The 135,425-nt window shown below is 40.8% G+C and overlaps 1 protein-coding gene and 1 long non-coding RNA gene across 2 annotated transcripts; one reads left to right on the top strand and one right to left on the bottom strand.

The window, feature by feature from the left end:
• Positions 1–26,435: 26,435 nt before the first annotated feature.
• LOC140477073 (uncharacterized) lies at positions 26,436–32,258 on the bottom strand. Its single transcript, XR_011960647.1, has 2 exons — positions 32,186–32,258; positions 26,436–29,556 (listed from the first exon to the last, which is right to left on the bottom strand). It is a non-coding gene; the product is annotated as an uncharacterized lncRNA (long non-coding RNA).
• A 283-nt stretch (positions 32,259–32,541) lies between these two features.
• On the top strand, positions 32,542–116,616 carry cnbd1 (cyclic nucleotide binding domain containing 1). The gene is made up of 13 exons (XM_072570295.1): positions 32,542–32,756; positions 48,415–48,487; positions 60,132–60,242; positions 64,651–64,797; positions 76,657–76,802; positions 78,281–78,399; positions 89,619–89,756; positions 89,876–90,008; positions 97,054–97,163; positions 98,441–98,591; positions 98,815–98,882; positions 100,068–100,127; positions 115,165–116,616. The coding sequence occupies exons 1-13, from the start codon at positions 32,636–32,638 to the stop codon at positions 115,279–115,281; spliced, it is 1,494 nt and encodes a 497-aa protein (XP_072426396.1). The 5' UTR covers positions 32,542–32,635; the 3' UTR covers positions 115,282–116,616.
• The last annotated feature ends 18,809 nt before the right edge of the window (positions 116,617–135,425 follow it).

Genomic DNA, 135,425 nt, shown 5'->3' with positions numbered 1-135,425 from the left:
CTGGTGTATGAGAGAAGGATTCACATTTTTGGATAATTGGAATCTCTTTTGGGGTAGAAGTGACCTGTACAAGAAGGACGGATTGCACCTAAATTGGAAGGGGACTAATATACTGGCAGGGAAATTTGCTAGAAATGCTTGGGAGGATTTGAACTAGTAAGGTTGGGGGGGGGGAGGGGGGGGGGTGTGTGGCGGGGGTGGGACCCAGGGAGATAGTGAGGAAAGAGATCAATCTGAGACTGGTACAGTTGAGATCAGAAGTGAATCAAACAGTCAGGGCAGGCAGGGACAAGGTAGGACTAATAAATTAAACTGCATTTATTTCAATGCAAAGGGCCTAACAGGGAAAGCAGATGAACTCACGGCATGGTTAAGAACATGGGACTGGGATATCATAGCAATTACAGAAACATGGCTCAGGGATGGGCAGGACTGGTATCTTAATGATCCAGGATACAAATGTTACAGGAAGGATGGAAAGGGAGGCAAGAGAGGAGGGGGAGTGGTATTTTTGATAAGGGATAACATTACAGCTGTGCTGAGGGAGGATATTCCGGGAAATACATCCAGGGAAGCTATTTGGGTGGAACTGAGAAATAAGAAAGGGATGATAACCTTATTGGGATGGTATTATAGACCCCCTAATAGTCAGAGGGAAATTGAGAAACAAACTTGTAAGGAGATCTCAGCTATCTGGAGGAATGATAGGGTCATTATTGTTGGGAATTTTAACTTTCCAAACATTGACTGGGACTGCCATAGTGTTAAAGGTTTAGATGGTGAGGAATTTCTTAAGTGCGTACAAGACGATTTTCAGATTCAGTATGTCGATGTACCTACTAGAGAAGGTACAAAACTTGATGTCCTCTTGGGAACTAAGGCAGGGCAGGTGACTGAGGTATCAGTAGGGGAGCACTTTGGAGCCAGCGACCATAATTCTATTCGTTTGAAAATTGTGATGGAAAAGGATAGACCAAATCTAAAAGTTGAAGTTCTAAATTGGAGAAAGGCCAATTTTGACGGAATTAGGCAAGAACTTTCGAAAGCTGATTGGAGGCAGATGTTCGCAGGTAAAAGGACGGCTGGAAAATGGGAGCCTTCAGAAATGAGATAACGAGAATCCAGAGAAAGTATATTCCTGTTAGGGTGAAAGGGAAGGCTGGTAGATATAGGGAATGCTGGATGACTAAAGAAACTGAGGGTTTGGTGAAGAAAAAGAAGGAAGCATATGTCAGGTATAGACAACATAGATCGAGTGAATCCTTAGAAAAGTATAAAGGAAGTAGGAGTATACTTTAGAGGGAAATCAGGAGGGCAAAAAATGGTCATGAGATAGCGTTGGCAAATAAAATTAAGGAGAATCCAAAGGGTTTTTACAAATATATTAAGAACAAAAGGGTAACTACGGAGAGAATAGGGCCCCTCAAAGATCAACAAGGTGGCCTTTGTATGGAGTCTCAGAAAATGGGAGAGATACTAAATGAGTATTTTGCACCAGTATTTACTGTGGAAAAGGATATGGAAGATATAGACGGTAGAGAAATAGATGGTGACACCTTACAAAATGGCCATATTACAGAGGAGGAATTGCTGGATGTCTTAAAACGGTTAAAGGTGGATAAATCCCCAGGACCTGATCAAGTGTACTCAAGAACTCTGTGGTAAGCTAGAGAAGTGATTGCTGGGCCTCTTGCTGAGATATTTGTACCATCGATAGTCACAGGTGAGGTGCCGGATGACTGGAGATTGGCAAACGTGGTGCCACTGTTTAAGAAGGGCAGTAAAGACAAGCCAGGGAACTATAGACCGATGAGCCTGACCTCAGTGGTGGGCAAGTTGTTGGAGGGAATCCTGAGGGACAGGATGTACCTGTATTTGGAAAGGCAAGGACTGCTTCGGGATAGTCAACATGGCTTTGTGCATGAGAAATCATGTCTCACAAACTTGATTGAGTTCTTTGAAGAAGTAACAAAGAAGATCGATGACGGCAGAGCAGTAGATGTGAGCTATATGGACTTCAGTAAGATGTTTGACAAGGTTCCCCATGGGAGACTGATTAGCAAGGTTAGATCTCATGGAATAAAGGGAGAACTTGCCATTTGGATGCAGAACTGACTGAAAGGTAGAAGACAGAGGGTGGTGGTGGAGGGTTGTTTTTCAGACTGGAGGCCTGTGACCAGTGGAATGCCACAAGGATTGGTGCTGGGTCCTCTAAGTTTTGTCATTTACATAAATGATTTGGATGTGAGCATGAGAAGTACAGTTAGTAAGTTTGCAGATGACACCAAAATTGGAGGTGTAGTGGACAGCGAAGATAGTTACCTCAGATTACAACAGGATCTTGACCAGATGGGCCAATGGCCTGAGAAGTGGCAGATGGAGTTTAATACAGGTAAATGCGAGGTGCTGAATTTTGGGAAAGCAAATCTTAGCAGGTCTTATACACATAATGATAAGGTCCTAGGGAGTGTTGCTGAACAAACAGACCATGGAGTGCAGGTTCATAGCTCCTTGAAAGTGGAGTCACAGGTAGATAGGATAGTGAAGACGGCGTTTGGTATGCTTTCCTTTATTGGTCAGAATATTGAGTACAGGGGTTGGGAGGTCATGCTGCGGCTGTACAGGACATTGGTTAGGCCACTGTTGGAATATTGCGTGCAATTCTGGTCTCCTTCCTATCGGAAAGATGTTGTGAAACTTGAAAGGGTTCAGAAAAGATTTACAAGGATGTTGCCAGGGTTGGAGGATTTGAGCTACAGGGAGAGGCTGAACAGGCTGGAGCTGTTTTCCCTGGAGTGTCGGAGGCTGAGGGGTGACCTTATAGAGGTTTACAAAATTATGAAGGGCATAGATAGGATAAATAGACAAAGTCTTTTCCCTGGGGTTGGGGAGTCCAGAACTAGAGGGCATAGGTTTAGGCTGAGAGTGGAAAGATATAAAATAGACCTAAGGGGCAACTTTTTCGTCCAGAAAATGGTGCATGTATGGAATAAGCTGCTACAGGATGTGGTGGAGGCTGGTACAATTGCAACATTTAAGAGACATTTGGATGGGTATATGAATAGGAAGGGTTTGGAGGGATATGGGCCGGGTGCTGGCAGGTGGGACTAGATTGGGTTGGGATAGCTGGTCGGCATAGACAGATGGGACCGAAGGATCTGTTTCCATGCTGTACATCTCTATGATTCTATGACTCTAAGAGCACAGCTGGCTATAAAATCGAAAACTATGTGAAAAGAAAGGAAATGAGTGTTCCAAAAAATGCTCTTCTGGTGCATCGGTAGTGTTCTCTGAACCAGGAGACTTAGCTTCAAGTCCCACCTACTCCAGAGGTATGTAATAACATCTCTGAACAGGTTGATTAATAATACCTGGATGTGGAGACAAAGGGGCTCTTATGGAACAGCAGCAGTGTCTTGCGCCTCAAGATCCCACCTGCTGCAGAAATGTACAACATCAAGCAGGTTAATTAGGCAACATTTTTTTAAAGAGAGGGGAGATTGGTTGAGGCCTCGATCAAGCTTCACCTGAATAAAAATACATTTAATGCAGGGAGAAATGGGTTCTTGTGGTGTGGGAGCTGTATTGCTACATCTGGGCCAGAATACCTAGGTTCAAATCCCTCCTACTTCAGAGGTGCACAATGACATCATTGAACAGATGTGTTCGAAAATTATTATATTTGAATATGAGGACCAATTGCAATAGTTCCAAGTTTGCACATTAACATATAATTGGTGGGAACGTGAGTTGTGAGGGGGAATTCAAAGACGCTTCAATAGGATTTGACAGGCTGAGTGAATGAGAATGTGGCAGATGGAATATGATTTTGGTATGAGGGCTGGAAGTGTAGTGTATTTGTTACATGGCATGAGAGGAGTGTGTTGATACACAAAGGGATTTGGCAATCCTTGTTCATAAGTCACTGAAAACTAACATGCAGTTGCAGAAAGACAAATGTTCTGTTAGAAATGGAAGTTGGCTGTCACTACATCCACTGCTTTGGTGGAGTAGTGTTTTCTTTTGTGTCTGAGGGAACAGACTCTACTTCGGAATGATATGAGGTCTTCAAACACAATTGCATTTATCAGGCACTTCTCCAAACAAGTTCAAGACATCTGTGATTGTAGAATTCTGCATATGAATCTCATGCAGTGACTAAGTGTATGGAATTAAACTCTGGCCAGAAGCAATCTTGACCATGCCATTACAAATTAATTATAGCCATCTCTCTGAATTGGAAGTAACGACAGGCAACCTACAAAAACAACCTGTATTCCATAAATCTCAAACATATTCCAACATTCATAGGCAGCACAAGGGCCTCAGAGTTGCTTTGTCCTCAGTATGAACTGTAAGTATTCCTTCACATGTTCTTATATGCAATACCGCTTTCCTTGAAAATCGTTGGGACTTGGGATGGAAAGCTCAAGGTTTCAGCAATTGTACAAGATTATAATTGTCTACAGTATTTGCAATACCTGGCTGATTAAACTTTACAATGTCAAAGATCTATGTTGAAGCATCCCACGTCTATCCTTGCGGGAGACCTGCATGTCCCATTGTAAGGAGAACAATGCCAACTGCCATTCTTATGTGCACCTATTGTTGGTACTCGTCTTATTAGCAGACTGTTCAGTGTCTCACATTCCCCACGTAGGTTCATTGGAATCATCACTAATGGATTCAACACAGCACAAGTCACAGCAGGAGATCCCCTCAGGTTGTAGGGTTGCAGTCAATTTGATAACGTACAGCAAAGACAGGCATTTAGGAGTCTGCTTCACAGGAAATAGCATAGCAGGCATGCTGCCAGCAAGTTCTGTCCAAGATCAAGAAATTATGCCGACCAGCTATTATTTGTAAAAATGCTTTTAATTCCATTTAATTTGGGTGGTGGTCAGATTCAGAAGATCAGTGGGCCTTCTACAAATTAATATTATTGATTGACTGATTTATTTTTATTTCTGGAAGATAACCTTCTTGTGGTTATGATGTGTTAATTTTTTTTATTTTAGTTTTTGTGCAGTCACCTGACATACTGTTGTACCTGCTCTTGTGAATTATATTGGCATTTTGTTTGAATTTCATCATCATGCTCATCAGCACCTGTGTAAATTATGTCACCGCTGAGGCTTAACATATTCATTTTGAAATGGATAAGCGTCCTTGATCAATCCAGTGACAAATCAGAATCTCGCTGCAATTAGACAATAGAGAACGAGTTCAAAGCCTTCAGCCTCACTAGTCATTTCCTCTATTACAACACAGGAACACCTAGTCCATTTCTTGACTGCCAACACCACATCCCCTTCCTACAACACCTTCGCATGTCACCGCAGAAGATACAATGCCTGCCCCTTCATCTGCTCCCTGCTCACTATCCAAGGGCAGTAACAGTCTTTCCAGGTGAAACAGCATTTAGGCTGTACCCCCCCCCCCCCCCCCCCAGTCTGGTATATTGCATTTACTACATCTAATGTGGCCTACCGTACATTGGAGAAACCAAATGCAGATTGGGTGACCGCTTTGCAGAACACCTCTGATCCTTGCCCAAGCATGCCCCCAACCTTCCCGTAGCCGGTCATTTTAACAGTGTCCTGCTCGCATGCCCACTTGTCTACACTCGGTATGCTGCAATGCTCCAGTGAATCACAACACAAACTGGAAGAACAACATTTCATCTTCAGACTAGGCACTTTACAACTGTTTGTTCTTCCCAGTTTGGCAATTAGACACACCATTGTTCTGCCATTTTCACATACCAAGTCATTTATCTGGACTAACTACATCCTTTCTCCCCCAGTACTCCATCCCAAACCAACACAAACCAACAGCCACGCTCAGACAACAACTCACCAGAACAAAGGACCCGATACCCAACATGAGCAAAACCAATGTAGTGTACAAAATCCCATGCAAGGACTGCACAAAACACTACATCGGACAAACAGGAAGACAGTTAACGATCCGTATACACGAACACCAACTAGCCACGAAACGACACGACCAGCTATCCTTAGGAGCCACACACACAGACGACAAGCAACATGAATTTGACTGGGACAACACTACCATTATAGGGCAAGCCAAACAGAGAACAGCCAGGGAATTCCTAGAGGCATGGCACTCATCCACAGACTCTATCAACAAACACATCGACCTGGACCCAATATACCGGCCACTACAGTGGACAGCTCGAACTGACAACCGGAAGCGGCAGAGACAGGCCACTATAAATGCCGGAAGAAACAGCACAGAAGCGCTTCACAGGAGGCTCCCAAGCACTGAGGATGTCACCTAGACAGGGGACGAAACGTTTGCAAGACAAATTCCCAGCTCGGCGAACAAAACCACAACAATGACTCAATGGTAGAATCCTTGTTTCAGTGGCAATGGATCATTGATTCAGGCCACACTCTGCACATAATCTCAGCTAAAATATCTGTGCAATAGTAATTGGAAGATTATTTGAAGGGTTGAATTTTGAATGCTAATGTTAACCACGTATAAAGAGTTCTATTGTGAGGACCGGTTCCAAAGTCTTGGATGTTTTTTCATCTAATTATGTATGCAATATAATTAAGAAATTTTGAGAATGTGGAAAGAGATTTTATTTCTTTTCATAGGGAAATCCTCAGTAAGATAACATTAGAGATAGATTAATGAAATTTGCTTTTTTTTTCACATAGTACTAGACAAATGGGATTTCACTGCTCAAAGCTGTTCAGTCAAGTTATTTTTTTTAAGAGCAAGAGCCATAGATTTTGAGTTTCGGGGTAAAAGTGTCAAGAAATGTAAAACAAAGGCAGGTGAATGGCCTTAAGTAGAGAGCACCCAAATTTATCTGAATGGTGGAACAAGGTCAAGCGCTAATGGCCTTCTCCTATTTCTGTATTCCTCAAACAAGTCCATTTCTACTGTCTCAAATGAAGATAAGAAAGACCATAACATTAATTGCAGTAGCACATGGGAATCCTCCGAGTGTTCTAGTTAATCACTAACTCCAACTGATCATCAAAAACAGACTAACTGCTCATTTATTTTATTTTTTGTGAAAGCTTGCTCTACGGAACTTGACTTTCACATTTGTAGACATATCAATATTGCAAAGTTGGTGTTGTAGAACGTTTTAGGATGTCATCTGATAAGACATGGAAGGAACCATAAGAATACGTTTTCTTCCTGTTATATTGTAGCAGGAAATGCGATTAGCAACATGCTTCCATTCTATCCATTCTATTAATCATGACATATGAAATACAAAGTTCAACTTCTGTGAGTTCTCAACAAATTAATCAAATAGCTACTTTCTAGAAAATGTGATTAATTATTATTTTAAATAATTACACTTGTTTATGTGAAAGCCCATACTGTACCTTGTGACAATAAACAACAACTTTGCAGAAGGCATGGACGAGTTGGACCGAAGGGTCTGTTTCCGTGCTGCACATCTGTCTGACTCTATGACTCTATAACAATGAATGTAGAAGGCTTGTTGGTCCATAGTCTACAAGTATGCTTTTTCACAATGGTTGCAGTGCTGGAACTTCACATAAGTCATTCAGATTCCTAACTCTGTACAACTGTAATTCTTTTGAGATGCTGTATAATTTTGGGTTGCATTTTCCCCTTGAAGGACATGGAACATAGAAAACTACAGCACAGAACAGGCCCTTCAGCCCACAATGATGTGCTGAAGAGTAATCCTAATCTAAAATAAAATAACCTAAACTACGCACCCCTCAATTCACTACTGTTCATGTGCATGTCCAGCAGATGATTAAATGTCCTTAATGACTCTGCTTCCACCACCACTGCTGGCAACGCATTCCAAGCGTTCACAACTCTCTGCGTAAAGAACCTACTTCTGACATCTCCTCTATACCTTTCTCTTAACACCTTAAATCTATGACCACTCGTGGCAGTCAATCCTGCCCTGGGGAAAAGTCTCTGGCTATTGACTCTATCCATGCCTCTCATTACCTTGTACACCTCAATCAGGTCACTTCTCTTCATTCTTCTCTCCAGAGAGAAAAGTTCTAGCTTGGACAAGCCCTCCAGTCCAGTCTGCATCCTAGTAAACCTTCTTTACACCCTCTCCAAAGCCTCTGCAACTTTCCTATAATAGGACAACCAGAACTGGACACAATGTTCCAAGTGTGGTCTCACCAAAGTTTTGCAGAGCTGCAGAAAAACCTTACGGCTCTTAAACTCGATCTCGCTGTTAATGAAAACCAAAATACCATATGCTTTCTTAACAACCCTATCCACTTGGGTGGCAGCTTTGAGGGGTCAATGTGCTTGAACACTGTTCCTCCACACTGCCAGGAATTCTGTGTTTAATCTTAGATACAGCATTCATGTTCGACCTTCCAAAATGCATCACTTCACATTTATCCAGGTTGAACTCCATCTGGCATTTCTCAGCTCTGCTCTACATCCTGTCAATGTCGTGTTGCAGCCTGCAACAGCCCTCGATACCATCAATGGCACCTCCAACCTTTGTGTCATCGGCAAATTTACTAACCCACCCCTCAACCTCCTCATCCAAGTCATTTATAAAAATTACAAAGAGCAGAGGCCCAAAAACAGAGCACTGCGGGACACCACTCACCACTGACTTCCATGCAGAATACATTCCATGTACAACCACTCTCTGCCTTCTATCAGCCAACCAATTCTGAATCCAGGCAGCCAAATCTTCTTGCATCCCATACCTCCTGACTTTATGAATGAGCTTACCATGGGGAACCTTATCAAATGCCTTGCTGAGGTCCAGATACATTACAACCACAGCTCGACTTTGATCAACCTGCCCCTCACAAAGCCATGCTGACTGCTTTTAATCATACTATGCTTTTCCAAATAGTCATAAATCCTATCCCTCAGAATTCTTTCCAAAACCTTGCTGATCACAGATGCAAGATTAACTGGTCTGTATTTGCCAGGGGTTTCTCTATTATCCTTAGAGTCATAGAATCATAGAGATGTACAACATGGAAACAGACCTTTTGGTCAAACCCTTCCATGCCGACCAGATATCCCAATCCAATCTAGTCCCATCTGCCAGCACCCGGCCCATGTCCCTCCAAACCCTTCCTATTCATATACCCATCCAAATGCCTTTTAAATGTTGCAATTGTACCAGCCTCCACCACTTCCTTTGGCAGTTCATTCCATACACCCTTTGCGTGAAAAAGTTGCCACTTAGTTCTCTTTTATATCTTTTCCCTCTCACCTTGAACCTCTAGTTCTGGACACCCCCAGGGAAAATACTTTGTCTATTCATCCTGTCCATGCCACTCATAATTTTCAAAACCTCTATAAGGTCACCTCTCAGCCTCCGATGCTTCATGGAAAACAGCCCCAGCCTGCTTAGCCTCTCCCTGGAGCTCAAATCCTCCAACCCTGGCAACATCCTTGTAAATCTTTTCTGAACCCTTTCAAGTTTCACAACATCTTTCCGATAGGAAGGAGATCAGAATTGCACGCAATATTCCAATAGTGGCCTGTACAACCTATACCAAACAATATCCTGTCCAGCCACAATATGACTTCCCAACTCCTGTACTCAATACTCTGACCAATAAAGGAAAGCATACCAAACGCCTTCTTCACTATCCTATCTACCTGCTACTTCACTTTCAAGGAGCTATGAGCCTGTACTCCAAGGTCTCTTTGTTCAGCAACACTCCCTAGGACCTTACCATTAAGTGTATAAGTCCTGCTAAGATTTGCTTTCCCAAAATTCAGCACCTCGCATTTATCTGAATTAAACTCTAACTGCCACTTCTCAGCCCATTGGACCATCAGATCAAGATCCTGTTGTAATCTGAGGTAACCTACTTCACTGTCCACCACACCTCCAATTTTGGTGTCATCTGCAAACTTACTCACCTCTTATGCTCGCATCCAAATCATTTATATAAATGACGAAAAATAGAGGACCCAGCATCGATCCTTGTGGCACTCCACTGGTCACAGGCTCCATTCTGAAAAGCAACCCTCCACCACCACCCTCTGTCTTCTACTTTTCAGCCAGTTCTGTATCCAAATAGCTAGTTCTCCCTGTATTCCATGAGATCTAACCTTGCTAACCAGTCTCCCATGGGGAATTTTGTGAAAAACCTTACTGAAGTCCATATAGATTGCATCTACCGCTTTGCCCTCATCAATCCTCTTTATTACTTCTTCAAAAATCTCAATCAAGTTTGCTCTTCTTGAAAAGAGGAACAACATCTGCTTCCCTCCAATCCTCCAGTACAATTTCCATGGAGAGTGAGGAAGCAACGATCTTCAGCAGTGGCTTAGCATCTTCCTTTCTCGCTTCCCAGAGCGGCCTAGGATAAATCTGGTCTGGCCCTGGGGACTTATCAATCTTAATGTTTGCCAAAATTTCCAGCACATCAACTTCCTCAATCTTGATCTGTTCAAACCTGTTTCCTGGCTCTCAAAGTTCTCATTCACAACAATGCCACTTTCCTTAGTGAAAACTGAAGCAAAAAACTCATTTAGGACTTCTCCTATCTGCTCAGACTCCATGCACAAGTTCCATACGTTATCCCTGACTGGCTCTAACTTCTCCCTAATCATTCTCTTATTCCTCACATATGAGTAAAATGCCTTTGGGTTCTCCCTAAGCCTTCCTGCCAAGCCTTTTTCATATCCCCTCTTGGTGCTCCTCAGTCAATTTTTGATCTCCTTTCTAGTAATCTTGTAATCCTGTAAAGCTGTGCTGGACCCTTGCTTGCTCCACCTTATGTAAGCGCCTTCTTCCTTTTGACGAGAAGCTCTTCTGTTTTCGTCATCCAAGGCTCCTTAATCTTAACCCTTCTTGCCTGTCTCAGAGGAACAAATTTATGCATCACTCACAACAACTGCTCCTTAAACAGTTTCCACATGTCTGTTGTGACCTTTCTGTGGAACAATTGCTCCCAATCTGTAGTTCCCAGCTTCTGTCTGACCGCGTCATAATTTCCATTTCCCCACTTAACTAGTTTCCCATGGTAACTGCTCCTTTCCCTCTACATGGCTATGGTAAATGTGAGACAGTTGTGGTCACTGTCACCAAACGGTTCTCCCACTGCGGGATCTGAGACCTGTCCTGGCTCATTGCTGAGCACCAAAGTACTTCTTTGAATTTCTTCAGTAATTCTTAATCTAACTGAAATCAAAACAAAATAAATATGATTGTGACTTGCCTCTGTTTTTGTTATTCATCATCAATTTAAGCTTTTGATGAAAAATATTGTGCATATCTGTTTATATTCAAGGGGTAGGTAATGGCCTAATGATATTATCACTGGGCTAGTAATCCAGCAACCTAGAAATTATTCCAAGGACCCAGGTCAATTACAACCACAGCAAATGGTGGAATTTGAATTCAAAACAAAACTGAACTAAAAGTATAATGAAGATCATGAAGCCATTGTTGTAAATACTGATCTGGTTCAACAATGCCTTTTAGAAAAGGACATCTGCTGTCCTTTCCTGGTCTGGCTTACATGTGACTCTAGACCCCTAGCAATATGTTTGACTGTTTACTGCCCTCTGAAATTGAGGGCAGCTTGAGAAACCATCCAGTTCAGGGGAAGTAGGATGGCCAATAAATGCTGGCCAAATCGGAGATGCTGTATTCTAAGAATGAAATATGAAAATTGAGTAACTTGTGCCAACATTTACTGACTTTTAAGATTCAGCTTTCATTATTTTAAATTGTTACAGAGTTGGACTGGTGACACCCTTTGTGACGCACATGTGAAGATGTCATTCTATCAGGTATTCTTTTAACTACAATTAATAGCTGTTGAAAGTTGTGTTTTAAATTTGTCCACTAAAGACTAATGTGCCCCAAAAGCAGCAAAGGAGTTTATAAAGAGAATAAAGGAATGCATGTTGAACAACATTTGTAGTTCTGACTTTGAATTCTTTTTAATGAATTTCACTATTTTTTCCCAAGAATTTCACAATGTAATGAAAAGGGTGAGAAAAAAGAAAGTGCTGCTTTCTGGTGTAGAATCTTTGGATGGTGTTTGTCTACTTTTTACATGGAGCAGTTTGAATTGGTTTTAGGGAACCTGCATGTTCCCTTTTCTCTTCACCCCCTGTTATATGTATGCAAATACCTCCTCCATCCTAATCTAGAGAGTGTCAGCTGCTGGTGTGATAACACATGTTTTTATGGCAGGGAAATATACATATTTTATCCCTTTAAGAATCAGATTACTCGGGGAACTGATTTCTAGTAAACAGTAACTGGTTTCCAGTAAATGATCATTTGACCAGGTTACTTTGGAACTATTAAGAATGGATGTAAGGAGTTTGGTTAACTGAGATCATTCTGCTACCAATGCCATTAAAAATGGATTTTTATTTTCAGTATGATTTATTATCAGTTATTATTTATGATAATTTAAAAAGCACGTGTAGTGATTAGGAGTAATGTTCTTTTATTTTAGTAGAGTAAATCTCTGTTTTAAACTGAATCTTGTGGCTTCATTCTTTAAGTAAGTATTTGGATTTTCAAATTCCAAAATTAAGTGTTAGTGATCTCTACTGAGATTATAGTGGAACTGTGACTGTAATGCCAGATGTTGGTGTCTCGACTTCTTCCACTTCTTTGACCATCCTTGCAAATTCCAGCTCTTGAGTATCAGAAATTTTTACAAAATGAACAAGGAATGGTTGAAGGTGAGGGGAGAAGAGAAAGTAAGAAGAATATATTTATACTCTCTAGAATTTCTCATGATGTGGAGGTGCTGGTGCTGGATTGGGGTGAACAAAATTAAAAATCAGACAACACCAGGTTATAGTTCAACAGGTTTATTTAGAAGAGACATAGATTCATAGAGATGTACAGCATGGAAACAGACCCTTCGGTCCAACCCGTCCATGCCGACCAGATATCCCAACCCAATCTAGTCCCATCTGCCAGCACCCGGCCCATATCCCTCCAAACCCTTCCTATTCATATACCCATCCAAATGCCTCTTAAATGTTGCAATTGTACCAGCCTCCACCACATCCTCTGGCAGCTCATTCCATACACGTACCACCCTCTGGGTGAAAAAGTTGCCACTTAGGTCTCTTTTATATCTTTCCCCTCTCACCCTAAACCTATGCCCTCTCGTTCTGGACTCCTACCCCTTTATCAGGTAGCTAAGTCACTTAGCTACTTAGAGTCAGGGAGTCATAGAGACATACAGCACGGAACCAGACCCTTTGGTCCAACTTATCCATAATGACCAGATATCCTAAACTAATCTAGTTCCATTTGCTATCACTTGGCCAATAAACCTCTAAACCCTTTCAATTCATATACTCATCCAGATGTCTTTTAAGGTGAAAGTGAGGACTGCAGATGCTGGAAACCAGAGTTTAGATTAGAGTGGTGCTGGAAAAGCACAGCAGGTCAGGCAGCATCCAAGGAGCAGGAAAATCCACGTTTCGGGCAAAAGGCGTTCATCAGGAATGGAGCCATTCCTGATGAAGGGCTTTTGCCCGAAATGTCAATTTTCCTGCTCCTTGGATGCTGCCTGACCTGCTGTGCTTTTCCAGCACCACTCTAATCTAAACAGATGCCTTTTAAGTGATATAATTGTACCAGCCTCCACCACTTCCTCTGGCAGCTCATTCCATACACGCACCACCCTCTGCATGATAAAGGTGCCCCTTCGGTCCCTTTTATATCTTTCCACTCTCAACCTAAACCTATGCCCTCGAGTTCTGGACTCCCCAACCCCAGGGAAAAGACTTTGTCTATTTATCCTAACCATGCCCCTCATGATTTTATAAACCTCAAAAGGTCACCCCTCAACCTGTGACGCTCCAGGGAAAACAGCCACAGCCTATTCAGTCTCTCTCTTTGGCACAAACCCTTCAACCCTGGCAACATCCTTGTAAATCTTTTCTGAACCTTTTCAAGTTTCACAACATCCTTCTGATAGGATGGAGACCAAAATTGCATGCAATATTCCCAAAGTGGCCTAATCAATGACCTGTACAGTTGCAACATGACCTCCCAACTCCTATACTCAATGCTCTGACCAATAATGGAAAGCATACCAAACACCTTCTTTACTATCCTATCTACCTGCGACTCTACTTTCAATAAACTATGAACCTGCACTCTAAGGTCTCGTTGTTCAGCAACACTCCCTAGGACCTCACCATTAAGTGTATAAATCCTCTCTGTTTGTCTTGACGAAAGAGCAATGCTCCTAAAGCTTGTGCTTCCAAATAAGGCTGTTAGACTATAATCTGGTGTTGTGTGAATTTTAACTTTGGAATTTCTCAGTCCATTAATTCATGGTTGATGGAAGTACTATTGGAGAATTAGTCATATTAATACCCTTACTATCAATCTTTTTGATCCTATTGTGATTATGGTCTCACTGATGTCCTTCCCCAAGATGATCAACATTGCATCCAACATGGGGATAAAATATTCAGGAACATTTACTTTTCCATGCCACCACCCCACACCCCGACCTGCGCCCTCCTTTTAGTTCCTGTTGTCTCCTGTTGTATGCCAACTTCTTCTGCAAGAATAGGCTATCAGGCATTATATTATGTGGTGGTTTTGTCAGTTAAATAACTTAGAGCATGTGCTATAATGGCATCCTGCTAGTGAGGACTGTTAACTACTCTCCGTTAACTGGATCTGTCCTCAAGCCAAATGTATATTCTACCTACCACCCAATTGATTAATGAAGTATATGACTGAGTGACATTATGATGCCAGATGGATAGGATACACATCTCAGTGACTAGTAGACCATGTTAAACATTACATCCCTTTGACTGTCAGCAGTGGGTAATGTGCTTACCATGCTAAATCAGCCTGTCCCTGCTAAACTCAGAACAGTCGGACCATTGTCCAATTGAACAAACATTAGTGTGGTAGGGGAGGGCCTTAAACTAATTGAAGGTTTTTGGTGGGGGACGGGTTGTGGTAAGGGATATATTGGCTTACAAAGGAAAGTAATATGGTGTATTACTGGGCATCTGTTTTGATATAGGTAAAAGTGAGGACGGCAGATGCTGGAGGTCAGAGCTGAAAAATGTGTTGCTGGAAAAGCACAGCAGGTCAGGCAGCATCCAAGGAGCAGGAGAATTGACGTTTCGGGCATAAGCCCGATTCCTAAAGAATGGCTTATGCCCTAAACGTCAATTCTCCTGCTCCTTGGATGCTGCCTGACCTGCTGTGCTTTTTCAGCAACACATCTGTTTTAATATGGATAACCAGAGTGGGACAGAAAGGGATAAAGTGTACAAGCATAAGAAACAGCAACATATAGGGTCAGAAGTGGAAAAATGATTCAAGAAATGTGACATTTAATGGCCCTTTATTTAAAGGCACGTAGTATTCAGAAGACACAAATGAATTAACAGGTTCATAGATATGATCTTATAGCCATTGTAAAGACATAATTACAAGGAGATTAATTTGGGAAGTACTGTGTAAATAGTAGTGTAAAAATCGATCTCTTGTCTAAGTTGACCCCTTATTTTTAGCCAAAAAACTTTGTATTTTTTATATATCTCCTGTAAAAGTTGACCCTACTATATCGTATTATAAACCTCTTACAAAGGAAACGGCATGTTCCCATTCACCCACCTAAAATAAATCACATTCACTCATTCATACCGGTAACTGTACTCATCACTCTTTGTTTACTATATTGTGTCTCTATTCATTCATTCATTCATTCATTCATAACTTTACTTAGCCCACTTGGGACTTTTTGATTGATTGATTGATTCATTCATTCATTCATCCAGACCGGTACTAAGTCTATCTGTACTTATTGCACTTTGACAGTTAATATCGTTAAAAAGTCAATCATTTTAATTATGCTATTATATCTAAATAAAAATGAAAATTATTAGCTACATATATCTTTAATTCTTTGACAAATTTGTTAATGTTGCTGAAGTTCATAACATACGGGAGTAAATGGGAGGGAAACTGAAGAATTTGGCGGGTAAGTTCAAGGAACTTACACATTCAGATTTTAATAAATGTTTCATTTTAGGTGTGCCATTAAACCAGGCCATGACGATATTGAACAGTGTGCTTTTGAACGATTTCAATTAATTTTTGGCATGTTAAATTTTTGAACCAGTATGTATGAATAAAATTTACTATCAGTAATTCATTCTTGTTTCTCTTGCTTTTATCTGGTAATTACCTTTACCGTAATTCATTTTGCTTTTCTTCTTTAGCTAGGATTAGTTGTGCAATCAAATGAACTTCTGCTCATAATACGGTATTTTGAACTGCAGCATGCATGTCAGCCCCTCAAACCTAGTATCAGTGTATTAGTTAAACCCAATAAACAGAATCTTTTAAAAATAGCCAAAAAAATATGACTTTTACACAAGTATGTATGGTAAATATTCAGGAGTACGTGACTGGAACTTCATTAAAAGATGCAGCAAATTTTTCTCAACATTGAGATTGGCGTTGCTGGATTTCTCCTAAGATCCTACCATTGTCCACATCATCTATGCTCCAATAAGATTCCAACCATTGTTTCTCTGCCACCAAAGTTAAACTGACTGGTGTGTAAGCTGGATTTATCTTTACACCATTTTTAAAGCAAGGGCACAAAGTTTGCAATTCTGAAGTCTCCTACCCACAAACTCAAAAGAAGACTGAAAATTTTTGACCAGTGCCTCTGTAATTCCACTCTCTCTTCCTTTAGTACCCTTGTACTGAAGAATACTGAATCTCATCCAATGCTGATGCCTTGTCAACTTTGAACACAGACAGTGTATCCAAAACCTTCCACTTACAAATTTCAAAACCTTCTAGTGACTGAATATCTTTCTCTGTTAAAGGGTTGGGTTAACATATGTTTCCTTGGTAAAGATAGATGCAAAGTATTCATTTAATCGCTCTGTCTTGCCCCCACAAATCAATGTTGATATTCTCATTATGGTCCATAATTGGCCTCATTCCTAGTTTTACCATCTTTTTACTGTTTGTGTGCCTTTTTAGGCTCCTCTTTATCTACCTTGCTTATTAGTTCCTTAAAGAATACTCATAAATATGTCAAACATGATTTCCCCTTCACAAAACCATGTTGAACTTTTAAATATCATACTATTATGTCCTTAATAATGGCTTGTAGCATTTTCCTATGAATAATTTTAAGCTCATTAGCCTATAGTTCGGGATTCTACTGGGATTTTTGTGAATCTGGGGAATTTTGGAAGATCATAGCTATCTCACTACCTGGGCAGCCAAGGGACCTGCTACCTTATAGATCTAACCGTTTTTTTTTGTAACTTTACCTTAGCATTGTGGTCATTTTTCTCTCTCTCTCTTTCTTTCTCTTTTTTCCCTCTCTCTCTCCTCCCTTTTCTGTCCTATTCATTCTCGCTCTGCATTTTTTAGCATTATTGGAACTTTTTTGTCTTTTTTTACTGAGAAGCCAAAATATGTTTATGCTGCTACTGTTTAATTGTTTCCTATTATTAATTCCCAATTCTCACCCTCTAAATTATCTACTCTCACTTTACTCTTTTTTTCTTTTTAAGCACTTAAGGAATCTCTTACCAGCTGTTTTTATTTTTCTTGTTAACTTCCTCTCCTACTCTAATTTATTCTTTCTTCTTATTTTTCGCTCTTCTTTGCTGGATTCTAAAATCAGTCCAATCTTCTGACCACTATTTTTACAATCCTGTCTAGTTTTTCTTTCAATTTGAAATTACCTTTAACGTTTTGTTATGATGTTGAAGGCATGTACTGTACCTTTAAGAGAGAATGAATGCTGTTTTGCACTGAGAGCTTACAAGCATCTGTCAGTAGTCTCAGAGTGTACTGAAAATTGAAAATATGTAACATTTTGCTGGAAAATTGATAGCTGAGTTAGTTGCTGTTTTGACAACAATTAAAATTTAACCAATCAGTTTGAACTATGCCTCAGGATACTAAATCCCAATCAAGTTTGAATTTATTGTTTGCCAACCTTGAACCAATGAGACAATCCGATATTGGAAGGACAAAAAAGACAGGCATTTTGAAAGTCAGGCAGAAGAACTGCCATCGAGAGCACTTGGCATTAAAACACTCTCCATCAAAGGTACCTTTTTATATGAAACATCTTCACATTAAAAGAAAGAAGACAACCCAGGGAGATCTTCAGCTGAAAGAAGAAAGATACCGGAGATGGCAGCCACTGCATAGTTTTGAAATTAAGCTGATGTAATTTTAATGAGTGTTTTATTGGAACAATATATTGTTGTAGAGTTGGAGGCAGATAATAAGCAGTTAAGAGAAAGGGGGGACTTAGAGTTGTGAATAGTTGTTTGTTAATGGTCACTTTTAGAGTTATAGAATAAATTGATATTATTTTCTTTAACTAGTGGAATTTGGAAGTTCTCTATCGCTCATATTTTAACAGATTACGAGGCAAGGTGAGTTTTTCTGGATGTTTGGTTTAATTAAGAGGGGTTCACTGCCATGTCATAACAATGGTTTGTTAGCCACAGTGTTTCTTCTTAAAGGAACACTTATTTGCTGAAAGGTACGAAATATCTCTTTAAATATCTGCTACTGCTCCCTTCTTATCCTATCTGTTAACTGACTTTCCCAGTTCATCTTGGCCAACTCTGCCTTCTTTTATTTACATTTATTTACATTTAAGACATTAACGCTTCTCACAATCTGTGAATTGTTATCTCAATCTTTTCTCCAAAGAAAAACAATCGCATCTTCTCCAGTCTACCAGTGTACCTGAAGTATCTCATTCCTGGAATCAGAAAGGAAGGAGCTTGTGGGGCCCAATTTCACCAAATTGCAGAAATATAGAACAAATATAGAAATATATAGAGAGAAATATAGAGATTATTAATGTTATTAATAATCGATGTTATTATTAACATTATTCGAACACACATTGGGAAAATAACAATGTTAAAGCAAACAAAAAGGTAGAAATTCCAGAAATTTAGAGAGGTTAGCTTTTTAAATTTGTTTTTATGAGAATATTTTCAAGCCAATGAAGAACAAAACAGTGTTGGTTTGGTTCTAGGGCAAGGCAGAGTTTGTGTAGGGTTGTATTATGGAAACAATGACTACAATACTGTTTGGTTTACATTCCCTTTGGAAAAGGGCATGAAGCAATCAAATGTGGAAATAATAAACTGGAACAATACTAACTTCAACAAGTTAAAGGATCTAGACTTGGTGGACTGGAATAAAAGTTCTGTGCATAAGCTGTAACTGAACAATGTGGAGTATTCAAATGACCTTAGAGGAATTCCGATGAGGAGAAAGGAAATGCATTTAAATATAGCATTCTCTGGATGACTAAAGATACAGAGCTAAAATCTGTCTGCCCTGTTGCTTGGTCTTTTTGATTTGTGACCGACCCTTACCAGTTCTTTTTGAAATGGGTAGTATGCAAACATAATGTTCTCACCTCACATATTTGATTGTAGCTGGGACTGAACAGATTTCTGCCTGCTGGCTTTCCCTTTATGGCATTGGCTCTACCTTTTTACTGAGAAGAAGGTTTTAATGATAAACAAAAATTGCTGGAAAACTCAGGAGGTCTGGCAGCATCTGTAGAGAGAAAGCAATGTTAACATTCAGAATTATTTCCAGGAAGTGTAGTTCTTTGGTTTTTGCATTTTCAATGATATTGAGTCAGCCTACACTTCTTGAAAGAAAACATTACTACAATTTAAAACAAGGACAATGGGGCAACAGGGCAGAGAGGACTTTAGAGTAAGATGTGCAGTGCTGATAGCATTATTGGCTAGAGGAGAAATACTGTGGTTCCCAGGGGACCAGAATGTTACTATTGACAACCAGAGGAACAGACAGCAGATGGCCACAAATGGTCAGCTCTCAGCATCCGGACCAGAGAATTTGGCAGCAGTATTATGATAGACCTAATAACTCAACAGGTGTGCTCCAAATCAGTGAATTCATCTTCACAAGGCATCTATCCATCATGAGGCTAGCCTCTCATCTTTCAATGCACCTCATGTTAATCAATTAGTCAGACTAGCTTTATGTTGCACTAGTCTTTCATGATTTTGCATCCTTTCCAAGGTGCAGTTACTTACATTTAAACCATTTGAATAAGCAGGTAGCATGAAATTTTGCATACTGTCTTCATTTGAAGGAGTTGGAAATCCTCCAATATGCTCCTGGCACCCTTCTTTAGGTGTTAAATAATTTTATGGTCCATGTAACATAGTAAGAATATTAGATAGGGAGATGGATGGATCCATGACTGTCATGGATCTTTAATCACTGAAAGTTGCAGTTCAAAAATCCATCAAACATTTTTTGACTAATGTAAGTGTATTGAATAGGTGGTGATGTTTGTTCATTGCTGATCACAATATCTGGGTTTTTGTACATCCAATCAATGATCTAGCATGGATAAAAAATACCAATAAGATGAATGATTATTGCATTGGAGGGATCGGGGACATAGTAAAATTTAGTTTCAGTATATTGCAAAATACAATTGCTTTGCAGTTACCTCTGACGTGAAAAGTGAAATATTTGCTGATGGATAATTACCAGAAGAAAAAGGACAAACCAAACCAAAGAATGAGATAATGGAATTGCATTACTAGGATTGGACAGTGTTATTTGAGTTATTTAATATAATACAAGTGTAACATTGTATTTTAACACTGGAAAAGCCTACATTTGAAAAGCAGCTTCACTGTAACTTAACTAATGGAGTATACCTATATTGTTAATTGGAAAATACTTTGCTTGAAAGGTGGTGTTGCGATAGATTATCTTGCAAATCTTTAGATTGATAAATTCTTGATGTCACAAGGAACTAAGGGCTATGGGGAGAATGCGGGTAAGTGGAGTTGAAATGCCCATCAGCCATGATTGAATGGCGGAGTGGACTCGATGGGCTGAATGGCCTTACTTCCACTCTTGTGCCTTATGGTCTTCTGGTCTTATGGTCTAAACTAATCACAGGAGTCTTGAGGTACAGGTCAACGATCATTTATTGAGCCAATGTTGGGATAGTCCACACCAGTCAATATCCACAAAAATGAGCAGCACTCTAACTCATTGAGGATTCATCAGATATTTATATGTTCTAAGCCAGTACATTATGAAAGCCAGTATGTTATTTGCCTTATAAAATGTTCTGTTTTAGACAAATATTTTGTTTTTCACAGATTCCAAAAGTGAGGGGGTGCCTTTTACCCTTGGTCTCACCACTCCCTATCTTCTCAGGTGCCATGCTATCCCCTCTCTTATCCCCTCTTTGATTAAAGCCCATTGCATTGTTTGTTTCCTTGGAAATAGAGCCACTCTCAAATTCCATTTCCAAATCAGGCCTCAGGGTTAATGCTGATTCAGCCACATTGCATTTTCATAGAAAGTCTCTCTCACTACTGTATCAGCATCTATGCATGTTTCTGTAGTTTACCTAACTTTTCTTTAACCTGACTACTTTCATGAATAGGAATAAATGAAATGAATCTTAAATGACTGATATGATCATTGTTTATGAAGTTAACTGAAATGCTCTATCTTACTCTTAATCAACCTAGTCCCCACCTGTAACTTCATAGAGTCATAGAGATGTAATCACGGAAACAGACCCTTCTGCCAAAGTCGTCCATGCCGACCAAGTATCCCATCCCAATCTAGTCGTACTTGCTGGCACCCGGCCCATATCCCTCTAAACGCTTCCAATTCATATACCCATCCAAATGCCTCTTAAATGTTGCAATTGTACTAGCCTCCACCACTTCCTCTGGCAGCTTATTCAATACACATACCACCCTCTGCATGAAAAAGTTACCTCTTAGGTCTCTTTTATATTTTTCCCCTGTCACCCTAAACCTATGCCCTCTAGTTCTGGACACCACACCCCAGGGAAAAGACTTTGTGAAGTCAATCTATCCATGTCCCTCATGATTTTAAAAACCTCTGTAAGGTCACCTCTCATCCTCTGATGCTCCAGGAAAACAGCCCCAGCCTATTAAACCTCTCTCTATAGCTCAAATCCTTCAGATTAACTCATGTCATACCTGAAATGCCCCTTAACTATGGTGATCCTCAACAATATTTTGGAACTTGTTCTCATTGATGAATATGTAATGACACAACATACAGATATTAATAAAATAAATTTTCATTAAATAAAGGTATTGTTTCACATGTAACTCTATTCTGGCACTCAAACAAGCTTCTTGGAAAAAGGAAATCATCGTCAACTTTGGTCAGTTGACATTTCGATGCTTTATCTTCAATATTATTTCTAGTCTTAGCACAAATATATTACAATTCGCCGCAAAGAGCTGCCTTTCACACAGGAAATATGCCTGGAAAAAACCTCACAAATAGTGAATGCGTTTTATAATTGGATTCATTTGGATATGTTTCAAGCTGAACATTCCTATGCATGTTGTATAGTGATTGTAATGAGATCAGTCAGGTGGACCTCATAAAATGAGTTTCCTGATTGGGGCTGTTAATCTGGTCCAATCAGGGAGTCCTGGTTGACAGGTGTGCCAGAGGTTCTGTTCACTCTGGGACCTGGCTCAGAGAGAGCCAGACTAGTGTCAAGTACCATGCACTTGGGTAAATAAAGGGTGACTTCGTGATGGGATACTGGCCTTTGTGGAGTTATTTTTGTTGCTTCAGTAAATAAAAGTGTCCTTTAAGGAGCACATTAACAACTCCAAAAATAGATCTCAGATGTAGGTTCAATGAAAACTGCTACTCATGAACACTGGATAGCCTCACTTTGAAGCATGCAACAACTTAGCTGTTTTATCAGAATTCAGTAAAGGCTAAGTAAATGTTTACTTTCCTCATTCTCTCTGGACAGTAACATTTTTCTCTAGTGATCTGTTCAGCTATTACTAGTATACAACAAACTGATTGTCAATTACTGTGGAAAAGTAAATTTGTTCAGTCCCAGAACGTCTGTTCACATACGAAATAGTAATTTTTGGTGAAAAAGCAATGACTCCTGGCAGAAAAGGCTGTTGTTAGTGGAAAAACTGGTTGTAATATGGGGATTGACACATGACCAATATTACCTGGAAGAACCAAGCACATGTAACTTGTGTGGTGATAGTATGTCAATTTAAAAATGACACTCGGTAAGGTATGACTTTATGGTGTGTTCTGATCTGGCAACAATGATCAAATGATACCATGCCTCTAACCAAAACAAGAGCAACCTTAGACATCCCTTATGATGATAAAGATGGGTGAAATCTCTTAGTATAGAATATTGTATCCCATGACAAATTATTCTGTAATGGGTGATATGGTGCATAGAATGCTTTGAGTGGGCAAGAAAATTTTCAAATAATGAACGGGGGAATTTGACTGCAGATGATATTCGGCAATAATATTTTAATCAAACAACTTTTAGTTGCAATCCTGTGAAGAGTGCAATGATTATGGAAAAATTAGTTTGTTGTTTCTTCCTGTAACTGAAAGTGTTGCAACAATTAATGACGGAGTATGGTATCACTCACTGCATGAAAAGCAAATCCAATATGTCCATATTGTCACAATTTGCATGAATTATGCTAATGACCTTGCCAGCAGCCCTGATGTACGTCCTGGGTGGCAAGTGTGGAGTGGGAATTGGGAAGAAAAAAGATGGTAATTGGTAAACTGTGCATTTCGAAATGCAATCCTACTTTTCAGCAGCTTCCATCTTATTTTTTATCTAAAAAAAGCAAAAACACAATTTCTTATAACTTTCTCTCAACAAACATTTAATATTTGCAAATGGAATGGGTCCAGCTTGATCCATAAAAAGAATGGCAGCAAGATCGACAACTTTTCTTGTTGCTACCAGCATTTGACATTCTGCCAATCAATTCTGTGGCTTTAAATTGTTTCAGGTGCCCAAGCTGAGAGAAACATTAAATTTATATCAATGCCGAAAACCCAGAGTTCATTTAAAATAGTTTGCAATGGGAGAAAGAAAATGATGGAGACTTCACTTTAAAAAATGTGAAAGGGGAAGGATAGGTGGAGAGAGGGATAGTGAGAGTATCTGCCTGGCTAGTACCAGGGTTAAGGATATCTCCTCCAGGGTGGAAAAACTTGGTGTGGGAAGAGAAGGATTTGGTTGTCATGTTGCCTTTGGGTAACAGTGACATCTCAGGATTAAGGAAGTATTCTTGATGAGTAGCTGGGAGCTAAATTGAAAAGCAGAACCATAAAAGTAATAATTTCTGAATTATTACCAAAGCTTTGGGCATATTGGCATAGGATAATTAAGATTCAAGAAATGATGTGGCTCAAATCCTCATGTGGGAGAAATGAGTTTTGCTTCACGAGGTACTGGCAATACTGCCAAACATGTCAAGCCCGATGACTGTTCTTTGGAATGTTTCAGAACACTTGGACACATTAGTTAATTTTCTCTCTTCACAGATGCTGCTGGACTGATTGAGTTTCTCTTGCATTTTCTGTTTTTATACCATGGATAAATGCTTTTCCTGGTGGATAAGAAGACATTAATGACAGAGATCAATGTTGAGAGGGGAAAAATTTAAAATGGAAGTAAGGGGCAACTTTTTCATGCAGAGGGTGGTGTGTGTATGAAATGAGCTGCCAGAGGAAGTGGTGGAGGCTTGTACAATTACAACATATAAACAGCGTCTGGATGGGTATATGAATAAGAAGGGGTCTAGATTAGAGTGATGCTGGAAAAGCACAGCAGGTCAGGCAGCAACTGAGGAGCAGGAAAATTGACGTTTTGGGCAAAAGCCCTTCATCAGGAATAGAGGCAGGGTGCCTGCAACCTGCCTACCTTCCTTTCCACTGATTCACTCCATCCTCCTCTCTGACCTATAACCTTCATTCCCACCCCCATTCACCCATTGTACTCTTTGCTACCTTCCCCCACCCTCCTCTCTGACCTATCACCTCCATCCCCACCCCCATTCACCTATTGTACTCTCTGCTACTTTCTCCCTACCCCCACCCCCCTCTCATTTACCTCTCTACTCTGCAGGCACCCTGCCTCTATTCCTAATGAATGGCTTTTGCCCGAAACATCAATTTTCCTGCTCCTCGGATGCTGCCTGACCTGCTGTGCTTTTTCAGCACCACTCTAATCTAGACTCTGGTTTCCAGCATCTGCAGTCCTTGTTTTTTACCTATATGAATAAGAAGGGGTTAGAGGGACATGGACCAATTGCTGGCAAATGGAACTAGATTCGGTTAGGATATCTGGTTGGCATGGACAAATTGGACCAAAGGGTCTGTTTCCATGCTGTACATCTCTATGACTTGATTTACAATCTGTATGAATGATTTGGATAAAGCGACTAAATGTATGGTAGCTACATTTTCAGCTGCCATCAAGTAAAAAAAAACTGTAAAAAAGGAGGCAGGGATATTACATAGGAATACATATAGCTTATGTGAGTGACCCGAAATCTGGCAAACAAAGAATATTACAGGAAAATGTGAACATTTTCAATTTTGGCACAAAGAGTAGAAAGCAACATACTATTTAATTGGCGAGATTGTGTGGATTTCAGTGGTACAAAGGGATTTGGGTATCATGGTACTTGAATTACAAATGTTAGTGTGCAGATAAAGCAGGTTTCTGGGTAGAAAATGGAACTTTAGCATCTTGTGCAAGGGGAATGGAAGATAAAAGTAGAGATATTGTATTACACCTGTGCAGAGCCTAGGTGAGACAATATATGGTCTTTTGTGTTTGGTTTATCTCCTAATTTGAAAAGGATATAATAGCAATGGAATCCGTTCATTAATGTATTTAGAGATGTTATTATTTTGGTTTGATTTATTGTTGTCACATGTACCAAGATACAGTGAAAAATACAGGCAGATTGTACCATACAAAGTGGATCATGACAGCAGAACAGCGTGCAGAATGCAGTGTGACAGCCGCAGAGAAGGTGCAGAGAGATCACAATTAACATTTAAGAGGGCCATTCAAAAGACAACTACCTGAAGGAGCAACACTCTGAAAACTAGTGCTTCAAAATAAATCTGTTGGATTATAACCAACAGATGTTGGTGTTGTGTGATTTTTAACTATAAGATAGACCAAATTAAAACAACCCTTTCAACCATTACTGCTTTTTCACAGCTTCAATTCTTATCAGCCTTTGCTACAAGCAGCATTAAGGCCTAGCTACCTCTGAATAGTTGTCAACATCGTAAACAATACCATCCCCATCAAGTCTCCACGAAACATTATAACATTAATTAGTCCTTATCAACCACCTCCTGGACCTGAACAGATTACAGAACATCAGTTTCCCCAATTAGCATGTACTGTTTAAAATACCTTTTAACAGGGCCATTATCCCTTTAAGAAACTAACTGTCAAAACAGCATTTAAGTGAAATTGCATAAACGAATGAAAGTCACACTGGCAATAGTAAACAAATCTTACAACCCAGCTATGGTAATCAGTTTAATATGCTTTATTCTTTTATTAAGTACAGATACAATTTCTAAAGCATTTAGAGAACATAGGCCTAGTTTTACTAACATTTACTAACTTAAAAGACAAAAGGACTAACAACTCTTAATTATACAAGCAGACCAAACAGACACTGTTAATCCCATCAGAAGTAACAGCCAGTACTCGTTTTAACCCATCTCCTGTCTCCCAGGACAGGAGCCTTTCAAACCTTTGTGTACTATAGATAAAACAAAGTAACACCACAGTAATGAAATTATAATATATGTAAGAACTGTGTATAAAGGGGCTTTTGTAAGAACTGAATATTGGGATGCTATTGCTGCATCGAACTTCTGCTGTGATTGCAAAACACAAGAGCCTATTTTTGCCACTCACTGTTTCCAGTCATTATTTGAACACGATCCCATTGGTGTGTGTATATAATCGAGTAGTGGATGCGCACGGGTTATGTAATAGTGATTCCTTAGAATGCACTTCCTCTGAGCATACCTTGCCTCACAAACCTCGTCATGCTACAGCTCCTGTGTCACAGTTAATGTAACTGGGGGAACCGAAAGGCATTATTTAGAACTCACATAGGGAAAAAGGAAAAAAAGACACCATTGTCACAGATTTTTAATTAGTGGTGATTGTAAATCCTAGTTAATGATTCTTATTTCCATGTGCAATGCTATTTCTACCTTTGTCACCAGGAAAGATCCCTATCTTTCGTCACTAATGGCTGTGCACTCTGAAACCCCGCTGATCCCCTCGGCCTTCACCTCTGCCGTTTCCTGGTGGAGAGAAAGTAGTTATAAGTGTGAGATATATGTTTTATTGAGTGGATCGAAATGAAACATACCAATAGGATAGGGAGTGGGGACAATGGATATTCCCACATGGGTTAGCGACAGTCGCTTCATTTTAGGCAACCTTGCCATTGCATGGTTGATGAGCTGATTGTAACCCAACAGAGGCCTCATTATTCCTACCACATCAGTAGACAGGGTTGGCCTGTCACCCTGAGCTCACAGTGGCTTTCTGATTACCACTATTCTCTTCCACCTCCTTCACCTTACTGGGACTGCCTTATTGGAATTATGGAATGTTTCCTCAAGGAGGCTGCTGATTTAACCATAGAAAAAGAACACAATCTTGGCAGTCCAAATTAAATCCACCATGGTTGTTTCGAGTAGGTTACAGAGCGATGCCTTAGACCTGGCATTCCAACTTGCCCAGCCAGTTGAGGTTAACTATAGCCAAAAAGACCACAGTAGACTCATTAACACTTGCCATAGGCAGAAATGGGTACTGCAGATGCTGGAGATTAGAGTCAAGATTAGAGTGGTGCTGGAAAAGCACAGCAGGTTAGGCAGCATCCGAGAAGTAGGAAAAATGATGTTTTGGGCAAAAGCCCTTCATCATGAGCTTTTGCCTGAAATGTCAATTTCCTGAAGAAGGGCTTATGCCCAAAACGTCGATTCTCCTGCTCCTTGGATGGTGCCTGACCTGCTGCGCTTTTCCAGCAACACATTTTCCAGCACCAGTCTAATCTTGACTCATTAACACTTGCCACAGTCAGATATCCTGAAAATGTGCCTAAATTGTAAACAATCCCATTCAGTGACAACATCAACTCCAGCTTGAATGAAGAAGTGCAACTATAATCAAAATTAATTGCTTCTTGAAGATGTGTAGGTTATTGAAGAAGAAGGCTTTATCAGTTTGACACATGGAAGAATCTATTCCTTAGGGTGTTTATTCCATCACAACTAGTAAAGTATCTGACCATTTTAAAGATTCCTCTGTTGAGATCATGAGCATCCCAGTGTTGATAATTGATGTTAACATGAAAATATTTATATATCTAAAAACACTTGAACAACCATCTGTACCTTATTTCATATGTATCGATCCATCTGCACTTCCTGACTGGAAAGGTCCTGGCCAAACCTGTGGCCAGTTGTAACTTAACCACATTGCTATTGGTGGGCGGCACGGTGGCACAGTGGTTAGCACTGCTGCCTCACAGCGCCAGAGACCTGGGTTCAATTCCCGCCTCAGGCGACTGACTGTGTGGAGTTTGCATGTTCTCCCCGTGTCTGCGTGGGTTTCCTCCGGGTGCTCCGGTTTCCTCCCACAGTCCAAAGATGTGCAGGTCAGGTGAATTGGCCATGCTAAATTGCCTGTAGTGTTAGGTAAAGGGTAGATGTAGATGTAGGGGTATGGGTGGGTTACGCTTCGGCGGGGCGGTGTGGACTTGTTGGGCCGAAGGGCCTGTTTCCACACTGTAAGTAATCTAATCTAATCTAATCTATCCTGAAGCCGCCATCGCTATCTAATTAGAAAATGACAGAGAAAGCAGAATAAATTACAAAAATGACAAAGTAAAAGTTACTCTTACAAGTAACTTTTAAGAAGACTTGAAAGTTACTATTAAATTATAATTTTGAGTGTGAGTTCCTATAAACTGGACAAATTGTGACCATAAACTTCCATCATTACCAAAACAGATCAAGTAGTTGGTTGGTTCCAATCAGATGATAACACAAAGTGGAATTGTTTTATTCATCTTAGAAGGTGGATGTTGCTGGCTGGACCAGCATTTATTACCAATTCCTAATTGCCACTTGAACTGACTGGCTTCCGAGAGCTAATTCAAAGTGTACTTAGGAGTCAAGGTATAAGTGGGATCACATTTCCTTCCCTAAGGGACATTAGTAAACCAGGCAGGTTTTTACGACAATCAATAAATGGTTACATCAGGCCATCTTTTAATATCAGAGTTCCATTGCTTTATAGTTCACCATCTGTCATGGTATGGTGGAATTTTTATTAATAAACAGACCATGATATTTCAATTCTTGAGGCACTGAAGCATAATCACGTTGAGAAAGCTGTATAACTGGTACTGGTGGTATTGCTTTCCTTTGTGTTTTGTCCAGTGGAAGGTGCCCAAAAAAGCAAGCTACTAGTAAACTATGTTTAATTTTGCTGCTGTTGATGTTGCTGCTCCTCAGAAATCCAATGTAGAACTGTATGAGTTGTTTCAATGCCGCAGTGAAGTCTGATGGTTCAAATCAAGTTGCATAAAGCCTATGGTTTGCAAAAAGTTGAAAATCACCTGTACAGGAATAGTTCTGTGATTAAAAATCTTTCGCAGTTTCACATCCTGTCCATTTAAAACGGTGCTGAAAATGTGTTGCTGGAAAAGCGCAGCAGGTCAGGCAGCATCCAAGGAGCAGGAGAATTGACGTTTCAGGCATGAGCCCTTCTTCACGAATGAGGAAAGTGTGTCCAGCAGGCTAAGATAAAAGGTAGAGAGGACGGACTTGGGGGAGGGGCGTTGGAAATGCGATAGGTGGAAGGAGGTCAAGGTGAGGGTGCTAGGCCAGAGTGGGGGTGGGGGGCGGAGAGGTCAGGAAGAAGATTGCAGGTTAGGAAGGCGGTGCTGAGTTCGAGGGATTTGACTGAGACAAGGAGAGGGGAGGGCAAATGAGGAAACTGGAGAAATCTGAGTTCATCCCTTGGTGGAGTGGGAGGGGGAGTTGAAGTGTTGAGCCATGGAGTGGTTGGGTTGGTTGGTCCGGGTGTCCCAGAGGTGTTCTCTGAAACGTTCCGCAAGTAGGCGGCCTGTCTCTCCAATATAGAGGAGGCCACCTCGGGTGCAGTGGATGCAACAAATGATGTGTGTGGAGGTGCAGGTGAATTTGTGGCGGATATGGAAGGATCCCTTGGGGCCTTGGAGGGAAGTGAGGGGGAAGGTGTGGGCGCAAGTTTTGCATTTCTTGCGGTTGCAGGGGAAGGTGCCGGGAGTGGAGGTTGGGTTGGTGGGGGGTGTGTACCTGACGAGGGAGTCACGGAGGGAGTGGTCTTTTCGGAACGCTGATAGGGGAGGGGAGGGAAATATATCCCTGGTGGTGGGGTCCGTTTGGTGGTGGTGGAAATGACGACAGATGATACGCTGTAGATGGAGGTTGGTGGGGTGATAGGTGAGGACCAGTGGGGTTCTGGCCTGGTGGCGATTGGAGGGGCGGGGCTCAAGGGGTGGAGGAGATGCGGTGGAGGGCATCGTCGATCACGTCTGGGGGGAAATTGCAGTCTTTGAAGAAGGAGGCCATCTGGGTTGTACGGTATTGGAACTGGTCCTCCTGGGAGCAGATGCGACGGAGACAAAGGAATTGGGAATATGGGATGGCATTTTTACAGGGGGCAGGGTGGGAAGAGGTGTAGTCTAGGTAGCTGTGGGAGTCGGTCAGTTTATAGTAAATGTCCGTGTTGATTCGGTCGCCCGAGATAGAAGTGGAAAGGTCTAGGAAGGGGAGGGAGGAGTCTGAGACGGTCCAGGTGAATTTGAGGTCGGGGTGGAAGGTGTTGGTAAAGTGGATGAACTGATCAACCTCCTCGTGGGAGCACGAGGCAGCGCCGATACAGTCATCGATGTAGCGGAGGAAAAGGTGGGGTGGGGGTGGTGCCAGTATAGCTGCGGAAGATGGACTGTTCCACATATCCTACGAAGAGGCAGGCATAGCTGGGGCCCATGCGGGTGCCCATGGCTGCTCCTTTGGTTTGGAGGAAGTGAGAGGATTGGAAAGAGAAGTTGTTGAGGGTGAGGACCAGTTCAGTCAGTCAAAGGAGGGTGGCAGTGGAAGGGTACTGGTTGGTACGGCAGGAAAGGAAGAAGCAGAGGGCTTTGAGTCCTTCGTGATGGGGGATGGAGGTGTACAGGGACTGGATGTCTCTGGTGTACAGCCTGTACATCTCCTTCCTCAGCACCTGCCTACGGAACTGACTGACCCCGCACGGACTCCGGACTAATCTTCACCATGGACCAGTTCCAATACCGTACAACCCAGATGGCCTCCTTCTTCAAAGACCGCAAATCCCCCCCAGACGTGATCGACGATGCCCTCCACCGCATCTCCTCCACTTCCCGCTCCTCCGCCCTTGAGCCCTGCCCCTCCAATCGCCACCAGGACAGAACCCCACTGGTCCTCACCTACCACCCCACCAACCTCCATGTACAGCGTATCAACCGTCGTCATTTCCGCCACCTCCAAACGGACCCCACCACCAGGGATACATTTCCCTCCCCTCCCCTATCAGCGTTCCGTAAAGACCACTCCCTCCGTGACTCCCTCGTCAGGTCCACACCCCCCAACTCCCAGCACCTTCCCCTGCAACCGCAAGAAATGCAAAACTTGCGGCCACACCTCTCCCCGTACTTCCCTCCAAGGCCCCAAGGGATCCTTCCATATCCGCCACAAATTCACCTGCACCTCCACACACATCATTTACTGTATCTGCTGCACCCGATGTGGCCTCCTTTACATTGGGGAGACAGGCCGCCTACTTGTGGAACGTTTCAGAGAGCACCTCTGGGACACCCGGACCAACCAACCCAACCACTCCGTGGCTCAACACTTCAACTCCCCCTCCCACTCCGCCAAGGACATGCAGGTCCTTGGACTCCTCCATCGCCAGACCATAGCAACACGACAGCTGGAGGAAGAGCGCCTCATCTTCCGCCTGGGAACCCTCCAACCACAAGGGATGGACTCAGATTTCTCCTCATTTCCCCTCCCCCCCCACCTTGTCTCAGTCAAATCCCTCGAACTCAGCACCGCCTTCCTAACCTGAAATCTCCTTCCTGACCTCTCTGCCCCCACCCCACTCCGGCCTATCACCCTCACCTTGACCTCCTTCCACCTATAACATTCCCAACGCCCCTCCCCCAAGTCCCTCCTCCCTACCTTTTATCTTCGCCTGTTTGGCACACCTTCCTCATTCGTGAAGGAGGGCTCACGCCCGAACCATCGCTTCCCCTGCTCCTTGGATGCTGCCTGACCTGCTGCGCTTTTCCAGCAACACATTTTCAGCTCCGATCTCCAGCATCTGCAGTCCTCACTTTCTCCATTTAAAACGGTGACGAATCCTTGGTATGCACACCCTCGCCCGGTTGAGTTTCACATCGTTGTCTGAAGTCAGAAGGATGGGTTGAAATCAGGGTGTATTCACTTTAGTTAAATGATAACCCTGATACTTCTAAGGGGATGTCCCGCTCGCCTCGGTAAACAACGCTCCGGCATGAGCCCGAGCTCGTGCTTGAGCGGTTTATGTCTGGGACAAAGCCCTCTCGTGCTGACTAGAACCGCGAGCGTGTTCATTGAAGAGCGCCCGTCACGTGCTCCGGTCTTGTTGCTATGGAGACAGCCGCCCAAACACCGCTCCTCCACACCAGACAACGACAACGTCCCAACATCATGTCGGCTCCTGCTGCATCAGCCGTGACCAGGAGCTGGAGCCGCCCAGGTCAGACTCAGGGTAAGAGCGACAGCAGATGGGCACTCCCCTACTTCAGTGTGTGACTCCCGGCTCCCTCGCCCTGTGATAGACAGTCCGTGCTTACTCTTTTAATTATTTTTTCCCTAATTAAGCTTGTTATAATGGCACACCTCTGGCGTAGGTGGGACTTGAACCTGGTCCTCCAGGCGCAGAGCTGGGGACATTACCACCACAGCAGAAGCGCTGTGCACCGTTGCCGTGCATTTTCCCAGAGAGAGACAACTTTTCTGTTGATGTCTGAATCTTGTGACCGGCATACACTTGAATGAGGTTCGATACAGAAATATGGGGAGAGGTTGGAGCGATATGACGAGTTGCAATAGGCATGATGGGCCAAATGCCTTCCTCCTGTGCTGTACAATTCTGTCATGTGTAAACCTCATCAATTTAATCTGATTATAGATGAGCAAAGTACTGCATATATGATATGAAATTAAAATAGAAAATGCTGGAGAAACTCACCACCTGAAGAGAGAGGAGCAAAATTAATGTTTAGAGTCAAATGATTCTTCTTCCGATCCAAATTTAAAACTTCCTCTGATCAATTGTCATCTTTGATGTTTCTTGCATAGAGTAATATGGTATGGAAACAGACCCTTCGGTTCAATTTGTTTGCGCTGACTAGATATGTGAACCTGATCAAGACCCATTTGCCAGCATTTGACCCATATTCCCTCTGAATCGTTCCTGTTCATGTACCAATCCTGAAGCCTTTTAAATGTAATTGTACCCATCTTCACAATTTCCTCTGGCAGCATGTTCCATACATGCACCACGCTCTGCATGAAAAAGTTGCCCCTCAGGTCCCTTTTAAAACTTTTCAGTTTTCCTTAAACGCAAGCGCTCGAGTTTTGGATTCCCCAACCTGGGAAAATGACCTTGGCTATTCAACCTATCCACAACCTTCATGATTTTATAAACTTCTACAAGGTTACCCTTCAGCCTACAATGCTCCGGGGAAAATATCCCCAGCCTATTCAGCTTCTTCCTATAGCTGAAACACTCCAAACCCAGCAAATCTTTTCTGAACCCTTTCAAGTTTAACATCTTTCCTCCAGCAGGGAGATCAATATTGAATACAGTTTTCTAAAAGTGGCCTAACCTATGTCTTGCACAGCCTCAGCATGATATTCCAATTCCTATATTCAGTGTACTAACCATTAAAGGCAAGTATGCCAAATGCCTTCTTCACCACCCTGTCTTTTACACTTTACCACAACACTCCTTAACCTACTGCTTTTGTTGGGATGTAGAGGGATTCTACCCAGTAAGGCTCAGATATTTGGGAAGGAACTAGGAGGGGTTCAGGAATGAAGAAATGGAGGAATGTTTGGCAGTTGATGTGGAAGTGTTTGTATGAGTGAGGGGTCAATAGTATAGTTATCCAGGAGTTACAACAAATTTGAATCATCTCACATTTCATGGATAACTGTCCAGGTAAGTGAGTCAGAGCCCTAGCTGTTCAAATTTAACTCCGAGTTGGAAGCTTTCTCAGATTGTTCTTGATACCAGCTAGTTGCCCATTGGAAGTTTAAACTTTGTAGGTCATTGACTTCTGAGTGTGCCAATGTGCATCCATTGGGGGTATATTAAGTCTTGGACTATCTGAAGACTAGAAGGTCAAAGCCATTTGAGACTAAAAGCGTGATTTCAAATTTATGAGAACCAGAAATCATAACTTATCAAAGTCATAAATTACTAACATATGACTGTAACAAAGGGAGATTTTCCCACCTCATCCTGCTGCACCTGTGTGCAGCCATTAACATGATTATCACATCATCCTCCTCTAAAGTCTCTCTACTGTCATTAACTGGTTGGGACTTTTCCATTCTTATCTACTTAATCTTAGCCAGGGAATCATTTACAATGACTTCTCTTCCTGCTCCCTCCCCATTAGCTTTGGCATTTCCTGAGGACATTTTTGTGGCCTTACCTACTTATCCACAGCACACGCTTACCTTTGGTGACATAATTTGAAGCATAGGTTTAATTTTCATGTGTATATTCATGCCATCCAGTTCTACTTCACCACCACCTCTTTGAACTTTTACACTGTTGCTAAATAATCAGATAGTTACCTGGCATCTTGTGTGGATGAGCTGAAATTTCCTCTTAGTACATATTGAGAAGACTGAACCCATCCCTAAGATACACATACAGTCCATCTTCCTGACAAGAGCCTGAGATTAAGCCAGTCTGAAGCAGACCTCGGTGCCACATTTGATCCCGAAATGAATTTCTGCTCAAATATTTGTGATAATACTACGATCACCTACTTACAGCTACAAGTCACCTGACTTTCCCAACTTCTCGGCTCATCTGCTACTGAAAGCTTTATTCATGTCTCCATTACCTCGACACTCAACTAATGTGCAGCTTCTGGTCTCCTAAATTTGAATCTCCACAAACTTGAGATCATTCAAAATTTTGCTGCCCATGTATTAACTTGTAACATGTTGCCTTCCTCTGTCAGCCCTGTGCTTGCTTCTGGTCAAACAATGCTTTGACTTTAAAATTTGTTCCTTTATTTCAAATCACTCAATGGACTTGCCTCTCCTCAGACTTCAAACCTTTGCAATAATTTTCACTCTGCTAATTCTGTCTCTTATGTATTTTCAATTATAATCGCTCCTCAAACTATGTCTTTAGTTGCTTGGATGCCTAGCATTGCAGTTCCATTCCTAAATCTGTCTCCTGAATTCACCTTTTGTTAAAGATAGACCTTAAAACACACATTTCTGACCAAATCTTGAGTCACCTGTCTTAATAGCTCATTTTAGGTTTTATTTATAACGTTCCTGTGAAGTGCCTTGTGATGTTTAATTATGTTAAAGATACTGGAGCTTGGAGCTTCACTTGGAGGTCGCCACTGATGATGTTACCTAGCCAGGTAATGAAATGTTTGGATATCAAACCTACAGCTCAGCGAGCAAACCTACACCCTAAATCTCAACCTGAGCTACAAACCTTCACAAACCTTGTTAAAGATACTATATATGTTTTTGTAAAATCAAATCCTATCTATTGCCAAAGTTTTTTATTTAAACTTGCATTGTATTTCTTGCCTTTATTCCTACCTCAGCTGCCTACCTACCTCACTTATGCATACTTTCTTTACTTCTAGATTCTATTTCTTTGTCCTGATGCAGACTGCACTATGTTTGAACCTCCTCTTGCAACTTGAGGTCCTGGTTTCTCATCACATTTGTCTTTGTCTGCATGGAATCTACCTCTAAGTGTGGATTATGACATTTAAAGTTCCCACATTTACTTTCAAATTCAACAACCATTATCCTATTCTGGATTAGTGGTGCTGGAAGAGCACAGCAGTTCAGGCAGCATCCAAGTAGCTTCGAAATCGACGTTTCGGGCAAAAGCCCTTTTACCATTATCCTATGTTCCTTTCACGGTCTCTGATTTATTAAAGTTTCCTTTTGATAACCCGAAGACCAATGACTTAACAATGACCCTTATTGGTGACATTTAAAATTCAGCATAGTGAAGCCTTTACAGCGTCTTAATAGCAGTTTACAAAGTATAATTAGGAGTTTTATTTTACAACTCATTCAAATGTCTCTCATCCAAGCATCTGGCTTAAGTGTCTTTTAAAGCATTCAGATCTGACAGAATGCACTGTACTGAAACATTGGACCAAACTTAGTGCAGCCCGGTTTTGGTCCATGTATTGGTGGAAAGAGATCCTGCTCGACCCTCCTGGTTGAGGAGGAAGGTCATACTCAGTATTCCTGACCATGCCGGAATAATGTCAGTTAGGCTCATTAATGAGTGATTTGACATCTATAATCCCTCAGACCACCATAGTTTAGTGATGTCTCATCAATTAAATGGGAGGTGCGGAGCATTTCTGTGCTTTCCGAAGGCCGGCTGGCAAATATTGTAAGTTTGTCTAATTGAGGGACCTGGCATTGGGAAGGGAGAGATGCTGACAGCCACCTCCCTGTATTTACCACTGAACCACATTATCCCCAACATCTTGGATCCTCATCTCCTGATCCCCAGAGAGTATGGATAAAGGTGTCTTTTTCAGGATGGCAACTGGTGACTAGTGGAGTTTCAGAAGGGCCCTTGTTGGGATCACAGCTATTCACGTTATACATTAACAATCTGGGTGAAGGAACTGATGGTATTTTTGCTAAGTTTTCAGATGACATAAAGTTAGATGAAGGGACAGGTAGTGCTGAAGAAGTGAGCAGGTTGCAGAAGGACTTGGACAGAATGGGCAAAGAAGTGACTGATGGAATATAGTGTGAGAAAGTGTGAGGCTGTGTACCTTGGTAGGAAGAATAGAGGTGTAGACTATTTTGGTTCTCGATTAGTAAGGGGATCAAGGGTTACAGGGAGAAGGCAGGAGAATGGTATTGAGAAACATATCAGGACCGAATGGTGGAGCAGACTCGAATGGCCTAATTTTGATCCTATATCTTCTGGCCTTATGGACTTAAATTATGTTCCCTCGCATCTGGCTTGCAATTCTCCTGTGATTTTGGGCCTCTTGTGTATATAGGAGTAAAAGAACGAGAAGCAGAAGCAGGCAATTCAGCCTCTTGTATGTGCTTCGCTATTTGATTTGATTTGATGCCATTTTGGCTATAAATATACTTTCCTGCCTTCTCTTCATAAAACTTCTAACGAAATAGTCTGTTTATCTCCAACTTAAATTTATTCAATATCCCAACACCCACCACACTCTGGAATACTGAATTCCACAGATTCGCAATACTTTCAGAGAAATAATTTATCATCTCTGTTTTAAATCTGCTGCCCCTTATCTTAAAACCATGACCTCTCATTCTATATTGCCCCACTTGAAGAAACATCTTTTCTACGTCTACTTTGCCAATCCCATTTAGCATCATATATGCCTCCTTTCATTCTTCTAAACTCCATTGCTGTCAACAGCCACTGTTTCTGATGACATGAACAACAATGAGGAACTGTGAGCATCTGATTAGCCTGATTTTTCAGTGGGTGGGACATCCAACATCTGGTTCCTGAATCCTGAGGAAGGTTGATTTGAGGCCAATTATGTGCTTGAAGGACACATTCCCACGAGGCCTCCCACATGTCACAGATGTGGATTCTGCTAGCTTCTGTTATTGGGATGGAATGTCTAAATAAATCATTTGGCACCCAGAGTCCACTTGTAGCATCAAAGAGTTTTTTGATGTTACATTGGTGAGAAAAAAACCTCTAGGGATCCAGAAGCTTCTTCAATGAACAAAGGAAAGACATAAATGTTTGTATATTTGTCTGACAATTCCAAACCCAATCTATTTTTGTGAATATATTTATTAGAAAAAAAACATTTTTTGACTTTACAAAAAGGTAGTTATTTAAAATATAACAAATACCAGTATAATAAACAAAAGAGAATTACAATACAACTACTGTCTACTATTAACCTACCCTATAATACAAAACAAAACCGAACACTGTGCAAAACAATACCAATAAATAAATGACTGATAAAACAAAAAAAAACAAACGCACAAGAACACAAAATAAGATAACAATGCTCCCAACCAAAAAAACGGGAATGTTTTATATATACTCTTTTTAACTCAGGAGTTTCCCCCTTCAGGGCTCAGTAAACCCAACCATCCTGATTAAATGAACGCCCTAGTTAATATAGCAGACAGGTCTGTGTCCAAATAACTCAAAAAGGGCTGCCATATCTTATAAAAAAGGTTTGTTATGTGGTGCACCATATTTGTGAAAAAATCCAAGGGAATGTGCTCCATAAATAATTTCTGCCATCCCAAACAGCCCAGTGGGTTCTCAGACACCCAATTCATCAGAATATTCTTCCATGCACAGTAAGCAAGAATATTAAATAGTTTCTTCCCATGCCCATCTAAAGATGATAAATTTGGTGGACCTAGGAGGAAAGATATCGAGTCTACTTTAATTTTGGTATTTCTTATCTCTCCCGTCACAGCGCTCCAATAAACACGGAGCCTGTGGCATGTCCAGAAGCAATGGGTAAGAGTACCTACATTTATTTTACAGTTGGAGCTCATTGGAGATGCCCCCTTTTTTAAACTTTGCCAGACAGTCCGGTGCCAAATGAATCCTGTGCAGAACTTTTAACTGCATAACGCCTGTCCCATTACAGATTGAGATATTTTGCATGTACTCCCATGTGTCCTCCCACGTTTCAAAAGAGATCTTCACTCCCAGCTCTTCCTCCCAGACCTCACATAACCGGTTGATATCCTGCCAGGCCCTGCCACCCAGCAGGCGATAGAGGGCACTACCCGAAAAGGACACATTCCCACGAGGCCTCCCACATGCCACAGATGTGGATTCTGCTAGCTTCTGTTATTGGGATGGAATGTCTAAATAAATCATTTGGCACCTAGAGTCCACTTGTAGCATCAAAGAGTTTTGTGGCACGTAGCAACAACATCTCCATATCGGGCTTATAGGGCTTAGTGAGAAGAGTAGTCTTCTCCTGAATGAAATCCCTAACAATAGACAATAGGTGCAGAAGTAGGCCATTCTGCCCTTCAAGCCTGCACCGCCATTCATTATGATCATGGCTGATCATCCTTAATCAGTATCCTGTTCCTGCCCTCCATAACCCTTGATTCCACTACCCTTGAGAGTTCTATCCAACTCTTTCTTAAGCGAATCCGGAGACTGGGCCTCCACTGCCTTCTGGGGCAAAGCATTCCACACACCCACGACTCTCTGGGTGAAGAAGTTTCTCCTCATCTCTGTCCTAAATGGCCTACCCCTTATTTTTAAGCTGTGTCCTCTGGTTCGGCACTCACCCACCAGCGGAAACATGTTTCCTGCCTCCAGAGTGTTCAATCCTTTAATAATCTTATACGTCTCAATCAGATCCCCTCTCAGTCTTCTAATCTCAAGGGTATACAAGCCCAGTCGCTCCAATCTTTCAACATAAGATAGTCCCGCCATTCCAGGAATTGACCTCGTGAACCTACGCTGCACCCCCTCAATAGCCAGAATGTCTTTCCTCAAATTTGGAGACCAGAACTGCACACAATATTCCAGGTGCAGTCTCACCAGGGCCCTGTACAGCTGCAGAAGACCCTCTTTGCTTCTATACTCAATCCCTCTTGTTATGAAGGCGAGCATGCTATTAGCTTTCTTCACTACCTGCTGTAACTGCATGCTTGCCTTCATTGACTGGTGTATAAGAACACCCAGATCTCTTTGTACTGCCCCTTTACCTAACTTGACTCCATTTAGGTAGTAATCTGCCTTCCTGTTCTTGCCACCAAAGTGGATAACCATACATTTATCCACATTAAACTGCATCTGCCATGCATCTGTCCACTCACCTAACCTGTCCAGGTCACCCTGTAATCTCCTAACATTTCACCCTGCCACCCAGCTTTGTATCATCAGCAAATTTGCTAATGCTACTATTAATACCATCTTCTATATCATTAATATATATTGTAAAAAGCTGCGGTCCCAGCACTGATCCCTGTGGTGCTCCACTGGTCACCGTCTGCCATTCCGAAAGGGAGCTGTTTATCATTACTCATTGTTTTCTGTCAGCCAACCAATTTTCAATCCAAGTCAGTACTTTGCCCCCAATATCATACGCCTTAATTTTGCTCACTAACCTCCTATGTGGGACTTTATGAAAGGCTTTATGAAAGTCCAGGTACACTACATCCACTGGATCTCCCTTGTCCATCTTCAGAGTTACATCCTCAAAATATTTCAGAAGATTAGACAAGCATGATTTCCCCTTCATAAATCCATGCTGACTCTGACCTATCCTGTCACTGCTATCCAAATGTGTCGTAATTTCATCCTTTATAATTGACTCCAGCATGTTTCCCACCATTGAGGTCAGACTAACTAGTCTATAATTTCCTGCTTTCTCTCTTGCTCCTTTCTTAAAAAGTGGTACAACATTAGCCACCCTCTAATCAGCAAGAACTGATCCTGAATCTATCGAACTCTGGAAAATAATCACCAATGCATCCACGATTTCTAGAACCTGGAAAAAACAGAAAAGACCTCTGCAGACAGCCCGTATTTGCGGCTCAGTTGTTCGAAATACATCATAACCTCCTCCTCAAACAAGTCTCCCAAACTGGAAACTCCTCTCCTGCTCAAAGTTTGAACCCTGCATCCATCATCCCTGGTTGGATCCCAGCATACCAACTATGGGAGTGAGTGGCAAAGTCTTGGATAAGCAGCCCTCACTCTGATGCATTGCCCTCCATGCCTTGACTGTACAATCAGGTTCCACAGTGGTCCATAACTGTCCTCGTCTTATCCATGAACAACAGGTTAATAAGAGGGTACTTTGCCTGGGAGACCTCGATATCCAGCCATATTGAGCCTGGATCGTTTCCTGCCCAGTCGTGCACAAAGGACAGCAGGGAACTCAATTGATACCTCCTGATGTCTGGGAAATCAACTCCTCCCCAAACTTGAGGCAACTGTATTTTAGTAAGTTGAGGGGCCACCCACGATGCTAGATGAAGGAACTAAACCAACCCATGCGTTTCTGCAACATTGACCTGGGAAACATTATAGGGAGCATATGCATGGGATAAAGCAAATGAGGGAGAACATTCATCTTAACAAGGGCTATTCGGCCCAACCACAAAATTGGAAGAGTCTCCCATCTCTGAAGATCCCGCCTAACACTGTCAAGCAGGTGAGCAAAATTGGTCCCAAATAGCCAATCAAACATGGGGGGGTAATAAAGATACCTAGGTATTGGAAACCTGTCCGTGGCCACTTAAAGGGAAACCTAGGGCCACCTTCAACCTCTGGCACTTCCTTGTCACCCAAAGGCATAGCTTGCAACTTTGCAAAGTTGATATTATATCCTGAAATGGCCAGATATGAATTAATACTTTGTATCAGATGGGGTATGGAGGTCATAGGGTCTGACAAAAACAGAAGGATATCATCCACATACAGTGTAATCTTGTGTACCCTCTATCCTACTTCAGGAGCGGTTATGTGGATGTTCTGACAAATGGCTCTATCACCAACATAAGCAACAATGGTGAGAGGGGGCAGCCATGATGACTACCCCTGCCAATCCTAAAGTTCCCAGACTTCACCCCATTGGTGATGACTGCAGCCAGAGGGTGGCAATATAGAACCTCCACCTACCTAGCAAAGACCCCACCCAACCCAAACTGCTGTAAGACATAAAAAAGAAATGGCCATTCCACCCAGTCAAATGCTTTCTCTGCCTTCTAAGGAAATCACCAACCTCTGGATCAATTGTTGCTGACATGCTTGGATCATATTCAGCAACCTTCTAATATTATTAGAAGATCTACGGCCCTTATAAAACCGGTCTGATCCTCTTTGACAATATAGGACAACTCCTTCTCCAATTTCAGCGCCAAAATCTTAGACAGAATCTTAAAATCTGAATTTAATAGAGAGATGCGCTTGTATGAGGCACAATCCTCAGGAACCTTCCCCTTCTTAACAATTATGTAAATACTGGCTTCTCTCAAAGATGATGGTAGGCATTAATGCATAAAGGAGTAATTGTACATCTCCAACATTGACCCTGACAGAATCCCTATAAGCTCCTTGTAAAACTCACCCGGGAGGCCATCAGGGCCAGGAGCTTTCCCACTCTGAAGTTTCCTAGCTGCCTCCTGTATTTTCTGAACCGTCAAGGGGAGAGGCCTGTTCCAAGGTTAACCCCGGGATGTCCAGGTTCTTAAAAAAGGCTTCCATCTTGGCTGTCCTATCCTCACAACCTTCAGACCAATATAATTCACAGTAAAAACGCCGAAAAGCCTCATTAATTCTTTTGGCATCATATGTAAGGACTCTGGCGCTGTGTCCAATGGCAGTAATGGATTGGGGAGCACGCTTTTTCCTAGTCAGGTACGCTAAATATTTCCCTGGCCTATACCCGTATTTGAACAGCCTTTGTCTAGCAAAAGCAAGTACTTCCTTTGCAATATGTATAAGTATTGAATTCAAGGCTGTCCGAAAGGCCGTTATCTGCTGTAGCTTGGTTACTGAAGGCCTTGCAAAACATGCTGCCTCGGCGCTTCCAGCCGTGTCTCAAGTAGACACTGCCGTCCCCCCTTCCAGCAGCCGAATAGGAAATAGCTAATTCCTAAAAAAGGCCTTAGTGGTCTCCCGTAGCATAGACGGATTACTATTCATGCCTGAGTTGATAGTCAAGAACTCCTGAAACTCCCTCAAAACGTATTCCACAATTTGGAATCCTTAAGGAGAAAAGGATCCAGATGCCAGTGCTGCAAACCTAGCCCCTCACTCTTGGCTTTGACCTCCAAATACACCACCACGTGATCAGAGATAGCCATATTCCCAATTTTACAACCTACAATTGAATCCACAAGGGTCGAAGGGGCCAAAAAAAAATCAATCCTTGTGTGACATTTGTCCTTGCTGGTAGGGTGAAGACATCTCCAAATGTCCACCAGCCCCAGGTCCTCACATAAGTCAGCCATCTGCTTGGCCTGTGAAGAAATAGTTAGTGGCCCACTAGGCATCCTATCCACTATCGGTTCCAAACGGCAATTGAAAATCCCCCTATAATAATGTGCCTTGTTCCAAAGGCACTCGACTTAGAAAAGACACTAATCAAAAATTTGAGGGGATGTGCCGGAAGACAGTAGACATTTTAAATGCCATATTTCCCCCCATGTATCAGGGCCTTAAGTATCACAAACCGCCTTGCTCACCTTTTACCTGCTCTAATAATGTGAACAGAAGATTTTTCTGGATAAGTTAAGGCACTCCCCTACTTTAGTAGTAAGGATAAAAAGAATATCCAATCATAACCCCCCCTGTTGTAACTTCAGGCATTCCCCATTGTCAAGATGGGTTTCCTGCAACAGGGTGATATCAACCCTTTCACTCTTAAGGTGAGAAAACACTTTTTTCCTTTTAACAGGCGAATGACTTCCCTTGATGTTTCAGATGCACCATTTAACAAAACTCTTAGCCATATCCCCTTTCAGGGACCCTAGAATCCCTGGGAGGGAGAATCCTGCTTGCAATGTGCCAAGCACAAGTGAAATGGCGACTCACAGAGTTGTGTATACTCAAACTACTCTATCATAACTACAAACAACTATTACTGCCAAAAAAACTACAAAGAAAACCAACTATAAAACCTATGAATGGGAGACTCTTCCCTCTGCCCATAGGGGGCACTCATCTCCCCATCCCCTCCGCCACAGCTCCTTAGGGCCTGGACTGTGCCCCAGCCTTAGGCAAAAAAAAGTAAATAAACAAGGGGATGATCTTTAAGTTAACAAAAGAAGTCAATATCAGGATAAGCACTCCCACCATCCCCGGTTCCATGTCACCCCTACTTATGTCTAAAAGAGAAAAAGAACAACAAAAAAGGAAAACAAAGGACACCCACAAAATTTCCCATGATAAAATCCAGTTATAAAAATATAATAGGAACAACATATTCCAAGATTTTTGTTTTTCTTAAATTATTACAGAAAGAGAAAAAAAGGGAAAAGGGAAAACAAGGGGAAAGAAGGAAAATAGGATGAACATTAACCGTATGCTTCTGACCAATTGGTCTATTTTAAAGTGTCTTCAAAGTTCTTGGCTTTATCCGCCGAGTCAAACATATGAAATGACTCCCCTGGCTGAGTCGGAGCACCACGGGGTACCTCATGGAGTACTGGATGCTCAGGTTCCTCAGCCTCTGTTTAACTTCATCAAAGGACTTCCTCTTTTGAATTACAGCTGCTGAGAAATCCTGGGAAAACATGATTTTTGAATCCTTGTGCAGCACTGCCTGTGGATCTTTCCCCAATAATCTGGAGGCTTCTATCATTCTTTGCTTGTCCCTGTATGTGAGAAAGTGCACTAGGACCGGGTGGGTGCACTGTACCGGCCCAGATCTGCGTATCGCCACCCAATAGGACCTTTCAAATGCATCCGTCCGGATTCAATTTGAAGGCCCAGGAACTGTGGCAGCCAGTTTTCAAAGAAGCTGACTGGCTGCCCACCTTCGCCCTCTGGGAGCCTAACAATCCAAAGATTCATCCTTGGACCTTGATTTTCAAAGTCGTCGACCTGATCCTGCTCCAATATCTGGATCCGTTCGCTTGAGGACTTAATCACTGCTTCTGAGGCCATGGTTTGACCCTCCACCTCCTCCATCCATTCCCCGAGGATCTGGAGCTCCCGTTCACGCTTCTGTAGCATGGATGTGATGGGTTGGACCTGGGCATGGAATTCCTCAATCACAGACTCAACCTTTGTGGTAAGTCTCACCATCACTGCTGCCAATTCCTGTGAGTCTGTCAGGTCCCTCGACGGTTTGGGAGAGGCTGCTGCTGTGGCCTTGGTGTGCCCGGTGCTGCAGGGGAGTGTCCTCCTTGTTGCTGTTCGCTCACTCCTTTTCCTTTTGGTATCCTTCCCACTCCAAATTGTCAATGAACATGTATTCTTCAAGTTTTAAATTAACAATTCCTCCATATAAGTTGGCCAGAAATAGGAAACAAAAATATGTCTTCGCTGTTAGGTAGAGCCGTCCACGGCAGTTCTACTGAGTTGTTGCCATCTTGCTGAGTCCACCAAACTAATTTAAACATTTTATTTCAAAAACTACAATGATCTTCATCTTAACTATTCACAAATGTTTCTCTGTTAAGGTTAGCTTAGATTCCCTACAGTATGGAAAAAGACCCTTTGGCCCAACAAGTCCACACCGACCCTCTGAAGAGTAACCCACCCAGACCCATTCCCCTACCCTATATATAGTCCTGACTAATACACCTAACACCATAGGCAATTTAGCATGGTCAATTCACCTGACCTGCACATCTTTGGATTGTGGGAAGAAACCGGAGCACCGGGAGGAAACCCATGCAGACACGGGGAGAATGTGCAAACTCCACACAATCGCCCGAGGGGGGAAACGAGCCCAGATCGCTGTGAGGCAGCAGTCCACCATTCTATTATTAATTGGTTACATAAACATCTACTCAGGTTAATCATGGTCATTGCATGGTCAATGATGGGCAACTTTGTGGACATCCCCAAGTCTTCCCATAATCCCATGATGTTTACCAGCCACCTTTATCATCTATCTTTGAGCTTTCACGATGCATGTTATTCAACCACATTCCAATACTGACGCCTGCACCTGTTAATCAATTCTCGTTGAGTGCAGGATGGGAGCTTCTCCCAACTGTCTGTTGCAGGAATTAAGATATACCCCTAACGATAGCTCGTTGGTTGAATTTAGAAGTTCAGGATACCTATATAGATGTATGTAATATAGAGTGACAATTACATTAAAAAGTCTTAATTACTGTGGGATCTGACCTTTCCTTCTAATCTTTACTAAATAACAAAACTTTGAACTGCCTGGTAAAAGGGGCCTTTGTCAAGATTTATCAAGAGAGTTCTAGCTGTCTAAAGCTAGCTGTCTACAGTAATCCATTTAAATCCTTTGAGGTGACACATTGAAACTTCTACATTATGTAGACACGTTTACATGCGTAATCACCTAAAGGTCTTTACTAATGTGAGTGAAGATTTTCCCCTTCTATCCCACATTAAATAACAAACTTTAAATTAGCTGGCTATCTATCAGTGCCTCTGTATCAAAATTGTCTCAGTGAAAACAGTGGCTTAATTTGCTACATTGAAATATGACCTTATTTGTGTAATTTACATTGAGTTATAGAGTCATAGAGATGTGCAGCATGGAAACAGACCCTTCAGTCCAACTCGTCCATGCTAACCAGATATCCCAACCCAATCTAGGCCCACCTGCCAGCACCTGGCCCATATCCCTCCAAATCCTTCCTATTCATTTACTCATCCAGATGTATTTTAAATGTTGCAATTGTACCTGCCTCCACCACTTCCTCTGGCAGCTCATTCCATACATGTACCACCCTCTGAGTGAAAAAAGTTGCTCCTTAGGTCTCTTTTGTATCTTTCACCTCTCACCCTAAACCCAGGCCCTCTAGCTCTGGACTCCCCAATCCCAGGGAAAAGACTTTGTCTATTTATCTTATCCATGCCCCTCATGATTTTATAAACCTCTATATGGTCACCCCTCAGCCTCCAACGGTCCAGGGAAAATATCCCTAGCCTATTCAACCTCTCCCTATAGCTCAAATCCTCCATCTCTGGCAACATCCTTGTAAATCATTTCTGAACCCTTTCAAGTTTCACAACATCTTTCCAATAGAAAGGAGACCAGAATTGCACGCAATATTCCAACAGTGGCCTAACCAATGTCCTGTACAGCCGGAACATGACCTCCCAACTCCTGTACTCAGTACTCTGACCAATAAAGGAAAGCATACCAGATACCTTCTTCACTATCCTACCTACCTGCAACTCCACTTTCAAGGAGCTATGGAATTTGTTCAGGTCTCTTTATTGAGCAACACTCTCTAGGACCTTACCATTAAGTGTATAAGTCTTGCTAAGATTTGCTTTCCCAAAATGCAGCACTTCACATTTACCTAAATTAAACTCCATCTGCCACTTCACAACCCATTGGCCCATCTAGACATTTCATTATCTTGTCTGGTTACTATGACTACAAAGGTCGTGATCCTGACTCTGTAAATGACTGCTTCAGTTAAGAATCTTCTTTGGCCATTTTTATGTTAACTATAAACCACCATGGCCATTTTATGTTAAATAAGAGCCTTAGACATCCCTAATACTTATAAAGGAAAGGGAAGAATATGAGTGCCAATATTGAGGGAAACGTTTTTATCTGAGGACAAATGTAAAGTTGCTGTTATAAGCATTCCAAATGACAAAAGTCTCTTTATCTAAATTTATTCCTCACAGTTTATTTTTTGCTCTAACACTGCCAACTAAATCAAACCAAACTCTCTTTCTCTCTCTACAGATGCTGCCCAGCCTGCTGAATATTTCCAGCATTTTCTGTTCATATTGTGTAAAATTTACAATTTACTTTTATGTATTTCTATGAATTGTAATTTTGTAATTACTAGATTCAATATCAATTGTACCATCTCCTATCTTCTTAAAGCTTTCACTGCATTCTTACATGCTGGGTAAGCTTATAAAGCTTACATGCTGTGGTTTCTCTCCCAATTAGGTATTTCCACATGCTTTCAAAAATGGTCATAACACCTCATGTGCCTTATTTTTCAGAGATTATGCTCAATTGCCAAGCAACCTATTGCTCTTTGGAATAGATATAAGATCAATTAATCTCAATGCCAAATATTGATCTTTTCCTGTCTGTGGTATTCACCTTCTGTATGTGCACAACATTGCTTACCTGTTTAGCAAGTGTTCTGACCAGTTTTTCCATTGATATATTGTTCACTAATTTCAAGCATTTAATACCTTATGTACATATTGTCAGGTGAGTATAAATTAATTCTCTGGAAGATTGCTTTGTAGATTCCCAAAGCAAGGTTGGATTCATGGAAACTGAAATTGCAGTTTTAATGCCTATTGGTAAATGTGTCCAGTGGCTGTTGCAATCCTGTTTAAAATTCATTATTACACTTAATAGATCAAATACAATTTTTTTCATTTAATACAAATGCACCTAGAAATATCCCCAGCACATTAATTCTGCAAGAAGTTTTCAAACAAAGGCAATACTTTTACTTTTCTGTCTTTCTAGGATTTCAATTTTTTGCGGGAATTGATTATCAAAATTTGGACAAATTATGCACCATCTGTGGTCTACAGAGCAGGTACCACTCGAAATAGTAAAACTAATTTGATTTTATTTTGTGAACTGCTTATAGTCTCTTTACAAGTAGGAATAAGTGTTATCACCAAAAAGCTCTAAAAATTGCCAAAGTCAGTGAAGTTGAGTATGATTTAAAAAATCAACTTCAGATCTTATTGAAAAAAGTACAAATTAAATTTCCCCGTAAAAGTGATAGCCTGGCTAAAAGCAAATCAATTAACCTATCCAAGTAAGATAATTTTTCATAATGAGTAAATCTGTTGCTTAGACTCAAGGCTTTCTGGGTGGTGATTAAATGCTAAAGCATTTGAGTTTCAAGGGCACTCTCAGTCTGAACTAATCTATTCTGTAACGATTATGTTTCCTAGCCATATTTATATCCTGCTGAAACCCTCATCCATGTCTTTGTTTATCTAGACTTAGTCATGTAAGTGCTCCTCTAGCTGGCCCTCCATCTTTCACTCTGGTTAATCTCCACTGCCCATATCCTAAATTGTGCAAAATTTACTCATCATTCTGAACTCGCTGACCTATACTGGCTCCTGTTCTAGTAAAATTCCAACTTTAAACTTCTCATCATTGTTTTTAAACTTCCCTTTTTCCTTGCAAGCAGCTTTACCTCTCAAAGGAGATGGTGGCAATGTCACTGGACTAAAGGTCTAAGCTAACGCTCTGGGTACATGGGTTCAAATCCTACAAAGGCAGCTGGTAGAATTTAACTTTAGTCAATACATCTGGAATATTAGATTAGATTACTTACAATGTGGAAACATGTCAGCCCAACAAGTCCACACCGACCCTCCGAAGAGTTACCCACCCAGACCCATTCCTCTACATTTACCCCTTCACCTAACACTACAGGCAATTTAGCATGGCCAATTCACCTAACCTGCACATTTTTGGATTGTGGGAGGAAACCGGAGCACACGGAGGAAACACACGCAGACACAGGGAGAATGTGCAAACTCCACACAGACAGTTGCCTGAGGCGGGAATTGAATCCGGGTCTCTGGCACTGTGAGGCAGCAGTGCTAGCCACTGTGCCACCGTGCTGCCCTTTTTTATAATTGGATCACTGCCTTTGCCATTTCCCATAACCGCAACTCGGGATTTTACATGGCACTGACAGCCTGAAACAGCCATTTCCATGGTATCAATTGAAAAACCCAATAGCTCAGTTTAGATTAGATTAGATTAGATTACTTGCAGTGTGGAATATCATGGTCAATAATAATGACGATCTTTAAACTGTCGTCAGTTGGTGTAAAAACCCAGCAGGCTCACCAATGTTCATAGGGAAGGGAATCTGCAATCCTTACCTGGCCTGGTCTATATTTGGATCCAGACCACAGTCATGTGAATAACTATTAATACCCTCTGAAATGACTGAATGAGGCACATAGTTCAAAAGCAAGTGAGATGGGCAATAAATGTTGGTATTAGCATGATGCCCATATTCCATGAAAAGATAAAGTATAAAAACCCAATAATCCTTCACAATATTCACACTAGTGTATTCCTAGCCTCCTATATGTACCTAATTTTAATCATGGCATATTGTTGTCCTTAACTTCTGTCCTTCAGCCCCTAAGATTTGGAATTCACTCACTATACTCCTCTGCCTCCCTCCCTGCTGTCCTTTCTGATGCTTCTTAAGACCTAGATCTTTATTCAAGGTTCTAGTCATCTATTTTAGCATTTCTTTATGTGGCCTGATATTGTGTATTGTTTGAGAAACTTCTGTGAAACATATTTGAGTGTTTTATCACTTTAAAGATAATACATCAGATGGCATGGTGGCACAGAGGTTAGCACTGCTGCCTCACAGTCCCTGACACCTGGGTTCAATTCTAGCCTCTGGTGACTGACTGTGTGGAGTTTGAATATTCTCCCATGTCTTTGTGGGTTTCCTCCAGGTACTCCATTTTCCTCCCACAGTCCAAAGATATGCAGGATGGATGGATTGGCCATGGTAAATTGCCCTGTTGTGTTCACGGATATGTAGTCCAGATGGATTAGTCATGATTAATGCAGTGTTATGGGGTTAGCTGGGTTGCTCTTCAGAGGGTCAGCACAGACTTTACGGGCTGAATGGCCTCTATCTGTACTGTAGGGATTTTACATAATTGCTTCCTATATCTCTGAAGTGTCACTATATGAAGCTAAGCCTCTTGATATGAAGGACTGGTCTATAAATAGACCTAACTAAGTGACGTTTGATATCAGAATTCATACTGTAGCAAAGCAAAACTCTTGGTGTCCTCTTGATATTTGTTCAGTTATGTATTCTGATATTTCTGATGTCTTTGCAAAATTGGCAGTTAAGTTATTTTCTGAATCTCTGAGAAACTAATCTTGCGCGGGTTTGAAGCTTCCAAGCCACCAGTAATCACAATATTCCAAATATTTTTAAGGATGTACCATATAGGAATTGCCTTTCTCTCCCATGACTATCAGCAATACTTTGTGGGATATTTATAGAAAAATCATTTGTAATATCATAAAGACAACCTATTGATAAGTTTAGAAGGACTGTGAAATACAACAGCCTTTAAACTGAATCCCTAGTTGTACGACGAAATGCATCAACTAAACCCCCACGAGTGTGATGAATGCTATTCTATAGACCAGAAGTGCCAATTCTCTTAAACAGTGATTAGCTCAAATTATCTTATGATGAAAAAAAACCTTCATCTATTTGACATAATCAGTTAGTTTGGCTGATGGCAGTCTTCTGTCTTCTAAGATTAAGGTTTCCACCATATTGGTCAGCTCACTGTTAAGCAAAGTTTGGTATGGCTCAGGAGCCTTGCTCTGGCACGGTAGTCACTCCCACGCTTGCTGCAGAGAAGACAGTCGGCTGAGAAGGTGGAGTTTTAGCTGGCCTTTGTTTTCTCTGTGCCTTCTTTTTGTGTCAAAAATCTGCCATTAATGGAAAACGTGATGTTCAGATTTTCTGGGAGTGAGTCATTAATTGATGATGAGAATGTTCCTGTTCAAGAGACTGGGGGCAGGAATGGAAGTAGATCATATGAAATGGGTGACTTATTTGTTGAGAGTAACTATCAGTAAGACTTCTGGTTATCCTGAGGAGGAAGTCTGTGATTTGTGCATAAACCTTCCACTAAACCACAGGGAAGTGAGGTGGTCAGAAAGGAGTTGGAAGTCTGCCACCTAGGAATGAAAAGGAGGGAGGTCTTCCTCCTGGATGGTGGTTGGAGGAGGCTGCATTATCATACAACAGGGGCATCTCCTTGTTCAGTGTCATCTTCATGTGCCTCCAATATCTCCTCTGTTCATCATCAAATGAATTGTTACCATCTCAGGGGAGATCTTGTTCTTGAGTCAAAGCAGATCATCACAACTATCAAGTCATTTTCAGGAGGGCATTGGAGGGCAACATCTGACCAGTCTGTGCACTGGACCTATTGCTTTCTGAGCCTGTGAAGCTCCATCAGCTGTAAATCTGACCTGTGCCCAGCTTTGGTGAAGGCGGTATGTGTCACCTGGGTGATACACTGGTGTGCAGCTGTCTGTGGAGATCCTGTAGAGGTCTGCAGCTGACCGATGAAAGAATCTTGTAGTAAAACAATTCCAGGCCACAGTTTGTAAAATCACTGCTGGCAATTCTTTACTCAGAGTGGTAAAGGTGTTGAATGCCCTGCCTGCCCATGTAGTTAACTCAGCCACATTAGGGAGATTTAAACAATCCTTGCATAAGCACATGGATGATGATAGGATAGTATAGGGGAATTGGCTTAGATTAGTTCACAGGTCGGCGCAACATTGAGGGCCAAAGGGCCTGTTCTGCGCAGTATTGTTCTAACACAGTAACATGGAGTAGGAGATGCACATTGACAATAGCATAGATGTGCATGATCATCTGCATGAAGACTCAGGGTCACCTCCAGGTTCAGGTACTGTGACCACTGATGATAGATCCTTGCTGAGGGTGGAGGCTGTTTCTGTATTGTCTCCAGCACCTCTTCTGTGACTTTCATATACTTGGGATGATGTTTCTCTCCTGTGCAGGCTGATATTCTTCATCTCCAAAGACCTCAATTTTTAAGGTTGCAATATTTGTTTCTGCAGCCTTTCTGGTTGCTCAGATGGCCCAAAAAATCTTGTCTACAACTTGGATGTCATTATAATCCCAGAATGGGTAAATACTGACTCCTTTCCTGACCTATGATGGGCTGCTGTCAATTTTATCTCAAAAGAGGTGAATGGGTTAAATGGTTTCAGTTTGAAATAGCTTATAATGAAATAAGATGAAAGCAGTAAAGAACAGAATAGATTATCAGATGTCCTCTGGACAGGGAAAGGAATTAAACAATCAAGCTACTAAGGCAAAGGTCAAGGCCAGCAAGTGAAGGGAGTTGGTGATAGAAACAAGAAATCAGCTTAGACTACACAATCAGTGAAATATGAGAAGGCTTAGATGGATAAGAACAATGCCTGGTGAATGTGCACAGAGGAAGAAAGAATTGAAGACAGAGGCATTTGTCGAGCATGTGATTGTAAATTAGAGAATTGAAGGATGGTACATGAAAGTGACCAAAGGTGTAGATAAGGAATAAACAGAGTGCAGACTGCCTAAGGCTGATTCTACCTGTGGTTGCTTGGATAAATGATTGTAGCCTGTACCTGAGTGTACTGTTGTTTGTCACATTGCACAACAGCAGGAGTAAGCTGTTTCATCCATGGTCAACATTGGACTTGTGGTCAGAAATGTTGCTATCCTCCTCGATGTGATTCATACCTATCTCCACTGGTCTAAACCAGGCATCTCCTAAACAGTGGCCTCATCACCAAATTTAGCAAGCTTCAAAGAGACAGGCTTTGAGAAGTAGAGAAGGGTTTGCAGGCTTTGACTCACTCCAGCTTTGTGGAAAAATCATTTGTTCCTGTCTACTGCCTCCATTTGGATCTCAAATATTCAGCCTAATCTTCTACCTAAGAGGTGGGAAAGCAAGCAATGAGCCATTTTCAATAGTTGTTTATAGATTTCTGAGCAGAGAAATAAAAGTTCTATTCCAGAGCATAGAAAGCCAATAATTTTCTCTGGATCAACAAGAGCAAAAAGCTGAGAAATAACAAATAAAATTTGAAGTAAGTCCCAGAAGCTGAAATAATCGGAAACTAGCCAATTATTCTTTTAATGTGCCAGCTGTGATCATGCTTTGTATGTCTCCAGAATGTAATCTGTTGCTGTTATTATTAGTTTTATAAATATATAATAAACTAAGTAGACATTAGGCTGGTGATTAATTTATTATTTTAATTTATAATTATAATTAATAACATCTGCAACTATTACCACCTCCTTTGCCTTTTGTTCTTTGAAACCATTAATCTCTATTCTCCTTCACTTCTAAAATTTCCCTGACAATCACTTCTGTTCCACTTGCTCCTCCCCCTTGTTCTACCACAGAAAACCTGTCACTTTTCTACCACCCTGGAGTTCTGATGGAGAGTCTTGTTGCCATTAACACAGATACTTCCAGGTCTGCTGAGCTTTTCCAGCACTTTCTTTTTTCATGTCAGAATCTCCAGCATCCACAATATTTTGCTTTTGGGCTAGTGACTAATTTATTGTGGTTATCAACAGGACCAGCAGTGTGTTCCCCTTCCATAAATGTTCTTCAACTAAATCATTGTGTAGAGTCATAGAGATGTGTAGCACGGAAACAGACTGTTTGGTCCCACTCGTCCGTGCTGACCAGGTATCCTAAATTAATCTAGTCTCATTTAGCCAGCACTTGGTCCATTTCCATCTAAACCTTTCCTGTTCATTTACCAGATGCCTTTTAAATGTTGTAATTCTACCAGCCTCTGCCACTTGCTTTGGCAGCTCATTCCATACATGCACCACCCTTGGAATGAAAATGTTGCCCTTTAGGTCCCTTTTGAATCCTTCCCCTCACACTCTATACCTATGCTCTCTAGTTCTGGACTCCCCCACACCAGGGAAAAGACCTTGTCTATTTACCCTATCCATGTCCCTCATGATTTTATAAACCTCTATAAGGTCATCCCTCTGCCTCTGACACTCCAGGGAAAGCTGCCCCAGCCTATTCAGCCTCTCCCTGTAGCTGAAACCCTCCAACCCTGGCAACATCCTTGTAAATCTTTTCTAAACCCTTTCAAGTTTCACAATATCCTTCCTATAGGAGGGAGACCAGAATTGCATGCAATATTCCAAAAGTGGCCTAACCAATGCCCTGTATGGCCACAACATGACCTCCTAACTCATACTCAATACTCCCACCAATAAAGGAAAGCATACCAAATGCCTCCTTCACTTTCCTATCTACCTGCGGCTCCACTTTGAAGGAACTATGAACTTGCATTCCAAGGTTTTGTTGTTCAACAACACTCCCCAGGACCTTACCTTTAAGGGTATAAGTCCTGCCTTAATTTGCCTTTCCAAAATGCAGCATCTCACTTTTGTCTAAATTAAACCTCATCTGCCACTCCTTAGCCCATTGGCCCATCTGATCAAGATCCTGTTGCACTATGAGGTAACTTTCTTCGCTGTCCACAACACCTCCAGTTTTGGTGTCATCTGCAAACTTACTAACTATACTTCCTACGTTCACATCCAAATCATGAATATATTTTATATTTTATTTCCATTCTTATTGATTGTAAAATATAGTCTTGGTGGAGGAACCAATATCCATCACCAAGAGTGGCTTGGCATCACTGCTATTGGTTGACTCCTAAAGGTCATAGTTGTGAGACTGGGTTTGTGGCAGGTGCTGAACGAACCAATAAGAGGAAGAAACATTCTTGACTTTATCCTTACCAATCTGTCTGTCACAGATGCATCTGTCCCTGAAAGTATCAATAAGATTAGCCACCGTGCAGTCCTTCTGAAGGCTGTGTCATCTTCACACTGACAACGATCTCCATTATGTTGTGTGGTACTACCATTGTGCTAAATGGGGTAAATTTCAAAAAGATCTAGGAATTCAAGACTCTGCATCCATGAGCTGCCATGATCCATCAGCAGTAGCAGAAATGTACTCAACCACAATCTGTAACCTCATGGCTCCACTCTACCATTATCATCAAGCCACAAGATCAACACTGCTTCAATGAAGAGTGCAGGATGGTATGCCAAGAGCTTAATAAAAAAAAATTATTGCTACTTGGTCAAGTTACAATGCAGAGCTACTTGCTTGCTATGTAGCATAAGCAGCAATAATAAACTGAGCTAAGCAATCCCACAACCAACAGATCGAATCCCAGCTCAGCAGTCCTGCCACATCCAGTTGTGAATGATGGTGGACAATTTAATAACTAGATAAGGAGGCTCCACAACTATCCCCATTCTCAATATGTGGGAGTTGTCCAGTACATAAGTGCAAAAGATAAGGAAAAGCATTTGCAACAATCTTCTGTTATGGACCAGATCAAACCCCCTCAAAATATATTAAGAAGATAGCCTAGACCCCAATTTTTTCTTATTTTTAAAGGCAAGTGTAAGGTGATGTGTTCTGGATACAATTCAAATGGTCAAATTACCAAACTTGAAGACAACACACTTTATTCTTACACTATAGTTAAAATATAAATAAAAGAAAGAAGAATTGGAATAACTTAACTCTATTCGAATATTTAACAGAATAATAGATTATTTAACTCCTAAACATCAGCTGTTCCAATATAGTAACAACTGATAAACACGTTTGGTAAAGGCAAACTCAGTAAAATAGATTATTTCACATATAATTCTCCAGTCCAGGAGGAAAGAATGTCAAGAGAAAACTCTGAGAGAGAGAGAGAAAACTCAAGCATTTTGCTGTAGCAAGAAGAAACTTATATCAGTTTCCAAATATCAACAACTACTGAAAGTTAAACTAAACTCCTGGTTCTTTGGGAGCTATGCCACACTTCAGGTCGAAGTGTTAAATACATTATTCGTCCTGGCCTAATCTTCAGGCCCCAGCATTGCAGATGCTAATCTTCAACTATTCGATTTGTTTCATGTGATATCAAGAAAAGGCTGAATGTACTGGATACTTAGAACGTAGAACATTACAGCAGAGTACAGGCCCTTCAGCTCTCGATGTTGCGCTGACCTGTGAAATCAATCTGAAGCCCATCTAACCTACACTATTTGATTGTCATCCATATATTTATCCAATGACCACTTAAATGCCCTTAAAGTTGGCTTCCGTTGTCCCAGGCAGGGTGTTCCACTTTCTGAGTAAAGAAACTACATCTGACATATGTCCTATATCTATCACCCTCAATTTAAAGCTATGACCCTTCGTGCTAGCCATCACTATTTCACTGTCCACCTTGTTTCACCCTCTGGTCATCTTGTATGTCTCAATTAAATCAACTCTTAACTTTCTTCTCTCCAATGAAAATAGCCTCAAGTCCCTCAGCTTTTCCTTATAAGACCTTCCCTCTATACCAGGCAACATCCTAGTAAATCTCCTCTCAAAGCTTCCTGTAATGTGGTGACCAGAACTGTACTCAATATTCCACGTGCGGCTGCACCAGAGCTTTGTACAGCTGCTGTATGATCTCATGGTTCTGAAACTCAATTCCTCTTCCAATAAAAACTAACACATTGTCTGTTTTGTTAACAACCCTATCAGCCTGGGTGGCGGCTTTCTGGCATCTATGTACATGGACACCAAGATCTCTCTGCTCATCTACACTGCCAAGAATCTTACCATTAGCCCAGTACTCTTTATTCCTGTTGCTCCTTCCAATCCAAAAGGTGAATCACCTTTTACTCTTCTGCATTAAACTCCATTTGCCATCTCTCAGCCCAGCTATGCAACTTATTTGTGTCCCTCTGTAACCTGCAACATCCTTCCGCACTGTCCACAATTCCACCGACCTTAGTGTCATCCGCAAATTTACTAACCTATCCTACTACGCACTCATCCAGGTCATTTATAAAAATGGCAAACAGCAGTGGCCCCAGAACAGATCCTTGGGGTACACGATTAGATTAGATTCCCTACTGTGTGGAAACAGGCCCTTCAGCCCAACAAGTCTACACCGACCCTCCGAAGAGCAACCCACCCAGACCCATTCCCCTACATTTACCCCTTCATCTAACACTCTGGGCAATTTAGCATAGCCAATTCACCTAACCTGCACATTTTTGGACAGTGGAAGGAAACTGGAGCACCCAGAGGAAACCCACACAGACATTGGGAGAATGTACAAACTCCACACAGACAATTGCTTGAGGTGGGAATTGAGCCCAGGTCTCTGATACTGTGAGGCAGCAGTGCTAACCACTGTGCCACCATAATATTAGTAACTGAACTCCAGGATGAACATGTCCCATCAACAACCATCCTCTGTTTTCTTTCAGCTAACCAATTTCTGATCCAAACCGGCAAATAACCCTCAATCCCATGTCTCTGTATTTTCAGCAATAGCCTACTGTGATGAACCTTATCAAAAGCCTTACTGAAATCTATATACACCACATTAATCGCTTTACCCTCATCCACCTGTTTGGTCACCTTCTCAAAGAACTTAGTAAAGTTTGTGAGGCACGATCTACCCTTCACAAAATCGTGCTGACTATCGCTAACCAACTTATTCCTTTCTAGATGTTTATAAATCCTATCTCTTATAACCTTTTCCAATACTTTGTCTACAACTGGAGTAAGGCTCACTGGCCTATAATTACCAGGGTTGTCTCTACTCCCCTTTTTGAACAGGGGGAATGACATTTGCTATCCTCCAGTCTTCTGGCACTATTCCTGTAGAAAATAATGACATAAAGATCAATGCCAAAGGCTCTGCAATCTCCTCCCTGGCTTCCCAGAGAATCCTAGGATAAATCCTATCCGGACCAGGGGACTTAACTATTTTCACACCTTCCAGAATTGCTAACATCTCTTCCTTGTGAACCTCAATCCTGTCTAGTCTAGTAGCTTGTATCTCAGTATTCTCCTCATCAACATTGTCTTTTTCCAGCATGAATACTGATGAAAAATATTCATTAGCACTTCTCCTATCTCCTCGCACAATGTCACACAACTGTCCTTGATCGGCCCCAAATCTTACTCTAGTCATTCTTATATTCCTGATATAGCTAGAGAAACGTTTGGGTTTTTCCTTGCTCCTATCTGCCAACACCTTCTCATGTTCCCTCCTGGCTCTTCTTAGCTCTCTCTTTAGGTCTTTCCTGGCTAACTTGTAACTCTCAAGCACCCTAACTGAGCCTTCACGTCTCATCCTTACATAAGCCTCCTTCCTTTTCTTAACATGACGTTCCATTTCTTTAGTAAACCACGGCTCCCTTGCTTGACCGTTTCCTCCCTGCCTGACAAGTACATACTTATCAAGGACATGCAGTAGCTGTTCCTTGAATAAGCTCCACTTTTCAATTGTGCCCATCCCCTGCAGTTTCCTTCTCCATCCTATGCATCTATATCTTTGCTAATTGCCTCATAATTGCTTTTCCCCCAGCTATAACTCTTGCCCTGTGGCATATACCTATCCATTTCCATTGCTAAAGCAAACATAACCGAATTGGGGTCACTATCACCAAAGTGCTCACCTACCTCCAAATCTAACACCTGACCTGGTTCATTACCCAGTATCCAATCCAATGTGGCTTCTCACCTTGTTGGCCTGTCTACATACTGTGTCAGGAAACCCTCCTGCACACAATGGACAAGAACTGACCCATCTAAAGTACTCAAACTAAAGTATTTCCAGTCACTGTTTGGAAAGTTAAAGTCCCCCGTAACAGCTACCTGTTAATCTTGCTCCTATCCAGAATCATCTTTGCTATAATTTCCTTTACATCACTGGAACTATTTGGAGGCCTATAGAAAACTCTCAACAGGGTGACCTCTCCTTTCCTGTTTCTAACCTCAGCCCATACTACCTCAGTAGAAGAGTCCTCAAACATCCTTTCTGCCAACATAATATTGTTCTTGACCAACAATGCCACACCTCCCCCTCTTTTACCATCTTCCCCGTTCTTACTGAAACATTTAAACCCCAGAACCTGCAACAACCATTCCTGCCCCTGGTCTATCCATGTCTGCGAAATGGCCACAACATTGAAGTCCCAGGTACCAACTCATGCTGCAAGTTCACCCACCTTATTCCGAATGCTCCTGGCATTGAAGTAGACACACTTCAAACCACCTTCCTTCTGGTGAACTCTTGCGACCTTGAAACCTTATTTCTGATCTCACCACTCTCAATCTCTTGGCCACTGGAGCTACAATTTGGGTTCCCATCCCTCTGCTGAATTAGTTTAAACTTTCTCGAAGACCATTAGCAAATCTAGAAGGACAAGGGCAATCGATACATAGGAATACGACTACGTACAAATTTCCTCCATTGACACTCACTGTCCTGACATGGAAATATATCACTGTTCCTTCAGCGTTGCTAGGTAAAAATTCTGTAACTCCCTCCCTAACAGCATTCTGGAAGTACCCATGCCAAGTGGACTGTAGCGATTTAAGAAGGCAGTTCACCATCACCCTTTTAAGGGGAACTAATTATAAATAAATTAATCCTGGCCTAGCCAGCGATGCCTCAGAATGACTTTTAAAAATTGAAGACTTGTTATTTGTTTCCAGTAGAAATAGTGGATGTGCAGATAAACTAGGTTTTATTTGCTTTATTTTTAGGGAAAATCATTATACAACACCTGAGGCACATCGTACATTCATGCAACTATATCGAAGTATATTCCTTCAACCAAAACACAGGCTACCTAAGATTCCTGACTTAACAGTGAGGTGAGAAATCCAGTTTATCTCGCAGGCACAAGGACAAAGATAAAATTATTTTGTTTTAAACAAATGGAATTCAAAGAAATGAAGACAGAATTGAAAAATATAGAAACAGAAACATTGCTATATTTAACTGAGGAACGTTATTAATATTGATTTTTTTAAAAACAGGATGAGTAAACTAATGTTATTCTTATTTGTTTGTGAAATGTGGACATCCCTTGCAAAGCCACCATATCAGTATTATTGATTCTGAATTGCGTTTGAAAAGACAGTGATGAGCCAGCTTTTTGGTGCAGCTCATTTGTATACAGGTTGACCTACAGTACTGTTAAGCTGGAAATTTGAGGATTTTGACCCAGTCAATGTGGAAGGGCTCAGGTTTTCAAGCCTTGGTTGTGTGTTACCTAGAGTGGAACTTGCAGTTACATTGTTCCCATATGCCTTGATCATTCATTTCTCTGCGTTCTAAAGGCATACATGCTGAATTTCCTTGGTAATTTCAATGCTAGATTTGGCAGGGACTCACACTTTTGGAAAGGCTTGATTGGCATTGAGAAAGCAAACAGCAACAGATTCCTTCTCCTGATGAAATACCTAGAACATGGTCTAGTCACAATAAATACTCTTTTATGTCAGAAGGACAAATACAAGCTCTCACAGGATTCTCAGTCCAGAGTTTGGCAGGAACGTTCCAAGATTGCTTGACTGTGTCACTGTCCACGAGGGTATTTGAAAGGATGTTTGTATTATCTCCACATTACAATATATGATGACTCTTGAGTTGACCATTGCCGAATCTAGCCATCAGACTGAGCTATAATGACAGCAGCAGCAGCAGAAGTACTGTCACAAAAAATTCAGTGTTGACGGAGTCAAAGAAAGATCTATTCACTCCGCGCCTCATAGCTAACCTGTCGATACTTAGCGAAGAGGGACCACAGAATGATTACAATTTTTGGTCTGCCCTTAAATTCATCATAGATAGTAGCTGTGAAGAGACTTGGATTTCTCCACCAGGAAACATCAAGACTAGTTTGATGAGAATGACGAAAGAATCCTGAGGCTACTGAATTGCAAGCACAAGCTATTCCTGAACTGGAAACAGCACCAAAACTTGAGGTAAAGAAAACAGCTGTACAGACGAATGAGGGGCAAGGTCCAACAAATGAATCTATAATCTAAAGCACTAGTGATGGATGTAAAGGGTGAAGGGAATCCAGCAACTATCAACAGATGAGTGGATTCTATAGCACAGTCAAGACCATCTACAATCCAAGCACGCAAGGATCTATCCTATTGAGAATGAAGTATGGAATGGTACACATCAAGAAAAAAGGAAAAGTGAGAATTCGTTAGAAGGATCTCTTCGACTGTGACTTGATGCTCAGTGTGAGTGCCTTGACTTCATCCCTGCCTCAACACAACCCAGCCCAACACAAGGTTGAAAAAGTAACTTGACAACTGACAACCAGCACTTATCTGTTTATTCTCACCCCTTCACTTCTGTCTTCTAACCAGATAATTTTCTATGATTTTCCAAGGCCTTTCTGGAGGATTCTGCTGAGCTTGCCCTTAATGTTGAAGGTTTTTATCGAGAATGTGAACATAGAAATCCCTATTCAACTATGGATGACATGGTGGCTCAGTGGTTAGCACTGCAGCCTCACCGTGCCAGGGACCCAGGTTCGATTCCAGCCTTGGGTGACTGTCTGTGGTGTTTGCACATTCTCCCCGTGTCTGTGTAGGTTTCCTTCGGATGCTCTGTTTCCTCCCACAGTCCAAAGATGTGCAGGTCAGATGAATTGACCAATCTAAATTGCCCTTAGTGTTAGGTGCTTTAGTCAGAGGGAAAATGGGTCTGGGTGGGTTACTCTTCAGAGGGTTGGTGCAGACCTCCAAAGGGCCACACTGTAGGGAATCTAATCTAATCTAACTCTGACAGTCTCTTAAAACCTATTTAATGACGATCTACTGGACAATGTGGATCAATTTTGAAGCAATCTAGAGAAGGTTCATTAGGTTTATTTGGGATATGAATAGATTTTCTTTTGAGGAATGGTTGAGTAGGTTGGGCCTGTACTTAAGGAGTTTAACAGAATGAGAGGCAAAATTATTAAACATATAAGATTCTTAGTGGGCTTGTAAGGGTAAACACTAAGAAGTAGTCTTCCCCTGTGAGAGAGTGCCATGCATCCTCCTTTGTGCATTGGAGTTACTTCAAATCTCTTGGGAAAATTCCCCAGTGATGCTTCTGCAAAGTGCTGAGAATCCGCTGGCAGGATAGGTGCTCTAACCTAAATATCACTCTCAGCACCATCTGCCCACTTGCGATGGGGTTTGAGGAACAAGCTTTGAGCTATTTAATCATCACAACTCTATAGTGAAAGAAGGTCATCCTCAATCCCAAAGGACTGCCTGAGAGAAAAGAGATGAATTGCTGTAGCGTACTTTGTAGGTGCAACTACTGCCAGTGACAGAAGGAGTGAGGCTTTAAGGTGATAATGGGGAGTTATTTCTAACATCAAGGAACTGGTTATAGTAAATAACCTGTGTTGGCCAGACTACATTGTCCACATGCCTGACACAAGGTTTCCAAAACAAGCTCTCTTATCTGAGCTTCAGCATGGTTTGTGGTAGCTAGGAGTGCAGAGGAAATGCTGCAAGGATGTCCTCAAAGCTTCCCTAAAAAAAAATTGCAACATCCTAATGACTTGTGGGAATCTATAGTCTACGATATCTCGTATAGGAGAAAACGCATCCACAAAATTGAAAACCAATTTGGGTATCTTCAGCAGGACCTGAAGGAGGCAAAGTGCAAGAAGTGGAAGGAGTGTGCAAAAGTCCAAGCATCACATGCATCTGTATCAAGAGGTAGCACAGTTGTTCAATGGTTAGGACTGCTTCCTCATGGTGCCGGGGACCCAGATTCGATTCCACCCTTGGGTGACTGTCTGTGTGGAACTTGCACATTGTCCTTGTGTCTGCATGGGTTTCCTCCAGGTGCTCTGGTTTCCTCCCACAGTCTAAGGATGTACAGGTAGGTAAATTGCCCATAGTATCCAGAGGTGTGCAGGCTCGGAAGGTTAGCCATGAGAAATGCAAGGTTACAGGGATAGGGTAAGGGGACAGATCTGGGTGGGATACTCTTCGGAGGGTTGGTATGGACTCAATGGACCAAATTGCCTGCTTCACACTGTATATTCTATGATTCTAAGCATCATCTGCCCACTTGTGACTCTTAATCATTATAACTCCACAGTGGAAGAAGGTCGTCCTCAATCCCAAGGGTCTGTTTGAGAGAAAAGAGGTGAATAGCTGCAGAGCATTTTGTAGATGCAACCACTGCCAGTGACAGAAGGTCCTCTGGAATTTTACCTATTTGAGAGGTTGTGAATAGTACTATGTACCAGACAACCTTCAATAAATATTCCTTCTTTCCACCTTATGATGGCAGGTGCATCATTGATGAAGTAGCTGAAGATGGTTTGACAAAGCATAATTGGGAGAATTCACCTTCTCATCATAATAGTGCCTTATCCACCTAAAAGCTAGTGTAGCCAAGATCCATGTTTAATATCTCAACTGAAAGGAAACACATCTGCCTCCTTCAGTACTTCACTAAAGTATTATGTGAATTATGTGCTTAAGTCTCAGCCTTGTTGTTCAGTTACAAAATGTGGTATAATTTATTTCTCACCAAATTTGTCAGTATGCATTTTGTAAAAACAATGACTGCAGATGCTGGAAACCAGATTCTGGATTAGTGGTGCTGGAAGAGCTCTTCCAGCACCACTAATCCAGTATGCATTTTGTGATGATACAATGGCTTTAAGACCGTATTTTGTCCTTTTTTTTGAAGAGAGGTTTTGACTTAGAGGTGTCAGGCTATCTCTTCCAAGCCAATGAAATAAACAGCTTGGTGAGGCTTTCAGATTTCTTTTTAATGTTAGAACAATAGAAGCAACATGAGTGGGTGAGCCAGAATCCCACAGTACCAGGGTTTTAGTTTATTTTCTAGTTGTTGGGGTTTTGAAGTTGTTGTGGAAGCTGCCATACCTCTCCCTTTGCCAGAATTTTCTCTTGGTGTTCTTTCCTCCTGGACTGGAGAAGTACTGCATATCACTGAATTTGCCTTTGCTAAGGGTGTGTTTATAGGATGTTGCTATACTGGAACAGTTGCTGTTGACTAGTTTAATACTGCATATTCTTTTTAGTTTTCTTTTAAGCACCTTACACTTGCCTTTAAATAGGCTAGACTCTAAGGTTTATCTTATCTCCTTGATATATTTAAAGGGGTTTGGTCTGATTCATAACAGTTTTAATGAGACAATTGTTTAAGCTTTTATTTTAAATAACCATTTTAACCTTAAGTATTTATTTGTGCCTTTGATTTTTTTCCTTTGCTAAGCAGCAGGTTGCACCAGAACACAGAAACAGATGAATTAGTAAATAAAGATCAAGATTACCTGAATAAACTGCTGGACAAGAAAAACATGGAGGATATACCAAAACACATGCAGAAAAAGATTAAAATCCTAATTAGGATACTTAAAAAACTGTGAGTGTTAGAAGGTGAAGAGATTTACAGTTCTTATGTGCTAATATTAAAAAAATGCAAATTTAACAAAATTAACCATTTGTTTTATTTAAAATTTGTTCCATACTGTGAATTAAATTCTGAAGCAGACAGATATTACTCTGACTATAATTTGAGTTTATGATTGTAGTAAATCTCATTACAGTTGCCATGGTCTTCGTTAATATTTTTGAAAGCATTTTTATCCTGCAGAGCTATACTTAATAGAAATTTGATTGAGATTATCCATTCAGGAATTGTATCAGCTATGCATCCTTTAGGCTAAATCAAATCTAATGCCTGGAGATGAAAGGTCAATGTTCTAATTTAGTGTGCTGAAGAGCTCTGTCCATGAGGGAGAAAAACTATTCGAACCACGAGGACTTGGTAATTAGAAATTAACTGCTATGAAGTAACTCTCACTTGTTACAGATGTCACTGCATTGAAATTGTGGAGCAAAGCAGAAAATATACTTCTATGTAGTTGGTTCAGATAACCATTATCAGTAGTCAGCTATTTCAGGTCACAGATTGATTTCACTGATGATGGCGTTTAGAATAAAGGGACCTATATTCAATGCAAAAGATTAAAAGCATTTCTAACTTTTGCCAGATCTTAACAACTTGAAATGTTAATAACCTTTTTCTGCATTCTCTGTTATTATGGTAATAAATCAATCTTCCATTCCAAGTAGTGAACAATCATAAATGTCAAGTTTAATGTCTTCACATTGTCAATTGTTTTAGAAGATTTTTAATGTCAAATTTTATTTATCTTCTAACTTTTCATTTCTGTCTCATTCTAAATCCTGTCTTCCTCTCTTCCATTTGCTTATCCTTTTGTATCAGGTTGTATCAAATTCATCATTCTTTTCAGTTGTTCTATTACTGTTTCCCAATTCTTAAACATGATTTCTTAAAGAGTATGCTGCTTATTCTGTTGTTCACCAAGTCTGCACTGCTTTAAACTTGTAACTTTGTGATCAAAATCTTGATTTCCTAATTAAATTATTAACTAACAAGCTTGTTGCAAATGACAAATCTGGGCCAGCATATTTAAGGGTACTCAAATAAATTCCCATTCTGCTGAAGGAGATGATGCTGAACTTGGGATGTGATTTTTAAAAAAATAATCTACATGATGTCAGGTTTTGCTGTCTGGGCTAGCATTTATTACCCATTCCTAACTTCCCTCATCTGAGTGTCTTGCAAAACTGTTTCAAAGGGCCACATTGCAATGCGTTTTTATGTCCATGTAACTACCAAGCTGCATTTAGTATCTAAATTTACAAGGGATGAATTTGAATGATAATTTGCATCATTCGAAAAGGTATCTGGGATAATGGAGTGGCAAAATGCTGTTTGTACTTAATGCTACTGAGTGTCTTGACAGATACAGCCATGAACGTGTACACTAGTTTGTCAGAATAACAATCTGCAAACTATAAAACTCCAAATGAGCAATGGTCGGTGCTTATGAGCTTGTGACTGAAGCTTAACAATCAAAATTTAGGATTGTAAGAAATAAACCTAATCAGACATTTGTAGATTTGTAGGAGAAAAAGGAATGAAGTAGGATTTGGTTTTGATCACTGAAATTAATACAAAACGTTGAGAATGTGAGCAAAATCATGGTTATGGAAGAATTCCAAAGCAGTATTTCAGAAATCCCCAAGACAAGTTTAGATGAACATCAAGTATTAAAAATTTGAGAATCAGCATTTCTGGCAGATACCCATGATACCTCATGGAGATAGTTATGTGAAATAGGGAAATGTTCATATGGAAGGAAGCTGGAGGAATATAAAACTGGGAATGGAAAAAGTATTAAGTTAGGATGCAAGCAGAGGGACACCAAAATAGATAAGGAGAAAGGCTATAATCTAAAATTGCTGTGAAGAAATAAATGTGTTTCCATTGTAATAAGTTTGGACATACTAAAGCCAATAATTGGAAGTTACATTTCAAGATGGTGGCAGAAGAGAACGCATCAGCTGGAACTCATTTGCTCCATCCATTTCTTTTACTTCTTTTTCTCTTCTTTTCTCTTTTGTGTTTTTTTGCTCTCTCTACTTTCTTCTCGATGTCTTCCTGATCTCCTGGCCTCAGTGCGGACTCGGATTCCTGGTTAAAGTGCGGACCCAGCAAGGCGTCGTCTTGGCCCAGGCTGACAGTCTCTTGGCCTGGCGTGGCAGCCTCCCAGCCTGGCATTTTTTTTGGCCTGGCACAACAGTCTCTTGGCAATATGTGGTGGTCTCTCAGCTTGGCATGTCCTCAGCGTGGACATCTGGCCTTGAGATGATTCCAGAGTGGTCTCCCAGCTTTGAGAACCTTAAAGTGAAGCCCAGTATGGTCTGGCGTCAAGGCCCGATGTGGACTAGAGGCTAGATGCAAGCATGGACTGGGTTGGAAGAACTTCTTATTTCTCTATTTTCTAATTTATCCCTGTGATCTGTAATACTGGAATTTTTGTTTCTTTATTTTTCTTTTTGTTCCTTGTACTCAAGATTTTGTACCTAAGATGGCACAATAAGTACCGATGTGTAAATGTTTCACTGTACTTATTTGAGTATGTGTGACAATAAAGCTAATTCAGTTCAACATGGGCGACTGATTGTAGCAGTAAGAATGCCTGAGGAATCCCCAGAAAAAGATGCAGCAGGAAGAGTAGTAATACCATAGCAGTGGTATAAGTAGAGAATGTTCCTTTAGAACCAACTAGGAGTTCTATCTTTCCTTTATTTCCATTTTCACGACCTTTGCCTTTTGCTGTGGGCATGCTCACCATCTATTCTACTTGCTCCTCCTCTCCCTCTGTGACTAACATAAAACCCATTATTTTCCAGTTCCTTTCAGAAGAGTCTTCAGAAGAGTCACACTGGGCTTGAAACGTTAACTGTTTCTCTGTCCAGTGATGCTGCCAGACTTGTTGGGTTTCTTCAGCACTTTCTGTTTTCTTTTATTTAAGATTTCCAAAGACCATCGTATTTTACTTTTACTTAAGGGATTGTTTTTGGGCTATTTTGTGGTGAGCTTTCTTTACTCAATCATTTTCTAAATGTCTGTGCCAAATAGTCATTGAATTGCTGTAATGAAGTCTGATCAGCTGCAGTATGGGGGTGTGTGCGAACCTTCAAAAGAGCTATTTATTGAGGGCTTAACTTACAGCTACCATCAATGTGTAAGAGAATTAGAAGAAACTGATATTGCCTGGCATCCTTTACCTTTTTACTATTTATAAAACAATGCTGGAAATCTTTGTTGGCAGAATCCTGAGGTTATTAGCATTTTTCCTTCTGCTATTCCATGTTATCTGAATGCTGGAGAGCTAATTTACCTTGCCAGTCACCACCTGTCAAGATAATTTCTTCTAAGAGAGTTGAATCCTGGAATGATAAAGAGGACAATTTTTCTTTTTCACTCTAAAGGGAATGCCAAACTTCTCTCTGTAAATATAGCAGATCTGTTTCATTCCGCAGTTCTTTCTGAGAAAGCAATTAACTTGCTTTTTACATAATGGCTTCAAGTGTTGCTGCTTAAAATTTCATGCCCCTACAGACATCATAAAAGCTGAAAGCTACTGTTCTTATATAATTGATAGTCATGATTTGGAGGTGTTGGTGTTAAACTGGGGTGTACAAAGTTAAACATCACACAACACCAGGTTATAGTCCAATAGTTTAATTGGAAGAACTAGCTTTCAAAGCGCTCTCCTTGTGGTTGCCAAACTTACCTGACATGCATCCACATATTTTGTTTTGTTTGGGGATTGCTCCCAGTAGCCAAGCCCACTTACAGCTCTGTTAATCCCAGTAGTGGCAGGAAGAGACCCTGAAGATGAGTGTGCAAAGAATTATCCTAACAACAAATTTAGGACTGTCAGTTAGATGTGCAGTGGAAGTTACATACTTTACTGTACTGTGTACACATTCCTTAAAGACAGAAAGAACTTGGATAGACACTGCATCTGTTGCAACTCAACAAATTAGGGTGACAGCTATTCACTGGTTCATTTCTTAGAACAATGCCCTGACAAATCAAAGTCAACTGTCTGGTTTAATATTTAAGCAAAGCCTGTTAATCATCATTAATTCTGACATTTTCCATGCCAATAGCTGTACCAGTCAGCACTTCCCTACTGCAGCATAAATATGCGGTTATTCCCCTTAAATTGGTGTTCTTGTGAATTGTCCTAATAAGCGCAAACTAAAAAACTTTGATAAAGTTATGTTGTTTTTCAGCAGTATTCAAAAAGTAAATACCTTATTTTTTAATTTGTATAAAATTTTACATTTAAAAATACAATTTATGAATAACTACATTATAGTGCTGATGTACCATTGCAAATGGGATGTGGGTATCAGTCACTGAATCAACATTTATTACCCATTTGCAGTTGCCTTTAAGAAGGTGGTGGTGAAACTGCCTTCTTGAATCATTGCAGTTATGTGCTGTAGGTAGACCTGTTAGGAATGCAGTCCCAAGATTTTGAACCAGTGATGCTGAGGGAATCGTGTAATACTTCTCTGTCAGAAAAATGAGCAGATTGGAAGAGAGGTGATGGTGTAGTGGTATTCTGAAAGAATGGCTAGTTATTGGGAAAACCCCTCTGGTTCACGAATGTCCTCTAGGGAAGGAAATTTGCAACCTTATCAGGTCTGGCTAACATGTGACTCCAGAGCCACAGAAATGTGGTTGACTTTTAACTGGTCTAGCAAGCCATCCAGTTCTATCAACTGCTAGAAATTAAAACCGTAACTTTTATAAGGAGAACATGATTTGCTATATCATGACCTTGATGCATACTAATGCATGCAAACAAATATAAAACAGGGTCATAAACAGAGAAAAAGTGCATTTAGAGAAAATATCTTTGAAAAACTGCTACAAACTGATAGATTGTTATATTTCTGACCTGGATAAAATTATGCAATATTTATTACATGGCCAATTAGAGCCATAGAGTCATAGAGATGTACAGCACGGAAACAGATCCTTCAGTCCATGCTGACCAGCTATCCCAACCCAATCTAATCCCACCTGCCAGCACGAAACCCATATCCCTCCAAACCCTTCCTGTTCACATACCCATCCAGAGGCTTTTTAAATGTTGCAATTGTACTAGCCTCCACCACTTCCTCTGGCAGCTCATTCCATACATGTACCACCCTCTGTGTGAAAAAGTTGCCCCTTAGGTTTTTTTTATATCTTTCCCGTCTCACTTTCAACCCCTAGTTCTCGACTGCCCCATCCCAGGGAAGAGACTTTGTATATTTATCCTATCCATGCTCTCATGATTTTATAAACCTCTATAAGGTCATGCCTCAGCCTCCGACGCTCCAGGGAGTACAACCCCAGACTATTCAACCTCTCCCTATAGCTCAAATCTTCCAACCCTGGCAACATCCTTGTAAATCTTCTCTGAACCCTTTCAAGTTTCACAACATCTTTCCAATAGAAAGGAGACCAGAATTGCACGCAATATTCCAACAGTGGCCTAACCAATGTCCTGTACAGCTGCAACATGACCTCCCAACTCCTGTACTCAATACTCTGACCAATAAAGGAAAGCATACCAAATACCTTCTTCACTCTTCTATCTGCTTGCAACTCCATTTTCAAGGAGCTATGAATCTGCACCCCAAGGTCTCTTTGTTGAGCAACACTCCCTAGGACCTTACTATTAAGAATATAAGTCCTGCTAAGATTTGCTTTCCCAAAATGCAATATCTTGCATTTATCCAAATTAAACTCCATCTGCCACTTCTCAGTTTATTGGCCCATTTGATCAAGATCCTGTTGTAATCTGAGGTAACCTTCTTCGCTGTCCACTACACCTCCAATTTTGGTGTCAACTGCAAACTTACTAACTGTACCTCTTATGCTCACATCCAAATCATTGATATAAGTGACAAAAAGTAGTGGACCCAGCACCGATCCTTGTGGCACTCCATTGGTCACAGGCCTCCAGTCTGAAAAACAACCCTCCACCACCACCCTCTGTCTTTTACCTTTGAGCCAGTCCTGTATCCAAATGGCTAGTTCTCCCTGTATTCCATAGATCTAACCTTGCCAACCAGTCTCCCATGGGGAGCCTTTTTGAATGCCTTACTGATGCCCATATAGATCACGTCCACCGTTCTGCCCTCATCAATCTGTTTGTTACTTCTTCAAGAAACTCAATCAAGTTTGTGAGACATGATTTCCCATGCACAAAGCCATGTTGACTATTCCTAATCAGTCCTTACCTTTCCAAATACATGTACATCCTGTCCCTCAGGATTCCCTCCAACAATTTGCCCACCATCGATGTCAGGCTCACTGGTCTATAATTTTGTGGCTTGATCTTACCACCCTTCTTAAACAGTGGCACCATGTTAGCCAACCTCCAGTCTTCTGTCACCTCACCTATGACTATTGATGATACAAATATCTCAGCAAGAGGCTCAGCAATCACTTCCCTACCATCCCACAGGGTTCTAGGGTACACCCGATCAGGTCCTGGGGAATTATCCACTTTTATGCGTTTCAAGGCATACAGCACTTACTCCTCTGTAATATGGGCATTTTTGAAGATGTCACCATCTATTTACCTACATTTTATACCTTCCATGTCCTTCTCCACAGTAAACGTTGATGCAAAATACTTGTTTAATATCTCCCTCATCTCCTGCAGTTCCACACAAAGGCCACCTTGCTGATTTTTGAAGGGCCTGTTCTCTCCCTTGTTGCCCTTTTGTCTTTTATGTATTTGTAAAAACCCTTTGGATTGTCCTTAACTCTATTTGCCAAAGCTATCTTGTGTCCCCTTTGTGCCTTCCTGATTTCCCTCTTAAGTATACTCCTACTGCTTTTTTACTCTTCTAAGGATTCACTCGATCTAACCTGTCTATACCTGACATATGCTTCCTTTATTTTCTTAATCAAACCCTCAATTTATTTAGTCATCCAGCATTCCCTCCATCTACCACCCTTTTCTTTCATCCTGACAGGATTATACTGTCTCTGGATTCTCGTTATCTCATTTCAGAAGGCTTTGTATTTTCCAGCCGTCCCTTTATCTGCGAACATCTGCCCCCAATCTTGCCCAATACCGTCAAAATTAGCCTTCCTCAAATTTGGAACTTCAACTTTTAGATCTGGTCTATCCTTTTCCATCACTATTTTAAAACTAATAGAATTATGGTCGCTGGCCCCAAAGTGCTCCCCCACTGATACCTCAGTTACCTGCCCAACCTTATTTCCCAAGAGTAGGTCAAGTTTTGCACCTTCTCTAGTAGGGACATTCACATATTGAATCAGAAGATTTTCTTCTGCACACTTAACAAATTCCCTTCCATCTAAACTCTTAACATTATGGAAGTCCCAGTCTATGCTTGGAAAATTAAAATTCCCTACCATAGTCACCCTATTATTCTTACAGATAACTGAGATCTCCTTACAAATCTGTTTCTCAATTTCCCTTTGACTATTAGGGGGTCTATAATGCAATTCCAATGAGGTGATCATTCCTTTCTTATTCCTCAGTTCAATCCAAATAACTTCCCTGGATGTATTTCTGGGAATATCCTGCCTCAGTACAGCTGTAATATTATACCTAGGGGAAAGTGTTTCAGCAATTGGTAAATTATTGAAACATTATGTTCATCAGTTTGTTTGCAAAGAAGTAAACCTTTATTGTGAAGGCTTAATGAACTCTTAAAACTCAATTATTTTGAGGTGCCAAATTCCTTTTTAAAGGGAAAATAAAAACAGAAGGTGAATCATTGGGACCTTCACAATCTTTAAACAGTCATGTGATATGTGCAGTCTCATCTTTCAGGAATAGATTTTGGTTTTGTATGATTATCACAAAACACCAAAAAGAAAGAGAAAAAAAGTTGCATTTACATGTTGTCTTTCATGACCTCAGGTCATCCCAAAGAACTTCATATCCTGTTACCTGAACCCTGGTCAGCCTATTGAACAAACCACAAGGAGATTGAACAGTCTACATCATGGCAAATCAGGAGAACGGGGCTGAATTGCATTTAAAAATTATGTTATAGCTTGGTACAGAGTAACTAGGCCACAGAAAACACAGGCAGCATCAGAGTCTGTTACTCATCTTAATCCTTGTTACATGGGACTGCTACACACTACCTTACACATCTAATTATTAATTATAAAATGAGGGCTTCCATGGAAGAGAACTTCCAGTTGAGGATGACCATTACCTCCGGATTAAAACAAGGAATGCTGTGGTATGTCTGGAAAAGAGTGGAACAACATGGAGAGAATTTCCACTAGGTGGCTAAAATTATGTGGTGCAGGTTCCCATGGGAGGTATTGGGGCGCAAAACTAATGTGAAATTCTATCCAAATGTAGGTCAGTTTAGACAAGGGTCCACTGCATGTTTGAGCTGCCTCATTACCATGCGAGCCATCGAAGCTAAGCACTAGTCTTGAGACCATGGATAGCTAGATACTGACAGATGCACAATGTGAGAGTTCTTCTGCCAAGATCCAACCTACTCATCCACCACTCAGCAAGTTCTCAATTTTTCTCTTAGTATGCTTGCTGATATGTAAATGGGGATATTTTTAGGAGTGGAGTTTAAATTATGGAGCATTATAAAGTAGTAATTTATGTTTCCTTCCTGCAAATAGTTGGGTGTTTTCTCTAACCTGGGTTCAACTGTCAGATAAGTTGGGGATTTTGGATAGTTTGATTAAATCTTTCCACATTTGTGATGACTGGAGATAGTGTAGCTTGATTTCCAGCTCACTACCCTAGTGATCTGTGTCATTAGCCTGTCTAATCTTTTCTCTTCAAACAATCCACTCATTCCAGGTATTATTCTGGTACTACTGTAAACTGCTTCCAGTGCACTTACTTTGTTCCTTATAAAAGATGATAAATGCAGTGCACAGGACTCTACTTGTGGCCGCAGAAGTGTCCAGTATATGGCTATCGTATATACGCCTTTAAAAGTCTCATTTTTTAGACTATTTTTAAAGGTTCATTTTATAAGGTCGACAATACACGAGCACTAGTTTTAAGGGGCTGAAATTCAGGCTGCAGTTCGAAGTACTGTATTATTAAGAGAATTTGATTTGATTGCTCAACTAATCCCGGGTAAAGAAGAAGAAGAACACAATGAATTATAGTAAAGATATTTACCAGGTAAAAGTAAGAGAAACAAGAATGAATTACAGTAAGTTCTATTTATACATACCAACACGAAAATTTAACATGTCAAAGAATCATTGAAATCCTGCAAAATCACACTGTACAACATCATCATGGCTTGGGATAATGGCACACTTAAAATGCAACATTTATTAAGTTCTGAATGTGTAAGCATCTTGAACTTTCCCGCCAAATTCTTCCATTTCCCTCCCATTTACTCCCATATGTTGTAAACCTCAGCAACATTAACAAATTTGTCAAAGAATTAAATATGTATGTACCTAATATATCTCACCTTTATTCAAATATAATGTCACAATTAAAATGATTAAATTTTTAATGATATTAACTTTTGGATGCATAGTAAATAAAGTGCAAAAAGTACTGATAGACTTAGTACCGGTCTGAATGAATGAATGAATGAATCAAAAAGTGCAGGAGAAACCAAGTGGGCTACTGATAACTAGAGTTATGAATGAATGAATGAATAGAGACGCAATAGAGTAAACAAAGAGCGATGAGTAGTGTTACTGGTATGAATGAATGAATGTGATTTTGTTTAAGAAGGTTTATGGGAACATGCAGTTTCCTTTGTAAGAGGTTTATAATGCGATCTAGTGGGGTCGACTTTTACATGAGATATATGGAAAATACAAGATTGTTTCGGCCAAAAATAAGGGGTCGACGTTTACATGAGATCGACTTTTAAACAAGTATGTACGGTACCTTACGTTTGTATTCAATTCTTCTCACCTAATTACTTGCTGTGCCTGAATACTAATCTTTTGTGATTCACATGCGAGGACATCCAGGTTCTTTGGTACCTCAAAGTTCTGTAATCTCTCACCATTTAGAAATACGCTTCTATTTTATTCTTTCTCCCAAACTGACAATTTCATATTTTCTCACATTGTACAATGTGCCAGATCTTTGCCCACTCACTTAACCTACATATGTATTTCTTAGCAGTATTTTTATGTGCTCTTCACTCTTTACTATCTTTGTCATCAGCAAGTTTGGCAACCATAACTTCCATTCTTTAATCCAAGTCATTTATACAAATATATAAACATGTAGAGTCAGAGAGTTAATTAGGTCTGTGAAAACTTTCAACAAAGCTTCTAAAAATAGTTTAAAAAGATTTGATGGGGATTTCAAATGATACCACTGTTATCTTTCAAGTTCTTTTATGCAGAATCCAAGCATTTGTTTGAGGAAATGTTCCAGATGGTTGAATGTCTTGATCTTTAATGTTGGCTTCTCTAGTTATAAAGATACCTTCTTTTTGAAAATACAATGAGGGAGTTTTTCTAACCTCAATTCTCCTCCTGCCCCACCTCTGACATATGTTTTTTTTAACAGGAAAGCACACTAAACATGTAAGGTAGATATCTCGGTGCCTTACTGCCCACTGCTGTCCAGTCCCATAATTCTGAATGTAGAAGTACCCACAAGTACATATGCCCATGCATCTATTGAGGCTATTAACTTTTGAAAATTTCATTCAGGGAATGTAAGTGTTGCTGGCTGGGTCAGCCAGTTATTGTCCATCACTACTTGTCTTTGAGGAAGCAGTAGTGATCTGCCTTCTTGCACTGCTGCAGTACATTAGGTGTAGGTACAGCTGTAATACCACTGGGGAGAGAGTTCCAGGACTTTGACCCAACAACAACGAAGAAACAGCAATATATTTCTAAATCAAGATGGTGAGTGGTTTGGAGGGAATTTTGCAGGTGATGGTTTACCCATGTATCTGCACCCCTGTCCTTCTAGATAGTAATGGGAATGGTTTGGAGTGCTGCTATGGAGCCTTGGTGAACCACCTTGTTACATAGCGATTAAGGGCTTCAATCTTCCTCTTCTTCTATAGTTCATTGGGTGTGATTGTGGATCAGAATGCTTCAGCTGGTCTTTTACAAAATTTGGTGAAAGGTAGGAAGGAAGGAGGGTACTTATTGCAGAAAGCCCTGTGTTCCTCGGGCTGTGTACCTCTATAGTGCCTTACTATTAGTCCCTCAAACCTCAGACCTCTCATCAGTTATCCTTGGGGTATCCAATTCTTCCTTACTGAAGAAACCTAGGACTGACCTTGTTTCATGGCACAACAACGTAGGACTGCCTGCAGTGTCAGCAGTATTCACTATTCCTTTTGGCAATGCTGAGACTAGAAGAGCTTCAGCCAACACAGATTGACTGGCAGCTCTTGACTGGGATGTCCTTCCACTGAGAGGTTGAAATCCCACAGTCTGCTTGTTAATGCTGCTCACATTGTAATATTGCTTTGGATGGTCTTTTTAAAAACTTAGTTGATCAGTCTGCTATCAACATTTTTTCTGACCCACTCGACCATGAAAAATTTTGTCCGTTGACTGTTTTCAGTTAACTCGCAGAGATAGGCGATATTATTCACTCAGCTAAGTAATCCTTGTGTTAAAGCTGTCTCAGAGATTAAATAGCCTAATCCTATAGCTACTGTGATATTTTAGAGATATAACAAACAAAATAAATTGCATGTTTAGCCTTGCCTTTGTTTGAAGTCTAGCTACAGATGTGTTGTGCGAAATATGAAAACAAACAAACAAAAGCAATAAAATGAAGGTGCTATCCATTTGAGAAATCAGATCAATTTGATGGTCATTTTCTTACATGCCTTCCAATATTCTTTGTAGACCTTTTAACAGAACACGTGCAGAGCGCCTGAATACTTATAAGATATTGAAGATTTTCACAGCAATTAATACACAGTTTACAGATGAGGAGTTGAAACAACTCAGTGCACAGATACTGATGGAATCATATGCTAAAGGTGACACAGGTACTGTTCTATATTTTCCCTTTAAATTTGCATTTGTTTTGTTTCATATAGTGAAGTAGATATAAATCAACATGGTTTAAATCTTTCCAAATTTTGATGGTTTTTTGTAAAAATAGTTCACAAAATAGGTGCCACAAAATACGGTATAAATTTAAGACGAATGATTAAACTGAATGCCATATATCCCAAAGTTAAAAATCCTGACCCTTTACCATTATTTTTTCCATTTTTAAATTAGCAATAGTTATGTTTCTGTGCAAAATAGAACAGGAGGCATAATCTGCTGAATTATGTCTAGATTTACAGGTGGGAGCCATCTTAACCTGTGTGAGAATTGAGGCAGCTATCAGCAGGGTGTTCTATGATGGAAGGCCACACATCATACTGTTGAAGGAAGTGAACTACTATGAATTTGTTCGGCTCTAAGGATCTGTGCCAATTCTTGAAATGTGCAGAAACCACATCAAGCCGACAACTTAAAGCAGCCCTGATGCTAGGCAGACACTGGGATAAGAGAAATTAAGGTTAGCAAACAGCATGTTGCTAGCAACAATCAGAAGGCTGTCAGCTCAGTAGAACTTCTGAGAGGAGTTAAAGTTGGCCATCAAGGCAAAGGCACAGTCACCTCCATTTTTAGACATATGCAATAGGATAAGCATATGTTAATGTAGGCCATGTCAGTTCAGCTCAAAGTGCAAAGCTACCTACTCACTGCTTTGGGCTGAAGGGTCATTGTTTGCTGCTTCTGACTCTGATGGCTCCTTTCACTCCTGGGAGACTGCTGGAAGTCTGCCTCCATTCAGCTGATGGCCTCCCAGTGCATTTGTTTAAGCACCGTTTGACTATGGCAGGCAGCTGACTCTCAGTACTGTCCTGACCACTGGGACAAGACTTGTGATGGAATTGCAAGTTATCAGCATTTTATTGTATCCCCAAGTCCCTTTTTACCTTCCAGGAGACTGTAACATTCTGCTGAGGGTTACTTGTCAGAGAGTCAATTTCCTTGGTCAGATATTTATTTGGCTTTGGCTTGGGAATCAGCAGATCATTATGTCAAATAAGAAAAGGCAGACTAGAGCTGGAATTCTGAGTCTTCTTTTGACCATTTTCTTCTAAAGATTTTATAACAATTACTTACTGAGGTAAGTGCACCTCTGCCATTCAGTGATAGGTTCAGTAAGGCTTCTGCCAGAATTAGATAACATATGAAGAATTCTGAGTCCGCTTTCAAATAAAAGTCTCTTTGCTAAGTTCAGTAAAGCCACATAGTTTAAAAACAGAAAGTGCTGGAGAAACTCAATGGTCTGGCAGCATCCGTAAAGAGAAAACAATGTTAACATTTTGAGTCCAGTGATCCTTCATCAGAACTAGTGCAGAACAACAATTTTTGATTTTGTTTCATCTGCAGCATTGACATTTTCTTCTAATAAAAGCCATATAGTTACTTGTTAATCAGTAATCATTTTTATTTTGTGCAGTGTATGGAAATCAGACATTCTACATGATCATAAAAGGTTCTGCCAAGCCTTACACAAAGCTTAATGACAAACTTCAGTTGGTATACTTTGATTCTGTGTACGGAACAACTCAAAAAATGGTATGCATAATTTAAAATATACCTAAATGTACCTAGTTAGCATTTAATAATGCAAGAGTTTTCATATATAGTCAAGTAGCAGCAAACTGAGTAATAAGTACCATGTGTGTTGCTTTGAAGTGTACATGCACAATACAGATATATACTTTCCCAGTACATCACTTAATTCTTTGCATGTGGATAGGATTAGCACTTGCCAGGATTGTGCTATTTTCTTTGGTAAACTTCACCATGCTGAGAGGAATCGGGTTGCGTTTTTTTTGAGCAAGAATTGGTACATTGGCTCATAGATAAGAAAGATCAAGGATTCAATAAAAATCAGTATTTATAAGTTCAAACATTAAGCTTGGATCTCTTCGTGTGTGGGGGCTTGGTGAATTTGGAGAATTGATATAGAGGGAGAGTGTTCATTTCTTCTATTGTTTTCCTAGTTTTAGGCATAAACTGTATACCATCTGTTGGGATAAGCCAGAACTAAAAGATGTACTTTCTTGTTGCTTGGAGTGTGAGCTGGTTCTAGTGATTTCTTGCCCCATTACAGATAAGTGTAATCAAACTGAATTCCGTCTTGTGAAACTTCCATAACATCCTTCAGCTCCAGGAATACTGGGAATCATTGCCATCATCATCGATTTGTGGATGATGTCAATCTGGGTCCCACCTTTCTCCCATAAATCTTCATGTGGCCCAACCTGCAGATTTCTGGGAATCTGGGCCAAAATGTCCCATGACTTAATGGGATTCAACTTGCAGGGTTTATAATTTGTAAAAATAACCAGAAAGGAAGAATTCTTCTAGAAATTCAAGGCAAGAGTACTTGATCAAGAAAAATAAAGGAGCTGCATTCATTCAAAAGAACTGATGAAGTACATTAATTGCAATGGAATTGGGAAAACTTGATCTAATTTCCATTTTCCTGCCTTTACTTCTTCTCTCTCCACTCCTCTCTTAACTAGACTGATGCTGAATATTATAAAATTAAATTGCATTGTACTAAAGCTCTATATCCAATTAAACAAAATTGACAAGGTTAAAGAAATCTCAATTGCTCACAATCCCATTTTTTCAAACATGTTGATGCCTAATGTAATAAAATGAAATGGTCTGGCTGTAAAGTATGTACAGTCTGTTCTGATACAATGCAATAGTTCAGTGACCATGCGATCCCACATTATAAGAAAATCGCATAACAGCAACACCATCTCAACCAGTGGGTCCAGAATCGTATAATAGCCAATATAGGTTAGCAAAGTTCGCATTCTACAAATAATGGTCTAAATTCTTCAATTGTGTTATAGCCAATTTGTGAAGAAGAAACATGTGCTATGGCAGAATCAATTGTAATAGACATTCAATAGAAGCAAATTGTCTATCTGAAATTAGCATCCAGTACCAATTTCTGAGTCTGTCAAATTTCTACTGCTACTTGCTGTTAAATGGAAGGAGCTTACATTTGTTCAATTGAAGTGCGTAGGTCATTGGACGTAATTGTGAGTTGATACACAGCAACGAAGACATGCTTCCAGTAATGATTTCTTGAGGATTTCAGTGCTGTAAGTGCACCAAAGAAGGTTTATTTATTTGCTACTGAACTCTTTTAAAAATAAGTTAATTAGATATAAATTATTAACTGAATTAATGCTTCAGTAGAATAATTCAAAGGCATCTTGTATTTGCTTTTATCACACTGAAGAATGGAGAACGGGTTTCTTTATGGAGAGCTAGCATATGCTCAATGAATCAGATGACCCCCCTTCTGTGTCATAATGGCTTTTTAACTCAATTGTTTTAGCTTGTCTTTTGTATTGCCAAACTGGTTCTATTATTAATAATAATGGGGGTATTTGTGGAGCCTCCTTTGATTATTTTATTGCCCACTACCATGCATGACTTGATGTTGCAGAACTGCAGAACTTTGATGGGATCAGTTGTGGCATCACTTGATTCTGTGTATAACAAGCTTCTTTTGTTGTTTAGAATATTGGGAGTCCTGCATTGCAGCTTCAGCAGATTGACATCCTATTTCTAGATGTTGCTGCTGCCAAGGCTTTCTGGATCAAATTTATTCATAAAACCGATTACTTACCTTTTGTATGTGAAGTTTGAGGTGTATTTTTACATGGACCATATTCAGTGTTGACTTCCAAGTATTTGAGGATGGACATATCAAAGAGGTTGTCATTTTCACTCTGCTCCTTTTGAATTATGATTTTCAGAATGTATCATTGTAGCCTGTATCAACTTGTGTTGCTTGTAGACAGCATCATCACCTGGAAATTCCCACCAAGGCTCTCACCATCCTGCTTAGAACTATAATACCATTCCTTACTGTCACATCATAAAATTCTAGATTCCTTTCCCACAGCATGTGGATTTACCTGTACCAACATCAAGAAGATAGCTCAACACAAAGCTTTGGACAATTAAGGAAATGTAGCAAATTCTGCCCTTTCCAGTGATGTCTAGATTCAATAAAAGAATAAAAATTAATCTCTCAAGACATCGATATTTAGTTGTGCTTGTCTTTCCTTCTTACTGTTGTATCAATGTGTTAGGCTCTGAAAGGTTTAAATCTCAGGAGTACAATATGAAATCGTGCCCCATCATTGACTGGGTGGGGGAACAGCTCTGGATTATGAGGGAGACTGGCTTCCCATCAAGGTACCATCATAGTCGTAGTAACAATACCTACCATAACTTGTACCTGATTGCTATTGTGTGATTATTTAAGCCTTGTTTAAGACAAGAGCCTTTTTCTAAACATACTAAATTGTTTACCTTCCCACACCAGGCCAGTTTGGCCCCTCAGATCCTTGAAAGGAATATGGTAGCAGCAGGTCTACATCATGTAATATTTCACCATGGTGACTGTGGAGGGAATCCATCATATGACATTGTGAGCAGCAATATGGATTCTAGTGAGCTCTGAAGAAACATTCTGATATAGATATAAGAAGGCAACTTGTGTAGACAAGCAGCTGTAAAAGCAAAACTTTCAGAAAAGCTCAAGAACAGTTTGTGTCAAAATTTGACAAAACAGAATCTACAGTTCTTGGTAAAAAGCATTTTAGACTATTAGGGGTGGCTAGCACTGTTGTCTCACAGTGCCAGGGACCTGGGTTTGATTCCAGCCTTGGGTGACTGTCTGTTTGCAAATTCTCCCTGTGTCCAGGTGCTCCGGTTTCCTCCCGCAGTCCAAAGATATGCAGATTATGTGAATTGGCGATGCTAAATTGTCCATAATGTTCAGGGATGTGTAGGTCAGGTGCATTAGTCATGGGAAATGTAGAGTGATAGGGTAGGGGAATTGGTCTGGGTGGGATACTTTTCAGAGGGTTAGTATGGACTTGTTGGGTGAAATGGCCTGTTTCCACACTGTCGGGATTCTATGAGGTATGCAGAAGCAAGTGTGATCTACAAGCTACACGCTACATAGTGTTGGAACACTGTTCACCTTTGGCGCTATGGATTGCATTGGATGCTGGTAAACTACAGGAGTAGTCCTGAATTGAGGTTCCACCAGAGAGCAAATGAGCATCAGAGGCTTTGTGAATAAATTGCTGGTGGCCAAGGCAACTTTATAAATACAATACAGTTATAGGCTGAGCAAGCTCAAAGTAAATCGAATATCGAGCTTAGAGTGATCATTGCTGCCATTACTGGCAGGCAACTGGCTCCCAAAACTGGGAATATCATAGGGCCAGAATTTCAGTAATATTGAGGCAATTTAGAAGCCAGCACATTGAGTCTTCAGCTGAAGTTTTTCAGACAGTAACACAGTCTGCAAAATAAATTGTTATGGCAGATTTGCATCTGATATCAGGTGCTAAGAAGGACGAATTTCAATCAGAACATTTAGTTGCTTCATCTTCCAATGAGGAATTATCAGTACCAGTGACAGAGATCAAGTAGGGAACTATCCTTCATTATTTGCACTGGGGTGTGAATATATTGGCTCGCCAGTAAAGTACTGACAGGGAGACTATGTAAGTGTCAAACTGAATTGACACATCGAAGTACACAGTTTATATACTTGAGTGAAGGTTTGTCAGAAATTTAAGAATATAGATTTGAAGATGGGCTCCAGGCATCTCCATGTAAACCACCACTGAGATGGAACAGATATCTGCAGATTCGGGACAAGAAGATATTGAGGAACAAAATCAGAAATTGCTGAAAAAACTCAGCAGGTCAGAAAACGTCTGTGGAGATAAAGCAGAGTTAATATTTCAGAACAAATTAACCTTCTTCAGTATCGGGTGTTGAGCATATTGGGTTTTGAATCAGTAATGTATTAGACTGTCTACTTACTTCCTAGATAAAGGGGTTGGAGTGTCAAGACTAACTAATCAGCATAGTTACTTGGATATAATTATGATACCTGGAAGTGGATTCAAGGCAGGGACAGGTTTCTAAGATATGCCTGATATTCATGGATAGAAAAATCTGCCAGGATCTGGGAGAGAGGGAGCAACTAAAAGACAGCAGTTTCTTCTGTTCACTGTGTAGGAATGCAGGTTTGCACTTGGTTTGAGAAGACCAAGTTTAAGAGAATTTGAAATAGCCTTGGAGGATTCACCTAGTTTGTGAATGGAGAATTTTCAAGAAAATCCCTCACCATGAAAGACCATTCTGGGTGTAATAGTCACCAAGCTGTGAAAGGAAAGGAACGTAAGTAAATTCTTAGCAGCCAAGAATCACTTCAGAGTCCGAGAACGTAGAGATCCATAGCACAGAAAAAGGCCTTTCAGCCTATCACTGATGCATGAGTCAAAAGACAACCACCTAAGTATTCTAATCCCATTTTTCAGCATTTGGTCCATAACCTTGTATGTCTTGGCCCTGGAAGTGTACATCAAAATACTTATTAAATTCTATAAGCGTTTCTGCCTCTACCACCCTTACAGGCAGTGAGTTCCACAATCTCACCACATTCTGAGTGAAACAAAGATTTCTTCATATCCCTCTAAGTCTTCTACCTCTTACCTTAACTTTATGCCATTGATCATTGATCCCTCTATTGAGGGGAAAATTTTCTTCCTGTCCACCCTGTTCCTATGCCTCACAATTTTATACATCTCTAACATACCCTCTCAATCTCCTCTCCTCTGAGGAAAACTAACCCTGGGCTATCCAATCTTCCTTCATAACTGAAGTTGTCCAGCCCAGAGAACATCCTGGTAAAACTCTTCTGCACCCTGCTGCTACACACATCCTATAATATGGATTTCAGAACTACACACAACACTCTATCTAGCTGTGCTCAAACCAACGTTTCATACATTTCCAACATAATCTCCCTGCTCTTAAACCTATACCTTGACGAATAAAGGTGAATAGAACATATGTTTTTTAATTACTTTATCTATTTGTCCTGATACCTGAAGGAACACTGATCTTCAGTGCTTCGTAGAGTCCTCCCAAGGTTCATCAAGTATTCCCTGACCTTGTTTGTCCTGCCCAAGTGCATCACCATACATTTATATGGATTGATTTCAGCCCATCTAACCAACCCCTCACTATTTACCACCTCACCATCATTTGTGAACTTTCTAATTCACCGTACTACATTCAAGTAAAAATAATCTATATAAACAACAAACACTAAGTGTTTCAACACTGACCCTTCTAGGACCCTACTGGATACAGGCTGCCAGTCACAAAAAACCCTCTGTTTATGCCACTCAGCCAACTAAGGATCCAATTTCCTTTGATCTCTTGGCTCTTACCTTCATGATCAGTCTCCCTTGTGGGACCAATCAAAAGCCTTGTAAGTAGACACCATTAACAACATTGCCCTCATCTTCATGTCTGATCACCACTTTGAAAAATTCACTTGGGCAGATATGACCTCCCTTTAATAAAATAATGCTGACTATTTTAAATTAATCCCTGATTCTTCACATGCAAATTAATTCTGTCTCTCAAAATTGCTTCCAATAGTTTCCCTACTGCTGAGGTTTGACTGGCCTGTAGTTTCCTACTTGGTCCTGCTTTGGACTACGTCTGGGAAAATCTTATGACTGTTTAAGGAATTGTGTAAAATGTACTTGTGAAATGAATTTTTTGGTTTTGTTTAAAGAAAAGGGACCAGTTATATTCTGTAGTTTAAAGTGTAGGTTCCTGACAACAATATTTAGTAACATTTAGTTTTTTATAGTAATTGTCTTAAAGCATGAAATCCTGCTTCATCCTTTCATTTATGAGGTTTAAGTTTTTTTTTTAATCAGTCTCTGCAGTGATCATTATGCATCCATATTTCTACTTGTGTGTAATAATAGAAAGTTCAGCTTAATAATTAGACTCTGGCCATGTCTCATCAAGATTCAATATACGTTTTAAACAGCTGGAGAAGCGCACATAAGAGAACATGCAAAATACTAGTGAGTTTAGATCACAAGAGGGGTTATTATTACCTCTTAGTGGTATAATAGCTTTACGTTAGATATTGAATATGGTAACACATGCCTAAACAACAGACAGTCACTGCATACGTGAAGTTATGAAAATCAGACTTAAAGCCTGCAACATTGTCTTGATAGCCAAGAAATATAGATGCCAACAGTATTATCTTTCCACTGTCCTAGGTGAAATCAACAATATGCAGCTTACAACAGTATTTAAAAGTGAGATCTTGGTGTTTTGCATGACTTAGGAGAAGCTAATATATATTGTCTTTGGGAATTTATAATGTGTTTTTTGAATAATAGAGGGTTGAATTTTTCGTTTTCAGTTCATATTTTTTCGAGTGACATTCATGGAGCCCATGCTCTGCCATGGCTTGCAATGATGTTTCTCACACAACCTTGCATTCTTCATGTCTTTAAGCAGCTAGAACCTTTGGAATGCTTCTCATGCAACTGTGAGTCAGAAACAACTCTCCACTGCTCGGACCTTCTGTCATTCTTGCTGCTGCCGTTATATTTAAATCCCAGATATACACCACTTGAGATGCTCCACATTGTAAACTGCTCCTCATACTGTGCTGCTCCACCATTATCACTGGAAAAAGGGCCTAAAAAGACAAAGTAACTCCCCATATTACAGATAAGAATCTTAAGGATACTCACGGATGAGTGGTGGAGAGGAAGGTTATTTGTTTTTTTCCTGTAGCCTGTTAAAGGAGGCCGTACCACTAGACTGAATCATCTTGGATATCATCTACTTACTTTCTTTCATTGGGCAACGTATTGAATACAAAAGTATGAATATAACATCTAAACTATGTACGATGCTGGTTAAGCAACTGCTGAGGTTTTGTGAATAGATCTGGCCACCACATTATAGGAAGGACATAATTCCTCTAGAGACAGTACAGGGGAGAATGTTGCCAGGTCTTGTAAATTGTAGCTATGAGAAAGGATTGAATAGGTTAGCTTATTTTCTCTACATCACAGGAGACTGAGGAGTGACTTAATTGAAGAGGACAAAATATTGAGGGGCTTGGATAGAATGAGCAAGGAAGACCTGTTTCCCCTAGTGAAGGCATCAGTTATAAGGGGGACCAATTTAATTTCTTTGGTAGAAGGATTAGAAAGGAGATGAAGACTTTTTTTTTAACCTATAGCATAATAGGCATCTGGAAACCATTGCTCAGTTTAGGATGGAAACTCTTGACTCTCTTTAAAAGAACCCTGAATCTGTATCCAAAGTGCTGTATCCTTCAAGGTTACAAACCAGGTCTGAGAAAGTGATATTAGAGTGGATGACCATTTATTTAGCTAGTGCAATCCTAATGTCCTGAATGGCCTCTTTCTGTGCTGTAGTGTCTGTGTAGGTCTACCGTGAAATTGCCAGTTACATCTTCAGAAAAAATTAACAAAACAATTTATTGATGGTGAACTTCTGATTTCATTTTATTCTTGTTTTATCTTCCTAATTTTTTTGTTGCGCCTGCATAACACCAGGCACAGCAAAGGTCACCCTCAGAGTAGAATATCAGTGATCTCCCATCATAACTTTGCCAAAGGATGAGCAAAACTTGCAAGAAAATGGTACTAATGCCATCTATGCTGATTAAAGATAGAGCAGTGGATGTGGTGTATTTCAGCAAGGCGTTTGATAAGGTTCCCCATGGTTAGCTCATTCAGAAAGACATGGGATACAGGAAAATCTGGCTGTCTGGATACAGAATTGACTGACCCATTGAAGACAGAGGATGGTGGTAGATGGAAAGTATTCAGCCTGGAGCTTGGTTCTGGGACCTCTGCGCTGTGATTTTTATAAATGTCTTGTATGAGGAAGTGGAAGGCAGGTTAGTAAGTTTACTGATGACACAAGGTTGGTGGAGTTGTGGATCGTATGGAGGGCTGTTGTAGGTTGCAATGAGACAATGACAGGATGCAGAATTGAGCGGATACGTGGCAGATGGAGTTCAACCTGGAAAATTGTGAAGTGATTCACTTTGAAAGGACAAATTTGAATGCAGAATACAGGGATAAAGGCAGGATTCTTGGCAGTGTGGAGGAACAGACAGATCTTAGGGTCCACATCCATAGATCCCTCAAAGATGCCACCCAAGTTGATAAGGTTGTTAAGAAGGTATATGGTGTGTTAGCTTTCATTAGTGGAGGATTGAGTTTAAGAGCTGAGAGGTTATGCTGCAACTCTGTACAGCCCTGGTTAGACCACACTTGGAATATTGTGTTCAGTTCTGGTCCCCTCATTATAGGAAAGATGTGGAAGCTTTAGAGACGGTGCAGAGGAGATTTACCAGGATGCTGCCTGGACTGGAGAGCATGTCTTATGAAGAAAGGTTGAGGGAGCTAGGGCTTTTCTCATTGGAGAAAGTGAGGACTGCAGATGCTGGAGATCAGAGCTGAAAATGTGTTGCTGGAAAAGCGCAGCAGGTGAGGCAGCATCCACGTTTCAGGCATCATTCCTGAAGAAGGGGTCATGCCCGAAACGTCGATTTTCCTGCTCTTTGGATGCTGCCTGAACTGCTCAGCTTTTCCAGCAACACATTTTCAGCTCTTTTCTATTGGAGCAGAGGAAGATGAGAAATGACTTGATAGAGGTATACAAGATGTTGGGATGCATAGATAGAATGGATAGCCAGAGACTTTTTACCATGGCAGAAATGTCTATCACATAATTTTAATCTATAATTTTAAAGTAATTGAAGGAAGGTTTAGGGGAGATGTCAGAGGCAGGTAATTTACACAGAGAGTGGTGAGTGCGTGGAGTGCACTGCCGGCAGTGATAGTAGTAGAGTCATGTGAGAAACGAAGCTCACTCACTTCAATAATTTCAGTCCGAGACAAGATCTGAATCAGTAGTGTTGTTTATTACGCTCTTGCAAGAGGGGTGTGGTGTCCACTGTCCACAAGGCACACACGCACCTTGAATTTAACGAGTACACAATATTTATGTAATTCGTTTCTCTTCCCTCCTCCCATTGCTCCTCCCCTATTTACATCTGTTTCTAATCTAAACCCGGCTGCTTATCTCTGAACTCATCCGGCCTTGTCCGTGACAAAATGTTTATCTCTGGCCTCATAAGGCCGTTTGACCACCTCCCTCTGTGGTCTTATTGTTATTTATCCTTCTTCACTGCCATCTGTTTCTGTGCTTACCAAAGCAATATTTCCTTTTATTCTTTATTTACACAGAGCCTTATGGCCTTTTGATGGTTTTTTTTTTGATTTTGCTGAAGCGGGAAAGAGATGCTTGTAACTGTTTGTACAGGCATATCTAGCTTAACCTACACACCCTCCCCTCACAGCACAGTATCTATATATCTGTAACATCTACCATTGTTTGCAGGCACATTTCATTCTTGTATGCACATTTTAGCTAATGCAAAAACAATTATATATTTCCTTCACACAGTTTTCATTCTTGTTAACTCAGGTCTTGGCTGAAACAATTATGCACTGGTGTGAGTTCATTTACCTTGCATAAACAATTATGATTGCAAAAGTAACACTGCTTTACCTATATCCCACAGTCAGATACATTAGGGGACATTAAAGCGACCTTTGGATAGGCACATGGAAGGTAGTACAATGAAGGGTATGTAGGGTAGTCTGATCTTAGAGTAGGATAACAAGCCAGCACAACATTGAGGGCTGAAGAACTTGTACTGTGCTGTACTGTTGTATTATGATCATCAACATAAATTCACTGTAATGTGATTGACAAATTGGTGATGGTGTTTTTAAAGCACAAAGTTTTAAAATGTATTGGCTGTAATGCGATTATATTGTCAACATGGAAGTGCTATTTCTAATGTGCAGTTTTTCTATAACACAGGGTTGTACAAGAATGCAACCATTGCATTATAGAAGAACTGACTGTGTAGCAATTTGCATACCTGGAAAAGTTGGCTGGTCCCTCCAAAGATTCATTTACAGATTGACCCATAATTCATCCCTTCTACAGAATCTTGATGCTCATTGTCCTGCTTGTCTAAAGTCCAAGTTACGGTTTCCCAATTTGGGGGTCAGGACTCCAAGTGGAATTGTGAGCCAAGCTTTTGGGGTTGTGACTTCTAAAACAGTGATAAGTACTTGGAGCTTTGTCTCAGTCCTTTTCTCATTCACACCCTTCCATCTTTACCGATGTCCTCATGGAGTTGTGACAGTTTTCAAGTCTTGAGGGTCACACTGGGAAAATGTTTTGAAAGCACTGGTCTAAGTCAAAGTAAGTCAATTTGATCAATATTGTCTTTAGGCTCAGTCTGCCATCACTGGCACACATCAACTAGAGAAGGGTATTGATCCTCTCAGCAATTTGTTACCTTGTGTTGTAAATAGCCTTTTAACTGTATAAAGGCCTCAAAGTGTCAACTGGCAGGAGTTCCACTAAGATCCTTCAAAACTGTCAATGGAGGAATTTCTGGCTTTCCACACTATAAAAGAGCAAGGGCAAGGTAAAGACTCAATGAATATTCTCCTACTGAAATTTTAAAGATCAGTACAAAAAAGTGGCAAAATACTAACAAAGTCAGGAAGTGGGCTCTTCTCCACAGCTTCTCCAGGTTCCCTTGAGCCATCTTAAGTCCTATAGATAGCCTGGATACAATCTATAAAATATTATGTTTTCTCAAGATTAACACAAAGGATAAACTAGTATTTTAAATCAAAAGATTGACTATGAACATGTGAATGTGAATGACTATTTAAATAAAATAGTCATATTGAGAAAATTAAACACCTCCCTCCATTCAGGTTTGAATGAATACTCATCAGAAGGTCATTCTTCTATTGTATTTTTAGTTAACCTGTGGAGACACCTTTGGTGAATTGATTCCAGTTCCAAGTCAGAAAACAAAAGAGAATGTTCTATCGGTGGTAACAGAAGACAAGTGTGAATTTGTTAAAATTTCTACAGGGCAATATGAACATGTGAAAAGGGTGAGTATTTTGTTTAAATCTACTAACGATTATTGAAGTATGAATTTTTTTCACTCTACTAACTACCTTAACAAGGCAGCTAACAATGAATCTCTAAATGCACTTCTTTTGCATTGAAGGATCTAATGCAGCGTGATCTATTGGTGAAGGAGGAGCTGATTCAAGCCTGTCCCTTTTACCAACAATGGCCAAAATTGTCTCTCCATAAACTGGTGGAATTAATCAAATGGAAACAGTTTCCTGAAAATTATGGTTTGTATTTTTATTTGAATATGTTTCACTGGATGGATTTATTTGAGACAAATCCTAACCAATTAATCCGATCATTGCTTATCTGAATGGATAGTATCATTTAATTGCCTTGTGCAGTTATTCTAACAAAGGCAAATAACAATTACCCTTAATAGTAGCTGGTCAAGTATGTTCTTTTTGAACAGTGATTCAAAATTGCGGGGACAAGGTCCAATTGAATGAGAAGCAATTTCATAATTTCATAAAGTGATTCACTTCTGCCATTTATAGGCAGAGTTTGGGCCACTTCCCGCACCTCTGCCCTTGAACCCCACCCCTACAATCGCAACAAGAATAAACCCCCAACCCTCCCCCCACCCTCAGTCCCCAGTTCTCATCTTCCACACCACCAATCTCTGGATAGATCACATTATCCTCTGTTATTTCTGCCACCTACAATCATACTGCACCAGAGATATATTTCTCTCTCCACCTCTATCTCTGCCTTCTGCAGAGATCATTCCCTCCATGACCCCCATACTAATCCATCCTCCACTCCTGGCACCTTGCCGCTGCAAGAAATGTCAAACCTGTGCCCACCCCTCCCCCCTCACCTCTGTCCAAGGCCCCAAAGGATCCTTCCATGTCTGGCAGAGATTTTCCTACACATTTAAACACCTCACCTACCATGTCCGTTGCTCTCGATGTGGTCTCCTATATGTTGGGGAGATAGGACGCCAACTTGTGGAACATTCCAGGGAACATCTCTGGGATATACACACTAAACAACCACACTGCCCTGTGGCCAACCATTTCAACTCCCCCACCCCCGTCAAGGATATACAAGTCCTGGGTCTCCTCTGCAGGCAAAGTAGAGCCACTCGACACCTGAAGGAAGAACGCTTTGTCTTCTGCCTTGGGACCCTCCAACTACTTGGCATCAATGGCAACTTCACCAGTTTCCAAATCTCCCCTGCCCCCACCTTATCGCAGATCCAACCCTTCACTGCCCTCTTGAACTGTCCATCTTCCTTCCCGCCTATTCACTCCACTCTCCTGTCTGACCTATCACCATCACCCCCCACTTGCATTTACGTATTGCCTTGCATCTACGTAAGCTACCTCACCCCCACTCTCCTATGTATCTGTTAGCCCCATTCTACCCCCCACATTCCTGATGAAGGGCTTATGCCCGAAACGCCGATTTCCCCTACTCCTCAGATGTTACCTAACCTGCTGTGCTTTTCCAGCGTCACACTCTGATCTCCAGCATCTGTAGTCCTCACTACCTACACAGGGTCAACCTTTGAGGGCAGTAATTGATATTATGTTTTCCTAAAATAAAGCATATTCAAATGTTAATTTCTTTTTCTCCAAAGGAACAATAACTGGCAATCTATGCCATGTATTCACACCAGTGCATTTCATTGTGCAAGTGCTAATTCTTCCTGACATTATTCCTAAAGGGATTATACATAACTGCACAGAGGCTGGTATCCCATCACCAAGTCACCCTTTATTTACATATGCAAAGTACGTGGACTGTGACCAGCCAACTCAGAGCTAGTCCATGGAATGAGGAGACTTTGAATCTTCTGTTTATTTTTTATTTTATTAACTAGTACAAATTACAAACAGTTAACAATGAACAGCAGTTTACATGAAACAGCAATTTACAGGGGAAAAGGGCAGCAAAGCCAGACCCCTGAGTCCCACCTAAAACTAGTTCACTGTGTAAAAAAAAAGGACCAACTTTAAATTCCACATTGTCTTATCGAAAAGGAAAGACGCAATCACATACAAACAGTCCGATACACCCAAAAATAAGACAGCACATATATCACAGACACCCCTGGTAACCCAGATAACCACACATCCCTCCCACCTTCTGACCACTAAGGCAGCCTGCCCCACGCCTCTTTCAGCTCTCGGTCTGTCCCATGCCCCTTCTGGCCACCATTAGGACAGCCTGTCCTGTTTATCCATCCCCACCCCCCAGGAAGACGCAATCAGGATGGCCTACACACGTTCTGGCTTCCCTAACCGCCCTTGCGGCCAACTCTAGGACAGCCCACCCCTTCCCAGGGTGATAACATCGAGAATTCCGGCTTGATGCCTTCCGGCTCTCGGTCCACTCTTATGTATCATCTGGCTCTTGCCCACCGCAGAGCACCACCCGGTCTGTGGACTGCCCTGAATCCTTCCAGCCACCTCTAGGACAGCCCGTTCCCCTGCCTGGAATGACAGCACACAGGGCAGCCCAAAAGCCTTCCAGATCTCAGCCTGCCCCTACATGCCTTCTGGCTCTCTGCCACTCTGACAAACCTTCTGGCAACCTCTAGGACAGCCCATCCTGATTACCCTTTCTCAGGACAACAGTACTCAGAATGAGCTACCCACGTCTCAGGATGACCAGCATTGCGGCAACCTGTCCACCTTCTGGTTTTATCTCACAGTAAGGCCTGCCAGACCCAGGGACATGAGACAGAGTCAATTACCATAAACAGTTTTCTTCAGAATGCAGAATCTATTCCCAGGAACAGAGTCCACTCCAGTGTGCAGAGTGCATTGTCAGAGATAGAGTCCACAACCAAAGGCAAAGTCCACTCCTGAAGGCAGCAAATGTACACCCCACCGGTCTTCAGTCCCCAGAGAAAGAACCATGCCCTCACACAGGAATACAGTTAATTGTAAAAGGTGCAGGTAACTCACAGGGAATGGTCCACTCCAATAGGCAGAGACAGATGCAGCAAATGCTCACCTCCCAGCACAAGCATCTGTTCACTCTTTACAGAGGCCTAGTCTACCCACAAAGGGCCAGGCTTACCACAGAGGAATATTATGTCACAGAGCCTCAGTCTAAACACCAAGTGAAAATACAGGCAAAAAAAACACTGAGGACGACCTACCCACCATCTGGCTCTTGGTCTACCCCTATGTTCCATCTGGCTCTTACCCACCCTGATGTGCCATTCGGCTCGTGGACTGCCCTGACACACCTTCCAGCCACCTCCCTGGAACAACAGCACACAGGGCAGCCCATAAGCCTTCTAGATCTCAGCCTGTTCCGACACACCTGCTGGCTCCCCGCCACTCCGACACACCTTCCAGCCACCTCTAGGACAGCCTGTCCTGATTACCCCTTCTCAGAACAACCTACTCACCTTCCCATCCTCGGGGTGACTGGCATCAGGGCGGCCTACCCACCTTCTGGCCTTCAGGCAGCCTACCCACCTTCAGTTTCACAGGACGGCTCTCAGGGTAACAGCTTTCGGGATGACCTATGAGCCTCCCAGCTCACAGTAAGGCCTGTTAGAGGGACACACAAGACAGTGCAGGTGATAAATACAGCAAGCAACAAGACAGAGTCAGTTACCAACAAACAGAGTCCTTTTTGGTTCACAGAGTCCATTGCATAAACAGTTCTCTTCAAAATGCAAAATTCATTCCCAGGAATAGAATCCACTCCAGTATGCAGAATGCATTGTCAGAGATAGAGTCCATTCCCACAGGTAACAAATACATACCCCACAGCGCACACAGATGCCCAGTATCCACAGAGAACCAGGCCCACCCACAGGAACACAGCACACCGTGAAGGCAGAGTCCACTCCCGAAGGCAGCAAATACACACCCCACAGCACATACAGGTGCCAGTCTCCATAGAGAACTAAGTGTGGCCTAACTAAAGTCTTGTAAAGCTGCAACATGACAGTCTGACTCTTGTATTCCATTTCCTAACCAATAAAGGCAAACATGCCATATGCCTTCGTTACTACCTCGTCTACTTGAGCAGCCACTTTCAGGGAGCTATGAACTTGAACCCAAGATCCTTAACATTTGATCTCCCAAAGTGTAGCACCTCATACTTACCTGGATTAAACTCCACTGTCATTTCTCCATCCATATCTGTAACTATTATCCTGCTGTATCCTTTGACAACTTCCTACACTATCCAAAACTCCACAGATCTTGCTAACCCATCCATGTACTTTTTCATCCAAGTCATTTATATATACCACAAACAGCAGATGCAAATCCCTGCAGAACACCACTCGTCACGGACCTCCAGCAATACCCACGGCCTTCTATGGGCAAGTCAATTCTGAATGCATGTGGCTAAGTCCCATGGATTCAGAATTGGCTTGCCCATAGGATGAGCCTACCATGACGGACCTTGTCAAAAGCCTTAACAAAATCGATGTTGACAACATCCACTGCTCTGTCCTCATCAATCACCATTGTCACCTCCTCAAAAAATTAATTCAGATTGGTAAAACAGGAAGAAGTGCTTTGAACAGCATCCTCACACCTCACCATGGTTTATACTCCCCAGTGTAGCTGATCAAAGCTGTCCTGGTTTGTCAATATTACTGGAGACATTCTTCCTGCACTCACAATGTTGACCCCAGTGAGTTGTTAACAGGTCAGGAAGCTGGAAAATTCAGAATTGAGGGTGAAACATTTTTTTTAAATGACTCTGTTTCTATCTTTGGTTACTTTTTAAAATATATTAGTTCATGGGATGTGAGCATCACTAGCTGTACCATCGTTTGTTACCTGTCCCTAATTGCATTTAAGAAGGTGATAATGTGCTGAATTCAAGAACTGTTGAAGTCAGTTGGGTTAGGAACACTCTGAGTGTTGCAGGAAGTGAGTTAGGATTTTGGCCCAACAATGGTATGAACCTAGATGGCCTGTGGCTTGCAGGAGAATTTGCAGGTGGTGGTGTACCCATGCATCAGCTGCTCATGTGCTTTCATGTCAGGGGTTAGGGACTTTCTTGTGAGCTGTGGCAGTGAACTTTGTTGATGTTATATACTGCTACCATTGTGTGCTAATGGTAGAGGTTGAGTGTCCAAGGTGGTGGTTGGGGTGTCAACCAAGCGGGCAATTTGTCCTGGGTAATATCAAACTTCTTGGGAGTTTTTGAAGCTGTACTCATCTAGGTAAGATAATGACATCCAAAACCTACAATTATTTTTGTTTTATGTTAAATATAACTCCAGCGTAGAATTTTTCCATTGACTTCAGGTTTGTTGGGGCTCCTTGATGTCACACTCAGTCAAATGCTGCTTTGATGTTAGGGATTACTCTTATGTGAACTCCGTTATCCATATTTGGAACAATGTTGCAATGAGGTCAGGAGCTGAATAGTCCTGATAGAACCCAAACTGAATATAAGTAAGCAGGTTATTGCTGAACAAGTGCCGTTTGACAACACTGTCAATAGACTTAGATATCACTTTGCTGCTGTTACTTTCCTGACAAATCCAAGGAGTTTCCACATTTGTCTTCCATGCTAGTCAAAGGATAACTGGAAGTAGATGGCATAAATTGGAATCAGAATGTAAATTCTGTGGATTTAATTCCCCACGCACACCATAACCCACCTTTTTTTAGCTAGAAAGCTTTCCCTGTGTTTTTTTAACTGAGCCTATGAACCCATGAATTAGAGAGTCTTTGAATCTGGTACTGCCCTTCTGCCATCATTGGCCTTGTAAGGCTTAATGAATTGGGGGGGGGAGGGGGTATGGAATGCATTTCATCCCTTACATGGCAAAGGAAGAGCCAAATTTATGTATAACCATATCACCGTATTTTCTGTGACATCTTCACCAGCCTCTCAATAGAAGTAAAAGAAAGGTACAGCAGGACCCCATGAATATTTCAAGGGTAGAAACATCTGCAAATGAACAATCTTGCTTGATAAGCCTTAGTTACCTACATTGAAGATTGCAGTGCCTGCTGAACAATACATGTATAACATCTATTGGATTATATATTGCTACAAAATAGACACATATTGTCAAAAGCCATTTCTTAGGCAGCTCAGCAACAACATATCAGCCCACTGCCACATGGTCAGCAAGAAATGTACTTTGTTTGATTTGATTACTTACAGTATGGAAACAGACCTTTCAGTCCAACAAGTCCACACCAACCCTCCAAAGAGTAACACACCCCCCATCCTATATTTACCCCTGACTAATGCACCTAAGGCTATGGGCAATTTAGCTTGGCCAATTCACCTGGACTGCACATCTTTGGATTGTGGGAGGAAACCAAAGCAGCCAGAGGAAACCCATGCAGACATGGGAAGAATGTGCAAACTCCACACAGACAGTCACCCGAGGTGGGAATCAAACCCGGAACCCTGGCGCTGTGAAGCAGCAGTGCCAACCACTGAGCCACCATGCTGCCTTGTTTCAGTGTTCTGAGTCCAAATTACTTCAAATGTCTGGAAACAGACATGATTTTAAAATCAAACTTCTAAAAATTTGGAGTGAGTGCCCACATTTGAAGATCTTTCTACCTTTTGCTTTCTATTAATCTCACCTGACATGACCTCTGCTGTTACTTTCAAGCTGGAAAGATTCTGTTTTCTCATCCAGCCTCAAGAACCTATCTTTCAGCTATTAGTTATCAGCTCTAGGGAAAAAATATATTTAATCACTATTTCCTACAGAGTGCTGGCACATTTGAGACTGATCAAAAACCCATATCGAAATTTTTTCCCCAAATGATTGCTGGAGAAACTCAGCAGGTCTGGCAATATCTTTGGAGAAAGAAACAGAGTAAACTATTTGTGTTGAGTGTGACTCTTCAATGTGCTGAGTTACTCCAGCATTCTCAAGGTTTGTTTCAGATGTTTTCATCAGCAATAATTTGCTTTTATTCTTCTCCAAACCTTTGTTTCTGTAATCAGCCTAGTTTATGTATTGTGAGCAAATGCCCAGTGACAATAAAATTTTTTGTAAGAGCACAGTCATGAGTTGCCTGGGAAATCAGGCTCAAATCTAGGGGATGGATCTATCATTTGTGGTTAACTAAAAAAGTCATCAAAGAATCAAACTCAAAAGAAAAGACATATAATTCTGCAGAAATAGATGGCAGGTCACAAGATAAGACAAAATATTTTAAAAAGGAAGAAACAGACTAACGAAATGTACATCAATTAAAAATGTTATTAAACTTTTATAACAGTAACCTTGCCTATATATATATAATATATAGATATTACAGTATGAGTCATCTGATATTTATCTATTGTTTTCACTTTTAGTTCTAGTAAAAGAAGGTGAAATCAGCTCTTTTGCAGGATTTATCAAGTCTGGCTTCTGCTACATTTTCAAAGACATAGAAGCTCTGGTGAAAGTTCCTCTGGGAAATGTGGTAAAAGTATTTTTAAATTGTATCCTATATCATGTATAGTCTAATTCAATGAACTGTAGCTCATCATAATTGTCACTTTGCTGATATTCATACTATTTATAAAATGTAGTTCAATTAGTATTTTCTCTGCACAACCTAAGCTCTTGATTTCTTTATCATGCAAATCATCTTGTGTTTGTAGAAAAAAAACTCTAATATTTCTCTTACTGTTTTCAAATATAAAATTGATTGAATGCAATCGCAGGAGTTCAAATTCCAAATGTTTCCATATGATTTGCCAGGAAAGTTGGATAAAAATAAACTTTTGGTTTTGTTCCATGTGAGTTATGCTTGCCAAAATAATAAATTGAGTGTCAGTATCTACCTGTCGATCTGCCAGGGGTGAAATCATTGTTTTTTTATTAAAGTCATGGAGGTCCCAATCTGTTTAGAAGTAAGCAAGCAACACATTTCCTATAATAGAAGTAAAATGGTGCCATGCTAGTTAATACACTCAGATCTGCTTCCTGTGAATGAGATGATAGCTTCATAATGTCAATCCTCAGGAAAACTTTAAATATACCTGAGCAAAGGAATTGTAATGGTAGACAATTACTGCATTGTATAAGCGATAAGACTTGAGTTTTTTAGTTCCCTTTCAGTATAATTTTGTTTCTGAAATTTCAAATCAACTGAAACATCATTCTCTCTACCTGACAGCTTATAGTAAAAATTCTGGACAATATTGATGTTCCTTACAATGTCCCAAAAAATTTTTTTGTGTTTGAATAGCACATTCTCTGCAAGGCTACATGGATTTCAATGTAAGATCTTGTGTTTCAAGGAATGCTTGAAATCTCTCACCTTTATCAAAAATGCTGTAGTTATGCAAGTATACATCAGAGCAAACTGGGTGTTGCTTATGCAGAGGATTCTAGGCATCTCAGGGTTGGTTTCCTCCAACCTCCCTTCTCCACTCTAGCCTGGTATTCATGAGGAAATTTGGATGCCATTGGCTCGGGAGATATTAGCCTTACATTTTGATGGAACTGGAGCTCACCTCGGGATCAGGTATGGGACTTGGCATGAATTGCCGAGGACCTTTTTTAAAAAGATTTTCAGCTTCCTTTGAAAGGGTAAAATGAAGGTTCACTGTGCATACTTATCTGATAGTGATGGCTTCCCCCTCATAACCAACCAGTACTCCATTTCACAACCATTTAATTGTCTATCTTTAAATGTAGTTTATTTGTGTCACTTACTGCTGCATGTGTGTATGTTGTCTTCTAATTCCCTAGCAAAGTGAGGTGAAACACATCATTATGGGAAAACTCCAAGAGAAGGAATCCTTTGGAGAGATCAGTATTATCCTTAACAAACCCTTCACCTGTACAATTATCACAGCAACAAAAGTTGAACTTGGAGTTATTTCTGCAAGTGATTTACGAGGTACTATTAAATTGCCTGCCTTCTTGTTATTTACAGTGGTGTTTTGGTGTGTAGCAGACACTGATAGTTTCTATTGCATTTTAATAAGAGATATAAAATGATATTTCATTTTACTCATTTTAAAAATGTATTGGTAGTATATTGCGAAAGTTTTGTTCGATGAGATATTGTTAATGCAGATATGACTGAAGCCTTTTATTCAGAAACTGCTTTCCTTTCACAGGACTTGACCCAGTAAATCAAATACTCCTTCAACAAACAGCAGCACCAATTTTGGGCAGCCTCACTCAGGTCAGTGAAGCTATCTATATTTTTACTGTAAGGATGGCATCAATATACTATAGGGTTTTTTAAAATTCTATAAGCAAACAGAAATCTTCATTAAGGACTAAAATCAGACCAGCTAAACAGCCAGTCTTTAATTGTTCAACAAAATGATTTGCAGCAGGAAGTAAAAGAGAATTTTAGACAACCCAATATTTAGAAATATTACAAAAATTGGATGAGTTAATGAGACTTAAATTGAGAAATCCCTTGGACAGTATAGACTGCATTACAGAGACAATAGATACTCAATTTTTGGATCTTTCAGAATTCTCAAGATTCTGTAATGGTCTACACACATTAGAAGGATGTAAACTCAACCATACTATCAAAAAAGGAGGAACAGGAGAAGAGAACAGCAGACTATAAGTCAGTTAGTCTGACATTTGTTGTAGGAAAAATGTTAAAATCAATTATTACAGATGTGGTAACAAAATTGTGTCTTAAGTCAGACTCGCCAAGTCAAAGAAATTCCCAGCTCCATAAACACAATTCTTATAAAATGGTCCTAGAAGTTTTGAGTCAGGGATTGGGCTGGTGTGGATGGCATGTCCTGGGTGTCATTACCACTGACCTCCCAGTTTTCTTGTTCTTTCCTGATATCTCAACTTCTTTTGTGATTTTCACTTCATGTTTCCAGTAGTTGGGCTTTCATGTGCATGTCCATACCTGTGTGTATGTGTCTGTCTGTTTGTGTGTCACTCAGAACAATGGTTATGCTAGCTCATGGCAAGAAATTTCTTCTGCAGTGTATTTAATGTGGAGGAGGCAATTGCACTGCATCTACTACATAGTTCTTACAGACCAGGAAGCATTCCTGCTTTTATCACCGGTCAAATGCATACCAGAAGGGCTTAAAGATTGATCATCAACCTGCTTGGTGACAGTCTGACTCACGTTCTATGGCCCTCAACTTCTCAGGTGGGTTTGAACCACCTCACTCCTAATAGAGGGGGTTAGCCTCTATGTAACAATTTGTGTAATACTTTGTTACTTTGCTGGAATAATTTCAGTAATATATTGGCTGAACTATCACCAAAACTTTTTAACTCTGTTAGAAATAATTTAAAGTACAGTTACAAATAATTTTATCTCTGTAATACTTTCGCATAAACCATGTGTTTTATTGAGGATTTTGTTTTAACTGTGCAGGAAGAGGTCAATAACAGATATATTGCTTTGGAAAAAGAGAAAGAATGGCAACAGTTTAAGGTAAATACGCTTTAAGACAAATCAGTGCACTTCTTGAGAAAAGGTAGATTATCAGAGCTCCATTTTGCATCCTACAGATTTTGGAGTGTTCTGAAGTATCTAATTACAAATGCTGAGCTTTATAACTCTCCAGAGTTCCCTTATATGATATTGATACAAGAATTTTAGATAAAGGGAAAATGTTCACAATGCAAGATGCAACAAAAGTTTTAAAAATCCAGCAAAAATGAGTAGGCCTTCTTAGGATTTAAAACTAAGTGACACCAGATCTGAGTTTTAAAATGTTGTGGGCAAGATGCGAACCAAACCTTCTCCATTTTGTTTCAACAAATCTGGATTTTCTGATTGTGATTATCTTTTTTCTCATATTTGCATGTGGGAAATGGGTGTTGCATTGCTGGCTGGGCAGACATTTATTTGCACACCCTTAGTTGCCTAGAGAATTTGGTTGTGAACTGCTTTCTTGAACTTCATGCCCGGGGTTATGTGGTACATAGAATGCTGTTAGGAAGGGAACTCTGGGATTTTGACAATGAAGGACAATGATATAGTTTCAAGTCAGGAAGATGTATGACTTGGAGCGGCACTTTCAGCTTGAGGTCTTCAATCAGGAAGATGCTGTGAAAGTAGCTTTGGTGATTTACTGCAGTGTACCTTATAGATGGTACATACTGGTGCCTTTATGCAATAGTGATGAAGGTAGTGAGTGTTGAAAATGGTGGAAGAAATGCCAGTGATGTGGACTGATCTGACCTGAATGGTATTGAGGTTTTTGAGTATTGTTGGAATTGCACCCATTTAGGCAAGTGGAGAGTATTCCATAAAACTCCTAACTTATGCCTTGTAGATACTGGACAGGTGTTGGAGAACAAGCCGTGAGTTATTTGGGGCATAATTCCTCGTCTCTGACCTATTCTTGTAACCACAGTATTTATACAGTCAGTCCAGTTAAGCTTTTGGTCATTGATAACCCTTAAGATATGGATAGTGGGAAATTCAGTGAAAGTGATATATTGGAATGTCAAGGGATAATGATTAGATGCTCTCTTACACTTGTGTGTTACAAATATTACTTGTTATCTTACTACTAATGAGAGCAAAATTATTTTAACATTGATGTTGATTATCTAGTCCCTCAATAATACCTTAATTGCGCTTGACAACAATTAAATATAAGGCAGGATTATAACTGGGATCCTAACATCAGCACCAAGTGTTGATTTTAACCTTTAGCACTGTGTCATGGCCAGACACCTGACTGTGATTTTCCTTGAATTGGCCCAGAGGGCATGCTTGCTGCCCAATCAAGTTCAACTGGTAACCTCTTGAAGCTTAAGGCATATAGATGCAGCATCCTGTATCAGTTCAGAGAGCAGCTGAAGGCGACTATTTTAATTTCCAGTTGGCTTCAACTTTCTTGAGGTAACTTCTCACCACTTGAGGTAGGCAACCTTTCTGCTCCAGTCTTGCCTCTGGAAAAATGTTTTACTGCAGTAGTATGCTGGCAAACTAGCAAACCAGATTAAACAGGTTGGGGACTCGACTCATTGGAATTTAGAAGAATGAGAGGTGATCTCATTGAACCATGTAGGAATCTTAAGAAGCTTACAAGGTAAAATTGAGAGGATGTTTCCCCACCAGTGAGCATCTATGACCGGGGCATCATCTCAGAATTAAAGGGTGTCACTTTAAAGCTGAGATGAGGAGAAATTTCTTCTCTGGCGGTTGCAAGTTTTTGAACTCCTTGCCACAGACAGCTGAGGGGGACAGAATCCTTGCATACATTTACTGCCTAGATAGATAGATTCTTGATCAGTCAGGCAATCAATTGTTATGGAGAAAGGGGTGAGGAGTGAGAAATTTTGGATCAACTGTGATCCTGTTGGATGGTTAAGTGGCTGATTGGCCTACTCCTGTTCCTATTTCTTAAGGTCTTATGGTCTTATTAAACTAGCCAGTAGTATGAAATTCAACACTAGTAAAATTGACTCTTATATTAGGCAGAGTTTCAGCCTCTATAACCTTCTAGCCTGACTGTTCTTTTTTAACTGCCTGAAGCCCAAGTTCACTGGTTTAGCCATGCATTCCTAGCACTGGCTAAGCTACATAAAGTGCTATCAGGCTTCACTCTCCTCTGCCAAACTAGCCGTTGTTCCAGAATGATTGTGCAGACCATTTGTCCACCACCAGCATCTCCTTAAACTATTCCCCTAATCTTTGTTTGATGAATAAAGTATGAACAGCTCAGAGACTTATTTGTCACTAAGACTGTGTCCTTTGTAGCTTTGCCCACACTTGGCCTATTCCAACCCAGTTCACCTTTCTCACCAAAGGAAACCTGCTTGTAGGCTCCTTCCTAGCCTAGCCGAGATCTGTTTCATGCACTAATTCCTTTCCTATCTGTCCCAATTTACTCTCGGAATTCATCCTGTCACTGTCTCACTTCCTATTCTCCCAAACTTGTTTTCACTAAACTGTTGAAGATCTGACATCCTTTATGTCTCCCTTTGCTAAGTGATATTGTGAATAGTTGCATCTCCTCTGGTACTAGCACTGTTTTCAAGCAGCTATCATCAATACACTTTTTTGGGAAATTGTGACATTTGTTTCAAATACTGTTCCATGAATTTGCATTATGCTTACTATTATCTCCTGTTTGACTCTATAACAGTACATTTTGCAAGACCAAATAAATTATATGGAGCTTTACCTGGCCAGGAGCACAGGCTGGACAATCATGTGTGGATCTAGGGCACTTTATATGCAGTAATACAAGTTTTCAGGTCACTAACATAAATAATTAAATCAGGAATGCAGTTCATTAGCTATGCTTACCTTGATGCACATATTGTTCTGCCCTTTCATTAAGCTTTCTTTGTAATGCTAAAGGTAGTCTACAATGATATGAGAAATAGTTAAGAGTAATGAGAATGAATGAGATCACAGGCATGTGGAGAAAAGTACTATACTGGACATTGCAGCATTGTTTTACTTGTGCCCAAAGTGTCTAAAGTATTATTTAATCTTTTTCTACCATGATCATGTGGTACCACCTCTGTGACCATGGCTGAGCTTGTGAGCATGCTGACTGCTCAGCATGGTTACTCAGCATAGATATCAGCATGGTTACTTGTGCATTTGACCTTCGCAGATAGATACAGTTACAGATACATGGCCCCAAAGATGTGATTATATATGTATGTTACTTTTCAGAACAATGTTGTACGGGGCAGTTATGAATGGAAGGGGTCTGGATAAATGGCCCTTCAGTTTGATCAAAGCCTTTTATATTTTGTGTGCCTGATATTCCTGTGATGTGGCTTATCTTGATGCCACATTTCCTTTTCCTTCACCCATGCAAACCTTTGGTGAGAAGCTATGCGGTGTCAAGGTTCTTTTAAGTTGTGATGAAAGATTAGTGAGTTGGTGGCATATGAGCTACTTCTGTTGAAGCCATTTTTGTGTTTGAAGTGTGAACCCTGGCAAATAGTAAAGAGGCAAGTAAACTGTTGTGCAAGTTTATAACATGGCAGATTGTGGGCAACAAAGTGACGTACATTCAAAGTCAAATTGGTAGGGGCATGAAACTTGGAGCAGAGAGTACCAGTTATCCTGGCAGTGCTCCAGAGTTCTTTCATTCATTTGCAACATGAGATCTAGTCAATTTCTGCCTGCTGTGGAGGCTAACTACATTCACCACCTCCATTATTGCAGCTTTTGTCCCTCGAGTTGGTATCCTATTGCTAACCCATGGAAAGAGGATGTCCCTACGCTCACAAAGGACCTTCGGCAAAAGATCCAAAGATGCATTGCTGTCTGATATCAGACATCTCCTCTAGGGTTTGGTTGAAGCCGTGATGTGAGATCCATGGATGGTCCTACGTTGTAGAGAGTGAAGTGCTGACAGGGTGCCTTTTAGAAATGATACAAGGAAGCTGGAATCCAGAAATTCAGGAGGGACAGAACTTCCCACAAGCCCACTGCTATAAGATTTGGCCTTTTAACCTGCTTGTTAATTATAATGAAATTTAAAGATTGTAAAACACACAAGAATACCCAACCTGCCATCAAGTGGAAATCCTTCATGCTATTTGGGCCTACCTATATATTCAACATCTGGAGTGTAACTTGAATGTGCAATTTCAGACTTAGCTAGGAGAATGCTACAAGTGTTCCAATTGCTGGAAAGTTCTTCTATTTTGGGAACGAACCTTTGTTTTTAAATGAACCTGAATTTCATAAATATTAATGCCATTTGGAACACACTAATGAGATGGAAAAATCAGATTCAATTCTGTTTTTCGCTCATGAACTAGCTAATCTCAGAGAGGGGAGAAGGCAGGTAAGTTGTCATTGACTCCACCATTGCTGAAAGAGAAATAAAAAGAAAAAAACAAAAACAGATGGCAATTATTTTAACTAAAGATGCAACCAATTAGATATGAAATACATGTTAAAATATGTTCATATTTGGTATTAGTGAACCAGCATGGTAAAGTATTCTAGTCCTGAATCTTGATATTATGGACCAGGCCAGACTCCTCAAAACATTTCAAGAAGGTATCCCAGACCTAACTTTTCTAGCTGTTTTAAGCAGGTGTAAGTGCATATTCTAACAGTAATGCAGCTGGCCCAACCACTCAGTTTTAAACAAAACAATTTATTTCTATATAAAAAAAAGAAAACCAAATTTAGAATAACATAGCTGCTTGAAAACCCAATCTACTCTATTGCAACTTAATGATGCTGTTCCAGATACTTGCAACAACCCCATAAATGCCCCCTTGGTAAAACACCGACATATGGGAACCTCTGACTTACATAGAACATAGAACATAGAAAAATACAGCACAGTACAGGCCCTTCAGCCCTCGATGTTGCGCCGACTGAAGCCTACCTAACCTACACTAGCCCAATAACCTCCATATGCTTGTCCAATGCCCGCTTAAATGACCATAAAGAGGGAGAGTCCACCACTGCTACTGGCAGGGCATTCCATGAACTCACAACCCGCTGAGTAAAAAATCTACCCCTAACATCTTCCTATACCTACCACCCCTTAATTTAAAGCTGTTCCCCTAGTAACAGCTGACTCCATACGCGGAAAAAGGTTCTCACTGTCAACCCTATCTAAACCCCTAATCATCTTGTACACCTCTATCAAATCTCCCCTAAACCTTCTTTTCTCCAATGAGAAAAGTCCCAAGTGCCTCAGCCTTTCCTCATACGATCTTCCTACCATGCTAGGCAACATCCTGGTAAACCTCCTCTGCATTTATTCCAATGCCTCCACATCCTTTCTGTAGTATGGGGACCAAAACTGCACACAATACTCCAGATGAGGCAGCACCAGAGTCTTATATAACTGCAACATGACCTCAGGACTCTGGAACTCAATTCCTCTACCAATAAAGCCCAGTACACCATATGCCTTCTTCACAGCACTATTTACCTGGGTGGCAACTTTCAAAGATCTGTGTACATGGACACCAAGATCCCTCTGCTCATCCACACTACCAAGTAGTCTACCATTAGCCCAGTAATCCATCTTCTTGTTACTCCTACCAAAGTGAATGACTTCACACTTAGCTACATTGAATTCCATTTGCCACCTTACTGCCCAGCTCTGCAACTTATCTATATCGCGCTGTAACCTGCCACATCCTTCTTCGCTGTCCACAACTCCACCGACTTTCGTGTCATCCGCAAACTTGCTCACCCAGCCTTCAAGCCCCTCCTCCAGGTCATTTATAAAAATGACAAACAGCAATGGTCCCAAAACAGATCCTTGTGGAACACCGCTAGTAACTGCGCTCCAAGATGAACCTATACCATCAACTACTACCCTCTGTCTCCTTCCAGCCAGCCAATTCCTAATCCAAACCTCTAATGCACCCTCAATGCAATACCTCCGTAGTTTTTGCATTAGCCTGCCATGGGGTACCTTATCGAACGCCTTGCTAAAATCCATATACACCGCATCAACTGCTTTACCCTCGTCCACTTCCTTGAGTCACCTTCTCAAAGAATTCAATAAGGTTTGTGAGGCACGACCTGCCCTTCACAAAACCATGCTGACTATCCTTGATCACATGATTCCTATCCAGATGTTCATAAATCCTATCCCTTACAATTCTCTCTAAGACTTTGCCCACAACAGAAGTGAGACTCACTCGCCTATAGTTACTAGGGCTATCCCTGCTCCCCTTCTTGAACAAGGGGGCCACATTCGCTATCCTCCAGTCTTCTGGCACTATTCCCGTAGACAGCGACAACATAAAAATCAAGGCCAATGGCTCCGCTATCTCCTCCCTAGCTTCCCAGAGGATCCTAGGATAAATGCCATCAGGCCCAGGGGACTTATCTATTTTCATCCTTTCCAGTACTCCCCAGACCTCTTCCCTACGTATCTCAAGGCCATCCATTCTAATCATTTGTGACTCAATATTCACATCAGCAACAGTGTCCTGTTCCTGAGTGAATACTGACGAAAAGTATTGATTTAGTGTCTCACCAATCTCCTCCGCCTCCACACACAACTTCCTCCTACTATCCTTGACTGGACTGATACCTACCCTAGTCATCCTTTTATTCCTGACATACCTATAGAAAGCCTTTGGGTTTTCCTTAATCCTACCAACTAAGGACTTTTCATGTCCCCTTCACGCTGCTCTTAGCTCTCTCTTTAGATCCTTCCTGGCTACCTTATAACTCTCAATCGCCCCAACTGAACCTTCACGCCTCATCTTTACATAGGCCGCCCTCTTCCCTTTCACAAGGGATTCCAATTTCTTACTAAACCACGGCTCCCTCACAAGACCCTTTACTCCCTGCCTGACTGGTACATACTTATCAAGGACACCCATTAGCTGTTCCTTGAACAATCCCCACATATCATTTGTGTTCTTACCTTGAAGCCTATTTTTCCAATCCACGCATCCTAAGTCATGCCTCACCGCATCATAATTTCCCTGCCCCCAGCTATAACTGTTGCCCTGCAGTGCACACTTATCCTTCTCCATCACTAGAGTAAAAGTCACCGAGTTGTGGTCACTGCCCCCGAAGTGCTCACCTACCTCCAAGTCTAACACCTGGCCTGGTTCATTACCTAGAACCAAATCCAGTATAGCCTCACCTCTTGTTGCCCTGTCTACATATTGTGTCAGGAAACTTCCTGCACACCTTGGACAAACACCGACCCATCTAACGAACTCGAGCTTTAGCTTTCCCAGTCAATATCTGGGAAGTTAAAGTCCCCCATAACAACCACCCTGCTACTTTCACTCTTCTCCTGAATCATCCTCGCAATACTTTCCTCTACTTCTCTCGGACTATTAGGAGGCCTGTAGAAAACTCCTAACAGGGTGACCTCACCTTTCCTATTTCTAACCTCTGCCCACACTACCTCAGATGGCAAGTCTTCCTCCATCACCCTTTCTACTGCTGTAATACTATCCTTGACAAGCAATGCCACACCTCCCCCTCTTTTACCCCCATCTCTGACCCTACTGAAACATTTAAACCCTGGAACCTGCAACAGACATTCCTGTCCCTGTTCTACCCACGTCTCTGTAATGGCCACAACATCGAAGTCTCAGGTACCAACCCATGCTGCAAGCTCACCTACCTTATTTCCTATACTTCTGGCATTGAAGCATACATACTTCAAGCCACCTCCCTGTTTACAGGCACCCTCCTTCGAGATCGATGGCATGTTCCTAACCTCCCTACACTCAAGGTCCTGTACCCTAAAGCTACAGTCCAGGTTCCCATGCCCTGCAGAGTTAGTTTAAACCCTCCCAAAGAGCACTAGCAAACCTCCCCCCAAGGATACTGGTGCCCCTCAGGTTCAGGTGTAGACCATCCTGTTTATAGAGGTCCCACCTTCCCCAGAAAGAACCCCAGTTGTCCAGAAACTGGAATCCCTCCCTCCTGCACCATCCCTGTAGCCACGCATTTATCTCTTCTCTCTCCGTATTCCTCGACTCTCTATCACGTGGCACGGGTAACAAACCAGAGACAACGACTCTTCGTTCTAGCTTTGAGCTTCCAACCTAGCTCCCTGAAAGCCTGTCTAACATCCTCACCCCTCTTCCTACCTATGTCGTTGTTACCAAAGTGGACCACGATCTGGGGCTGCTCCCCCTCCCCCTTGAGGACCCGGAAAACACGATCAGAGAAATCACGTACCCTTGCACCTGGGAGGCAACATACCAATCGTGAGTCTCTGTCGCCCCCGCAAAACCGCCTATCTGTGCCCCTCAGTATTGAGTCCCCAATAACTATCGCTCTACCTTTCTCCACCCTTCCCTTCTGAGCAACGGGGACAGGTTCCGTGCCAGAGGCCTGAACCTCGTTGCTTATCCCTGGTAAGTCATCCCCCTCACAAGTATCCAAAACGGTATACTTGTTCTTGAGGGAAATGACCGCACTGGCTGCTTCCACCGACTCCCCCTCACTGTCACCCATCTCTCTATAACTTTCGGAGTAACTACTTCCCTAAAGCTCTGATCTATGACCACCTCTGCCTCCCGAATGATCCGCAGTTCATCCGACTCCAGCTCCAGTTCCCTAACACGGTCTTGGAGGAGCTGGAGATGGGTCTACTTCTTGCAAGTCTAATCAGGAGGGACGCTAATGGCTTCCCTCACCTCACACATGTTGCAAGAGGAACATTGCACGGCCTTCGTTGCCATCCCTCTAAAAGAGAAACTTTAAAAACTAGATCTAAAGAAACAAACAAGCAAAATGCAGCACTTACCTGCTTGTCACAATGGGTCTTATTATTAGGTTAGAGGAGGAGGGTGGGTGGGAGGCTCTACCCCTGTAGTGCCTCGGGTTCCTCGCCTGCGCGCTTTTATAAGAAAAATACCTTCCCAGGTAAGCTAGCACGACACCAGCTTCCGGGTCCCTTACGACCCCTCTGAAAAAAACCGAGGACACAATAACCTTGTTAACGGAGCAGCATCATCACACCTCCCCTTAAAAAAAAATGAACTATCAATATCCAAAAATGCCTTCATTTTAAAACGCCTTAATTTTACACTGTTAGTACACTACAATATCCATATACTTTACATTGACTATAAACATGCAAACATGCACTACTACATTTTATTTCAGTCTGTTTACTCCTGCCACCAAATGACTCAGCTTAGCAATCACATTTTCTCGTCCTGCCACATGCACAATTTTCAAATTGAGTGGCTGGAACAACAAGCTCCACCTAAACAGTCTGGAATATTTGTTCTTAAATTTCTCCACAATCTTCAATGTGTTACGATCAGTGTATATGTGATTGTCTCAGATACATTAATGGTGACATAGACATTGAAATGTTGTAACACCTACACCAAGCTCAAAGTCTCATACTCAACTATCAAATATTTCTGCTGATGAATATTTAATTTCCTGGAGAAACCTGATAGGTCTTTCTACTTTCTCGTCAGTACAGTACCGACACCCATATCACTTGCATCGATAGCCACCTTGAATGGCTTTGCATAATTAGATGTGGCTAACACTGGGGCAGGGGTTAACACAGCTTTCAGGCTGTCAAATGCCTTCTGACACTCTGCCATCTACTGAAACTTCTTGTCTTTCTTTAATAATTCAGTGAGTGGAGCAGTCACATTGCTAAAATTTGGTATGAATTTCCAATAAAACCCACTCAATCCCAGGAATCGTAGTATTGTTGTTTTTGTTGATGATATGGAAAACTTCACAATTGGGCATTGGAAAATTCATTCTTACCAAGTTTATCAACAACTTTGCCTCCTGAAGTTGATTGAACAATGCTATAAATGTTCCTTCCATGTGTGACTAAAAATCAGCAGGTCATCAATATAAACTACACAATTGGGTAATCCTGAAATGGCATTAATGGTTAGTCTCTGAAATGTGGCTGGCATATTTTTCATACCAAATGGCATGCCTCTGATACAGTCCATGTGGCATTATGAAAGCCAAAATTGGCTGCACACTTTCAGACAAAGGCACCTGCCAGTATCCTCTGAGCAAGTCCGACTTGGAAAGATAAGTTGCCTGTCCTACCTTTTCAACACCATCGTCTAAACTTGGAATTGGTTATGCATCAGTCTTAGTAACTGCCTTGACTTTGCAATAATCCACAAATAACAATTGGGTACCATCTGGTTTTGGCACCATATGGGTGAGCTCCAGTCACTGTAATTATGTCGTCTTGGAGCATGCATTCAATCTCCTTTTGAACCTGTGCCAATTTTAGAGGGTTATGCCTATAGAGATGTTGCTTAATCAGAACAGCATTTCTTATACCTGCATCATGCGTAATTAGGTTAGTACTTCCCAGTTTATTTCCACATATCTCCCCATGTGATAGCAATAACTCTTCCAGGTCATTTTGATTTTCCTCTGGAAGGCAAATAAATAATTTACCCCAATTCTTGACAACTTCCTCATTGTCCAATTTAATTTGAGGAATGTCCAATTCAGAATCCTCTGAACTTATTCTTCACTTTGTGTTGTGATCAATAATGCAGTCTCCTTTTGCTTTCTTTCCCTATCAAAAATACCTTTTGAGCATATTCATCACATGACATACTCTGTGAGATTTCTTTCTGTCTGGAGCCCTTATCAAATAGTTCACCTCACTCAATCTCCTTTTGACTTGATAAGGTCAACTAAACTTTGCAACTAAACCCAATACTGGAAATAACACGAGCACCTTATCACCAATAGCAAAATTGTGAGTTTTTGATTTCTTGTCTGCTTCCTGTTTCATTGTATGCTGTGATACTTTTAAAATGCTGTCTAGCCAACTCCCTGCTGTATTTAACCAGTCCCTAAAATTTGACATATAGTACAAATATATGGTATTTGAATTATGATTTATCAGTTTCTCCTTAATCAAGTTTAGTGGTCCTCTCACTTCATGCCCAAAAACTAATTCATATGGACTAAATTTGGTTGATTCATTTGGTACATCCCCGATGTCAAGAAGTACAAACAGAATTCCCTTATCCTAATCATTTAGATAGTCTTGACCATAAGCCCTCAACATGATCTTTAATGTCTGATGCCATCTTTCTAGCACTTCCTGCAATTCTGGATGGTACGCAGTAGGTTTGAATTGTTTTATTCCTCAGCTGTCCATAACTTCCTAGAATAATTTTGATGTAAAGTTTGATCCTTGATCTGACTGTATCTCTGTGGGTACACCATATCTAGTGAAAAATTTGAGTAACTCATCTAAAATTCTTTTAGCTGTGATATTGCATAATGGAATGGCTTCTGGAAATCGAGTAGACACATCCATTATTGTTAACAAATAATGATTCCCACTTTTTGTTTTAGGTAGGGGTCCTACACAATCATTTAAGACTCTTGTAAAAGGTTCCTCAAATGCAGGAATGTGTATTAAAGGTGTGAGTTTTATTGCTCCTGTGGTTTTCCAATTACTTGACACATATGACATGTCTGACAAAACTCAACTCCAGCCTTATGCAGTCCAGGCCAGTAAAAATATTTTTGTAATTTAGCTTGAGTTTTTCTTCCCCCTAAATTACCTCTTACTGGTAGTTCATGCACCACCTACAACAATTCCTTTCTATAATCCACTGGCAATACGACTTGATGAACTTCTGCCCATTCCTCATCTGCTTGAATATATGATGGTCTCCATTCCCTCATTAAGACATCATTTTTAAGTTGGTAGCAGACTGGGATATATCTAGATTCTCTTTCCTTGTATGCTTTTTGATATTATTAGTTTAGTTTCTCATCTTTCTGCTGTAATTTAGTTAATTTCTCTGAAGTAAAAATGTCTGCTTTGTCATCCATTTGCTCCTGTTTTGTCTCAACCATTTGATTAAACAAGGTCTGTGTTAATTTCTCTTCAATTTTTTAACTGTTCTTTTTAATCTCTCCTGATTCAGCTGGTGACTTTGTGACCTTGTTACCACACAGTCTAGAAAAATCCAAGGATATGTGTCTTTTAATAGTTTAGTTGCCTGAGTTTTCACTGGCTTTTTAGTCACAGTAGGCAACACTCGTACCTATGAACCAGCTATATTGTTAGCAAGGACAAATTGTGTTCCTGGAACTGAGAGTTTGTCCAGTACTTCTACCACTGCTTCTTCACTCTTCACTGGACACTCTAACCTCACACTACCTAATTGAGTATTTCTTGCCTCACCATGAATTCCCGTTATTAGCACTTTTTCTGGCAATAGTCCTTCAGAGGTAGATATGTCCTCAGCTTTCAACATCAAAGGTTGAGAGGATCCTGTATTTCCTAATATTGTAACTTCCTTACCTGCTGCTCCTGGCCTATGTGGGTAAACTTTACATTCGCAAGTATATCGTTTAAGAAGATCTGGCACTTCCTCCTTAACCAATCTCTGACTAGCCTGTACATTCTGGTGCAGCTTTCTAGCCTCCACTGTGCTTTCCGTTACCACTCCAACAAAATTCACTGGCTTATCTTGTTTTCCAATGTTTGGCTTCCCAGGGCTTTTCCTCACCCACCAACACTGCAAATTCATGTGGCCTACTTTATTGCAGTGAAAACACCTCTTTCCTCTACTACAGTTTCTTTTTAACCTTTGGTAAGTTATCCTTATGATCTTCACTGAGAGCTACCTTTCCCTTATCATGTGAGGATTTCTCTTTTCCCCAATTTCTATCCCTCACTGATTGAAATTGATGTTGAAAGCCAAACTTTCATTTATGAACTAACTCAAAATCATCAACCATTTCAGCTGCTAATCTTGCTGGTTTAACTCTCAGCTCTCCCACATGAGTTCTCACTACCTCAGGAAGTGAATCCTCCAAAATAATCATTTCTCTAAGGGTGTGGTAGGTTTGCTCTATTTTTAATGCCCCATTCCACCTATCAAAATTACTTTGTTTGATTCTTTCAAACTCAGTGTAGGTTTGACCAGGTTCCTCCTTAGATACCTGAAACATTGTCTGTAGGCTTCATGCACAAGCTCATATGCACTTAAGATGGCTTTCTTCACCTCCTCATATGCCCCAGATACTTCCTCTGATAATGATGCAAATACCTCACTAGGTCTACCTACAAGTTTTGTTTGGATCAAAACCCACATGGTCACTAGCCACTTCATTTGTTTAGCCACTTTCTCAAATGAGATGAAAAAGGCTTCTACATCCTTATTATCATCTTGGGCAATGCTTGAGTATATTCAAATAAATCCCCACCAGGCCTTTGGCTACCATGGATTTGCACATCCTCACTATCTTCCTCACTAAGCTTACGTTCAGCCTTCATCTCCATCCTTTTAAGCTGACTTTCCTGTTTAAGTGTCAATTTCTGAAGTTCAAATTCCCTCTTTTTCCTTTTCTCTTTCTTCTCTCTTTTTCTTTTTGTTTTGCTAAAGTGTTTCAATCTTTTTCTCTTCTCTCTGCTTTTAATCATAATTCAAACAGTTGCATTTCTTCTGCCCTTTTATTTTCTTTTGTCTCTAACTCAAGCTGCTTCATTTTCAATTGAATTTTAGCCATCCCTAAAGATTTTGATAGCATTTCCAGCAAATTTAAGTGCTGAGCTATTGCTGAAGTTATCTCTCCTTTCCTCACGGAAGGAGGCAGCTTCAATGCCAGCCTGACTGCCAATTTGTTTACCTTTTGTAAAGCTCCCAAAGTCACTTCTTCCACCCCCAGAAAACTTAGTCACTCAAAGAGCCATTACTACACCAAGCACTATTTAAACTAACCGAATTCAATACCCAGAACAAACAACACTAACACCTACCACTCGCACCCTATGAGTCTGACAACCCTAATCTTAAATTGGAACTATACAATAAATCCCACAAAGAGACTGCAATCTGTTCTGGACCAGGCCAGACTCCCTCAAAACATTTCAAGAAGGTAGCCCAGACCCTAACTTTTCTAGTTGTTCAAAGCAGGTGTAGAATGCATGTTCCAGGAGTAATACAGCTGGCCCAAGTGTACTCAGTGTTAAGCAAAACAATCTATTTATATGCAAACAGAAGAAAACCAAATTGAGAATAACATAACTACTTGAAAACCCAATTGACTCTATCGCAAATTAATGATACTGTTTCAAATACTTGCAACATCCCCAAAAACACCCTCTTGGCAAAAAAAGGTAAAATCAAGCACAGGTTCTTACAGGACAGATGCCAGAGAGAGAGAGGATCAGCATGTAGCTATTTCTTTGACCAGCAGCATCATAAACTGACTGCTTGCTAAAACCAAACAAACCAAACCCTGAACAGGGACAACTGTCCACTCCCCTTTCATTGTACAAGTGTTTTAAAAGAATCTTTTAAAAGAATGACTTAAAAGCAATCTCAAGTAGGTAAACCCAGACACATGGGAACCTCTAACTTTATGACCCCTCTGAAGAACAAACCAAGGACAACATAACCTTGTTCAAGGAGCAGCATTGTCACACTTGATAATTTAGAAAGAGAATGGCACAATTACACACAGAATTACACTGAACAGTCACTTATATTAAGAACACAATCAATGTCAACGGAACTTGCACCTCTTTTTTGAAACAAATTGCAAATTGGAAGAGGAGACAGTTCTTTGCACATACATAAAGCAGGTTTCTGCTCAGTATGCCTCTTAGTTAGAATCCATCCTCTTCAGGATTCTTCAGCAAATTCTGTCCCTCTAATAATCATAAACATTATGAAAACTCCTCCTTATGACGCCAAGGGGAGTATTTGTATCTCCTCTCTGTATAGACAATATAATCAACTATCCTATCTCCATGAGAGCCAGATTCAACTCCTTCTCCTGATGGTATCTGCTACATTACAGCAGCCCAATATTTAATGCCCAATTTATTAGCGAGTTTTTTGGGGACATGGAGCAGGTGACCGTATGGGACTGGATTAATTTTAAAGTAGTTTCAAGATCAAATTTTGATTGTTTCTGTGTTCATGTAAGAATTGTCTCTGTGTCCATTTTGAAGCTGCAATGTTGGATGAACCAGAAATTCTAATCCTTGATAATGAACAGTGTTAATTAGTTTTTCTATCATTCTTTCTAACAGCAAAAAGTAATAAAGGAAACAATAGTTTACAAAGGAATACGCCCTGACACTGGAAAATGGAAACATGACTGGAATAAAAAGGAATACTCAAAAGGAAATGTCTCTCAGTCAGTTTGAGAATGACTCCGGAATATTATGGTTGCAACAACTGGGTGGATCTCAATTATCTTCCGACCACTAAGTATCTGTAGTTATGCTCCTAGTTCTGATTCACTTCAGCATAATAGGCTTTCTTCTTTCTTTACAGCCAAAAGCAGAGATCTTGAAAATTGCATATTATTGCATGCACATCCATTGGTATGAACTGCTAAGAAGATGGCTAATTCATGAACATAATGCATGGGATTCTTCACAATTATCTTCTCTGTTCCACTTTTGTTTTGATACCCTGAGCATAAAGTAGTAATTGTTGTTCAACTATGAAGGATTTTTAATTAACCCTTTCTTCCCTAGGGTAAAATAAACCTTGAGTGAAAAGCACATGTTCAAGGAAATGACAAAGCTAGACTGTTTCATTTCGCCAGTTAACAAATATGCAAATTCCAAAAATAACATTCAATATTCAAAAGAGTCAATCTGTGTGGTCTTCATGCAGAGTTAGGTTCACATCATTGTCTTTAGAGTGTTGACTTTGAAAACTTCAGTTCCAACAAATTAATCTCACAGCACAGTTCTATAACAACTGCAAGCATACAACAAATTACTAATAACATACATAATGGGCTGGATTTTATAGTCAAGTGAAGCAAAGCAGTCACCTAGAGAAAGGTGCCCACAAGGTCCAGTGATCTCTGTGACATGGCCTTCTTCCCCAATGGCAGTTTAAATGTGATTCAAAGTCAAGGGAATCTCTAAGCAGGCAACAGCAGTGATGATAGTGAGCAGGGTAAACACCCACTCACTTTGAAGTATCCTCATAGACCGATACCTGGAAGAAACAGCATTATCTTTCACATTTAATTTATATTTTAGATAGAATTATTAAAATAAACTATAATTTAGAAACTAAAATATTAGATAATTCCCTACAGTGTGGAAACAGGCCCTTCAGCCCAACAAGTCCACACTGGCCCTCCGAGGAGTAACCCACCCAGACCCATTTCCCTCTGACTAATGCACCTAACACTATGGGCAAGTTAGCATGGCCAATTCGCCTGGTTTGCACATCTTTGGACTGTGGGAGGAAACCAGAGCACCCGGAGGAAACCCACGCAGACATGAGGAGAGCATACAAACTCCATGCAGACAGTCAGCCGAACCTGGAATCGAACCTGGGACCCCTGGTGTTGTGAGGCAGCAGTGCTAACCACTGAGCCACCATACCGCCCTAATATTTGCAAACTTTGAAACGTTATTGTAACATGTGAACTATTTTTATTGTAATGGAGTAATTTGACATTACATAAATATAAAATTGGCTTTTCAATATCATAGATGGTGTTTATCAGTAATCATGAAGCTCTATTAAAATCCACGTCGTACCTTATTCAGGAAGGTGTAAGTTACTTTTCCATGGATTTTTTACGGTAATACTATGCATAAGAATAGAAATTCTTGGCAATTTTCAGACGTTTTATGTTAATTACGATCTAGGGGAGCCCTTTAGAGTGCATTCTGTGAAGGAATATCTAATCATTGGTAGCATCGTCTGGAATGCTTCATGTGCCTGTATTAATATGGAGCCTCAAAGGTGCTATCAATTTCAGTGTTAGAATAAGGTTGGTAAGTTCATCTGAGACATGTATGTACAAGCAATTCTAGCGACTTGCTAGCCCCTCTACATGGTCTGTCATATTCTTCATGATACTGAGGTTGGTTATGAAATTCATCAGCTTCTTTTTCCTCTTTGAGTGCTTTTGCTCCGCAATATCCTTATTGGCCAGAGTCTACTCTCTCAGTAATGCCATGTTCTGCATTGCACAGCAGACCAGCACAATCTGAGAAATCTTTACGAGGTTATAATTAAATGCCCAATTGGACTGGTCTGGACACTTGAACCTAAAAGTAACCCTGTGGGTGCAGCTTCCTCTCTCTCAGAAGGAGCATTTCTTGAATATTATCTATGGCAGCTGGTATGAAATCACTTTCTTTCTATTTCCTCCACGTTCTCACCCCCTCTCAGTCTCCTTTCAAGGCACACAAGTATCATCAGGCAAATAGCACTTTGGGGACCCAGCACTCACCTGAACTGCTGCATCATTATCTACTTGCCAGAGCTCTGACACACTTTGGCACCTGTACACTGTCTGGAAAATTAGAACAGGGTAATAAATTCCAAGTTAATTGCCACTCTACTCAGCTGAACTACCTATGTTTTCTCATAATTTTCTTCCCAATTCAATTGACACTTTAGTTACCTATTTGCCATTTTGTTAATTCATTATTCAAGTTCCAGTTCAAATGTAACAACCCGTTTTGAACATAGCTTTTGTTACCTCTTTTCATTTACTTAACAACAATAAGAACCGCTCAAAACCATGAAATAATAATCATAAAAATAAAACTCATTACCTTTACAGGCCGACAGGGAAACTAGGAGATGTGCAAACATTTTTTACGGGCAGAATAAGCGCAAGGCAGAAATGCCAACTCAGGTGAATTAATTGCATGAGACATACGTTCTGGATAGAATTATGCCTCTCACAATCTCACGAGAGTACTCCAAAACTTTTGGATTTTGCTGCTGGTCAGACATGAGGCTGGCAGAAAAGTAGATGGGAAATTGGCAGTGGTTGCAGACAAGACCTGAAAATGTCAGCAACAGTTTGGCCCAAGGGGGAGAGACAACATACGGCTGGCAGCTGCAAACAACAGTATGAAGAGAACATGGTGGTGGTGGTGGTGTTGGTCTTCAAATCAAGAGTGGTGGGATGGATGCCAAAGAGCATATTTACAGTGAAATAAAACAAAGAACTGTGGATGCTAGAGCTCTAAAAATATACAATTGTTGGTGAAAGTCAGCAGGTCTGGCAGCATCTGTGGAAAATAAACAGAATTAAAGTTTGAGTCCAGTGACCCTTGTTCAAAACTTCACAACACATTTTCAGTGTTCAGTGCAGAAGATGTCAATGATTTTGGTATCCAATGTAAGGAAAGTACAATATTTCAGATCACACCCTGGCTGTGTCAAGTGGCCAGAGGTTATGGGCACAGGGTAATATATTCACATGAAAAGCTACATCAGTTTTACAATGTTATTTTTTCTTGCATCAAACAGATCTTGACTATGTCTTTCAACATTTTCTATATTGAATAGAAGGAACATATATTTCAAGACAAACATAAGACATTTGTTATCAAATGTCCATTTTTGAATGTACTCGACCCAAAATATTATCTCTGATTTCTTCCCATGAATCTGCTAGACCTGCTGAGCTTTCCAGCATTTATTTTTGTTTCCATAAATATACTACTACTTTTAATTAATTGATTCCCACACATTAAAATCGAGTTAGTGATAATATTCAAAGGAATAGCTGTCTGCCTTGAATTTCTTCCACACAATTGACAAGCAAAGTTCTAACCTTGATGCACTGTTTCCCCCTCTAATGTCAGTAACGGTCATTTGTAAACATTGGATTTTGTTTTTGTTCTTCAGAATAATACATGAATAGTACACACCAAAGGAAATGGAAGTAGAATTCATCAATCAATATGAGCGGATGAAAAGGAGCATAAATACATTCTTAGTTAGATCAACAAAAATCAAAGTTTGTACATAGAAGTCATTTTAAAAATTTTTAGTTGTCAAATACTAACTCACAATTACCCACCACAGCAGAGGTAGTCATAATGGAAAGATGTTCCCTGGAAAAATTAAATGGTTAGGTCAGTTTATTGTAGAACCATTGCAAAATCAGTGGATATGACAGGTAGCCTATCCACAACTGCAAGTTCTTCATTCTCTGCTATTTCTCTGGTTTCGAGTAACTAACTTGAAGTACTATATTTTTAGATAGCACTTTTCCAGTACCTGTCATGTTTAATAGACAAGGTGCTGTCGCAATAGGAAAAATGGTGCCTGTACACGCTGTACCATGTATTAGATCTACAGAAGCGATTGAGATAATTTTCTTGACTCAAGAAGGCTTTGGAATCTGAAATGCTTTATCTGAAAAGGTAGTGGAAGTCAATTCTATAAATAATTTTAACAGTGACATGTAATTGAGGAATAAGAATTAATACAGAATTACAGATAAAATGTGGGTATTTGGGACTAAGTTCAACTGCATTTTCATAAATATGTGACTATGTCTTGGCCTCAGCAGCGAACTGTTAACAGATTATTCCGTTGTTCAGGCAAGGAAGGCTCTAGACTGAGTCTAACTGAATTTTCTGCTCACCTGCAACTCCAGCTGCCTGGTCCAAAAATTGGAGAGTGACCTGTTTTTGGACAGGCATTAGGATTGGCAGGGGCTGCAGGGTGGGGTGCATGTCACTAATAATATGGAATTAAAAGACTCTGCTGTCTAACTAAGGCCAGAGAGCAACCACCCCAACCAGTCCACTTCTATTGTAACAGGACTGGTTATATTCCTGATGACCAATTTGCTCCCAGGTAGTTAGTCAATCACTGAAATCTCCCAAGGAGGCTGTGAGCTCTATTTTGTCAAGATTTCCAGCACAAGGAGGCTGGGATTCTCAGTGCTTAGAATTCTGGCAGGTAAAGGGTCGCAAAAAAAAAAAGCCAGATCAAAGGGGTCATTTCTTTTCAGTATTTCTCATAACTGTTGTTCAACTGGCTGAACAGCAGGTCCTTAATTAGGAAGACTGCATTTTACTCATACTTTTATTGCACAGATAATTCTTTCAATATCACATTTCTGCAGTAACAAGTCATAAGTGAACTCTGAAATGTGTATTTTTGTAATAGATCTGCAACATTCATAAACAACACATAAAATGATATCTGCACTTAGAATTACCATACCTCCATTCTCTGATCTTTTTAACATTTGATGAGCAGGAGCTTGACTCAATTTTCCACAATTGAACTTCATTACTCACTTACTAGAATACTGCAGGAACACTGAAACAATGGTTATTAGAGATTAAGGATAAAATACATTAATGGGAGGGATTTAGAGAGAAAGATATTTAACTGTATAAAAGTAGTGAAATATGAGAAGCAATCAGTTCATGTACTGGGCGATGTCAGTTCGACTTGGACACAATTGATACTCATGATTCATTGGAGCGTGCTATGCTGTGTGTGCTACACTGTTCATTGGGAATTCAAATAGTAAGGGCCAGGGGCTGAAGATATCAACTATTGCCATTTAAAGATAATCCACAATTCATAAAACGAAGGCATATTTTGGTTGCAGGCAATTTGCATTGCTCAGTTTATTAAAAGTAGTAAGAGCAGTTGATGCTGTATTAAGGGTGTGTCATAATGGTGCTAAAAATGGACGCCATCATCAGATTTTAGTGCCTGAAATCTTTCATAGACTAAGGTCGTTTTTGAACAGAAAAAATACTGACTTAAGGTGACCACAATGATCGACTGACCAAGTTAAGCCAATCATCCTTACTAGGCACGCAATTATGGAGACATCCCCAAGGAAGATCAATGAGGGTCTCTCCTGACAAGTGGTGGGCTCAAGACACTGACATGAGAGTTCAAAAACCTACAGGAAAATCCTTATTTTATATTTTAAAAACTAATTTAGTAAAACTCTTTACTGCTGTACTGGCTGTCTCAGACCCACATTATGGATGGAGACAGGAAACACTAAATTACGAACAGCCAGGTTTCCAAAAACAATGAAAGGATAAAATAACAAAGTCTTTTCCATGCTTTGTAGTGAATGGGAATTATGGAATGCATGCCCTTGTGATATCCAGCCCCTCAAATTAAATCTAATGTAAAATAAACATAGAAGAATTTGACTTTGTACCATGTGTGTCTTACAGAACATAATTCAGTCCAGATTCATCTGTTTCTGGTTTAAAGGCTAAAGAAGAAAATAACACTGTTTAAATTAAAAAATATACACCTTCAAGCACCAGCTGACCAAAATGGTACAAAACCAAGCTTTAGTGGGATAGTAAAGGAAGACTTAGTTTGATTTAATTACTTACTTGGTCCATTTTATTTGAGTTTTATAAGCGACAAGTTGCTTCCTTTTGAAACCCTTGGTTTATTGAATTCTGTGATTACTTGACTCATGCATGATATCTATTTTCATTTAATTATATCTGAGGTATGTTCAACACAGTTTGTAATTTAACCAGAAACGTTGCACTAAGAATTGCATCAATTACAATTATCCAATGGAAATTAATTTTCCTGCATTCTATTCTATGAATTTTAAATAAACTGTAAATTACTCTTAGACTTTTCTGAGTAAGATGACCAAAATTGCTAATGTTGGTAAAATTTCCTGAACCCTTAATGCATCCCAGCAGACCGGATCAGTATTTTCACTTGAACTGATAGTTGCAGCCTTTGTGCTTGCATTTTAAAGGGCTGGGGATTTAAATCACTTAATTTCAGGATACTTAAAAAAATCTTATTCATCTTCAATACTTTGTGCATAAAATTATGGTTCTTACTTTCCAGATTTAGGCCAGTGGATCAGTGAGAAGTGTCAGTTTGAACATTGAACTAATTTCAAATAGTTTGCTGAGTTTGGATTTCTTAGTTCTGGGATTCGAACCCAGTATCCTTCCCCTAGCCAGGAAAAAACAGAAACTGCCAAGAATGAGAATAGGGCTTCCACATCTACATCATACCTGCCAGTTTTAATTGTCTCCAGAGTTTGGCTCAACTCCCAGAAAATCCAGCCAGAGATTTATGCAGTTTCTTTGGGTTAAAAGATGACATTTGATGCATTGTATTTCTACCCACACTCTATGTTAGAATCCAGTTATTCCAGTTCACCAACTTTACCCCTGCATTCCTGCAAGTTTGTTTTCCTCAAATGCCCAGTCAATTTCTTTTTGAAATGATTGATTATCTTGATAACACACTTTTAGGCAAGGAGTATCCAGGTCAATATTACTTGCTACATAAACATTTTCCTCACATAACGAATCCACACCTGGGAACTTCACCTAAAAATGTAATTTGTTTCTGCTAGTTTCTGTTAGTCCCTGCAATATGAGTGAATGCAAACAGCTTTTCTTTGTCTATATTATCCAATCTGTCATAATCTTGTAAGCTTGTAACATATCTCCCTTAAATTTTTTATGTTCAAAGGAGAGCCAGTGCAGCTTTTCCAAATAATCTCATTTTCCTAGAACCATCTGAGTTCCACACCCTTCCTAAGGTATGGTGTCCAAAACAGGGTTCAATTTTCCTATTGTAAACTAACATCTGTACTTTTGTGCTCAAAATTGCACATTTCTGTTTGATATTATGGCAGGCTGATAAGTTATCTGGTATCATGTTAGTATTTGTAGCATGAATAATAAGATAGGTTTCCTACTGAAATCAAATATTACAACATTAATTCACAAGGTAACTATATACATTCAAACTCTATTATGGACATCAATTTGGTCTGGGCTCCATCAATTAACAGGTGATTGACTAACTGACTCCCCTGATGGATTACGAAGTACAGCAGCAATTATACAAATTGGAGCTGGTACCTTTATACAAGAATTTCACATGGTATGATGTTACAGGGGAATCATCATTTAGCTGTTTTAAAGGCATCTGACTTTAGATATAGGCAATATCATAATATTCCTCTGTTCCTTTGAAAAATAGAATTTCTCCCATGAGAAACATGGCAGCACGGTGGCTCAGTGGTTAGCACTGCTGCCTCACAGTGCCATGGACCTGTGTTTGATTCCAGCCCCGGCGACTGTCTGTGTGGAGTTTGCACATTCTTCCCATATCTGTGTGGATTTCCTCCGGGTGTTCCAGTTTCCTCCCACAATCGGAGATGTGCAGGTTAGGTGAATTGACCATGCTAAATTGCTTATAGTGTTCAGGGATGTGTCGGTTAGGTACATTAGTCAGGGGTAAATGTAGAGCAACTGGGTAGATGAATGGGTTTGGATGGGATACTCTTTGGAGGGTTGGTGTGGACTTGTTGAGCTGAAGGGCCTGTTTCCACACTGTAGAGATTCTATGAAACATATACAAGGCTACTTAACCTAACTCATCTGTATCTGACCAAAAAGAACCTTTTCTGAAATAAAGGCAAAAAAGTGTGGCTGATGGAAATCTGAAAAAACAAACACAGAGAATGCTGGAGAACTGGTTTGCCAGTATCTGTGGAGAGAGAAACAGAGTTAATGTTTTGAGTCTAGTCTGGACTGCGAAGAAGTATGAACCTTAAACACTCAAAACGTCAACTTTGTTTCTCTTCTCACAGACGCTGTCAGATCTTTTCTGAAACCTACAGAGTGGATTCAGGCCACATGCTCATGATGACGTGTTCCAGCTATTCTATCCAGTCGTTGTTAGATGTAGTGGTTGCAGTTGTTCTTATTTATAATGACCAGATAGGATAAGATCAATATGAAAATTATCTTCTATTTCATATTCAATGCCATCTACCTTCAGGTCTATGAATACATTTTTATTGTTGGCTGGATTTGGAAGACAATTCAGAATACCTGATTCCCAATTTGTAAAGGATCTCTGGATTATAGCATCTGATTTTGATGATGAGATATTGGAGCTCCAGTGCGATAGGCATGATGTCTTGCAACAGTCAACACCAAGCTGTTGTGCTGCCCTTATAAGTGGCTCCCAGTAAATCATCTGACGTAGGAAATGTTTGCTCAACTGTGGAATTTCTGTGTTCCAAGCGCCAGTGCCAAAATCTCCCTTTCAAAATGAGAATAGTTTGTGTGGGCCATCGTGAAGAGTTTGCATCCAAATGAGATGGCTTTGTTGCCCTGCAACAGTTATGCACCAAAGCCTTCTTAAGATGCCTCTACCTCCAGAATGGTAGGTTTAGATGGGTTATAGTTTAGATTTGTTTTAAAACCTAAAAAAATTCTAAATTATAGCCAATCTAAACCTACCATTCTGGAGGTAGAGGCATCTCTTAAAATCTAGAAAATCAAGGGGCATGAGGAAAAGGATCAATCATGATCATATTGAATAGAGGAGCAGGTTTGAAATGTTGAATAGCTTACTTCTGGTCCTAGTTTCTACATTTCTGTTTCTATAAGACTGGAGTATGCATTTGTAGGATGAAACCATATCCGTATAGCTCTTTGAGAAGAGAGACTTTATTCATAAACCTTGAATGAATGCCAATTGATAGTTTCCTGAGGTGCCTTGATTTATGAAACTGTCTTTATCGTGTGGAGTAGGCATTCTGGACATTCTCAATTGCCTTGTGCATCTTCTTTGGATTTCACAGGTCTTCCTGAAAACTAAAATGGCAGAATTGACTAATGGTTCGATGGAAGGGAAACCTGAAATGCAATAAGAACACTCCTGGCAGTCCACTTGTGCTTTGGCTAGAAACTGTGATCGTCCTTATAAGAGTACAAGCAGATGTCTGCTGTTGGATCTGGATCAATTCAAGTGTCTGTCTGCTCATTTTTTTATACATTAGTAGGTCTGTTCCACTAAAACACATTAGCTGGGAAGTTAATTAATCACACTGTTATTGAACGCAGTCTTTTCACAGATCTTCCTTCTCCAGAAGAAATTGCTATGCCCAAGAATGCGTTGAAGCACTTTCATTCTGAAAGTTGCTTGCTTGTAGATTTCTGCCTTGGACTCATTGATGTAATTGTTGTCATGTCCCTCACAAATTTTGTTTCCACTGCCCACTGATCCTCTAATAAAAATATGCAAGAGGAAACCTCCTTAACTACTTTGCCCTGTCATTGAATTTTCAGGATATTCGTGAGTTTTCGAGTATAAACTCAACTGCTGTTTATTTTGAACTTTGGGCCTTCCAAAAGGTTGATCTGGAAGCAGTGGCAATAGTTACGACAAACAAGTGAGAACGAATGACTGAGGTTGATCCTTTCTGTTTGAACATTGCTCCTGTGAGATTTTTAGCAGGTATAAAAGGGTTTTAATATTCTCTTAGAGTGCTGTATTGCAGGAACAGTATTTCATCTTAAACTACTCGTGTCTTTTTTTTATGTTAAACCTTTAGTCAGGTGTATATCTCCTGTAGACTCAGTGTTACAGTTTTTGAATCTCAACAAAGTTGAAGCACAAAGCTTAAAAGGCATTCAAGTTTACATGTATTTTCAAAAGAAAGAATTGTGTGATGTATTGAACAAACCAAGAAATGGAACTAGTCTTTGAATAATTTCATTACAGATTCTGCAGGAATCCACCAGAGAAAACAATTTATTATATTATTTACTGCACCGCAATTGATCTTCAGTGTGGACAAGTCTTCAAGCATTTCCCTTGATATCATGTTACTTCAACAAGTATAGTTAATCTGGAAATGGATTCTAAATGTGACAGATCTTTCTACTTTATGCTTTAAATTGCAAGATTCTGATTTCACCTCTAAATTAATTTTTGTCATTGTTATCCCAGTATATTAATCTTTGATAACTGTTCAAATCGAAGACAGCCTAACTCATGATTTTTCATATGCAATAAAGAATTAATGAAGATTCTTTAAATTACTCAACCTAATTAATTAGCAGTAAGCAAAAAAGATGCAGGGAAACAGAAAGCAAAATAATGCAGATGTTGGCAACCTGAAAATAAAAACACAACAGTTGGAGAAGCACAGCAAGTCAAGCAACATCTGTTGAGAAATCATAAGTGGGTTCAGATGAAGCATTTATACTTAAAATATCAAAAAACTAATGTCATCTCAAAAGATTCTGTCTGATCTGGTTTTGTACGACATTATATAGCCCTTTTGTTCAGTTGCATCCTGTGAACAAGATGTACATAACAAACTGGAAAATTGCAAGATCTTTGCCCTTTTTGAGTCTCTTCAGGGACAGAAGGTTCTGAATGTATAGAAAATTCAAGGGATACATTTCAATATAATGGTGCAGATTTATTGGTAAACAGCCCAGCAGCAGCTGACATTGAATGGATCTCTGTGTGAACCTGCATGCTCCCAGCAGCAAGAATTGATTTGAAGATAGATCTCATCCTCATCTGTGCTGTAGCAAGCTCCAGCAGCATAGGTGAGTACAAATACAAAATACAGGCTCTTTATAGAATGGCTTACAGTCACTGTAACGCCAAAATCATAAAACATGACTTCTGGTAAAATAACATTAACATTGAAAAGAATTTGAAAAAAATCACAGGTTTAGTAGGAATCACTCCTTTTCTCTTTGTAGAAAAAACATATGTTTATAAATGTTTCTATAGCTATATTTTTCCTGGTACAGGTTGCTTGAGACAGTTGCTTGAAGGATATACTCCATATTAAGCATGGCTGACCACCCAGAAGGAAATCTGCAAATGTTTGCAAATGACACATGGTCCGATTTACATTGTATAACTCAGAATAGCTCTCCAGTGCATTAATTTCCAAGTACTGGTTTTTCCCTTTCTGCAAGAGATTGTTTCACACTAACCATTTGCCAAAGATGTATCGGAAAGATTTACAGGCTGATAATGGATCTGTCTGTCCACATTATATACACATATTCCATGACCATGAAGTCTTGAGGGGTTACTTGAATCTGAAGCTTCTGGTCCAGAGGTAAGAATGTGAGTTGTGCTACAATACCAACTAATTATTCAAAATTGACAGTGCAAAAATATCTCTCACAAAATTCAAAATTCTAAACATTTTTCAAAATTATACATAAAAAGTAACATTAATCAGATACATCTTTCTAAAAGGTGATATTTAAAATGTAGAGAAATCAAGTTCAACAACGTAAAGAGATTTTACTTTCCAATAGTTCAGATTTTTAAAATGTTTCATCTTAAAACAATCAATCCATGTTTAACTTTCACTCTGGTGTAAACTGATTAGGTATGCATGAATTTTGTTTGAAAGTACAGGTGTAGAACATAAAAGTCTAAGTTATTCATGTTAGTGGTCAGCTGAACTTTGTACCGGCTTTTTAATTGGCATTTGAATTAGCAAATTCTCAAGAGTCATTGTTTGACCCATTGCAATTGTCAATTTAATGTGCTGCATTACTGTAAAGAATTGCAGAGTGTCTTTGACATCTGGTTTCATGACGTCACTGCTAATACCACTACAAAGATTTTCCATTTCTTTTTCCAAAAATTGAATAAGCCCACATCAACACGCAGAGTTAGCAGATGAATCCAGATGAAAGACTTACTAAGTTGTCTGTACGATAGGCACATAAAATGTCAGATGTCCTCAAAGCAGCTTCTGCTCCTTCACCATAATTTCACCAGAATTTCTTTCCTGCTTTTAATGTTATATTGGCATTTGTAAAGAACATTTAAATTGTTTTCAATGCTAAAATGTTGGAAATCCGGAACATTAAATGTTGGAACTATTAAAGGATGCTTTGGCTTTATGATGAAACTAATTTACATTCAATTCTTGTCAATTGACTTCCTTCATCACAAAAGCTGAATAAATGTACTTTAAGACCATAAGACATAGGAGGAGAAATGAGGCCATTTAGCCCATTGAGTCTGCTCTGCCATTCAACTGTGGCTGATAGGTTTTTCAACCCCATTTTCCTGCTTTCTCCCCATAATCTTTGGTCCCCTTGGCAATTAAGAACTGAACTTTCTCTGTCTTAAATATACTCATGACCTGGCCTCTGTTATGAAGATGTGGATATACTGTACCTTTAAGAGAATTGAAAACAACAGAACTACATGACAGAACCAAGTGTTCTGAAAAAAAAAGTAACATTTGCTTGAACAACTCGATTAGCTGGTTGCCTGGAGACAAAAACAAATTCAAATTTGACCAATCAATTTAAATTATACCTGAAAATACCAACCTCCAATTAAGTTTGAATTGAGTATTTTAACAATCTTAAAAGCCAATGACACAGTCCAATACTTTGGGGGTATAAGACCGGGGAAAACTAAACAGTTGAGAGAAGAACTGCCAAGTTACCAGCATGTAAAGACTACCTGAAAATATTGCTCTCTTAAAGGTACCTTTATTGATCAGTAACCTGTGAAGTAGAATCCCCAAGAAGAAGAAAACAAGACAGGAATACACAGAAGAAACGAAAGCTGCCTGGTTTTGAGATAAGAAGTTTTGTTTTGTTGGGATTTTTATCAGACCGGTATTGTAGAGGGTAAAGTAAAAGATAGATTAGAGGAAGAAGTTGTAAATAGTTGTTAGTTAATTACTCTCAGAAATAAAGTTGTTAATTTTTACTTTAAATAGTTCTTGGCCTCTCAAGTTTTCACAGATTACTCCATGGGATAAATATTTTCTGTGTTGCTGGTTGAAATTAAGCAGGAAGGTTTACCCCATGTCATAACAACTCTACAGCCTTCTGTGGCAATGAATTCCACAGATTGACCACTCAGTGGCTAAAGACGTTTCTCATTATCTCCATTCTAAAGGTCTCCTCTTTACTCTAAGGCTGTGCCCTTGAGCTCTAGTCTCTCCTGCCAATGGAACCATCTTCCCAAAGTCCACTCTGCCGAGGCCATTCAGTATTCTGAAAGTTTCAATCAGATCCCCCCTCATCCTTTTAAACTTCATCGAGTTTAAACTCCTCAGATATCTCAATGTTCCTCAAAAGTATTACCTTTGCTTAATTGGTAGTCCTCCTATTTCTGATTTACATGTTGAGAGTTCAGGCTCATTTATCTGGTTTCAGCACATAATCTGAGATAAAACTGGAGTGAAATACTGAGAGAGCACAGTATTGTTTAGAATATGATCTTTCAATGAGGAAGTTGGACTAAGGTCTAATGGCACTGTGGAAGGCCAATATTGGGAAAAGGTGACAGCAGTTATGAGCTAAATATGGGAAATGTTTACAGGCTACAAACTAAAATACCAGTATGAAAGTTTTTAAAATCAAGTTAAGAATAAAGCAATTAAAATAGAGATGCTGGGCGAGGTGATGCACCGTAACTGCATGATGTGGGAGCTGGTGGACCCCAATGTGGTTCATTATGACCACATCTGTAGCAAATGTTGGTTTCCTGAGTAGATGAACTGGAGTCTGAGCTCCAAACTGTGACACATCAGGGAGGGGGCCTGTTTCCTGGAAAACAGTCACACCTACTCGATGAACTACTTTGAATTTGGTCAGTGGTCAGGGACAAGAGGATGTGATATTTAGGAAGAAGGGTCAAGGAGGTAGTGCTGAAGGAGTTCTAGAGCTTGTTGAATAGATTTGAGATTCTTGCTCCCTGTGTGGATGGGAGTTGGGGTGCAGGGAAGATGACCAGTAGCACTGTGGCACAAGGAGCCATTCAAGAGGAGAGGAGAGAAGAAAAATGTAGCTGTAATTAGGGATAGTACAGTCAGGGGATTAGACACTGTTCTGTCTAGCCAACATTGAGAGTCCCAAAAGCTGTGTTGCCTGTCTGGTACCTGGGTTCAGGATATCTTATCTGGGTGGCAGAGGAATGTGGAGTGGGAGGGAAAGATCCAGTTGTCATGGTTAATATAGGTACCAAAGATATGGGTAGAAAGAGGAAAGACGCTCTTTTAAGGGAATATGACCAGCTAGGGTCTAAATTAAAAAACAGAGCCAAAAAGGTAATAATCTCTGAATGACTACCTGAGCAGAAAGTAAATTGACACAGGGTCAACAAGGTTGGAGAGGTAAACGGGTAGCTCAAAGATTGATGTGAGAGAAAGGAGTTTGAAATTATGGGACATTGGCAAGGAGGGAGGGAGCTGTTCTAATGGGATGGGTTCCACCTGAACCATGCTGGGACCAGAGTCCTGGTGAATTGTATAACTAGGATTGTGGATAGGCTTTAAACTAAACAAGTGATGGGGTGGGAGCAGTTGCTTGGGAAATTATGGACAAGTTTAAAGTGGGAGGCGAGGGGAGTATGTTTCCAGAGCAAGTAATAAAGACTGTGGAAAGGGTGAGGAATCTAACTTTGGACACAGCAGATGATAACACAAATACGAGAAGAGGGGCATCAACATAGGACTAGGGGTGTTGTACTTAAATGCATGCAGTATGTGAAACAAGGTGAATCAGCTGTAGCACCGATTGAAATTAGCAGGTATGACGTTGTGGATATGACAGAGATGCGGCTGCAAAGGGATCAGGACTGGAAACTAACTCTCCAAGGATACACATCCTATCAAAAGAACAGGCAAATTGGCAGAGGGGGCAGGGTTGCCTTGTTAGTAAGAAAGGAGATTAACTCAATAGCAAGAAGTGACGTAGAGTCAGAAGGCATAGAATCTGTGTGGGTAGAATTGAAGAACAGCAAAAGGAAAAAGACCTTAATTGGAATTATATACAGGCCTTGTACCAGTAGTCAAGATGTCAGGGAAAAGAAATAAATCAGGAGGTAGAAGAGGAATGTACGGAAAGCGCTATGAGAATAATCATGGGGAACGTCAATATGCAGGTGAACTTGGAAAATCAGGTTTTAGTGGATCTCAAGAAAGGGAATTTGTGAGATGTCTGTGAGTCTAGAGTTTTATGGAGCAGATTGTGGTAGGTCTCACTGGAGACCAGACAATTCTAGATTCAGTGATTTGTAATGAGGCAAACTTGATTAGTGAACGTAAGGCAAAAGAATCACTAGGAGCAGTGATTATAATATAATAGAATTCACCCTGCAGTTTAAGAGGCAGAAGCTGTAATCAGATATAATGATCTCACAGTTGAGTAAAGGTAAAACAAAGACATGAGGATGAGCTGACTGGAGGGGGACCCTAGCAAGGAATACTTGTGCAGCAGCAATGGGATGAGTTTCAGATGGTAATTTGGGAGGCACAGTAGATATTCATCCCAAGGAAGAAGAAACATACAAAGTGGAGGATGAGGCAATCATGGCTGACAAAGGAAGTCAGGGACAGTACAAAAGTAAAAGAGAAAGCAGACAACGGGCTGAAGATTAGTGGGAAGTTAGAAGACTAAAGGAGATAGCTGAAGAGATCATAGAGGCATTGGTAGTGATCTTTCAGGAATCACTGGGATCAGAAAAGGTCCCAGAGGACTGGAAAATGGCAAATATAATACTGCTGTTTAAGAAGGGAGGGAGGCAGAAGTCAGGAAACTTAGATTAGCAGGTTAACCTGACCTTGATCATTGGAAAAATTTGAGAGTTCATTATTAAAGATGAGATTGCCGAGTACTTGGAAGTGTATCGTAAAGTAGGGCTGAGTCCGTATGGTTTTGCCAAGGGGAGGTTATGCCTGACAAATCTGTTAGAATTGTTTGAGGAGATAATGAGCAAGTTGGACAAAGAAGAGCCAGTGGACATGATCTAATTGGATTTCCAAGTTGTTTTTCACAGGGTGTCGCACAGGAGGCCGCTAAATAGGATAAGAGCCAATGGTGTTAGGGGCAAGATACTGGTATGGATAGAGAATTGACTGACTGCCAGAGAATGGGAATAAAGGGGTCTTGTTCAGAGGGCATCTGGTAACTAGTGGAGTTCCCCAAGGGCCAGTATTGCGACCATAAACATACGTTTCGTCAGGCAATCCACTGCCCCAGTTGGACTGTGAGGCCAGTAATAAAGAATGCTAGATTCAGAAAACCGTTTGGATCTTGATGCCAGGTCCCATGAGCCACAGGAAATCCTGTGTTTTGATTCAGCTTGTCATTTTCATGATTTCTTTGTTATATTCAGCATTTATAAAGAAAGGGGTTTCTCAAAATATGATGGTCAATTTGTACTTTGCTGTTGTAGTGTTGTGATTGGTCTCCCCTGGGGCTCCATCCTGTGACTCATTTTCTCCAGTCCAAGTCTTCCTTTCTGCTAATTCTTCTCCGATGTGTTATGGTTAGCATCAATAATGAAATAAACTGGTCAGGAAGCATGAGTTAAAGCAGTTCTTGGGAATTGTAATGAAACCTTGGATTTGGTTATATCCAAGGACCAGGCATAAAACACTGAGGAATGGCTCCAGGAAGAGCAAAGAGGTGATGTACAACAGAAAAGGCAGACTTGGAGTGGACAGGGAATAAGTGGGTGGCCTTTCAATGGTGCAAATCCAATTACGGTGCTGGCAGCCCTGCAGCCTGGGCAGCCCCTCAGAAAGCTGGGCAATACTGAGGCTAGAAGCAAATCTTCAGGAGTGCCTCAGAATTCAGGCCTTTGGAGTAGAGGGTAGAACCCTCTAGTGGCAGCAGTGAGGCACTGAATCTGCCTGAACTACCATTGCTCAATGGGCAGCTGAGCCAACTCGACGAAACCTTCCTGATGGCAGCAAGGACTTCAGGAGCCAGCCAGATAAGGCCCCTTGCTATATTTCTGGCCTTCTCCAGGCTCCAAGTCTTTTAGCTCAGTTCTGCCATTCTGCACAACAGTAACGTCAATTCGCTAAAAGACGATAGTTTATTCATATCTCCCTTAAATTATAATTTTTCTAACATTGTTTTACTCCCCTTTTAAGAGGATTAAGAGTTTTGCTTCCACCAGTATTCTGGACTCCTACATCCCACCTTTGTGTAACCACCTTCACAAGGAAATTTCATCCAACCTAAATCTTCAATTTACATCTGATATCTCAAATTCTGATCCTTAATCACTGAGTTATTCACTCAAGAAAATATGTTTTCCATACTTCACTTTTCAGGTTGTCCTCAACACTTTGAATGCCTAATCTCTGAATACTTGCAGCAGATTGTAGGCACCACATGAAAGGTTTGTAAAGGCCATTTCTATTTTAGACATGGACATAATTTTAAATGAAAAACATTGAAAGTGCATACAGACATAGGATTGCTAATACAAGAGAGATAAGATAGGTAAGCTCCCAACTAGTATAAAATAGGATTAGAAGAAACATTTTAATGGTGTATAAAATAAATTAGCATCTCATTTTTACAAAACTTTTCTGAGAAATTATTTCCTTTTTCTCATGCTTATGAAATTTGAGGCTATGATGAGGTATTTTTTCTGATATTATAAAATCAGGTTATCATTCCTCATTTTGTAAGTTTGAATAGTGAGTTCTGAGAGGTTACTTTATCATGGTGGCATTGTAACTGAGCACAATCTCTTCTCTATTTACTTTTTTTTAATTGTTTGTTTTCTGTTGTGAAAGTGAACGAGATTAACCAAGCTATGAGAGTACTCATCTGTCCGCACTCACACAAGGTTGTGGTGAGGCATCTCATTAATCTGCTTCTGTTTTGTGGTGTCAAATAAAGGATTCGAGGAAACTGACCTAATGATGATGAAGGATCACTGATGTATGGAGAAAGTGAGGACTTCAGATGATGGAGATCAGAGTCGAGAGTGTGGTGCTGCAAAAGCACAGCAGGTCAGGCAGCATCCAAGGAGCAGGAGAATCGATGTCTTGGGCATAAGCCCTTCATCAGGATTGAGGCTTGTGCGTCGGGGCTGAGAGATAGGTGGGAGGGGGTGGGGTTTGGGGGAAGGTAGCTGAGAAAGTGATAGGTGGGTAAAGGTGCAGGAGAAGGTGGTAGGTCAGAGGGGGGAGTAATGGACAGGTCCAGAGGGTGGTGCTGAATTGGAGTTTGGGACTGGGATAACTGGGGGGTAAGGGAAGTGAGGAAGCTATTGAAATCCACATTTATCCCATGTGGTTGCAGGGTCCCAAGGCGGAATATGAGGTATTCCTCCTCCAGGCGTCAGGTGGTAATGGTTTGGTGGTGGAGGAGGCCCAGGACCTGCATGTTCTTGGTGGACTGGGAGGGGGAGTTGGTGTTCAGCCACAGGGCAATGCGGTTGGGGGGTACGGGTGTCAGAGATGTTCTCTAAAATGATCAGCAAGAAGGCGTCCTGTGTCCCCAATGTAGAGGAGACCACACTGGGTGCAACGGATGCAGTAAATTACATTGGTAGATGCGCAGATGAATTTCTGACGCATGTGGAAGGATCCCTTGGGGCCTTGGACGGACTTTGGGTGGGTGGTGTAGGCGCAGGCATCCACACCACATGCCTCACCTCTGTCCAAGGTGGCCCTGTGCCCTCACCACTCCCCCCACCTCCTTCACGCATCCACACCACTCCTCCCATGTCCATCCAAGGCCCCAAGGCATGCATCCACACCACTCCCCCCATGTTCATCCAAGGCCCCAAAGCACGCATCCACACCACTCCCCCCATGTTCATCCAAGGCCCTAAGGCACGCATCCACACCACTCCCCCCATGTCTATCCAAGGCCCCAAGGCACGTATCCACACCACTCCCCCAAGTCCATCCAAAGCCCCAAGGCACGCATCCACACCACTCCCCCCATGTCCATCCAAGGCCCCAAGGCACGCATCCACACCACTCCCCCCATGTCCATCCAAGGCCCCAAGGCACGCATCCACACCACTCCCCCCATGTCTATCCAAGGCCCCAAAGCACGCATCCACACCACTCCCCCCATGTTCATCCAAAGCCCCAAAGCACACATCCATACCACTCCCCCCATGTTCATCCAAGGCCCTAAGGCACGCATCCACACCACTCCCCCAAGTCCATCCAAAGCCCCAAGGCACGCATCCACACCACTCCCCCCATGTCCATCCAAGGCCCCAAGGCACGCATCCACACCACTCCCCCCCATGTCCATCCAAGGCCCCAAGGCACGCATCCACACCACTCCCCCCACCTCCATCCAAGGCCCCAAGGCACGCATCCACACCACTCCCCCCATTTTCATCCAAGGCCCTAAGGCACACATCCACACCACTCCCCCCCACCTCCATCCAAGGCCCCAAGGCACGCTTCCACACCACTCCCCCCATGTCCATCCAAGGCCCCAAGGCACACATCCACATCACTCCCCCCATGTCCATCCAAAGCACGCATCCACACCACTCCCCCCATGTCTATCCAAGGCCCCAAGGCACGCATCCACACCACTCCCCCCACCTCCATTGAAGGCCCCAAGGCACGCATCCACACCACTCCCCCCCATGTCTATCCAAGGCCCCAAGGCACACCAGATGCCTCACCTCTGTCCAAGGTGGCCCTGTGCCCTCACCACTCCCCCCACCTCCTTCACACATCCACACCACTCCCCCCATGTCCATCCAAGGCCCCAAGGCACGCATCCACACCACTCACCCCATTTTCATCCAAGGCCCTAAGGCACGCATCCACACCACTCCCCCAACCTCCATCCTAGGCCCCAAGGCACGCATCCACACCACTCCCCCCCACCTCCATCCAAGGCCCCAAGGCACGCATCCACACCACTCCCCCCAAGTCCAACCAAGGCCCCAAGGCACGCATCCATACCATTCCCCCCTCCTCCATACA

Source organism: Chiloscyllium punctatum, chromosome 5, assembly GCF_047496795.1.
Source record: "Chiloscyllium punctatum isolate Juve2018m chromosome 5, sChiPun1.3, whole genome shotgun sequence".
NCBI classification, from domain to species: Eukaryota; Metazoa; Chordata; class Chondrichthyes; order Orectolobiformes; family Hemiscylliidae; genus Chiloscyllium; species Chiloscyllium punctatum.
The sequence above is the reverse complement of the archived record's forward strand: the minus strand, read 5'-3'. Positions and strand labels throughout refer to the sequence as shown.

Bases quoted from the DNA above. Each gene is read 5' to 3' on its own strand.
- cnbd1 (XM_072570295.1), top strand. From the start codon at position 32,636: ATGGAGACAGCCGCCCAAACACCGCTCCTCCACACCAGACAACGACAA. The intron at 32,757-48,414 runs GTAAGAGCGACA...CTGTCTTTCTAG, and splicing joins CCGCCCAGGTCAGACTCAGG to GATTTCAATTTTTTGCGGGA. The intron at 78,400-89,618 runs GTATGCATAATT...TTGTATTTTTAG, and splicing joins ACGGAACAACTCAAAAAATG to TTAACCTGTGGAGACACCTT.